This window comes from Mercenaria mercenaria, chromosome 17 (assembly GCF_021730395.1).
Source record: "Mercenaria mercenaria strain notata chromosome 17, MADL_Memer_1, whole genome shotgun sequence".
NCBI lineage: Eukaryota > Metazoa > Mollusca > Bivalvia > Venerida > Veneridae > Mercenaria > Mercenaria mercenaria.
The window spans coordinates 26,470,658-26,602,165 of record NC_069377.1 but is presented as its reverse complement, the minus strand read 5'-3'; the positions used below and the strand labels follow the sequence as shown (position 1 = coordinate 26,602,165).

The 131,508-nt window shown below is 35.2% G+C and overlaps 2 protein-coding genes and 1 long non-coding RNA gene across 17 annotated transcripts; 1 reads left to right on the top strand and 2 right to left on the bottom strand.

The window, feature by feature from the left end:
* Nucleotides 1-9,836: 9,836 nt before the first annotated feature.
* Nucleotides 9,837-77,364, bottom strand: LOC123537548 (vinculin-like). Of its 10 annotated transcripts, none has more exons than XM_045321346.2 (25): nucleotides 77,126-77,364; nucleotides 61,113-61,220; nucleotides 57,184-57,355; nucleotides 55,835-55,980; nucleotides 54,438-54,606; nucleotides 53,776-53,927; nucleotides 53,059-53,131; nucleotides 51,567-51,715; nucleotides 48,550-48,742; nucleotides 46,660-46,805; nucleotides 44,980-45,142; nucleotides 44,527-44,678; nucleotides 43,768-43,945; nucleotides 42,657-42,854; nucleotides 41,543-41,634; nucleotides 39,989-40,100; nucleotides 37,835-38,014; nucleotides 35,308-35,493; nucleotides 29,888-29,995; nucleotides 26,841-26,959; nucleotides 25,866-25,981; nucleotides 24,333-24,456; nucleotides 21,531-21,621; nucleotides 17,748-17,786; nucleotides 9,837-12,239 (listed from the first exon to the last, which is right to left on the bottom strand). In XM_045321346.2, the coding sequence occupies exons 1-25, from the start codon at nucleotides 77,180-77,182 to the stop codon at nucleotides 12,073-12,075; spliced, it is 3,390 nt and encodes a 1,129-aa protein (XP_045177281.1). In that variant the 5' UTR covers nucleotides 77,183-77,364; the 3' UTR covers nucleotides 9,837-12,072. The 10 variants fall into 10 exon arrangements, with proteins under 10 accessions (XP_045177281.1, XP_045177284.1, XP_045177283.1 ...); XM_045321349.2 differs by lacking the exon at nucleotides 35,308-35,493 and adding an exon at nucleotides 33,988-34,053 and having other exon boundaries at nucleotides 77,126-77,361; XM_045321348.2 differs by lacking the exon at nucleotides 17,748-17,786 and having other exon boundaries at nucleotides 77,126-77,361.
* Nucleotides 77,365-85,799: 8,435 nt separating this feature from the next.
* Nucleotides 85,800-98,021, bottom strand: LOC123537550 (serine/arginine-rich splicing factor 7-like). Of its 6 annotated transcripts, XM_045321359.2 has the most exons (7): nucleotides 97,884-98,021; nucleotides 92,984-93,192; nucleotides 92,212-92,415; nucleotides 89,190-89,270; nucleotides 88,748-88,777; nucleotides 87,729-87,761; nucleotides 85,800-86,850 (listed from the first exon to the last, which is right to left on the bottom strand). In XM_045321359.2, the coding sequence occupies exons 2-7, from the start codon at nucleotides 93,184-93,186 to the stop codon at nucleotides 86,799-86,801; spliced, it is 603 nt and encodes a 200-aa protein (XP_045177294.1). In that variant the 5' UTR covers nucleotides 93,187-93,192; nucleotides 97,884-98,021; the 3' UTR covers nucleotides 85,800-86,798. The 6 variants fall into 6 exon arrangements, 4 of the variants coding, with proteins under 4 accessions (XP_045177294.1, XP_045177296.1, XP_045177295.1 ...); XM_045321361.2 differs by lacking the exon at nucleotides 87,729-87,761; XM_045321360.2 differs by lacking the exon at nucleotides 88,748-88,777.
* A 24,981-nt stretch (nucleotides 98,022-123,002) lies between these two features.
* Nucleotides 123,003-123,689, top strand: LOC128550160 (uncharacterized). Its single transcript, XR_008368148.1, has 2 exons — nucleotides 123,003-123,317; nucleotides 123,425-123,689. It is a non-coding gene; the product is annotated as an uncharacterized LOC128550160 (long non-coding RNA).
* The last annotated feature ends 7,819 nt before the right edge of the window (nucleotides 123,690-131,508 follow it).

Genomic DNA, 131,508 nt, shown 5'->3' with positions numbered 1-131,508 from the left:
ATCATTCAATTTGGGCAGAACCATTTATTACTTGAAGGGGTGTTCACTGAAAAATTACTTACTGAATAGCAAACAGTGTAGACTATGACCAACCTGCACTGACATTCAGGCTGGATCTTGGTCTGCACTGGTTGCAAAGGCAGAATCACGTGCAGACAGCAGGCTAAAGGTTAAACATACTGTAGGTATTGACAGCTTTAAATTAAGGTGCTATTTTTTTAATTAGCAAATAACAAACGAGGGATTTCACTAGTGGGATGTTCATATGTAAACAATTTATTACATTGGAGGTGGTTTTTTGTAACATATTACAATTTTTAAAAAAAACATAAATATTTCTCATCTCCTAAACTGCTGGTAGGATTTTAATGAAACTTAACAGCTATGGTTTGTGTTAGGTGTAGTTGGGCATATGATCAGTATGTTACTCTTGAATTATTCATTTGGGTGTTAAAAGTTTTTTTTGGTTTTCTTTCTTCGTAGAATTTAATCTACTTATCCTTACTATTTGAATGAAACTTCATAGGAACAATCGGTATCAAGGTCATATATTACAAGTTTAACAGTTTGATGTATATTCACTGAGTTATGGCCCTTTGATTAAAATTTAATGCATTAAGTGACATGCATATATAAAAGAAATGACAATCTAGTCTGTAAATGCCATTTTCCAAAATAAGTGCTCAACAAGAATAGTGGCCATTCAAATATGTACTATTTTAGTATATTTTGTTACAGTAATTTTTTTTATTTAAATAGTGGAATTTGTAGCTTTAACAGTTATACAGTGGTTTAGATGCTAATATATTTGAAGTATACATGTTGTTGTGTGCTTTTTAATTGAAGTTTTTTTATATCCACAACTTGTATAGTTAATGAAGTGCTACATACTCTTCCTAGTTGATAAGAGATTTTAGAAGTCAGTCTTTAAGTTAATAAATTAGTGTTGAAATAGATCTACTAAAAGATTTTTTTTTATAGCAGTTTTGGTAGAAATTAATTTAAAGTAGATCATAAAATGTATACTAGTTGTCGTTTTTATATCCCTTGTGTGTTTATGTTTTGTATTACATTTTACATTTTGATTGTTCATATAATCTGCTGTATTTGTCTTACTGACTGATGTCTACTGTAATCTTCATTGGTTAAGGTCACCATTGTCAAATCGCATGCCCGTCACTTCTGTGTGTTTGAGCATTTTTCTGGTCACATTGGAGGGAAAGTTGACTTAAGGAAGGTAGTGTTTCTACCCTTGTGCCTGAAAATATCCCTAAAGGGCACCTAGGGTCTTCACTGTTAAAGCCGTTTAGTCAACTTAAGATCTTTAATTTAATGATTGTCTGAGAGTCACTTTATTTAAACTTGCCAAAGGCTACCGTAATCTAAACAAAATACTCTGCCATACAGCTGGCTCCAAGAGTCTTTCTGTATTTCCAAAATCTGATTTTTTTTTTACTTTTTACTGGTCAAGTGACACTTAATTACCGGTGTTCAGGTACTATGTGGTTTTCTTAAATGGAGTATTGTTAATTTTGATGTTTGTACTTGCATAATCATGGAAAACTTATTACTTACATTACTTATTAGTTTCTTTAGTATGAAAAAAAAATTTTTGTTTTCATTAAAACATTGCATTGTCGACATCAGGTAATATATTATTTGGTGCCATACTGGCGGCGAGGAGTGTTAGAATATTTGACCAACTATTTTAATTAAAGGACATTTCTGAATCAAAATTATACAGCAGCCTTCATGAAATTATTCTGCAAGCTTTTTTTTCTCTTCCTCATGTTTAAATATAATAAAACATGGTTCAGCTGTATTTTGACTTTCTCATAAAAGAAAACTCATTGACAGCAAATTTGTCTTTTTCTCCCTTTTTCTTAGCCATAATCGATATAATCGTATTTTATCAGACACCTTGTTCAGCATTGTTTTTTATAGAGATGGCTAGCTTAGCCATTCACAGATATATTCTAGTCAAGAGTTAATTAGAAAATTGATCAGCTGCCTTAATTTATATATGTGATATTGATGTATATGTTTGTAGACCCAGCATTGGGTCTAGGATATAAACAGTTAGCAAATTTTAACTTTTATCATATATAGTGAAATAGTCACTTCATTTGGTAAGTGCTATTGGCTGTCTTTTGTTATTTGATCTTAAGGCGTTATACTAATGTTATCATGTATTTTTTTGTACATGAAAGTTGGATTGAATTGATACAAGTAATGATGTTTATTTATAAAACTCCTTTGTAGGCTTCTATTGGGTTAGTTCAATTGTCATAATTTGGGTCGACTCATTATCATTTTCTCTGGCCAATTGTTTTTAGTTTAATCTTTGTCTATTGATATTGAAGGAATATGTCTATTGATATTGAAGGAATATACTGCATGAACAATGGTTTTGTGATATAGTAAAATGCAGCTCGCTTATATCGCAAAAAGATAAGCAAAATTCTCGAGTTATATTCAGAGTTTTGAGTGATCCAAACATAAAATCTTTAAAAAAGGGCTAGGTACAATGCCAACTGCCCAGTAATTATTTAGCACAGGTGCTGAAGCCATAAAAGCTTTAGAGAGCTGTGTTTCGCTGTACTGACAAAATCAGGGGTACTGCCTTCTAGATTAAACGAAAGAAGAAATATGCTTTGTCGACTTTTTAGTCTCATTGACAAGACTATGTAAAAGTCATCTCGTTTCTTCATGATATAAAATGTCTAAATGCATTCCAAAATTAACTTATTTGTTGTTTATTAATTCCATCTTACAGAACTTTTCTGTTGGCAAAAATGTTTGGCAAAATAAAAATTGCAAATTGTTTTTTTCTTTTAAGAAGAATTTGGTTTGTGAACATAACTTTCTCAAAAGTGTTCTGCATGTTATCTCAATATCATGTCTTTGTTGTGGAGAATACTGATTATTGTTTAAATTCTTTAATAAGTTTATTACAACAGAATAAAAATATTTTTAACAAGTTGCGAGTTTCTTGTTTTATACATCCCCATTCTCCATCAATAGCTGCGAGTATAAAATGTTAAAATATCTGCCTAGAAATGCAAACATACTCCAAATGTAAACTTCTTATAATACAGATGAACCATTGCGAAGGTATGGGACTGGAAGGAGTTCCACAAGATTGGGTAGTATGTGCAGGGTTTTAGATGGAGGTCCAGCACCAGGACAAGGATGTAGCCTACTTATCTCCAAGTCGAGTTTATTCAGATTAGGGTTTATTTGACCAGTCAGGACACTTAACGGAAAATAATATCACTTCTAAATTAAGTATTCATAGTGAATTCGAGTCAGACAGTCCAGCACATTCCTTATTCTGGGGTGGATGAAGGAGGGTCAGTGTTTGTGTGGAGGCAGGGTCTTGCCACCTTCCTCTATTTCATACCACAAATACTTGTTTGAATTAATTATGGTCTGAAATGGAGATTTTAACCTACCAACACGATTTGTGCACTCTGCAGTCTCATCACCAGTGTTTTTAGCCCACCACCACCAGATGGTGGGCTATTCAAATCGCTGCGTGCATGGTCCATTGTCCTTCCGTCCGTTAACAATTTCTCGTTATCGCATCTCAGGAACTACTGGGGGGATTTTTACCAAACTTTGTTAGAGTGATGTATTGGTACCCTAGTTGTGCCCTACTGAAAATCAGACTGGTTCAACAATTTTTGAGCGAGTTATGGCCCTTTGTTTATTTTCATAATTTACACAGATTTATATAGGGAAAAACTTTGAAAATCTTGTCCAGAACCACAGGGCCTAGGACTTTGATATTTAGTATGTAGCATCATCTAGCAGTCCTCTACCAAGATTGTCCAAATTATTTCCCTTGGGTCAAATATGGCCCCACCCCAGGGTCACCTGGTTTAATTATATAAGACTTGTATAGGGAAAAACTTTAAAAATCTTATTACATTCAAATTTGGATCTTATGTATAGTTTTGAGTGGCTAGATGAACCTTGACAGTTGTCCTTGATCTTGACCTACTTTCACAATTCTGTAGCTACAGCCTTCAAATTTAGACCACATGCATAGGTGAACCGAAATAAACTTTGACCCTGAAATTGACCTAGTGAACTACTTTCACAATTAATTTGGACTACATGCATAGTTTTGTGTTCCGAAATTTGACCATGATTTTGACCTAGTTCCACATTTTTGAAGATACAGGCTTCAAATTTGAACCACATGCATAGTTTTATGTTCAGAAATGAAATTTGACTTCGATTTTGACCTAGTGACTTACTTCCACAACTCTTTAAGCTACAGCCTTCAAATTTGGAACACATGCATAGTTTTGTGTTCTGAATTAAAATTTTACCTAGTACCTACTTTCACATTTCTCAAGCTGCAGCCTTCAAATCAGAAGCACATGCATAGTTTTGTGTACAGAAATGAACTTTGACCTTGAAATTGATCTAGTTTCACATTTCTCAAGCTACAGCTTCAAATTTTGACTACGTATGCAGTTTTGTGTACCGAAATGAACTTTAACCTTTATCTAATCTTGAAATTTGGAACATTCAAAAATGGCTCAATGGTGGTGCCAAGGTCACTCTGTTTAGGTTTTGCTCCAAACATGAAATACAATGTGCAGATGCACATACAATCACAATATGTCCTTTTTTCTGAAAGAGATGGGGGGAGGTGTCTTATTACTGGTAATTAAAGGGCAACAACTCGGGTATTATTGTACTGGTTCTGGAAAACAATCAATTTTACTACCATTACGGTATCTCCATGTTTTCAGGTTTAATAAATAAGACAACACGAGATTATATGAAATATATTTTATTTGAAAATAACAGATATAAACCTACCTTGGGCAAAATATATCAATAAAACATGAAGCCGATTAACAGTTATCGTAAAAATTGAAATATCTACCTTGATGTATAAATCTAAAAGCAGAATTACATATACAATTGCACTTATTGCATAAAATACTGGCATAAATGCTTGCATAACATTTGAAATGCAAACATTACCAGGTATAATTTGATAGATTTACCGCATGAATCCGAATTTTGAACAACCAAACGGCACTTTTGAGCAACTAAAATATTTGATAAATTTACTCCAACCATAATGCCATGAACCATTAAATAAGATTTTTTATAGACATGCTATTTTATATACTTCTAATGTGAAGGAATAAAATATCTTAATTTCTGATGAAAACTGCAGAAAAAAATTAGGTATCTTAGTTTTTGATGCTATTGTTACAGTTCAAAATATTAATACATGAATTCAGTGGGGTTTTTTCAAGTTAATATCAAATCAGAAAATATCCGAATAAAGGCAATTATCAGTATCCTAGTTTACTCATATGCTGGTATTTAAAGATATATAAAAGATGTTTTCTTTTCAGTATGAATGCAAAAAAAGTACGAAATCGCATAATATAGCCACTTTACTGTATGAAATCACGAAGTATAGCCACTTTTACTGTACGAAATATCATCAAAATAAAAACTACCACTATTTTCACTAAGTCTGCTTAAACTAAGTTATTGCATCCACTTTTAGGCCTATGAATCAATGAAAACACTAATTTTCAGTGATACAAAAAATAAATCAAAGAAAATTCTGCCAACAGTTGTCCTACAATTTACTAAATATACTACTTAACAGTTGAAACATACTGTCACATAAAAAAAATTACGAACATGATAAACAAGCAAATTTATTGAAAATTAATTCTACCAATCAAAAATGATGCCTTTATACAAAACTGACTGCAAACATGGAAGTATGAGAAGTTGTTAGATGTCAATATGAAGTTTTTCTGTATATGGAAAAAAAAAAATATGTGAACATTCATATCGTTGAAAATAAAGGGAGGTAATTAGGGAGTCTGAGATTTCTAGCTACAGGTATATCTAGAGCTTTTATTATACAAAAGTATATTTCAATATGCATGTGATGTCCAATTTCAGCACATTCTAAATAAAATTTAGACTAACATACAAGTTTATAGAATACTTATAAACAGTGGACATGCAGCCAGCCTGCTGATTTTTGTAGCTGACAAATTTAGTAGCATTTCTTGTAACGAATTTTTTTTCTAATACACACTGAAATCTCAACATTTCTAATGTTTCATTTTACACAGAATCAAATCAATGGTAGTTAAAGAAACGTCTAGTATGTTTAAATGTCATAAAGAACGAACTGCCAAGCATTACATACATTCAATTACTGTTAAGAATTACTTACAAAAAATGATTTGTAATCTCCAAAAAAATGAGGATGGGTATACTGATTTGAACACGTTCTGGTTTAATATAGGCTACAGAAACTTAGGCATACTTCATACAACGTACATATGAGCCACGCCATGAGAAAACCAACATAGTGGGTTTGCCACCAGCATGGATCCAGACCAGCCTGCGCATCCCCGCAGTCTGGTCAGGATCCATGCTGTTCGCTAACAGTTTCTCCAATTCCAATAGGCTTTAAAAGCGAACAGCATGGAGCCTGACCAGACTGCGCGGATGCGCAGGCTGGTCTGGATCCATGCTGGTCGCAAACCCGCTATGTTGGTTTTCTCATGGCACGGCTCAATTATGTGTACTTTATAATACGTACATAGGAGTACTTCATACTATGAACTACATACAACGATTAATGTCCATGAAATGCAATGCAACTATGGCTTCCGTCTTAATATTGTAGTGTTCATATGGCGAAAAAGTACCACCTCACAGCTGATATATCTAAATCTACCAGACTGAGTATATTCCTTCCAAAAACTGAAAACAAACCCTTCGGAGTTGTTTTTTTTAAATTTTACAATAAAGAGCAATCATTTGAAAAACAAACCTAAAAACAAGAGGGCCATGATGGCCCTATATCGCTCACCTGAGTTTAATTGCTTTCTTGAAAAAAATTCTTTGCTAAAGCTAAACAAATAACCCCATGGGGTGGGGTCAATTTGACCCCGGAGGTAATGATTTGAACAAATTTTGTAGAAGTCTACTAGGCAATGCTACATGTCAAATATCTAAGATCTAAGCCTTCTGGTTTATTTTTAGAAATTTTTTGAATATTTTCCTATGTAAAATCAAGTGACCCCTGGGGTGGGGTCAATTTTAACCCCGGGGGTCATGATTTGAACAAATTTTGTAGAGGTCCACTAGGCAATGCTACATATGAAATATCTAAGCTCTAGGCCTTCTGGTTTATTTTGAAGATTTTTCTATGTACAATCAAGTAATCCCATGGGGCGGGGTCAATTTGACCCCGGGGGTCATGATTTGAATAAATTTTGTGGAAGTCTACTAGGCAATGCTACATGTCAAATATCTAAGACCTAGGCCTTCTGGTTTATTTTTAGAAAATTTTTGAAGATTTTCCTATGTAAAATCAAGTGACCCCTGGGGCGGGTCAATTTTGGCCCGGGGGTCATGATTTGAACAAATTTTGTAGAGGTCCACTAGGCAATGCTACATGTCAAATATCTAAGCTCTAAGCCTTCTGGTTTATTTTTAGAAATTTTTTGAAGATTTTCCTATGTAAAATCAAGTGACCCCTGGGGCGAGGTCAATTTTGACCCCGGTGTCATAATTTGAACAATTTTAGTAGAGGTCCACTAGGCAATGCTACAAGTCAAATATCTAAGCTCTAGGGCTTCTGGTTTTTGAGAAGAAGATTTTTTAAGATTTTCCTATGTAAAATCAAGTGACCCCCGGGGCGGGGTCAATTTTGACCCTGGGGTCATGATTTGAACAAACTTGGTAGAGGTCCACTAGGCAATGCTTCACACCAAATATCTAAGCTCTAGGGCTTCTGGTTTTTGAGAAGAAGATTTTTAAAGTTTTTACTTTTGGTTGCCATGGCAACCAGAATTCTGTATGGAATTCAATTCTTTGAACAATTTTTAAAGAAGACCATCCAAGGAACAACCCTGTGAAGTTTCATCAAAATTGCCTGTTGGTTTAGGAGGAGATGTTGTTTAAAGGAAAGTGTGGACGGACGGACGGACGGACGGACGGACGCCGGACGGTGAGTGATCACAATACCTCACCCTGAGCACTTTGTGCTCAGGTGAGCTAACAAGAAACTACTTTTCATTCAATCCGGTATGTCTTAAAACCATAAATAATATTACAAAATTCTGTGTATTTATACAATCATAAACTTATATTGATGTAAATATTACATTCTCTGTTAACATTACTTGCAACTTAACTACATACTGACCTTGACATTATGTCTATAGTTGTTATATTAGATAACTGATTTTATATGAAAATTCATGTGAAAAGTGTAAAATACATTTAAGACAATACTGACTTTTTGAAAGTCCTTTCCAGATTTTGTGGACCTGCGTGTGAAGCACCCTCAACTTATAAAGAGCATGTTTAAAAAATGTACATGTACATAATATTTAGTGCTATATATCCCTATAGTCATCCACACAGCTGCATTGGTATTGGTGTACAATGTTTGGCAAGACAATGTTGTTTTTTTTATTACAAAATGTTTAACAGGAACAATGTTATTTATCTTTGTAACATAAACATCACAAGATGTGACAGCACCATTTTTTAACATAAAATGATTTGTTAGTAACTCCTGTTTACAAATAACTTAAAGTTAACAATACCAGGACCCAAGGTTAAAAAACTTGAGATTGCAAACCAGTCTTGAAATTCAGGCATCTGATTGGACGATAATGAGCCCAGCCTTGAAATTGACCAATGACAAAGCTGAATTCCAAGACTGGTCTCCAAGCCTAGTTTAAAAACTTGGGACCCAGTTTTCACTGTTAAAGTAACTTGTTTTTATATTTATGCGGCAAATTCAAAAATAAAACTTTCACAATTTGAAGACAAGCACCTGTAAATGTTTAGTCAATAACTCCAGTTTAAATACATTTGTAACTTAACAGTAGAGATTGTTTATATACCTTAATCGATTCTAATAAAGACAAGTGTACAGTGAATTTATGTTATAATAATGTATACGATAAATAAGTAATACTTGTAAATGAATATTTATACACTAATAAAAAGCAAAGATACAACAAAATCACAATATACGGAAAAGGTATGTAGGTATATAAAAATGTATACAGATCTTAAATATGAATTTAACATGTCAAGCAATAACAATTATACAATATGGCATCATGCAAACATTTAACATATTGCAACAAAAAACACTCAAATGTGTAATCATAAATAATATAACCATCTCCTTCCCCTAGCAAAAATGGAGGCAGTTTTTTAGCCTTGGAAAGTTCATTTTATTGATGTGTATGACTGCAACTTAATCATAAAATGCTTGTTTGTTTGTTTTGGCTTTAAGGTAGTTCATTCTCATCCATCAGAGGTTCGTCAAAATCCCGAGACGAACCTCTGATTTATTTCCATCGTTTACTTGGTGAGCATGCGCACTCGTAATTACTATCGGGAGTGGTTTCAGCCAATCATTGTTCGCCATTATTTGGAACTCCGAATTGAAACTTCAAAAAATATGTAAACAAGATACTTGCTTACGATGGATAAAGGCTGCATTCCATGATTGCAATAATAAAGATTTATTCCTGTAATTCGACGTTAAGAGATTATCATCAAGAAATAATAATATTCGTCGTAAATGGACATCGTATTCCCTCGATAATATGGAAAGGACGCGGTCACGCTTTTCACGGACGATTTTGATTGGTTCGCTACGATTTGTCGCGAAACGACGCTGATTGGCTGAAACGTTTTACCTGTAATGTAACCAAACCATAAATATCGGCGAAATGTGCCAGAGGTTCATCCGGGGAACCACGGTAGACCTCTGGTATGCGAGAATGAGGTAGTTCTGCACATTTGATAAACCGGAAGTGATGGCGTAACGTCATTTACCCGGAAAATGTAGAATAAAGCCTGGATTCGGATATGAAAATAATTCTATGATTTAATCTAAACCTGTGAGTAAATTTATTACAATGGCACTGTTGCTATATTTAATATATATATATTATAAGTCAAATATGATATTAAAACATACATTAAAAAATTCAAAATAATGTCTTAAATTCAACGTGAAATGCCAGGTTCACTTTAATCATGGTCAAATATCTCAAAAATAAGCAAACGGACCTATACATTTTATTTCACCAAATTATAGGTCTTGTTTATTTACAACTGTGAGAAGTTTCATCAAAATCTACACTGTAGAAAAATTTCTATTCGCGAAAATGTAATGAAAGTTTTGATTTTCCCATAGACTCCCATTATGAAATATTGTGCGAGGTCCAAATTTTTCAAATCAGTCTAGCAAAAAATAAAGCACACGACCCTATCTTTATTTGCTGATATTTTCTAGGTATATTCTGAAGTTTTGAAAAATCAAGAGTTTAATCAAATTCTACATTGTAGAAAAAATTTCAATCTAAATGTGCAGAACTACCTGAAGACCTTTTTCAACAATATCTTTTTATGTAACGACAGGGCAGCTCCTGTGTAACAAGTGCTCCTAGATTCTGTACCAGTACTAACCTGGACAGACATTTTGTAAAGTCAGTGCTCTTGCAAATGATACATAATTATATCGTTTCATCATTGTATTGGTAAAGTCTTTAACAAAAATAAAAAGGCCAGAAAAAAAAACACAACATTTTACATCTCTTAAATTTCTAAGTTAACACACAAAAATAATGTCTAGAAATTAGAATCTATATCCCACCAAATATTCTAAACAAAGAAAGCTTAGTATAAACCTGTAAAACAATGTACAATAAATATCATAACCTCAACCAATGCAAATTTTTAATTCAGCAGTTCCACCTGTCAATACAAACCATAACACATCTTAACTATACAATGTACGTCTTGATAAAAAACCGATCCATTGATTTCCTAATAGCCCATTTTAACAAAAAAGCATGATGAACAATCACTTGTTAATATAATACAGACCCAAATTCGTATATCTAAATAATCTGAGGTATTTATCTAAAGTTCCCATGAGGGCATAGAGCAAAATGGGGCTATCATTTCCTATCAACATAAAGACGAAGATGGCAGACCGCTCCCCTTTTGCTCTAAGCCTCAAAATTGTTATTTTGAATATGTAGGTCTTTAATGCCAAAAACACTCTGTTCTATACACTGCTTTGAGACAGTTTTTCAGCACTTCAATAACAGATTCTACCATTTTGCACGTAAAAATCAGCACTAAATCTTCTTATGTTTTACTTAAAGACATCTATCCACCGCACTTCAATATCAACCTTGTTATGCCACTGAAAAACCATGGCAGTTTACCTGAATGTGCATTTAGACAAAGTTTTCAACTTTAAATGTCGCAGGTCATATTTAGGCCCTCCTGGAGATAAATGTTTTTATGTAGGTCTTAATTGTTTCAAGATCAGTTTTAAATAAATATAAAACTGAAGTGATATGTATATACGGTTTTAATAAAGAAAAATTTAATATACAATGCCCTGTTGTGACCATCGTTGTTTTCTTGCAAAAGAATGCAGTCACATGAAATTATGATAAAATACATTGTAAAAACTGTCACGCAGGGCCTCAAAAATGTGCACTGCATTTGCCATAGATAAATTGGTATATCCACTAGTATCATGAGAAAAGCATTTATAATTACAAGTGTATATGAATAGGCTGAACAGATGTCTTTAAACAAGTGAATTACCAAACTGAATAGGTTTCATATATTATCTAAAAAATCAAAATACCATTTCCTCACATTTATAACTAACAATTTTGTTATATATCGTAAAGTAAAAAAATTACAAAAACAAATGAAACATCTATTTGTTGCATAGATTCTTGAAAAAATATCACTGGGACCTGTGTTGTCATGGCAATATTTTCCAAAATAATAACTTAAGATTCAGGTAGTATTTGCAAAACCACCTTACATGAGACAAACAGATTAAACAGCTTTACAAGCATGCTAAATAGTTTAAATTAAATGGCTATAACCTGTAATATGTTATTTCTCAAATCATACTTCCAATTACCAATACATAGCTGACTATATCAATGATCAATTCCAATTAAAACACCTCTAAGATACATTGCTTCTTCACGTATACCATGGTCGTTTTCTCAACCAGCGGATAGTGTATCCGGAGTCGACACGTATCTTGATGGACGCGGCTTCTGCGGCTCGCACAGTTTCCTTGACGGCTTGCATGAGGTTTTGGGCGTTACCAACCAACATTTCTGTAGCTTCCTGATCTTCCTCTGAACCTAAAAATAATAATGACATCACATATTACATCTGTACATAGCAATGACATCATACATTGTATCTAAAAATAACAATGACATCATACATCATACCTATATATAGCAATGACATCATACAACATTTACGGGCATGAAAATAGTTCAATAGTTATTTGCATTTGGTATTTAATGCACAGAATATAAATATAAATATAGAAATTATATAGCAAGCCAGATGGCATCAAGTACATTTTGCAATAAAAGAAAGAGCAAGAGAATATATTTCAGCATTGACCTATTTCTGAAGCACTCTTCAATATTCTTCTTCACATTATCTTTAAAGCTATATAAGTATATATATAATAATAACGCGCAAATTGACAGACTATAGATAGCAAAATGTCACTGCAATAAAAGTCGTCTGAATGCTATGTTGTTTGGCTTTTCCATGGCTTTTGCTATGGTTTTCTATGACTTTTTCTATGACTTTATTTGGCGGCTTTTCCATTTTGATTTATTCTTAATTACTATTTCTTCATTTCAAATATTATCATAAGTGACTATTTACCCTTTTCTTCAAAAATATTAACACTACATTATTTGAAGAAAGGATCTTTAATTGATAATGACCAAACCAACGACACATTCTCCCAACAGACTTATGTAAAGTTGTTTCATAACTGCACTATCATACTATAAACTTTAAAGTGCATATAAATGAGTTTGATCAAACACTATAGTAAAACTATTGTAATGTCCAATATGGATTCCACTAAAACAGGTATTATATAAAACACATCAAAGTTGTACCATGGATAATCTTGTTCCAAGAGTCAAAATGCAAAGAGCACTAAAGAAATGGGTTTTTCAATACTGTGAAATCACTTAATTTTGTTGGCATAAAATTTTGTGGTTTTGGCTAAAACGTCTGTTTTGTGAGGACGTAAATTCATGGATTTTCAATTTTTGAAAAAAAAAAAAAAAAAAAAAATTCCACAGAGTTAGATCTAGTATATCATTTCATTCTTACATGTGAAACCTACAGGTGTCAAACAGCGCTACCTTGGCTACTGAATCTGCAATCTAAGCTGCGGGAGATAAGCGAGTGATCATGTGCCAATTAATGATGGCGTTATGTATAATTATACGACCCCTAATTTGCAAAACTTAATGGAACTGTGAAATATTCAATGATAAAAGCCGGCGACAATTTAAGAGTCAAAACCGTAGCACCTGGGATATAGTCTTACACAATTAGCATTCACAATCAAATCAAATATAAAGTTCATCACATTGATCATTTGATCGTGTTTCAAACAAGAACTAGTAATTGTATTGCAACATCTAAAATTATAATCTGTTGAATGTGCATTGTGTTATTTCCTGTTGAGAAATGTGTAATGTGAAATGGGTAATAATGCATCAGATGCAAACCTAGTAATTAGTTCAACTTCAACTTCAACTATCTACTGCCGAACAATCGTCTAGCGATTATGACTGGCAGGCGCTGTCAGGAAACAGTGTTTTAGTAAAAATGTTATGTGCAAAATTAAAAAGATAAAAGACCCAAAGTATACAGTTTAAAATCAGCGGATTATAGTATTTAGAGAGACTGCGAGTCCAGCCCGCTGACAAATGTCTGCAAATTGGGACTGGACTGGATATATGTTGGTAAACTGTTCCATAGTCTGATAGTCCTGGGGAAAAAGGAATTTGCATGGTACGACGTTTTGGACTGGGGAATTAAGTAATTTAAATTTCGTGTCTGTGTGAGATGATGATGGTCCACAGCAACTAATTCATTTCTTATCTTATAGAAAATAACCAGGGAGGAATGATTTCTTCTTTGTTCTAGGGTCTTCCAATTTAGTTCAGATAACATATCTGAGACGCTACTGGTATACTGGTAGTCATTAAAAACATAGCGGGCTGCAGATCTTTGTACCCTTTCTACTTTATGAGTTAGATATTTTTGCCAGGGGTGCCAGACCGTGGAACAGTACTCGACCTGGGGGCGGACATAGGTTATGTAGGCCATTTCTTTAACCTGTCTGTTGGTAGTCTTTACATTCCTTTTGATGAAGCGAAGGGTATTACTGGCCTTGGATGTTATGTTATTTATGTGATTTGACCAGGTCAAGTTATTATTTAGGGTAACACCAAGATATTTTGCATGGTCAGTGGACTGAAGTTGGACATTAAGTTCGACAAGAACAACGTCCTTAGCCCACAACAACATGGTTTCAGGTCAAAACATAGTTGTGAGACCCAACTCATAGGTTTTACCCAAGAAATAGCAGATAATCTTGAAAAAGGTCAACAAACTGATGTAATTATTATGGATTTTAGTAAAGCCTTCGACAAAGTAGATCATCATAAATAGTTTATAATTTCTTATAGTCCCAAAGTAGTAGTAGTTTACTAAATTTCAGTAAATATAAATATTGCAGAGCGAGGCCGGAAAAATTCAAATAACAGCCGCAGCATAGTGCCGTTGGCACATGACGCTACATAAAACTTCTATTTTTAGTATTCTATGGTAACCCCTATTTAGTATCTACTTTTACTTTGACGAGCATGTCGTAAACAAACCACGGGAAAATGTCTGAATGAAATAGTCAGTTTTGTTCCGACACATACCTATGTTTACTGTTGATGGAGACTCCATAAACTAAATGAAAGCTGCAGGTCAGTACTGCTGCATGCACACAACTACAGACCAGATCGGACGGCTATGGTGTCTTTTTTGGAAACATTGAGTACAACTTACATTATCGTGGGCTTAATTCGTTTGTTGGGACTTAATTTAGTGGTTGAGCTTAACCACGGAATCCAAGAAAATTAATCCCCCACGAATAATAATGATTTCACAGTAAATACTAGGGCTTTCAACTAGACTAGACTGTTACTACGGTCAGTTTGAGGTGAGTTTGGTTGTACTATTGTATCTAGAGTGTAACTATAGAACTTGATCAAACTCACTCTGTAATACTATTGAAGCAATGTAGAACAAGCATTATAAAGCAGACTTACTAGATTCTGTTTCCATGGCAACCAGAAAGCAAGCAGAAAATAGAAAATAAAAAAACACACAAAGTTAGTGACATGTTACCAAAATGCACAGCAAAAGTACTTCCATATTGTTATTAATAATAAGCTTTAAAGGGGCTGCCTCCAGATTAACAATACCACATCACTGAAGCAAAGTTCCTTCTTTTCTACTTTACCTTTTTACTGTGTGATTAACACACTAAATTACATTTCCACATACTGTAAAATCATTAATATTTGTGGGGGACTAATTTTCGTGGATTTCGTGGTTGAGTCAATCCACGAAATTTAATCCCAACGAACAAGTAAAATTCCCATTCATTTTATGTTCAAAAGTAGAAATCCACGAATTCATATCCCATCGAAATTGCCGTTTTGACCAAAACCACAAAATTTCATGCCCACGAAATTAAATGATTTCACAGTAGTTTACTGTATATCTGAGTATAGAAAATACTGACAAGAATTCACTAAATCATTTTGATGATGCATTTTATTTCCAAATCAATTTTATTAACAAATGTGGAAACTTTGGCATGAACCTGGTGGCATACCCTTTAATATACACAGGCAAAGCAATACACAGCAAAAAGCAATTATTTATGCAGACTTAACATTCATTTCACTGCATGATACTTAAGGGTCATTCAGAAATACCACTGAATTGTAAGCATATAATTATCTCTCCAGGCATCACAAGCCTAGTTTTCCAGCCTTAATTTCAACTCGAAATTTCAAACAGTAATTTCCTATATTAAATGGCCTGTTGGCACTTATTCTTGCAGAAATTTGTCAAGAAAAAACTTTAATAAAGAAATTTCAGCTAAGAAAATTCTTAAATAATACAATGGAAGCTTGTCCTGTGTACCAAAGTTCCTTAACTTCCTTACACTAAACATCTCATACATCAGTCATGCTTAGAAATATTTCTACTATAGAATTCAACTTTAATATTACCAGACAAAGTAATGCTACTTCTCATTCAAATTTCTGTAACACTTTCCTTGAAATGACTTTTTGTCATGTTATCGAACTTATTAAAGAATAGTTTTTTTGCTTTTGTTTGGATTAACATCTAATCAACACAATTTATAGGTCATATGGTGATTTTCCAGCTTTGATGGTGAAGGAAGACCCAAAGTGCCCCTCCATGCATATTTCCTTTGGGCTACTGGGTAGAACCACCAGCCTTTCATAAGAAAACTGGATGGCTTCCTCACATGAAGAATTCAACGGCCAAAGTGTGGCTTGAACCCATATCGTTGAGAGGCAAGTGACTTAAGGTCAGCGGCATAATAGCCACTCGGCCACAAAGGACCCTTATAAAATAACAGATCTGTGATATAAAGGATATAAACATGGTGATTTACTTTGACACGATCATATTATTTAATATATCAATACATACATCATGGATTAATTTTACATGCTATGACAGAAACAGTGAAACACTGATTGCTCAGTCGCAAAGGGGATGAGCACATTGCACAAAGTATCCAGGGTTGACATCAAAACATAAAATATATAAGGAAAGCTGTTCAGGACTACTTAAATTGCCCAAGTCAGTCCTGTTGCTTGAGTCAGTCCTGTTGCTCAAGTCAGTCTTGCTGCTTGAGTCAGTCCTGTTGCTTGTGTCAAGCCAGTCCTGTTGGTCGAGTCTGAGTCAGTCCTGTTGCTCGAATCAGTCAATCCTGTTGTTCAAGTCAGTCCTGTTGCTCAAGTCAGAGTCAGTCATGCTGCTCAAGTCAATGAAGGTTGAGCAAGCTGTATTTCACTGTATCTTGGTATATTTCCATGCCTATTTCAAAACGACTTTAATTCTTTTATACATAATGTAAGATATATACACATACAAAATGTACATGTATATGATGTGTAGCATAACTAGTACAATTAGTTTTATTACAGGGTCATGCATTCCTTTAATTTTAGGTATGTTTTTTTTTATGACTGGCATTCATATTAACGAACTTAAATGTTCAGTTAAGCAATTATAATCTTAAGTTATCAGTTAAAGTTATGGTGGGTGGGGTATGTCAAACACAATGTGCTGTATGATGCAATCAGTCTAATTCAGTCACTTATTATTCAAGCATCAGTCAACAGTGCTTCCATTGATCAACGTGTCTAAATTGATCAAACTTTCTATCAGAGCTTTTTATATCAAAGAAACTTATCAATAACTATAAAACAACAAATGAAAATGAAAAGTCCCCTAAAATCTGTGCATTGTACACCTCAGAGTCCTCTCAACCATTTGTACTAATACCCTTACATCTTTCCTACATATTATGTTCTAACCAAATATTTTTTATGTTTAAAAAAAAAAAAAATTGTACATTTCTTTTTAACCATTAAAGAACAAAATATCAAAATTGAAATAATTTAAATAATTAATTTTCAAATTTTCAAACTTGGACACTGATTTGGGGATGAAGCACTGCTGACATCATGCACGAGAAACGTGTTCATGTTTACCACAGGCTATTTCACTGCCATCTGGGGCTGGGATTGGTTCTGTGAGAGAAACATGTACATTCAAAATCTATTTCAAATCTCAGAAACGAAATTTTTAGACTAATGTCTGATGTTTTGAACAGCTTGACGTCATTTAATTTTTTTATCTGTTAAATATGCTTTCCCCAAACAAAGGTTAACCCTTAGCCTGCTAAATTTCTATAATGGACTGGTTCATCATTCAATTTGGGAAGTACCACTTATCATTCAAATGGGGTGTTTTTCGGAAAATTTACTGACTGAATAGCGAAAGTGCAGACCATGATCAGACTGCACGGATGTGCCGGCTGATCTTTGGGCTGCATGGTCAAAGGCAGAATCATTTGCCGCCAGCAGGCTTAAGGTTAAATATTCTCCATTCAATTTGGCAAACATATATACAAGATGTATAGTATAGAATCAAAGCCTATAAATAGAATCAATGCCTATAATAGATTCAAAGCATATAATTTATGCATAAACCAACCCTGAAATATAATCCTAAATATCAAATTCCAAGTGCAAACTAAATAATTTCTTACACCTTCCCATATCACATGACAATTTTCTTCTTTGTATCAGTTCCTTATAATTATCTAGCATATTAGTTTTCTTTTTTTAAAGGGATGTCCAATAGGTCTTAACTACCACACAAGTACAGACAACATTATGAAACTGAAGGTCAAAACTGATTTCAAATATAACTCCTTGAGCTATTCATTAGTGTATAATTTTAATGAAACATTATTTTGGCAAGTCAGGGGCTGAAACACAAAACTAATTGTATAACATTTTCACAGAACTTTTTGGATCAACCCTTGAAAATGTGTGTTCTGTTACTATTGAAAATCCCTTTAAACAATCTAAAGTATAATTTATGTGTATGTATATCCAACTAACTCATTTTGTTACACATTATATACTGAATGAAATATTATTCTTGACTGACGACTGTGCTCAAAAAAATTCTTTAGATAATGGTCCTTCATGTATATTCAAAATAACTATAACATATAAACTAACTTTGAAAAAAAAAGATTTTTATGATCCTTTGAATAACATACTTTCAAAAGTCTTAACTTTATAAATTGACCTGATTACTTCAGCTGAAACTGTTTGCTGTTAAACCCGTCTTCAGCATCCGGCCAAGGAAGTGACCTAATATGGCTACCGGAGACAGGTGACAGTTTTAAGTCAGGTTGAAACAAACACAAAATGCCAATACATGAAATTTCTTGTCTGGATGCTTTAAAGAAGTATCTGCTTAATACAGGTGCCCTTAAGGTAGTAGAGGTGTAATAACAATGTTTACAAAATGGCATTTGCTTGGTATATTCTTAAAGATGACCATGTTTCGCACTGCTTTGCAATTTTTTAACAATATTTACCATGCCCTTTTTTCAAATTTTGTTATAACTTATGGTATCTCCTCTAGCTCAAGTAGAGACAAATTTCAAAGTGATGACCACTTTACAAAACGTTCGCAAAGAACTCATTTTACCATTAATTTTAATAAAAGAATCATCAAACTATTGGTAAACAATTATAAAACACAAATTAACAAGAGCTGTCTCCATAGGATGACATATGCCCCCGATGGCACTTTGAATGAGTAGTTATGGCCGATGTTAGAGTTTAGGACCTTTGACCTACGGAGCTGGGTCTTGCGTGCGACACGTCGTCTTACTGTGACACACATTCATGCGTAGTTATTTTAAAATCCATGCATGAATGACAAAGATATGGACCGGACACGCCCATCAATGCACTATCATGAAAAATGACCTTTAACGTCTAAGTGTGACCTTGACCTTTGAGCTACAGACCTGGGTCTTGCGCGCGACACGTCGTCTTACTGTGGTACACATTCATGCCAAGTTATTTGAAAATCCATCCATGGTTGACAAAGATATGGACCGGACAGGCCCATCAATGCACTATCCTTTAATGTCTAAGTGTGACCTTGACCTTTTAGCTACGGACCTGAGTCTTGCGCGCGACACGTCGTCTTACTGTGGTACATATTCATGCCAAGTTATTTGAAAATCCATCCATCGATGACAAAGATATGGACCGGACACGCCCATCAATGCACTATCCTTTAATGTCTAAGTGTGACCTTGACCTTTGAGCTACGGACCTGGGTCTTGCGCGCGACACGTCGTCTTACTGTGGTACACATTCATGCCAAGTTATTTGAAAATCCATCCATCGATGACAAAGATATGGACCGGGCACGCCCATCAATGCACTATCCTTTAATGTCTAAGTGTGACCTTGACCTTTGAGCTACGGACCTGGGTCTTGCGCGCGACACGTCGTCTTACTGTGGTACACATTCATGCCAAGTTATTTGAAAATCCATCCATCGATGACAAAGATATGGACTGGACACGCCCATCAATGCACTATCCTTTAATGTCTAAGTGTGACCTTGACCTTTGAGCTACGGACCTGGGTCTTGCGCGCGACACGTCGTCTTACTGTGGTACACATTCATGCCAAGTTATTTGAAAATCCATCCATTGATGACAAAGATATGGACCGGACACGAAAATTGCGGACAGACTGACAGACTGACAGACCGACAGACGGACAGACGGTTCAAAAACTATATGCCTCCCTTCGGGGGCATAAAAATATGAATATCATTTTATCTAGGGTTCCTCAAGTACACGGACTTAATGATACAGAATTCTAACTTCAACATAGAAAAAATAAGGTCGAATCCTGTGTTTCTGTTTTGAATTTTGCTTACTTCATTCAAAAATGACCTTGGGACAGACGTATAACCTACCTAAATTTCTTCCACAATATGTAATCTAAAGAGTGAAAGCAAAATAGAGAACTTTTACCACATGTAACTCAATATTTTTAAAGATGTGTAACTCTACCCCTTCTGTTTAAGTAGTAAATTCAATTTGAACAGCAAGAAATCGCTGATCAAATTACTTTTTTTCCATTTTTGTACAATAAATCAATCATAAGTCTTGAAAGAAGTAAAAACTTACCAGAAAAAATGGAAAATAAGAGAAAAAAAAAATTGGTCCCAGTAGGGCTTGAACCTACGCCCCCTGAGAATTGCAGTAAAAGTGGGTTTATGTTAGGAATTGAATACTCTTCAAAAAGGAGGTACTCTATTACACCTCTACTACCTTAAGTAAGGTTGAAATTAGAACAAAATACTAATACATGCAGTTTGTTGTTTGGCTGTTTAAGGCAAGTACCTGTTTAATACAGGTGCTTTTAAAGGCAGGTTAAAATGTATCTTTAATCTAGTTCAAGGACTGTGAAGGACCATATCTATGAGACATAAAAACTAAACAATATACGAAACGACAATCCTGATAAATGTATGAATCTACAGATTATATTCCTGTGACTTTATTATTTTGTACCTGCAGCCTCATCTGAAATCAATTACTGTCTATCAAATACATGGTAACTATTTCATCTTTCTTAATAAAATTATCTCCCCTTAATACTCATTTTTGTATGATACCTGTTATGCAAGATGAAAACAAACATACTGTTAAAAGTTTTTAAATGCATAATATTTATCACATTTGAAAAATCTTTTGTTTACCAGTTATAAGATTCTATCATCACATCAAATACATTCAGACAAGTTCAAAAAATACAATTCAACTCTCACCAGGCAGGTTATTTTTTTGAAATTCACCTCATCTTATTAAAAATCATTGAAAATCCACCTCATCTCATGAAAAATTCTATAAATAGACTTGGTCAGCAAGAGTAACCTACCTTGTGCTCCTAACATTGTTGCCTTCACAGTGGAGAGTATCTTCAACTGGGTACCAATGGTTGGGATTCTTTCACAAACTTGTAACAAATTCTGCAACATGACAGAAAATACCAATATATGTATGAGTAACCTATCAAACTATTAAGTACTATATTCATTCCATGTCACACTTGAGATTTAAACGGGTAAAGGTAAGCTGTATCTAACGTCCCATATGATCAACATACAACACAAGCTAATAAGCTACTGTGCGACAAACTAGGTATCCAGTAACAGATACTTACCTGTGCTTATTTTACCTCCTGGTATGACCCTTTAAATGCAGAATACCAAGCAAGAGAGCTACCAGTACCATTTTTCAGGTCTTTGGTATGGAACGGCCTGGGATAGAACCCCAGACCTCCCGCACTCAGAGCAGACACTCTATCACTGAGCTATTAAGGCATATTCAGGAGTTTTTAAAAGAAACAGATATATGATTTATTTATACTATTTTTCTCAGTCAGTTAAAGAAAACTGAAAGGGGCTGTTTAAACAAATTTTATCTCAACCGCTCCATCAATTTAAGAAGTAACCAACCTACCTCAACTAAGCATGTCAGTTAAACACAATTATTTAAAGGATGTTATTTTTTTTGTCCACAATTCTATTCTGTGAATCCCTATAATACAATAATATGTCTCCCACAACTGCCTAATCATCTAAACACTAAGTCAGTGTTTTTATACTGTTTAGTCACAACAAATATACCTTTGAAGAGTAAAATGGCTGATTTTCAGTAATTCAAGGGCCATAATTCTGAAGTGCCTATGCCAATTTTGCTAGTTATCGAACCTGGGAGAGGAATTATGGTCATACACATTTTGTTTAAGTTTAGTGAAGATCGGATAAAAAATGTTTGACTTGGAGTGCGGACAAGATGAATGGTTTTTGGTGCATGTTTGAGAATGAAGACTTCAGCATTTTTATGAGTCTAGGTGATTCATTAGTTATTGTCAAGGGCCATAATTCCGAAGTGTCTTAACGGATTTGGCTAGTTATCGAACTTGGCCAAGGTCTTATTTGCAAACACATTTTGTTCGAGTTTGGTGAAGATCGGATACGAAATGTTTGACTTAGTGTGCAGACAAGATGAATGGTTTTTGGTGCATGTTTGAGAATGAAGACTTCAGCATTTTTATGCATCTAGGTGATTCATAAATTATTGTCAAGGGCCATAATTCCAAAGTGTCTTGGCCGATTTAGCTAGTTATCGAACTTGGCTGAGGTCTTATGGTCAAACACATTTTGTTTAAGTTTGGTGAAAATCGGATGAGAAATGTTCGACTTAGAGTGCGGACAAGCTTTGTGACAGACACACACACAGACAGACTGGAGTAAATCAATATGTCTCCCACACCACTGTGTGGTGGGAGACATAATAAATTATCTAACATACTCAATATACAAGGTTGCACATGAAACCAACACTATTAAGCAAGGCTCCGGAAATTTTGAGAACTCAATCGGTCCGAAACGAAAATCATGACATCGGTGCTACCCCACCCACTGCATTACCAATATGCTGCACCATATTTGTAAAACATGATAGAGTAAAGAAATAAGCATGTCATGCATTAAGAATGATTTACCAGTCACCGCGAGTTACCATACAATGAAGACAGTTATTCAGTGTTATATGTGATCGTTACTTTGTTTAAATTTCGATGTTTTTCCAAGAAAATACTTACAGGGATAAAATTGCTGAGGCATTGACACCGTGTACCTAGCTAGTCTAAAAGCCAACGCACGTGTTGGTACCGCATTCAAGGCAGATACTTTGTGATGTTTCCTCATTCTTTGATGGAATTTTATAAAATACAATGCATCAAAGTGACATATTCTCTGCCAAACATCCTCAGTATTTTAAGAATACTCTGTCGCGGACCGAATGTGTACGTTATGTGAACGCTGAGATCGAATTTCCCGCATGTATAGTACCAAAATGTCACGAGGGTTGGCCTCGGATATTTCATTACACTGGCGTTGTACTTCAGTAAGCATCTACATTATGTAAAGTCATATGTTCTCTTCTGATGTAAACAAAATTTCATTTTGAAACATTTTTTAAAAGACCGATTTGATAAACAGTGCCACTCCGGTTTTCTTTATCATTCGAGTTTGCCAGTCCATTTTTTTCTTTTTTTGTACAGCCGGGTTGCAAAGACGATTTTCTGTACTTGTTTCAACTGGAGGTCCAACAAATGAATCGTTAATTTTTACAAATCAAGTAATTATAAAAACTATTTATATCGATTTCCCGTGTGATGTCTCATTAAATGCAGTGACCGTTTGTTTTTTACCCGTGATTAATCATAGCCTTTTTAAATAAACCAGCCATCGGATTCTAAATAAAAGAAGTGGATACCCGCCGAAAGCATTTGGATCCAGTCAGAAACATTTAGAAACCAGTCAAAAATGTTTAATACATTGCAGTCGGCTGTCTGCAAACTTTAAAGGATGTGCCGCGCGAGAACTGATTGCATCACATGCTAATTCAAAACCGATTATCAAGGTGACAATCAGACCGTTTGACACGTTTATTGATTATCTGAGGGTGCTACCAACCATTTCCTGCTTGGCAGGTGGTCATGTATTGAGATTTCAGACCGAAAGTTATACTTTTCTCAAATTTTACGGGACCGATTTTTTTCGTTTTTTCACTTCATGAATCGGTCTGAAAAGTAAAAAAATCGGTCCAAAACCGACAAACCGGCAAATTTCCGGAGCCCTGCTATTAAGGAAATATATAAAAAACTTACAGTTCTCATCTTTTTATCAGTACACTCGGCTGCAAGTTTCTTGGCGAGACGTGTAACCTCTTCAGAAGCCTCAGCGATGTTCTTGGCTGTCGAGATCAGATCTTTCTTTGTTCCTCCTTCACCTCTGTAAATTGTAACAGAACATTTAACAATGTAGCAAACTTACACCATACATACTGTGAAATCATTAATATTTCGTGGGGGACTAATTTTTGTGGATTTCGTGGTTGAGTCAATCCACGAAATTTAATCCCATGAACATGTAAAATTCCCATTCATTTTATGTTCAAAAGTTGAAATCCACGAATTCGTATCCCCACCTTCTGTAAGCCAGCTGGATGGCTTCCTCACATGAAGAATTCAACACCCCGAGTGAGGCTCGAACCCACATCGATGAGTGGCAAGTGATTTGAAGTCAGCGACCTTAACCACTCGGCCACGGAGGCCCCCCTGACTGAGTTCACCGTATGGAAAGTCACACCTGCTTTACATGAGTTATCGTCATAAGGAAGGCCACACCTACCTGACTAGCTGACAAATTTTCGCCATAGGGAAGGCCACACCTACCTGACTAGCTGACAGAGTTTCGCCATAAGGAAGGCCACACCTACCTGACCAGCTGACTGAGCTTCACTATAAGGAAGGCCAAACCTACCTGACTGAGTTTCACCATAAGGATGGTCACACCCACCTGGCTGAGTTTCACTATAAGGAAGGTAACATTTACCCGACTAGCTGGCTGCGTTTCACCTTAGAGAAGGCCACATCCACCTGACTAGCTGAGTTTCGCCATAAGGAAGGCCACACCTTCCTGAGTTTCACCATAAGGAAGGGCACACCTACTTGACTAGCTGACTGAGATCCACCCTTAAGAAGGCCTCAATTACCTGATTAGCTGACTTTTGCCATAAGGAAGGCCACACCTACATGAAGAGTTTACTGAGTTTCGCCATAAGGAAGGATACACCTACCTGACTAGCTGACTGAGCTTCACTAAAAGGAAGGCCAAACTTATCTGACTAGCTGACTGTTTCGCCATAAGGAAGGCCACACTTACCTGACTAGTTGACTTAGCTTCACTACATGTGTCGTGGAGACATCAAAAGAAGACAAAGCTGTTGTCCGTTTTACAATGACTTTGTTTACTTTGTAGACTGGAAGCAAAACAATTGACTTACAGGACATCATAACATACAACAAAAGAGTATGTTACGTAAACGTGATGCCAAGAATGGCGCTTCATTAAATATACATGTAACTTAACGTGACAACATGTATAAGGAAGGCCAAACCTACCTGACTAGCTGACAGAGTTTTGCCATAAGGTAGGCCACATCTACCTGACTGACTTGAGTTTCATAATAAGGATGGCCACACCTTCCTGACTTAGTTTCACTTTAAGGAAGGTCACATTTACCTGACTAGCTGGCTGCGTTTCACCTTTGGGAAGGCCACATCCACCTAACTAACTGAGTTTTCTCATAAGAAAGGCCACACCTTCCTGAGTTTCACCAAAAGGAAGGCCACACCTACCTGACTAGCTGACTGAGTTTCACCATAAGGAAGGCCATTCTTTTTGCTGCAGCAATAATCTCATTGTCTTTACTGGACCACTGTTTGGCTTCCATATGAAGGGCATGTGCAGCCATCTGTAAAAAATAGTCTGTTATTGACTGTTGCGCAACATTTATTTTATAGTAATAATCATTAAGCTTATAGAATGGCCATATTTCCAAACAACCCGGACATGATTTCATTTTTTCAGCAATTCAACATGATGTTGATTGATTTAAAGTTGCATTAACACAGTTCATGTCATTTGATGATTTTTCAATTCTTATAGTAGAGGAAGACAAATGAAGCCCCTTTGGGTACAATTTCACACAAGTTGACACCAGCGCAGAAGCAGCCAGCTGGATGGCTTCCTCACATGCTGACCCAGACTGGGGTCAAATGCATGGAGGATGAGGGTTAAGTGATTCAAGGTCAACTATCTAACCCACTTTGCTGAAGGAGCCCTCAGACTCAACATGAATATTCAAACAAGCTGACATGCCTATTTAAGGTTAGGGTGGATAATTTTCATGTTACCATACTGAAATACCACGAAAACAGGAACATATTTACTTTTCACCGTCACATCTGTATTCAGCAGCCAGCAAAAGGAGCAACAAAATCTGGTTGCTTAATCTTTACCCTGCTAAATTTCTAAACTGGACTGGTCCATCATTCATTTTGGGCAGTACCACTTCTTATTCAAAGGGGTGTCCACTGAAAATTTACTGACTAAATAGCAAACAGTGCAAACCATGATCTTGGTCTGCACTGGTCGCAAAGGCAAAACCGCTTACCGTCAGCAGGCTAAAGGTTATGGAAGGTGACTGCTTAAGACAGGTTGAAATTAGAAGTTAATATGGGAAGCTAACTGACTGGCTGCTTAAGGCAATTGGCTGCTTAATGCAGGTGGCCACTAACACAGGTATAACTGTACTATATGCCTTGGCTTACCATGATGGGTTGGTTTTCCTGAGGAATAGGGAAATGCATGTCATCTTCGTCGTCAGTCTCTGGTGGTGGTGGGCGTGGCGGCATTGTATCTGAGGGCAATGGGGGACGTGGTGGTCCATCTGTAAATATATCAGAATAGTATGTTTAGACATTACGTGCTACTACTGGTCAAGTGTACCATGAACACACGTAAATAAGACACATGTACATAGGTAAAAAAGACACAAGTGTACGAATAAACATTCAAAACTGTTAAACACACTCTTTACCATCAACATGACATCACATGACAAAGTTACATCCCAATACAATATTCCATATTATATCTACTGTCTATATACATGTATTTTGAATGATGTGTACTTTATTATATCAAATACTAATGTATTCACAATCTAACATTCTAATAAAAGCTTTGCATAGAAGTATAGACAACCTTTATGAATATCAAGTGTATAAATAATATTCGAAATTAATTAGAGAATAATGTATAATTAGCCAAGCCTACTCCATATTATAAATAATGACATCATGCAATTTGCAACTCAATCTCATCCTAGGGAGGATTTTCACTCAGAACTAATAGTGTGGTCAGTAGGAACTAAAATGTTCAATTTAACACTGATGGTTTGGCCCTTAGTGCAGACCACTTTGATCTATGGTTACAAGTTCCCAAAAGTAAATGGAGTGCAGAAATCACAGGGTATCTGCCATATTGTAACAGTGGATTTGACTGGATATCTCACTAGTTTTAAATATGCATGTTCACAGACCAGACTACAGATCCAAGTGAAATTCCTCTTGGATGTTTATGTTTTAGCATACATATCAAGGACTCTTATGCACAAACTCATTTTTTTAAGGATACAAAGGTTACCGGCCTCAACTACATGTTAAGGATATCACATGCACTATCTCTAAGTCAAAGGTAAATTTCATGTCGCATTTTAACCCAAACACAAATATACTGCCAGAACAATGTAAGCCTTGTCTAGTCATTGTGCCACTTTGTAAAAAGTTGTAACAGCATCTTTACTGGTAATTCCTTAAAATTTAAACCCCATTTATTACCCTAAAATCACTTATCATAATTTTGTTGGTAGCATCATGGGGGTATGAATTGAATAGAAATTTCATATGTTCATAGGGAATGTAATTTCACATACTGATGCAACTCTGAAATCAATAAAATTTAGTCCCCAACAAATGTTCATGAATTTACAGCATGTGTAAGACCTATGTATCACCATACTATGTTTTTTTTTTGTTTAAAGTCAGGCTTCAAATTGTTAGTCTCCGAGACTAACTGAGACAATAAAGCAAATGTGACACTCAACTAAGATTAAGTATGGCAAATTATGACAATCGAAATAGTAGAAACCTGTTCTACATTGTTATGTATGTAAAACAACATAAACCACTTACACATTATACTATTTCTGATTAAAAACAAGAGTACTAACCATCTGACCTTAACTTATCCGAAATGTTCTCAGGAAACTTTTCAAACCATTTTATGTCAAATTCTATTTCCAACATTATTTCTGGCTTACAATAAAAGCATAGCATGTAAATTAAATTGTTTTAATACTAAACTATATTTCATTAGCATAAATACAATGTCACAAATTTAAGATGCATAAAACTGCCAAAATTTTATGTTGTGGTTTCCGTCAGCAGAAAGCTTTCTTTCTACTTTTCAAATGCACCATGAAATCAATTTGTTTTAATTTTAATAATGTAACACTTAATAAATTATTTTGTGGGTTAGATATGAGTGACACTGGAAACCATTACATTAATTTTGGCCTTAGTAACATAACAGGTCAGTAAACATGCCTATGAAATCAAGTTGCATAAAATACTGCATAATTATGTTGAAATTTTCACAAGATAGTAAAATGTCATGATGTCGTGTAAATTAAAAATGCTTTTGGCCGACATGAAGTTCTGTGATTTTGGGCCGGAACTGCTGTTTGCTGGAGGCAAGAATTTAAATATTTAATTCTTTTAAAAAATAATTAAGGCCTAAAAAAGTTCTTTGTTTCTGGTAACATGCTCAAAAAAATTAGGTAGGTAGGTCAGAATTTTATTTTTTTAAATTTTTTTTTATTAAGGGAGATTTTTCAGAAATTACATTTGTGTCAAAAAATGAATACAAATAAGGGGGTTATGCCTTTAGAGCATCAGTAAGTTGATTTCTAACATCACTGGCCATGTTTAAAGCATAAAAAGTGCAGTTTTTAAACTTTTTCTTAGAAAGTTGAAAAAAAATTCTCCAAGGCCATAAAAACATTAATTTTAGAGTCAGGCCAAAAATTTAGGGTAGGTGGGGATACTGGAAACAAACAATTTTTTTTTTAAAGAGGTGAATGGGAAATTTGGCAAGAATTTAAAAATTTCATTTTTTTTTAAATAATTAATGGGAAATTTATTTGGTCACTGGGAACTAATTTCATGGATTGCCTTCAATTTCGAACAAAGAAAAACATTCCATTCTGCATGTTCTTAATGGAATGTATTAATGAATTTTCTTCCACATACACTGTATCAATAAATAACCAAAATTCACTGACACAAAACATGAAAATTTCAACATCTCCAACTTTAACAAAAACAGCATTTGTAAAAATATAGAATGGTTTAAAACAGTGGCAGGGAGCCAAAAGCTTCTTTCTGTTAGACGCAAAGAAGTCAATCAGTCCTGTATAGCAATAAACCTGTTTTAGGGGAAAAAAGGAAAACACATTATTTATTTCAACAGGTGTTAATCTTTGGGGTGTGTATGCAAGAACAGTGTACTGGTAACATAAAAATTCCAGCTCGAGAGAAATTAAAAGCAGTAAAAATGATTTCTTAATTTTCTATGTCCAAATATTTTTTTCTCTAGTCTCCATTGTACAGAGTATTCTTGAAACGTAAATTACTGTTTTCAGTATTTTTGAATTTCTCATATAAAAGATTTCATGAATTACGAGCTGGAACTGTCATGTTACACATTAAAATTCCTCATTCCAGAACATCCATCTTAACAATATATCTATGACCTTCATAGTATGGACTGTATGCTGGAGGCGGGGGGATAGGTGGCGCCACTGGAGGAGGAGGTGGAGCCGACCTTTGAGGGGCACTTTGTTGGCTTTTCTTCATGGCTGCTGTAAAAGGTACAAATCAAAAATAACATTCTATGTAAATATCAATATACAATAGTGTAATGCATCTATCTATCTATCAATCACCTCTAAACTACAAATCTACTAACATATATACATTGATACGCCTTTTAAATTTTTTAATTCTGTTGAATATCTTTCAGCCTCCACTGTTCAGAAAGACAACAAAATGAAAGCAGTTGGTTTCTCAAGTTTGTGTGTAGAGAAATAGACAGCCAGTGCTTGACTATATGGTTTGTTATCCCAGAAGCAGGAACATTATGCTAAATGTTAAAATATCTGTCGAGTTTCAATCCAGTATCTGCACTAAGTTTTGGAGATAAAAAAATGAATGCAAAACTTTAACCAGAAGTTTTTACAAATTAAAAGGAGACATTATTTGCAAAATACATTTCAGATTTATGGGACTTGATGCAATGACCTAGTTTTATAAACCCAACGTATGAAGTTTCAATTCAATAGTTTTTTAGTTTTTAACTTAGTAACTTGCATGTTTTTATTGCAAAACTTTAAACAGGATTTTCTAAGTCCAAAAGTGGGCATAATTTGGTCAAAATACATGTCAGAGTTATGGGACTTGACCCAGTGAGGTTGGTGTTTCAAAGCTATATGCCTTTAAATGATAGCTATACATTGCCTGAAAATTTTAAGGGGTGATGTAAGCCAACACCAATGCAAGGGTGAGTAGAATAGCTCAACTATTCTTCGAATAGTCGAGCTAAAAATTGTTATTATGTTTATAATTTACTTCAACAAAGCCAAAGAAGGGGTTTTGTATGCTTTAGTGAAATTAAGAAAGAGGGATTTTGTCCTACAGCAAGTTGCTCAAGTGAGGACTATAGCTCATTTAAAGAATTTTGACAGGTAAAAGTTGCTGGTTACCTCTTTTAATGAAACTTTTCCTAAATAATTAATTGATGAAATAATTCTTTGCTGAAGCAAGATTATTAATATTATTATTCTTTTCTAAGCTGTCTTTCTCAGTGGAGCTGAAAAACAGTGCTCAACCTCTTTTTAAACTGTATTTATTTATTATAGTGCCTTATTTACCCATTTATAAGACCATACTTCTATAAAACAGACTCCCTTAAGTACTTCTTCAAAATCGGCAGTACTTTCAAGACTCTTAACTAAATCATTAGGTCAATGACAATGACCCGCTTATTAGACAAGGCAACACAACAGATCTGATTTTTTAGGTGAAAAACTATGTCATATAGGCGAATAAATATGGTTATGCTTTGCTATACATATACATCTTGCTAAATGCTTATATACATCTACAAAGTAACACTATAATATAACCATAATGCTATTTTTAACTTGTAAACAAATCAAATATTAACATATCTATTACAAATTATCAATACAATTTCTGGGAATCATAAATATAATTATGATAAATTTCTAACTTTGTAAGTCTGCCTAATTTAGGACAGAAAACTTTAATTCCTCTCAAAATACTGGGTTCTTTCCTCCAGAAAAAAAGATGATCTTCTTTTAATTGAAAAATGAGAAATCTAAAAAGTAACCATCTTTCAGCCGGGGAAACTTTTCTGTTTTAATATATTCCTATGTAACTGAATATAAAACACGTCAATAAAATTGTTAGTATACTGTACAAACTTCAAGAACAGAAATTAACCCAACAAAAAATGTCCATGCTTTGCAGAAACATTACAAAACAAAACATGAAGAAAATGAAATAAATGATACAAAATATGAAATGAAAGTCCTGAAAACTGTTTAAAATAACTGATTACCTAATCTAACAAGAGCACCGCCTTGCGGGTGCTGACGCTCATCTGATTTTTTTTGTGTAATAGAAATATTGTCCTACCCATGATTTTCTAAGTCTAAAAAGGGCCATCATTCTTGCAAAAAGCAGGATAGAGTTATGTTTCTTGATGTACAGTGTCCACTTATGATGGTGAAAAACTGTTGCAAGTTTTAAAGCAATAGCTTTGATAGTTTATGAGAAAAGTTGACTTAAACATAATACTCAACCAAGAAAATGATTTTCTAAGTCCAAAAGGGGCAATAAGTATTGCAAAAAGCAGGATGGAGTTATGTTGCTTGCTGTACAGGGTCAGCTTATGATGGTGAACAAGTGTTGCAAGTTTCAAAGCAATAGCTTTGATAGTTTAAGAGAAAAAGTTGACCTAAACATAAAACTTAACCAAGAAATCTGATATTTTCTAAGTCCAAAAGGGGCCATAAATCTTGCAAAAAGCAGGACGGAGTTATGTTTCTTGCTATACAGGGTCAACTTATGATGGTGAACAAGTGTTGCAAGTTTTAAAGCAATAGCTTTGATAGTTTAGGATAAAAGCTGACCTAAACATAAAACTTAACCAAGAAAACTGATTTTCTAAGTCCAAAAGGGGCAATAAATCTTGCAAAAAGCAAGATTGAGTTATGTTTCTTGATGTACAGGGTCTGCTTATGATGGTGAACAAGTATTCCAAGTTTCAAAGCAATAGCTTTGATAGTTTAGGAGAAAAGTTGACCTAAACATAAAACTTAACCAAGAAATCTGATATTTTCTAAGTACAAAAGGGGCCATAAATCTTGCAAAAAGCAAGATGGAGTTATGTTTCTTGCTATACAGGGTCAGCTTATGATGGTGAACAAGTATTCCAAGTTTCAAAGCAATAGCTTTGATAGTTTAGGAGAAAAGCTGACCTAAACATAAAACTTAACCAGGCAACGCCGATGCAGACGCCGACGCCGACGCCGACGCCGACAACCGCTCAAGTGATGACAATAACTCATCATTTTTTTTCAAAAAATCAGATGAGCTAATAAAATTAAATCTGAAATGAATGGAAATAATATTATCAACATAACAATCTGGTATTAACTAAACCAAGGCCCATGCATGAATGATGGGGACTTCAGTCATGGAAGGATATCTGTTTGAGAGGGCAGATACTGCATACACTTTACACTATAATGGTATTCATCAAGTGATTTCATACTGGCCTTGTTATTTGTTAGGTAGTCACATTGGCCCGAGATCGAGCTCCAATACAACTGCACAAGGATAACAGCAGGCCAATATGAAAATACTTGATTAAAGATAATTTTGTTATTCAACCAATACTGCCCCCCCCCTCCCACCTTTGTTATAGCCAATCAAAATGGCTTGCATAAATCCAATATTGGCCCTTAATTTCTCACACTGGCCCCAATTTTCTCATACTTGTCCTGACTTTCTTATACTGACTGAGTCGAGTTTGTTATTGGCTCAACCTGTTTCATCTTAGCACAAACTAGAGCTGCTTTTGAGAAAAGCACATGTCTCCCACAACTGCCTAATCATCTGAATTGTAGTATATGAGTCAACCATGTATTAAAACCTCAACTGCCTTATCAGACTTTCAGCGCTTTGATAATCAAAAACAAGTTTCAAGGGCCATAGTTCCGAAATGCCTAGGCAGATCTGGCTAGTTATGAAACCTGGCCGAGGACTTATTTGCAAACATTTTTTGTTCAAGTTTGGTGAAGATCGGACGAGAAAAGTTCAACTTAAGAGTGCGGACAAGATCTGTGACAGACATACAGACAGACACACACACACAGACAGGAGTAAATCAGTATGTATCCCAGACCACTGTGTGGTGGGAGACATAATTATCTCATATTGAGTCCAACAATGCACGGCTGAATAATAAAAAGCAATATTATTTTAAAAACTAAAAATAAATAAAAAGAAAGCTATCACACATGAATAAATATTATCTGTGACTAATAAGTAAAATGAGAGTGATTAAATTAAGTATTATTCTAAGTAGGCCTATCAACTGTTATACTGAGATATTTTCTAAGAAATTATTGCATCTATTAACTAAATCAAACTACAGAATAATAATATACATTTGATTAATCTAAAGAGTTATCTAAAATGTTCACTCATATAGTTCAGTTAGTATGTTGGCACTTGATATACATGATATGCTGTGTTTATGTACCTTCATGGGCTAAGGCCTGGGCCATTTGGGCAGAGCCCGGCCCACCATCCGCAAACTGTTCTGGAACTATAGTTATATATAACAATCAGCAACCTTGCATACGTTTTATAATACAGGTATCATGAAGGCTAGCATTTTGTTTAAATATAAATATCAACAATATAGTATATAAAATATTATATAAGTCATTCTGTTATTACAAGAATATTATGGAAGAAACATTCATTTTAAAAAAAAAATCATAATACAGTTATTCCTGAAAGGATTTTATCATCATTTGATGATACAAGATGCAAACACTCATCTCTGAACTGAAGATGATCATGATGACCACAATGATGATGGTGTTGCTGATGATGATCTTGTTGTTGATGATAATGTTGATGATGATTATGATGACAATGATGTTGACAATCATGTTTGTGATGATGTTGACCATGATATTGATGATGATGATGATGATGATATGATATTGCCAAAGAAGATATTGATGATGATGACATTGATGATGATGCTGTTGGCCATGATATTGAAATGGACGATGTTGATGATTATATTAATGACGACGATGATGATAATGATGATGTGATACATAAAATTTGACACAGATGCAAGTAAAACATAAACATAACAATTTGAACTGCAATTAATATGAACTTGAACAATGTTAAACACATCAATTTAAAAACTTTTCTCACAAAGTTCAATATTAATCAGCAACATATTTAACATAACAAACAATGCCTTTTGCAAAACTCTGAAATATAAACAATATATTACAAGAACCTCATGGTTATTCAAAGTTCACTGAATAAGCTAAAAACCATCAGAACAATTCAACATAAAACTCATAGAATATTTTGCTTTTTGTTTGTTTGGGTTTAAGGTGACATTGACATAAATGTAGGTTTGTGTTACATAAAAAGAAATAAAATATAAAACTGAATCCCCACAACTGCAACTTTGAAATAATAACTTGCATTCAAAGTTACGTCCAAACTTAAATTTTTTTTTATCTATAACCATGAGATTTTTTTTAAAAATACAGTTCCATTCAAATTCCTAAGTATAAATAGTTGATTATAAGAATAGTTTTCATGTATGGGCTGATTAATCCATACTGTGTATAGACACACTTTATCAAAATAAAAAAAGACACTTAGTCTTTATTAAAATCATAATAAACCATTTGGCACTGATTTTTTTTTAAAAAGGAACTGTATTTAAAATATAAAATAAGACAAGTACATGTACAGCACGCTAAGCCAGCAACTAAAGCCATGCAATGGGATTCAGGGGGGTGGGGTACAAGTTTTCTACCTCTAAAAGGTAAATCTATTTTGTGTTGATTCACTGGTACTGTTATGCTGGTCTTTTGCAAAACAGGCTGTGCCGCTGGCGAAACTAAAACTAAACTCTTTTTCGGCACTTGCTTTCTGATTCGAGTAACAGGATTGAAAGAAAGAGTTGTAGACACCTCACCCGGCAGCTTGGAAGCTGGGACAGCTGTTTTTAGTAGAAATCAATCATTAGATACAACTAAAACTTTACATACTACTCCATGTTACTTTGAGATCCAGATTTATTTTAAATTTTATTCAAGGTTGAAACTGGCTGTCATCTCTCAAGTATAAAGAGTTCTTAATATAAATCAATTATTAAATTTCACAGAAAATTTATTGCCGAAGAAAACATTACCATGCTGAAATATGATGCAAAGGTTTTAAAAAGTGATAGGAATTTAGGGACTGTAGTGAAAGAACACGAAATAAAGAAAAAAAAATCAGATATTCAACCGCAATTGAACCATATTTACCCTATAACATATTAAATATTCCCTTCATTATCTTCTTTATGAAAACAGATTTCAAAGTAACTTTGGAAACAGAATGACAAAATGATAAAACACAACTTTAATAATCTACTGGACTGTCTCCAACACCAACTTTCCTGGCTCCTATACAAAATGCAACAGTACCAAGTTTACAAAATTAAAAAAATATTCAAATTTAGTGTTCCGGAGCCCTGCTGGCCAATTATAACAACTTGTAAATTTTATAAGACATGTTGTGAAAACTCTAGTCTAGTTTGTTTTGGGCACTTTCAGTTTAATAACCAAGTTAAAAGGGACTAAATGTTTCTCTTATTACCCTCTATATAAAATTCACAATGCAAAAACACCTTTTTAGCCCCATTTTTAGTCTTTCGCTTCTAGTGAGACTTTCTTGTCTAGGGGGTCTGTCTTTATGATTTCTAAAAATACTAAAACAAAGGTATGGGGCTGACAATAATGCAAGAAAACTGTGGCCATATTACTGAGATATTTAACAAAACAACTTATACTGTGTAGGTAGACATCAGCAAAAAACGACTTTCATTTTACCTAGTAGCTCAAACACAAACTTGGAAGCATATTAGGATGATCCTTAAAATCATGTAGAGAGGTTCCTCCTTATATTCAAGCATCAATAAAGCTTAAATCTGACATCAAAATGGTCTTAACTAGGTGGGAAAATGGCACTAAACATTAATACTGATTACACAGGAATATCTGCTTAATTACTACCATCATACTGCTAGGGCTAAATCAAGTAACTACATTTTAAACCTTCCTTGCTGAAGAGTTGAACTCTTAACAGAATTACTGGTTCCTGGCTTGTAACTGGAGTGCAAAACAAGCATTACTTATTGCCAGGAAACAGAGCAGTGACTGTGATTGGTCTCTTACTTTTTAAGTAGGTAATATGTGCTTGATAGCCCACCATGAATTTTACCTTAGAGTTTTCAACTGAAAGTGCCCTTGACATGTATAATTCACAAAACAAGCCAAATAAATTAATTAAGCTTATGACATTGTACTGTTGCCAAAAAAAAATACATATTCAAAAGTTCTGAACTACTGAAACAGGCTTGCATGGTAATCTCTTTTTATATAACATAGCAGTTGCATTCAGCCAGGTGTTGTCATAGAAACAGTATAATATTAGGCTACTAAAAACAGAAAATAATAATTGGATGAAAAATGTATTGCAAACAAAAGCAAATGAACATATGATTAAAATGAAAATAAAATTTCACATAAAAATGCTAAAAATGTGCAAATAAATGAAAACTAAAATGAAATTTCAACTCTGAAAAGCATTGGGAACATGCTTCTTAGCTATGCACTTTATGGCAGAAATGTTCATAAAATGAAGATTAATTTTAATAAAATACATGTTTAAGACTTATATTCTGAAACTTTATTATTTTTCTTTCAGACCAATACAATTTTGGTCAGTGTAACATTATGTGCAGGTGTATTTTGTGAGTACTCTTACATGTGTTAAATACCGTATGCCTCCAAATAAAACCCCACTCAATAATACCCCCAAGTGAATACCAGCACTATTCAGCGTTGTGACTATTTGGATTCATTTATTGGAATTATAGCTTATATTCACTTAATCTAAAACAATCAAAAAGGGTTATTAAATAAGCATTACCACTTTTGCAGCACACAACAATGCTGGGGTGTTTTATCTGGGTTTATACGGTATACTTCAGGTATGTTAATACAAATTCAGGTATAGGTTTAAACATATGGCAATGACACTATTTTAGAACTATGGAATGTGCATAATATTTGTGTATATAAAACTTCTATAAATAAAGATGTCTGTAAGACAAAGTATGTGTTGTTTTTTGTAATTTCTGTGATAAAAGGGGAATTAACTGTACGTGTTTATTTGCATTATAATTATCAGGTTTTACACAAATGCTTTATTTTCCAAAGATGGTGTGTAATTCATATGGATAAAGTGCATAACATGGGTGAAAACGTCTATGAACATGACACAAACACTACCTGATGACGGATAAAACCTAAGTGTACTATGTGGACTATTGTAAACTATCGGGCTAGACCCGTCCGGCCTGTCTGCCGAGGCTTTTGGACTACCAAGTCGGAAAATGTCGCTAAATTCCTGCGAGGGAGCCAGCGGTGGCGGAGGGGGTCGCCGAGGAGGCGGCGCTGTGAATGTTGGCTCTAAAAAAAGCGAAGCAGACAAAGACATGTATACAAATATATGCTACTGCCAAGGTGTTGTAAAAATTTAGCGCAAGAAAGAGGCACCATAACTAATACTGAAATGTCACTCCCATCTTGTGCTAAATCTTTTCAAGAACTGTAAAGTAATTCGCATATAATTTCTACATCTATACTGTATGATATTATGCTGAAAAAACAAAATGTACATTTTAGATAGATATATTAACAAGCAGAATAGTTTACACACAGAAAGCCACATAACTGAACCTGCACCATTTATAGACAAATACATGTACAATATTTCGACCCGCTTACCAACATCATTTACCTAAACTAGAATGTAGTACAGTACACCACAATACTATAGATTGTCATACCGTTATACAGCAAGTAAGCACATCATCTTCTTGGCCGAAAATAAAGAGACTGTTCTCATTTTTTAACCTTTACCCTGCTAAATTTCTAAAATGGACTGTTCTATCATTCAGTTTTAGCAGACCACTTATTGTTCAAAGGGGTGTTCACTGAAAATTTATTGACTGAATAGCCAACAGTGCAAAACAAGATCAGCATGCACACCTGGCACATCCGTGCATGCTATCTTGGTCTGCAACGATCGCAAAGGCAGAATCACTTGCCTCCAGCAGGCTAAACCTTCAGTAAATATTCATCTTTGCTTTCAAAACAGTAATGATTTTTTTTAAAGAAAAGGGAAGTTTACTTTCAAAATTAGTTACAATTGATCTAAAAATAAACACAAACCAATTAAATGTAAAACAGAATCTTTTTCTTTAGCCAAAGAACCAATACCTAGCCGGGATTGCAGTAAAGCTTTATATATAGTTCTTGTATAATAAATATAGCTTGATGCATTAAAACAATTATAGACTGAAACTCCATATTTCAGAAAAGTAGATGTAAGAGCTTAAATATGTTGAAACCCAGTCTACTGATGTGGTAAAGACTTGAAATGAACATGAAATAAAGTATTATTCGCAACATTCATTATGAAACACAGCATTACTTATCATTATTCTCTCTTTCTCTATCTCCTGCCCAGTCATGTTTTTCTTGCACAAAAAGAATTATTATTTATTATCATTATACCAGATTTATATAGGGCCCTTTTCATGATCAATTTCACGTTCAAAGGCGCTTTACATAGTTCAAATGCAGCCACACAGGGCGCATATTTCATCCTCTACTAGTACAGACACAGAGCGATCTGACCAGAGGGACAGAGTGAGACAAAGCCCCCACGACAGAGATCAGAAATCAGATACAGGCTTGTCCAGCTAACTTAGCCTAGCTCGTTGCGAATAGACAGCATGGTTCTTTAACGTGCCCAGTGTATAGCACTGATACACGCAAGGATTGCCTGGGTTCCTGACCAGTACACCTCTAGTTGGGTGGGAAACACTGAAAAGCGTTTCTGAAAATTCCCAAGTAGCTGCTGGGGATCGAACCCCCGACCTCAGGATTGGAAGGCCAGTGTGCAAACCACTCAGCTATCCGTCCACCGACCACAAGAATATGTATGAAAAATTACTGACCTGCAGACAATCAAGTTATCTCCCTTTAAAGATTTTTTAGCATATCATTACATAGTTATGTCCCTTCACTGCTTTTCAGTGTATATTCCAGTGCCTTTTTTGTACCCTCTAATTTCAAATATATGTAACATATTTACACCTAAGAGAGATCAAACTTAGTTACTAAATAAATGTTAGATATCAATCAAACTTACTCTCATTTTGTACCAAGGCAAAATTTAATGGCATACATTTTCAGAACGCCACGTTAAGATTTTTGACATAAGATATGGAGTTTCTTGTCTGTGTAGCATATCATCAAAGGGGTTCTGATAAAGTAGCACCTGTATATATAAACATGAATATTCATAAAATGCCCTATTTCCAATTTACATATACAACATGTTACAATACATAGTTACCAAATATGGAAGTTTACCTGATATGTGTAACTGCGAGAGGTCTGGGGGTGGCGGGAACATTTCCTCTGCATAATGATTCTCGGGTGATGTATCAACTGCCTTACGAACATCACCCACTGCGTTGATAAGCTATATAATGAAGAAAATATACCTCATTTTTGGATAATTGCATGGCTGAATATTCTCATGTCAAGAAAATTCTGTGAAACAGGATGTTTTATGTGCAGAAATTTTGAGAATCTTTTATGAATACAACAATAAAATAAATTTTGTTAACAGTTAAAAGTAAAAGAATAGTTACAAGTAAACAATCAATTGAGCTTAATCACATACTGTGAAATCACTTTGAAATTTTTTTTTCAAAGTTTTTCCCTATACAAGTCTATATAAATCATGTGACCCCCAGGGCGGGACTATATTTGACCTGAGGGCGATAATTTAAACAATCTTGGTAGAGGATTGAGATCTTATGGTGATTAAAGTTGTGTGCAAGTTTGATTAAAATCCAATCATAATGTAAATGCTTTTGTGCAGACAAGACTAAAATAGCCAATATCTGGCTCTTTCAGGGGTCCTAACTCTGGAACCCATTGTGGAATATGGCTGGTTCAAGAAAGGAACCAAGATCCGGTGATACAACTTGTGTGCAAGTTTGGTTAAAATCCAATTATAAATGAAACTGCTATTGAGCAGACAAGACCAAAATAGCAAATTTCTGGCCGTTTCAGGGGCCATAACTTTAGAACCTATGCTGGAATATAGCTGGTTCAAGAAAGGAACCGAAATCTTATGGTGATACAACTTCTGTGCAAGTTTGGTAAAATTCAAATCACTAATGAAACCACTATCATGCAGACAAGACCAAAATAGCCAATGTATGGTCCTTTCAGGAGCCATAACTCTGGAACCCATGGTTGGATATGACTGGTTCAAGTACTGTGTATGGTGAAAAAAGTTGTGTGCAAGTTTGATTAAAATCCAATTATATATGAAACTGCTTTTGTGCAGACAAGACCAAATTAGCCAATTTCTGGCCTTTCAGGGACCCTAACTCTTGAACCTATTGTGGAATATGGTTGGTTCAAGAAAGGAACCAAGATCTGGTGATACAATTTGTGTGCAAGTTTGGTTAAAATCTAATCATAAATGAAACTGCAACTGAGCAGACAAGACCAAAATAGCCAATTTCTGGCCATTTCAGGGGCCATAACTTTAGAACCTAAGCTGGAATATGGCTGGTTCAAGAAAGACCAAGATCTTATGGTGATACAACTTGTGTGCAAGTTTGATCAAAATCCAATCATATATGACACTGCTATTGTGCAGACAAGACCAAAATAGCCAATTTCTGATACTTTCAGGGGCTGTAACTGGAATATGGTTGGTCAAAAAAAAAAAGGAATCGAGATGTTATGGTGATACAAGTTGTGCGCAAGTTTGGTTAAAATCAAATCATAAATGTAACCACTATCGTGCACACAAGAAATTGTTGACAGACACATGATGGACATCAAGCAGTCACAAAAACTCACCTTGTCAGGTGAGCTAAAAATATAGAATACAGTACAGACCCTCTGGTTGGTTTTCCTCCAATTATTTGCTGCAGTCTGGTCCTGGGGAGACATAGATACCTCCTTCGCACACTGAACCATAGGTGTAATAGCTGAAAATTGTAAGTTGAAAATGTTTGAAAAACTAATTATCTTAAACTATTATTTATTTCTACTTCTTACTGACTAAAGGCTAAAGAGTTTATTAGTCTGCAGACATAAATATAATATGAACTCAGATAACTTTGCCAGCTGGTACGGTAGGTGTAATTTTTTTGTTGGATTCACAATTATCAGTCATGTGGTGACTTTCTAGCTTCTGATGGTGGAGGAAGACCCTAGAAATCCCTCTATTTCTGACAAAAGCAGGAATTTTGGTAGAAGCACCAACATTTTGTAAGCCAGCTGGATAGCTTTCTTACATGAAAGAACTCTACATCTAAAGTAAGGTTTTTGACCCACATTGGTAAGTGGCGAGTGACCGTGAAGTCAGTGACTTGAAACTTAACCATTCTACAACATAGTGCCCCAAGACAAAACAGAAAAAAAACTTTCATTATATTTTCTACCTATATAACCTGTACTTTCGAAGACATTTTCAGGGCCTTCCCTGGGCCTTATAAAGTTGTAGCCACTTTTTGACAGAAAGTGCCAAATTGAATCTGAATCGCTGCAATCTGGCCACATTTTAAGAAAATTCTTGTTGCCACTTTCAAAAATCTGTAGCCAGTTCTTTTGAATTTTTAGCATTTGGCTACACTGGCGAATGGCAGAGGAGGCCCTGATTTTTTCAACTGTAAAGAGACTCATAAAGACACAAGCCATTCAGAAACAACAGACAACAACAACAGAAAACTACAAATTGCCATGGGAGTAATTTTTTCGTTATCATACAATTACTTTTATTTAAATCTGAATCCTTCAAATTCATCCAGTCAGATGAAAAACACTCAAAACTGTGTATTTTCAGAATAACTATGTGCTAAAGTGTTACAGCATCACCTCAGCACTAAAAATGATTTCTGGCTTTTCTGCTTAATATCAATGCATTTATCTACCTTCTGTGAAGTGCCAATATGTCAGTCTAAAGTTTTTTAATACTTCATTCACCACATTTTTCTAAAATTATTCTTACTAGATCTGAGTTGTTCAGATGCTTGGTTGACATTATCTACGAATGCTGGATCTTCGCTATTTTCTGCTTCAGACTGCGCAACTTGCAGAACACGATTGGCACGTCGAGCAATATTTGACGCATTTGTAACAATCTTCGGGGAATCTACTGTCCTTATACCATCCTCAACACGATCTGTGTCTCGAAGAATACCCTCCTCTGTAAAAATCATTATAACATACTAATTTTTATTTTCTTTTAAGTTAAAATGGAAACGGAAACGTGAATATTTTTTCATCCCAACGCCTGTAATTCATACTGGATGTATATCATTATTTTCATAAATGCTACTACATTACATTATTTATTTAGGTCAGCATTGTCAATTTTATTCAGGCTATTGAACAAATTCGTAACATTTATAAAATAGTAGTATGTGTAAATACGTAATAAAAGGATCATTAGCCTTGAATTGAGAAGTATGCCCTCTTTCTTTCACGGAATAATACTGCGCTCCTAAAGAAGAGCAACAATTACTTAATTTATATTTATACTATTGATAGCCACAGCTGGTACATTAAACAAGCACTTTTTAAATAATTGTTTGGTTAATACATGTCCTTCTGCTGAGTTTTTGAACCTTAAAATGAAGGCACTTGAGACAACGATGTAGAGCACAAGGAAAACAATAAGGAAATAAAGTCAGACAACTCTTTGCCACTTCCTGTCCTCTTTCAAAATATAAATTATCTGTTTACCATAGGTCTGATTTGTAAACATCTTTGCATGTTCTTCTTCTTAGACATTGACAGTACAATCATCATTCAATACAGTATCAATCATTCAATTTTTTAATATTTCCCAATTTCACAAAATGTTGTGTTCCTCATGGAAATTTTTTACAACTACAATGTATTATTCATGGGGAATCATTTTTCGTGGATTTCAAAGTTGCCTCAATTCAAGAAATTACATCACGACAAAAGTATAGAATTCCAACAACTTTTAATTCATGAAATGTAGAATCCAGGAATCCATTTTTGTTGAAACCACAAAATTTCTTGCCCAAAAATTAAAATTTCACAGAATAACCATGGCAAGAAAAAAAAATTGGACAATTTTTATCATCTACCTTCAGCTTTGATCAATGCTGTGGAATCAACGGCTTCATCTACCAGGTTTCTCATTCTCTCCATGTTGTCACTCCATTGTTTCTTCAGCAGTTCAAAGTGCTCCACAGCAGCCTGATTGTCCGGGTTGCTGAACACAATTCTAGCTGCAGTGGTGACTTGTGGGGTTAAATCATTCGCCTATAAAACAGAGAAAAAACTGAACCAGGGAACCACAAAATATAGAACTTTGTAATGTTGTAAAACTACAACAGGCATTAAGTAACAGCAACTTCATTTCAACAGAAGTATTTTCATATTATTTATTGGGTTAAGTGTCACACTGACATAAATATAAGTTGTATGGCAATTTTTTCCAGCTTTTGTTGGTGAAGGAAGACCCCAGGCAGGCATAAGTGGGCACCTAGGTAGCACCACCGACCTTCTATAAGCTAGCTGGATGGCTTCCTCACATGAAGAATTCTACATCCCAAGCGGTTTTGAACCAACATCGGTGAAGGGGCAAGTGATTCTAAGTCAGTGACCTTAACTACTCGGACAAAGAGGCTCCTATAAACAAAAAGTGTAAATCTTTGTAGAAACATTGGAGAGAAAAAAGTTTATTCCAACAGAAATAAAAGAGGTTGCAATTTCACTACCTGTTCATGTACAGGTGATAAATACCGAATACACAGTTATGTGTCTGCTAGAATTTGCTTGCTGCAGGTAATTTTCATATTATACAATTATGCTGTTACATTATTCATGACTTTTAGAAATACCTGTTTTGAAGCTTTAAATATTTCCTCTACAGTTTTCTTGTTTCTACAACCGCCAGCTGTAGCTACCATATTCGCTGTATCGGCAAGTTTAGCAGTGTGTGCTTCAAAGTTACGTGTCTTGTCATCAAAGTTGGCTTCCCTACCAGCCGTACCTTTACAACAAAATTCGATTATATCTAATACTGTAAAGAAAAGACTTAATTCCACCAAAATCTTAACGGCCCAGAAACAAACAAAATCCCAAAAAGCTATTTGTACAACCAGCATGAAGACCTCACCCACTTCTAAATCTGAAATTCTGAGTTTGATTTTATCATTTAGAAATGTTCAATACTGATAAACTAAATTGTATTTTACTTCATTGTCTTTTTTTTTCTTTATTCAATTAATTCTAATAGTTGCCTCAAAACTGCATAAAGTAGTAAAAGATGGTATCTTTTACACCAGACCTACCCAATGGAACCATCGATGCCTCAGTCAGTTGCTTTAAAGGTGTGGTTATATCTATAAAGTCCTCCGCTACTTGATTCACTAGAGCCTCCTGGATTTTAGACTTCAGGGCATGAAGTTTTTCTGACAGATGCCTTGCTATAGCCTTGGCTTGAGGTGAATTTCCCTGAAAAAAAGTTTAACATAAAGTCATTCATTTATCATAGCCACCTGTTCTGGAAAGACCAGACATTTTGACTTATAAAACACCTTTACCTTGTAGACATTTACTTCCCAAGTCCTATTTTTTAATGCTAGATTTCAGACAGGAAGGCAATCGACTGGCAGCTTATCAACCTGCCACATCTGGAGTGATCCAAGTGGGATTTGAAGTAAAGACTTTCCATTCTTGAAGCATATACCTTAAACCACTTGGCCATGGTATAACATTTACATATACGCAACATAACAAAAGTTCTTTGCACTTCCATTCCTACAATTGAAGCTGATTACTACAAAAGATTTTAAAATTCTACAAAAGATTTTAAAATTCTCAAAACAGGATCAAAGATACATCTTTGCAAAACGTATCCTTAGCACAGTGTTCAAACCTATGACCATCTCATAGGAAGTCTTGTGTTCTACTGACTGGGCTAAATGGGCCAGCTGATTTTAACTGCTTGCAATGCATTATGTAAGTAAGCTGTTGTGTAAATTTATGAGTAAACTATATATTTTAACTTACTTTTTTGTACAAGCAGATGATTATGTTAAATTTTGTAAGGCATAAAACTCATCTGAGCCGCGCCATGAGAAAACCAACATAGTGGCTTTGCGACCAGCATGGATCCAGACCAGCCTGCTCATCCGTGCAGTCTGGTCAGGATCCATGCTGTTCGCTAACGGTTTCTCTAATTGCAATAGGCTTTGAAAGCGAACAGCATGGATCCTGAGCCGCGCCATGAGAAAACCAACATAGTGGCTTTGCGACCAGCATGGATCCAGACCAGCCTGCGCATCCATGCAATCTGGTCTGGATCCATGCTGGTCGCAAAGCCACTATGTTAGTTTTCCCATGGCACGGCTCAAATTTTTTATTTGTCCAATATTAGTAAAATGGTTAGTCAACGACCACAATTTCACTCCTTCAAAAGAATTAAATTTCACGGATTCACTCAACCATGAAATCCACAATAATTAGTCACCCATAAATATTAATGATTTCACAATATCTAGTAAACCATGTAGCAAATTTAACTCGCTGATTACCCTGTTTGTCAGTATTTACTAAAACTGGATATTAATAACAAAACTAAAAGATCCATATCGGATGATCACTAACCGTATAACGAATAACTAACCGAATATGGAAAATATTAGGTTCAAATGTGATCTCATGTTAACTGACTAATAGAAATGCTGAAAACTGGTAGGTGAGATAAATATCCATACGAAGTCAGTTTAAGTCACAGAATTATATCTCCTTACATAGATTTACATATACAGTTGAAACTCAATATTTCGAACTCATTTATCTCAAAATTCTGGCTATCCTGATGCAATTTTCAAGTCCCGTCCTGAAAACACCTGCACAAAATATCATTTCAACTCGAATTTCAGTTATCTCGAATTAAAACGCTTGATCCCTTGGAATTTAAGATACCACAATTCAACTGTATATATATATATATATTTAAAACATACCTGTCCTTTAGCAATAAGATCTGATAACTGATTAGTGAGGATTTCCGTTTCATCACACAGTCGAAGAAGGTCTGACCGCTGTGGACCAGAACAGCCTGCTGCAATTCTACGTCCTTCAGCCACCACCATTCTAGTCGCCTGCTCCCCTACATGGAAAAATACTGGTTACATATCTGTTTCATATGAAGTCTTAAACTCTATACTGTGAAATCATTTATTTTTCGCGGGTATAAAATTTGGTTGTGTTGCCTAAAATAGCTAGTATTTCCACTTATCATGATAAAAAGTGGGAACTTTTCTTGTTCATTGGGATTTATTTTCGTGGATTGACACAAATTTAAATTCCACAAAAAAATAGCTCCACACAAATATTAATGATTTCACAGTATGTAGCAAAACGCAAACTAAATCTATTCAAGACACTACATGTAATTTTCTACACACTGACAAATAGTTTCAGATCTTTGTACCAATATGAAATTTTTATGCCTTAAGTATTAAGATTATATCACATGTAAAATAGATCAGCTGTTTTCTACATATGTCTGACATATTCTACTGTTATGACTTTTTTTTTGCAGTACTTGTAAACAGTCATTTTATGCAAGGTTTAATTTTTGTGCAATCTATAAATTTTGCCCGTAAAAGTAAATGAAATCTTTCATTTTTGCAAGAACCAATTTTCATCAGACATAATTTTGGTCTGATTATCAAAATTGCTATTTTAGCAAAAAATTAAATCTTTCATTTTTTTTTTTCAAATTTTACAGTATCATACAAGAAAACCAAAGAATCAAATATTTAACAAGAGCACCGCCTTGCGGGTGCTGATGCTCATCTGATTTTTTTTGTATAATAGAAATATTGTCCTACCCATGATTTTCTAAGTCTAAAAAGGGCCACCACTCTTGCAAAAAGCAGGATAGAGTTATGTTTCTTGATGTACAGTGTCCACTTATGATGGTGAAAAACTGTTGCAAGTTTTAAAGCAATAGCTTTGATCGTTTATGAGAAAAGTTGACTTAAACATAATATTCAACCAAGAAAATGATTTTTCTAAGTCCAAAAGGGGCAATAATTATTGCAAAAAGCAGGATGGAGTTATGTTGCTTGCTGTACAGGGTCAGCTTATGATGGTGAACAAGAGTTGCAAGTTTTAAAGCAATAGCTTTGATAGTTTAAGAGAAAAAGTTGACCTAAACATAAAACTTAACCAAGAAATCTGATATTTTCTAAGTCCAAAAGGGCCATAAATCTTGCAAAAAGCAGGATAGAGTTATGTTTCTTGCTGTACAGGTCAGCTTATGATGGTGAACAAGTGTTGCAAGTTTTAAAGGAATAGCTTTGATAGTTTAGGATAAAAGCTGACCTAAACATAAAACTTAACCAAGAAAACTGATTTTCTAAGTCCAAAAGGGGCAATTATTCTTGCAAAAAGCAAGATGGAGTTATGTCTCTTGATGTACAGGGTCTGCTTATGATGGTGAACAAGTATTCCAAGTTTCAAAGCAAAAGCTTTGATAGTTTAGGAGAAAAGTTGACCTAAACATAAAACTTAACCAAGAAATATGATATTTTCTAAGTACAAAAGGGGCCATAAATCTTGCAAAAAGCAAGATGGAGTTATGTTTCTTGCTATACAGGGTCAGCTTATGATGGTGAACAAGTATTCCAAGTTTCAAAGCAATAGCTTTGATAGTTTAGGAGAAAAGCTGACCTAAACATAAAACTTAACCAGGCAACGCCGACGCCAATGCCGACGCAGACAACCGCTCAAGTGATGACAATAACTCATCATTTTTTTTCAAAAAATCAGATGAGCTAAAAACAGAATGGCAACCTATGGCACTCTTACCAGTATGGATAAAGAATATAAATGTGTGAACTTACCAAGTCCTCGATCATCCATGCCCGGGTTGGTAAGCCACCTCAGAGCCTGGTCGACCTTGCCCTCCACTGTAGGGGCCGGCTTCCTGATATCGCTCCTCTCTGTGTTCATTATTCCAGCCCCCGTCAGTCCCTGTAACTCCTTCAACTTCTGTTGCATCTCTCTTGCCAATGACATTGCCTGTGGGCTGTTGCCCTGGAAATAAATAATTAACAGGTATGACCCATTTTCCAGAACAAGAAAATTGTGTAAACTCATGTCAAAAACTGGAGCTGCTTTTAAGAAAAGCGCATGTCTCCCACAACAGCCTAATCATCTGAATAGTTATGTATCTGAGTCAACCATGCACCAATGACTTAAGAGTGCGGATACTGGCATGCGATTTTCGGTAATTCAAGGGCCATAATTCTGAAGTGCCTGAGCCGATTTGGCTAGTTATCGAACTTGGCCAAGGACTTATTGGCAAACACATTTTGTTCAAGTTTGGTGAAGATCGGATTAGAAATGTTTGGCAGAGAGCTCGGACAAGATTTGTGACAGACACACACACACGGACACACACACAGACAGGAGTAAATCAATATGTCTCCAACCACAGTGGTGTGGGAGACATAATTATGTCTGACACATTTTTCATTTAGTGCTCACCATGGATTACATTATATTACCAGTCAACTGGTTTGAACTGACATTTTTCAATTGAAAGTAGTAATAAGACAATCAATTTAAATGACTTTACGAGAGAAATATTATTTTATTTTATTTTTGTTGGGTTTAACGTCGCACCGGCACAATTATAGGTCATATGGCAACTTTCCAGCTTTGATGGTGGAAGAAGACCCCAGGTGCCCCTCCGTGCATTATTTCATCACGAGCAGGCACCTGGGTAGAACCAACCTTCCGTAAGCCAGCTTGATGGCTTCCTCACATTAAGAATTCAACGCCCTGTGTAAGGCTAGAATCCACATCGATGAGGGCAAGTGATTTGCAGTCAGCGACCTTAACCACTCTGCCACGGAGGCCCTGAGAAATATTAGATTTGTTTTATTCAACAAGTGTATGTTTGTGTAATCACCAATAAATGTATAGGTGTTTGCTAACATGATCAGGGTAATACTGTGAAATCATTAATATTCGTGGGGGACTAATTTTCATGGATTTCGTGGTTGAGTCAATCCACGAAATTTTATCCCAACGAACAAGTAAAATTCCCATTAATTTTATGTTTACAAGTTGAAATCCATGAATTCATATCCCCACGAAATTGCTGTTTTGACCAAAACCACGAAATTTCATGCCCACGAAATTAAATGATTTTACAGTATGCGATTTGGTAAGAATGTGACCAACTACAATTCTGCAAACTCCCAACATCAGTTACCTTACTTTGGACTGCAATGATCATTGCCGTACAAATACCACATGATCATGATTTATCACGACCTTTGCCTTATACATGTATTCTTACTCTTTATCTTATTTTTTCATAATATAACACTCATTAATCTTAAATCTCTGGAAAATACTCAAAACAATTTCTGTAACTGATATCTAAAATCAAATGAAAACACAATTTATCTGTCTTCTGCTACAATGTTTACAGTGGCAGAGGTCACTATACTGTAAAGGAAGACAACTGTGTATGAGACTGACAATGTCATTTATTATTTCTTTAGCTGAAAGAAAGAATTAAAACCCATTTTCTTACTTTCTCTTACATGTAACACAAAATGACTTATGATTCATTCTGACAATTTTCTTTCTTATCCTGTTAACAATTTAAGCAATTTGGCATGATTGTTAATTTAATTTGCTTATCTTGCAGCTATCTAACTTCATTCTGATATAACACAACATTTATGTAACAGACAGCAAAGTCTTCTTCTTCCTTTTGTTTTTCTAAAAACACAAGCTGAAAGCATGATAGCATGATTTCTAACATTCTTATCTTCACAAAGGAAAATGTCTGTCTATCTACACCATTCAAGCTGGAAAGTGGCCATATGATCTTAACTTTGTCAGAGTGACATGAAACATACACTCATATACAGGGAACATATTCAGCCTGTGAAACAGCACTTATGTTCATAATATTTTTCTAAGCTTTTCAAGAGCTCAGCTTTCGTAACAACAGTGTAAGGTCTCAGTTTGAGCTCAGTTTTATAAACCTTCTCTACAAAAAACATCAATCAGAGTTTGAGCCAAAAAGTAAGGAATGATATTAAGCTTTTGGATGCCGACACATTCCTATTCTTGCTGCATAAGCTCATGTTGAGATCTACTCATTAAGCTCACTACTATTCCTTGCTGCATAAGCTCATATAGACTTTTACTCATTTTTTTATGCTAATGCATAATTATTCCTTGCCGATAAAACTCATATAGAAATGTTTGTTGAAACACATAGCTTTTCTATGTTGTCTGATCTCATACAGGTCTTGTAACTGGAACTTTTGAGTTTTACTTTTCCTAGCTGCCTGAGCTCATTTAGAGCTTACTTCTGAGATCACATTAGAGTATTCTTTCCTTGCTGCCTGAACAGACATAGAGCTTAACTCATTGTGAGATTACTTTTGAATTCTATCTATTCTTGCTCTCTGAGCTCATTTAGAACTTCACTGTTAGATTACTTTTGAGTATTATCTATTCTTGCTGTCTGAGCTCATTTAGAACTTAACTCACTGTTAGATTACTTCTAAGTATTATCTATTCTTGCTGTCTGAGCTCACTTAAGAGCTCAACTCACTGTGAAATTACTTTGGAGCACTACCTTTCCTTGCTGCCAGAGTTCATTTAGAGCTCAACTCATTACAAGGTAATTTTTGAGTATTACCTATTCTAGCTGACTGAGCTCATTTGAAGCTTATTTCAATGCAATATAACTTATGAGTATTATCTATTCTTGTTGACAGGGCTCATTTGAAGCTCAACTCACTGAGAGATCACTTCTGAGTATTCTTTTCTTTGCCTAAGCTCATTTAGAGCTGAACTGACAGGTGAGACTACTTTTGAGTATTACCTTTCCTTGCTGCCTGAGCTCATTTAGAGCTTGACTCATGGACTCAAGATTACTGACAGCCTTGATAATTCTCTCTCTATCATCAGGGTTAGTACAACAGTCTGCTATACGTCTGGCATCTTCCAGAATCTGACGTAAAGACTTGTCACCTACAAAGAACAAATGAAAAAAAAGAACAATTAAACAGATGTATGTATAAAAATATTGAAAACAGTCACAAGTAAATACACCCAGATTGCATAAGGAATCAAACTTCTTAGTAATCTCTACAGTTCAAACCAGAAATTAAGAAATAGTAATGAAATTGGGACTTTCAGAGAAATTTTTTATAAGTAATTATCATTATTTAATAAGATAATTGATAAAAAATTTGTTTGTAATAAAATTCTAAAAACTGCTTATTCAAAAACTACCAGGTGGATGATGACAAATAAATAAAATAAAATAAGCAAAATAAACCAAACTTAAAAGGCTAAGGTATCATGTTTAATTACACCTAGAAATGATCAAATTGCATGTATATTATTCAGTATTGGGTATAAACAAATGCTTTCAAACTTTATCACTTCTGTAGAGAATGACACATGATTTTATTCCTGCTGTTACAAACTCAAAACATTATAAACAATTCAAACAACATTAAATATAGAAGGAATTTGTCTCCTATCTCATATACTTGAAATTCAATGTTCACTATCTTTATAGACACAAAGGCAAACTTACGAAATAAAGATCATTAAGGAAGGCTTTAGAATATTACTGCAAAAGGCAAATTTTCAAATTGGCCTTCTTTCTGTTGGGATTTTAGGCTTCAACACAGGTTTGTAACTGAATATTACATGTTATACAGGGTGACTGGGAAGACAGAAACATTGGGAAAACATTATCAAGTGAACATTAATTGAAGAACATTGGACATTATTGTCAATGACACATACATTATACAGTGAACATTAACAGGACTGGGTGCACACAAAAACATGGGTTTTCTTACACAAACCTGACAAAACTTTGTTCGCTATAACGGTACCTACAGAATGCATTCATAATTAAAAGTAATAATGCTGTTAAAACATTTCCATATGAACAAGAATAAACATTATTTTATTAAATTATTTTACCACAATATCTTGTAAACTTCTGTGCCAATATGTATCTGGCATTCTTCCATTGTTATTCTAACTCAATCAAGCAATCCTACTTTTCATTTGAGCCAAGGCAGGACAACATCACATATGGAGTAAGTTACTGAACTGAGGAGGCCTATTGTTCTTAACAATTCCACTTTCTTAAAAGATCATAGCAGAAAACTTACACTATATTCCTTACATACTCATGCTGGTAAAGCAACAACACAAGCTAATATCATTTATCCATAAATGCAATACTAAATGCTAAAACTGTTCCACAGATTCTGCTGTTTGAATATATATCATGCAACAATCTAGGTCATATAAATATATATATATATGTATTAACACTTCTTACTGACCTGAACTACCGACTATAGCTGTAGGATCAGCTAACCAATCGTGAGCATGCTTCATCTTCTGTTCTATTGCACTCTGAAAATACATATTTCATTTAGGATAAAACAAGAGCTATCATTTAAGGTGATTAATACCCCCAGACACTGCTGATCTAATACAGAGGTAAATATGGGTCTGATCATGACTTTGACCTTCAAGTGTGACCTTGACCTTGGACCAAGTGACCTGAGATGTATTCTCTGCAAGTCATCTTGATGAAGTTAAAAACAGATGCCAGTTTTATGAAAATCCTTCCAGTCGTTAAGAAGATAAGGGACAGACACATGTTTAAGCTATTTGACATTTGACCTCAAAGAGTGACCTTGACCTCAGTTCTTATGACAAAAGTTGTGCACTTTGCATGTTTTCTGTATGATGTTAACAATTGATGCTAATGTTAAGAAATTCGATGCAGTGGTTTAAAAGATATAGAGTGGACACGAACTTGGGATATCTGACCTTGAAGTATGACCTTGACCTTGAAAATAGTGACAAAGGTCTACATGTCATCTTGATGCTTGATGAGTTAAACAACTGATGTCAGTTTTATGAAAATCTTTCACACTAGATGATACAGAATGGACATGAAGTTAAGCAAAATTAAATGATTTCCCCGTATCAACGGAAATACTCTGAGTACTGTACATTAATAAAGTCAGTGGCATTTATTCAAAATTTACCTGAGCTTTCTTCATCACAGTGATGTCATCAGCGTCCCATTCCTCCTCATCATATGTCGTTAGCTGTAATACACGTATAATCTCGTGTATCTCATCCGACATCTTCCGTACCACATAGTCACGATTTGTCTGGGCATCGGGGATTCCCTGATCTGTGTAAAACATATTGCTAGTTAATACTTTAGGCCTTAAAACAATATTTTGTTTCCGGTAACATGCTAAAAAAAATTAGGGTAAGTAGGTTGGAAATTTTTATTAAGGGAGACTTTTCGGAAATTATTTTTATGTCAAAAAATGAATGCAAATAAAGGGGTAATGCCTTTAGAGCATCAGTTAGTTGATTTCTAACATCACTGGCCATGTTTAAAGCATAAAAAGTGCAGTTTTGCAACTTTTTGTTAAAAAGTTGAAAAAAATATTCTCCAAGGCCATAAAAACATTTAGGGTCGGGCCAAAAATTTACGGTAGGTCGGGATACCCGAAACAAACAATTATTTTTTACACCTTATCATATTTATTTATTTGACTCCTTAATGCATTCACTTACTTGACTATTTAATGTATTCACTTCCTTGATTCTTTAATGCATTCATATAATAATAATAATATTATCTGACTTTTTAATGCATTCATTTACTTGACTCTTTAATGTATTCACTTACTTGACTGTTTAGCAGTGATGAAAATTTTAATTCCTGATATCAAGACTGGTGTGAGATTCTTCACTTGTTCGAGAGAACGTATCAACATCTCACGATGAACCTGATGTGTCAGTTCCTTCTCACGTGCATCTACTTCCTTCGTCATTCTAGTCAATACTGGACTGAGATTCTGCAAGATTAACAATATAGTACAATTGAACATAGGTGACATTAAGGACATGTTCTTTAATAATTTAAATGATTCATTGTAACACTTTAAGATTTTCTTTTATATAAACAAAGAAGGATTTTACTGTGTACCGGTATTGTCTTGTTGATTAGAAGACGTTTTGCAAAATGACCTACTTTTGGCTATTCCAGTTTACTGTGTCCAATGACGCTTAAAAAAGAATCCTAGATTAGTATCCCTTCCTGGTGTAGTTCGAACATATTAGAATGGAAATAGATTTTTGTTTTGCGTGCTTTGTTGGCAAATAAAACATGATTTTTTCGTTCAGATGCGTCGTAATTAATCACTCAGGCTTTCGGCCTTCGTGATTAGATTACGACGCATTTGAGCTCAAAACTTTGTTTTATTTGCCAACAAAGCACACAAAAGATAATAGGTAAGGGTAAAACTAAAATCTATTTCCCAAACAACATAATGACGTTACACCTTATAAGGCAGGGCTTATGCTCATGCTGATAAAACTTTTTCAAGGAACATACAAATCCAAAGTTATGAAATAAGAGTTGTCTGCAGACAAACAAGCTCACTATTGAGGAGGAAAAGTTTAACAAGAGCATATTTTGGTGCAGGAGGGGCAAGCCATGGAACAAGCCAATGGCATTAGCAACAGCTCCCTTAACTTTTTTCAAAGGAGGCTAATGAAGGCATTTTGAATTATTTCTCTATTTAAAATATCTTTATTACACATATTATACTGAAACTGATCTGCTCGGATAAAAAGTACAACCTCTGTAGATCATAGAACAAAGGATATAAATGACTTTTTTTGTAAGTACTATGGCGACTTTTCAGCTTTTCATGGTGAAGACCAAAGGTGCCTCTCTTGGCACTGTTTCATGCATGACCGGTCAACAGGGCAAAACAACCTTTCTCATATAAAAGAATTCTATAGCCAGAGAGGTTTCGAACCAACCGCAGTGACAGGCAAGTGACTGAGTCAGTGACCTAAACTACTCAGCCATCAAGAAGTACAATATATCTTGATGTTACTACATAATTATACAATACAATGAATATTACACCTTCCTTTAACGATTCTGTTTTTCAGATTTTTAAATATCACTCCATTTATTGAAATCTCAGTGAGTTAAGGACTGAACAACAAGTCGGTGAAATAAGCGGGGAAGGGCATGCATTTATTAACTCCATTTACTAAATCGTTAATTACCTTTACGTAAGTGACAAGGTCTTCCATTCTGTCAACCACTTCAGTGATGGCCAAATATTCGAGGACATTTTTACAAACCCGTATAATCTTTCGCACCTCTGACTCGTCAAAGGCCAATAGTAATGCTGAGGTACCTTGTAAAATTCCTGAAACAGAATAATTAAAATTAATAGTCACAAGCTAAATACAGACAAACCTGTTTGCAAAGACCAGCCTTGGGAAATGAAAGAAAATTGGTCTTTGTTAATAGGTGGTCTGTCAATGCAGGTAAAACCTTAATAATTATTAATTGAAGAAACAGGAAAACAAAAAGGTGGCCTCTTTAAGCTGGATTTTTAGTAGTGGTGGTCATTACCTGGAGGTCTTCTTTAGCATAGATTTGACTGACGTCAATAAAATGAAAAGTTTCAAAATTCAGTCTTTTTGTTCAAAAATTCTAATTTTCAAATTCATGAAAGTTAACAACTGCACTAATATCTAAAGCCATAATTCTGAATTATGTTTGTTTGTTTGTTTGTTTGTTTTGGGTTTAACACCATTTTTCAACAGTATTTCAGTCATGTAACGGCGGGCAGTTAACCTAACCAGTGTTCCTGGATTCTATACCAGTACTAACCTGTTCTCCGCAAATAACTGCCAACTTCCCCGCATGAATAATCAGAGGTGGAGGACTAATGATTTCAGACACAATGTCGTTTATCAAATAGTCACGGAGAACATACGCCCTGCCAGAGGATCAAACTCACAACCCTGTGATCAGTAGACCAACGCTCTACCTACTGAGCTAAGCGGGCGGGCTAATTCTGAATTATGACATTTCAGACATGATATAATAAATAACATATAACAGATCTGCAACTCTAAGAACATACAGACAAATCTCGTTAATTCTCATGGTAATCAAATAAGATCTCGTTTACTGATGAAGATGCTTTTTCTACACTTTACATTATTTAATCAGCATTTAGGCCATGTGATAAATTGTCCAGGATGATAAGTGTCAGATTAACCTTTAGCTTGCTGGCAGGAAGTGATTCTACCTTTGCGACCAATGCAGACAAAGATCAGCCTGCACGTCCATGCAGGCTGATCTTGGTCTGCTCTGTTTGCTATTCAGTGAGTAAATTTTCAGTAAACACCCCTTCGATTAATAAATGGTATTGCCTAAACTGAATGATGGACCAGTCCGTTTTAGAAAGTAAACAAGCTAAAAGTTAAACAAGAAAAAGGCCAGTTACAATTCTGTTGTTTACTATTTCATTGTCTATAATGAGGACAGTATAATCTGCATGGACAAGAAAATTTTTTCACTCTTCTGTTTTCAGTAACTGACATATTCAAACACAAACCTCTTGACCCGTCAATGAGCTTCTTTCGAGCGGGAGCAGAATATGGATCTGATCTGAGCATTTCAGACGCTTGCAGAAGAGAGATGGAGGATTCCTCCACTCTACGTAGGGCAGGTGGCATGTCTTGTTTGAGGATTTGATCATCACTGCTGTTGATTGTCTCATACCCGACCTTAAAATAAAATACAACAGTCAAAGTTACAGTAAAGGCTTGTAAATAAAGTAAAGTGACAACCTTCACTGAGGAGGAAAATTGCCTAGAATTGAATGTCTTTAGCTGAATGTTTGCAGCAAACAAATTTCCGTCTGGCTTCTGAATAGAAAATTTCATAGTAAATATTTACTGAGAGTCTTAGCTAACAAGATATTCTGAACTTAAGAAATGCCTTTACTTTCTTTTCCTGCAGGTTTTGGGGAGGGGAAGGGTTTGGTGAGGTGGGGGACGGGGTTTCTTACTGTCCACTTCACAAGACTTAGTGTGCCCCAAAAATGAGATAATACTATAGAACTGCTACTGTAAGCCATTAAAAATGTCTGTAGATTTGCTAATATTTTTGCCAGAAAAAAATGTGGTAATTTATCTCAGACCACTAAAATATCTGTTGATCTTTTATGTCTTACAGAGTATGGCATTTATATACAGGCATGATAAAACAACAGTTAAGAAGTTCTTATTCTTGGCTTATACTAAGGTTTCTTTTTCCAAAAACGCCATCTTCCTAAGCAAAGTACTTGAAAAAAAAAACTTGTGTAGCATTTCATACTATTTTACTATCCTAATTAACAAAATTTGACGTTGCTGTAATTTTACTTTAAATACTTGCTTTTCAAAAATTTTTCAAAAAGAAAAAAAATAGTAACAGCTCTACTGTAGTCCATTTTCATTTTAATATTTTTCTTGAGATTACAAGTGAAAAACTGTTTGAAAAAATTGAAAAAATTAACTTGAACCAGTTATGGATACGTATACAACATTTTTATGCTAGCAGTAACAGTGAAGAACAGAAGGTATTTAATATCAGATCGGCTTGGCAGACAGCATCACAGACAGAAACCAGGAAAGAACATTGAAAACATCTTGAGAACATATGGTGGAATATATTAGATCAATTAAATAATTTATTCTTCTATACCAAAGCCAGATCCAGACTACAATCTATACTGATCAAAATAGCTAACCGGTCATTCTTATAATTATCTGAATCATTTTCATCAATGATATTGTCATTCATAATTCATTAAAACAAGAGCACCGCCTTGCGGGTGCTGACGCTCATCTGATTTTTTTTGTATAATAGAAATATTGTCCTACCCATGATTTTCTAAGTCTAAAAAGGGCCATCACTCTTGCAAAAAGCAGGATAGAGTTATGTTTCTTGATGTACAGTGTCCACTTATGATGGTGAAAAACTGTTGCAAGTTTTAAAGCAATAGCTTTGATCGTTTATGAGAAAAGTTGACTTAAACATAATATTCAACCAAGAAAATGATTTTTCTAAGTCCAAAAGGGGCAATAATTATTGCAAAAAGCAGGATGGAGTTATGTTGCTTGCTGTACAGGGTCAGTTTATGATGGTGAACAAGAGTTGCAAGTTTTAAAGCAATAGCTTTGATAGTTTAAGAGAAAAAGTTGACCTAAACATAAAACTTAACCAAGAAATCTGATATTTTCTAAGTCCAAAAGGGGCCATAAATCTTGCAAAAAGCAGGATGGAGTTATGTTTCTTGCTGAACAGGGTCAGCTTATGATGGTGAACAAGTGTTGCAAGTTTTAAAGGAATAGCTTTGATAGTTTAGGATAAAAGCTGACCTAAACATAAAACTTAACCAAGAAAACTGATTTTCTAAGTCCAAAAGGGGCAATAATTCTTGCAAAAAGCAAGATGGAGTTATGTTTCTTGATGTACAGGGTCTGCTTATGATGGTGAACAAGTATTCCAAGTTTCAAAGCAAAAGCTTTGATAGTTTAGGAGAAAAGTTGACCTAAACATAAAACTTAACCAAGAAATATGATATTTTCTAAGTACAAAAGGGGCCATAAATCTTGCAAAAAGCAAGATGGAGATATGTTTCTTGCTATACAGGGTCAGCTTATGATGGTGAACAAGTATTCCAAGTTTCAAAGCAACAGCTTTGATAGTTTAGGAGAAAAGCTGACCTAAACATAAAACTTAACCAGGCAACGCCGACGCAGACGCCGACGCCGACGCCGACAACCGCTCAAGTGATGACAATAACTCATCATTTTTTTTCAAAAAATCAGATGAGCTAAAAAGACCTAGCTAGCTGAACTTTTTGGATGAAATTTTGGCTGTATGAAGAAAGGGCATGTTAAATAGCATCAACAACACTGTTACAAACAGTTAAATTATTGTCAAAAAGATCACATAATTAATCAAAATAATACTGATTTTCGCATTATTTTTATTTCTTAATTTGCCATTCCTGATGTTGAGCATTTGTGCTTAAGAAGGCAGATAATACTTCTTAAAATTCAGGTGCCTTTTGAATTTGCATGTCGCTCCAATACATTGCACAAATTAGCGAAAACATAATTTACAAGTTTGAAAATATAACCCAACTGATCTACACTAATGGCAGTGACATAATGTATTTAACTAAGAAAAAGCAGTAAACATACATTTTTATTTACCTTTGAATATTTTGAATACGTATATCTTTGCTTCAAAAATTTATAACTTAAATGTGTTACTGAAAACAACATTCCCAGAGGCTTTCAACACTCTCTACACAAAGACACTGTAAATTTTATTTCAAGTTCAGATCACTTTCTACCTATTATTTGCAATAACTGATATAAAATCTGACTTATTAATAGATTTTCAAGTACCAAAATTCAATTAAAATTCAATTTACTCAAGTTTTTCACATATCCATTCTTGTATCATTATTCAAACGAAAGAGTCATATCCTACATAAAAGTTGTATGCAACAATGATGTAATTAATGCTAAGCCAAGCACCAGTGTATTTTGTCAGAAATCTGTGAAAATATCAGAATATAAGGTTTTGCAAATATTACCATATACAAATGTAAGGCAAAACATTTACCATGCAAAGTGTCTGATATAACAGAAACTACAGCTAACTAGAACAATAAACCACAACTAACAACTTTTATGAAATAAAGACAGATGACAACACAAAATTTGTAGTGCTGATTGCTTTCCATAGCTTTTTTGGCCATCTGCATCGACTGGGCAAGGTCTGACATGACAGAAACCAGAACTTACCTTGATAAACTTATCTGAAGCCAGTCTGACAACCTGTATTAGCTTGAAAAAGGTCTGACATGACAGAAACCAGAGCTTACCTACAGCAAGTTTGACAACCTGTATCGACTGGGCAAGGTCTGACATGGCATAAACCAGAACTTACCTTGATAAACTTATCTGCAGCCAGTCTGACAACCTGTTTTAGCTTGGAAAGGTCTGACATGACAGAAACCAGAACTTACCTTGATAAACTTAGCTGCAGCCAGTCTGACAACCTGTATTAACTTGGAAAAGGCTGACATGACAGAAACCAGAGCTTACATGTACCTACAGCATGTTTGACAACCTGTATCGACTGGGCAAGGTCTGACATGACAGAAACCAGAACTTACCTTGATAAACTTATCTGCAGCCAGTCTGACAACCTGTATTAACTTGGAAAGGTCTGACATGACAGAAACCAGAGCTTACCTACAGCATGTTTGACAACCTGTATCGACTGGGCAAAGTCTGACATGACAGAAACCAGAACTTCTCTTGAAAAGATAGTCCACAGTTAGTTTGACCACCTGCACTGACCGAGAAAGGTCTGACATGACAGAAATAAGAACTTACCTTGACAAGATAGTCCACAGCTAGCTTGACCACCTGTACTGACTGAGAAAGGTCTGAAATGACAGAAACCAGAACTTACCTTGACAAGATTATCCACAGCCAATTTGACAACCTGTATTGGCCGGGCAAGGTCTGGCATTGCATTTCCATCTTCTGCTTCTTCATGGAGGATAACAAGCTTGGAAACCTACAAAACATTGTATACTCTGGTAAAACACTGTGAATATTCTCTATTAAGTGATAACTGACTACTACAAAAATAGTACTAACAACATTTCTCTTTTTACCAATAGCAGTGGTATAAAATGGCAGTATTCTGGTCCATTTGCCCAGTGTCTATATCAATCAGCATCCTCAAGGACCAGAGAAATGTAAGTTCACTGGGATTATGCTCTCAGTGTGTTGCAATCAATGGTTTAGTGTCACACTGACACAATTTAGATCAAATGGCAACTTTTGGTAAAAATGGTAGAGGAGAGGAAGACCCCAGGTGCCCCTCAAGGCATTTTTCAAGGAATGGCTAGAACCATTGACCTGCAGAAAACCTGTTGCATGACTTCACACCATGAATTCTACATCCCAAGTAAGTCATTTGAACCTGTTTTGATCTTAACCACTTGGCCATGGAGGCCGCATCTAGTGATAAAGACCTGTTAAAGAGTGTAGAACGTAATCAAAATGCCTCTGAAAAATTATCTAGAATTTGTTTTCCAGGTTTTAGATTTTTGTCCAATCTTTTTAAAACCATGCTTCATTAACTTCTAATCCATTAGCATCATGTAATGCTGCTGCATTTTTTTAAAGTACATGAATACTTCATGCGGCAAAATAAACTCAATGACATTTATCTCAAGGGCATGACACTGCAGCATGCCAGAATTAAATGGCATAACATTGCAATATGCCAGAATTCAATTAACAATTCTAAAAGCAAATAATTACATTATCTTCCTAAAAGTTTTACAAGAGATATTTCCAATAGATTCTGGAAAATTATTGTCTTTGGCTGTAGACATTATGCGCATATTGGCAGCATTGTCTTTGTCAGTAGACATTATGCACATGCTGGCAGCAGTATGAATTTTCCCAGATATACACTATACACTTACACTCACAGGAGGTCATGTTTGTATTGTGTTCTGTCAAAGGGCATTAACCTGATCAAGGAACAATATTATAGAATCATAAATTTTCACAAAACAGATCTATTTATTTTCCCTAAATTCTAGGGATGGGAACGAATACTGAAATCAATATTCGAATATTCGGTTTGCCATATTCGAATATATTCGAATATTCGGTTTGTTTTAATGGAAGCTTTGAATTCTTATTAAGTGATTAGATATACACAACGTATTCATTTGTTTAAAGCGTGGATCTTCGTACGTGATAAGGCCAAAAACTGGGTTTTCTTGGGTAACCCGATCCTACCTAGCAAAACCCGCCGATCCTAGCGTTTTATTTCACTATTCTGTCAGTATAATCATGAACATAATTAACTAATTCAGTGTTTTAGCTTCAAAATGATACAAAAAATCAAAACGATTATAATCTAGACCGTCGCAATTTTATCTAAAAATAGCAGGTCGTCCCATTTAAACACGTGACGCGCTGTTGTATTACCGCCTCCATTTTGAAAATTTTCAATCGGCGTGTAAAAATCGTCGTGTAAAAAGCAAGTAAGGCAGACTTAAACCTCTTTCAACATGAACTTATGCATCAATCATATGTTATTTCTTGATTTTCTTATAAAGTACTTCAAAATTTAATTCGAATACGGCCGATTGCGGACGAAAACCGATTCTGCGGATGGTCGGAAACGTTTTACAAAATATTGTGAAAAGATCGGCAATATTTACAAGTTCGGTATTGTTTTCGAAAAAAAAAATCTACAACTTGTTACATAAAACAGACGCCAAAAAAATTAACAAAAGATATCACATTTACGCCTAATAGACTGTTAATCCGTAGCGATGACCCCAGGTAATTATGCATTGCAATTTTCTTGTTAATTGGAGATCTTTTGACATGCATCTGACACATTGACGCCCCCTGCCAATTATGCATTGCTATTTTCTTGTTAATTGGACATATTTTGATACTCGATAAACAAACATGACATGGTTTTATTCTGTAGAATTAGCATGCTCATATTACCCCAAATCAATGATACTTATTTTGAAAAAAAAAAAACAACAATAATTTACGAATATTCGAATTTGATTTTCATATTCGAATATTCGACCGATTTTCGAATATTCGAATATTCGAATATTCGTTCCCATCCCTACTAAATTCACAAAATATGTAAAAGTCTAAATCTGCAAAATGTACATAATTAAGTACTGATCTACTAAGAGTTTTGGCTGGCAATATGTAAAAAAAAATATTCAACTGAGGGGAATTTTCATCAAAAATGGGTGAAAACATTTTGGAGAGGGGAATGGGACAAAGGTTTGAACTCCCCCACCCCGACACCCTCCCCCCAAAAAAAAAAAATGACTGAAAAACACTGATGGGGAAATTACGAAGGACACTGTAATGTATTGAGTGTATTGGTCAGCAAGCTGCCCACTGCTATGATTAGTCCCACCTACTGTAACTGCCTCTCTGATAATAATACACACGGTAACTGTATGTTGTTGAACATTTAGAATTAGAATAGATTTAGTAACTATCAAGATGACTTGTGTCTTTCTAGTCTAATGACTATATAAAATATTATCATATAAGAACCCACAAGAACATTACAGACACCGTCTTCAGTAGTAAACCAATACCAGCCAGAACAAAAGATAATGTGGTTTTAAGTCATTTTCTTTTTCAAATGTAACATATTTATAAAAAATACTGCTTTCATTACAACACAATTTTCCCCCTATTTTAGCCTTTACGGCGCAATTTTCCCACTCCTAATGGGCCTTGCCTTGCCGCTATTCCCCCAAAACCGAAAAACAAACAATGCCTACTAAAATTTCACACAGATGTCTGCAAGTATACGTTTCAACAGGTGCATTCTTACTCATGACTGGCATAATGCCAAAAGTACTTCTTAATTAATTAAACAAGTAGTTGTTTTTTACTGTATAAAACATAAAAATTCTTGCCTCTGCTAAGAAAACATTATAATTAACACATTATGGTAAATGTACAACAAAACAGAACACTTGGTACAGTAAGTGTAAATTTGTTTTCTGAGGAGGTCTAGAGAGATGTAGTAAATGTTACCCTCAGTCACCTTTTTAACCCTTATATACCCTGCTAAATTTCTATTATGGATTGGTCCATCATTCAATTTGGGCAATACCATTTATTATTCAAAGAGGTGTTTACTGAAAATTTACTGACTGAATAGCAAACAGTGCAGATCATGATCAGACTGCACAGATGTGCAGGCTGATCTTGGTCTGCACTGGTCCCAAAGGCAGAATCACTTGCCGCCCACTGGCTACGGGTTAAGAATTTTATTACTCAACTGGGGATGTATATTCTACCCGAGTACATGTATCAGAATGTCAAAATTACTGGTACATGTAAGACGACTAAAAGATGTGATGTAGCAGCTAAACCTGACATCCGCTCAACTAGCTCACTGAAGGTTGGAACCATCCACAAAATGAAGCAACGATCACACTTCTGACATTGATGACCTCTCTTACAACTTCCCCCTCCCAAAAGTTTCCAACCCATGTCTTTCCCTACCCCATCCAACACACAGTAAATCCTAGAGTGGTTCAAGTAAATCTCCAAGCTGTCTTATCTATATAATACTAAACATACTTCATTTCTCATTTACATAATACCTTCAACCTTCACAAGAGGCAATCAGAGAATGATGTATTTAGACATATAACTGTAAACAAATTAAATTAACAACCACTGCATCTTTCCTTATTTCAAATTTAGGTATTCTCCTAAAAATGTTTCTGTTAATGAATCTATTTCAATTATTACATCTGATGAATAAATTTCAATATTGCAAACAATGCTGTGCACTCAACAGGAAACATGTTCTCAACAACAGTTAATTAATACATACCTTACAAAATCTTTGGCACTTTACATTAAATGATCATGATAGGTCAACAAGTCCCACTATGTGGCACAAACTGTATGGGGAGTGGGTTCGGGGCCTATTGGCACTGTACCTGTTTTCCATGTTACCCATAACAATCCTCAGAGGCAGGACTAGTTGAAACCTTGTACTCAAGGTCAAGACAGAGGTCACACCTTTTAGATGTTTTATTCTTATGCAATTATCAAACTTAGCAACTGGCATTTCATTACCAGTCGGTTCAACATTGGTTTGTTTGTTGGTTTTTTTTTGTAAAAGCTAGTCCGCTGCCAGTTTATTATGCTAGCGTTCAAAACAACAGAGACTGAAAGATCTGTGAAGTACATATACAGGTATACCATTGACCAATCACTTGAAAAGGAAACCACTTTGATTTGGAGAGTCAATAGCTGGTTCTCAGCTTGCCAAGGTAAAAAAGCCTTTATGGGATTCTAGAGCTTTTTTTTTTTCGTTTTTTTTTTCATACAAAAAACCTATCTTAATACCAAACCATTGAGACGGGCCAGAACAAATTTATGTAAGTATCTTACAACAAATTTTGTTTTTTTGCTGAGTCAGCCATTATTTTTTTTCAAAGTTCAAGATATCAACTGCAAATTTCTTTAAACTATATTAACAAGGCAATAAAATTTTATTAAGAAGATTTAAAAGGTTCTTTTATGAGGTCAATCACTACTCAAGAAACCAACAATAAAATACGGCTTATCAGTTGCTATTTTCCAGAGAGATTTGATCTATCACTGCAGTAACTTGTATATCCTTATCTACAGCTTCCATAATGCTGAGAATCTGTGAAAAATGTTACATAAAGGTTTCTATATTTACTACAGAATGATAGATGTGATTGCATAGTAAGATTACCTCTCTGTGGATCTTCTTCCCTTTGAACTTTTTTTTAATCACTAAGGTATGTTCCTTGTGAACTAATATATACAAATAATATGAAAATTAACATCCTCAGTATTGAAAAGTTTCATAAACAAAACAAGGCAATTAAAAACATTTCAAAAAGCTCTTGAAAACATAAACACTAGGCTTAAAATACTTTCCTGTTGATACTTAATCAACTTTTTCAAATATGAAAGTTTGATCTGATTTTTTATTGCAAACAGTGTCACTTTGTGGGGATTAAACCGAGACGAGTTTTCAACCAAACAGAGTTCTACATCCATAAACAGAGTCTGAAACCAAACAGGGCTCTACCTCCCTAAGAAACAGGTCTCTAAATCCCTGAAAAAAGTCCCAAAGCAAACATGGCTCTACATCCCTAAGCAGAGTCCCAAACCAAACAGGGCTCCACCTCCCTAAGTGACAGGTCATCACATCCGCAAGAGAAGTCCACAACCAAACATGGCTCAACATCAATAAGAGAAGTCCTAAAACAAACAGTGCTCCACATCCCTAAGAGAAGCCTCCAACCAAAAAGTGTCTACATCCCTGTGAGAAGGGTCAACCAAACATGCTCTACATGATCCTAAGGGAAGTCTCAAAACAAACAGTGCTCTACATCCCTATAAGAGGAGTTCCCAAGCCATTCATAGCTCTACATCCCGAACAAATTTTGGACTTTGTGGATTTCAGAGATCAATAGTGCACATCATCTCTAACAACTTGGGACTTTGATGAGGAGTACCAATCATTTACCAGAATTAATAAACTGACTCACTCTGTTTTTGAAATAAAAATACTCCAGAAAATACTACCAAGCATTTCCTGTGCAAACAGCATGAGGAAAACAGGTGTTTTATCCCTTTAATAACAGAAGTCTAATATATTTCCACACAGTGTCTGCAGTAATTATTTCTGACATGCTTTTATCACTTCACTATGACAGTTACAGGCAACTTGCTACTTGGGAGATTTGTATCTTAGAATTTTCATCAACATCAACAAGGCTGTTTCCATTATTTAGGCCTATCTGCTTGTTTGTTCGTTCTGTTGGGTTTTAAGTTGCATCGCCATGTACAAAATTTTATATATAATGTCATACGGTGACTTTCCAGGAAGACGCAAGATGTCCTTGCATAAGTGGGCACCTAATAGTCCAAAATAAAAAGCATGATAAGTTTTACTTATTATTCTCTCTCATTCACTTTTAAAGATTGTAAATAAATATAAGATCATAAAATAACCCAGCCGGATATGCTGAATGAGTGAAGCCAGGCACCGGGTGGGTAGGACAATCAACCTTCCCAGGACAGCTTGATGGCTTTCTGGCATGACTACAGGAGCAGAGCCAAAACCCACACCTGATTTAAAGTCAACAACCACAACCTCTAGGCCATTCAAGCTGAAATACCATTCTTTCTTTAATTTTGCAAGCCATTTAAAAAAAAAGAAAAGTGCATCATTTGTGGCCTTGAAATTCCTTCTGAGTGAAATAAACATTTTAAAAAAAGAAAAAATGTTTTTCATCTTAAAAACACACGGTATATTTTGAAAACAAGTATTTTCTAAATATCCTAATAATTACAATGATTTTATATGTATAGTAAACAACTTTAAAATTCAGTTACAAATCATATTTTGATAAAATTATTTTACAGTTCAAGTATTTTAGGGAAGTGAAATTGCTCAACTCTCACTTCTAATGTAAATAAATGCACAGCTTCAAATTGCTCGAAGGCAATCATGAAAATATTATCAATCAAAAGATTCAAATGTTTTATTTGTATTTATCTCGAGAAAGAAATATGCAGGTTTTACGTTCTTTTTAACAATAATCACAGCTATCTTTTTAGTGACTTCTACACCTCAAAGCCTTACACTGTTAGAAGGCATCTGGAATCTTGCTTTAGAACTACAGGTGTATGTGGTACCATCTAGAAATTAATGCAAAGCTATAGTTGCCCTTGTGTCCTGAAATCAATGCATGCAAAGCTATAGCTGCCCTTGTGTCCTGAAATCAATGCATGCAAAGCTATAGTTGCCCTTGTGTCCTGAAATCAATGCATGCAAAGCTATAGCTGCTCTTGTGTCCTGAAATCAATGCAAAGCTACAGCTGCCCTAGTGTCCTGAAATCAATGCAAAGCTAAAGTTGCCCCTGTGTCCTGAAATAAAATGCATGCAAAGCTATAGCTGCCCTTGTGTCCTGAAATCAATGCAAAGCTATAGCTGCCCTTGTGTCCAGAAATCAATGCAAAGCTATAGCTGCCCTTGTATCCTGAAATCAATGCAAATCTATAGCTGCCCTTGTGTCCTGAAATTAATGTAAAGCTATAGCTGCCCTTATGTCCTAAAATCAATACAAAGCTACAGCTGCCCTTGTGTCCTGAAATCAATGCAAAGCTATAGGCTATAGCTGCCCATGTGTCCTGAAATCAATGCAAAGCTATAGCTGCCCTTGTGTCCTGAAATCAATGCAAAGCTATAGCTGCCCTTGTGTCCTGAAATCAATGCCAAGCTATAGCTGCCCTTGTGTCCAGAAATCAATGCAAAGCTATAGCTGCCCTTGTGTCCTGAAATCAATGCAAAGCTATAGCTGCCCTTGTGTCCTGAAATCAATGCCAAGCTATAGCTGCCCTTGTGTTCTGAAATCAATGCAAAGCTATAGCTACCCTTGTGTCCTGAAATTAATGCAAAACTATAGCTGCCCATATGTATTAAAATCAATGTAAAACTATAGCTGCCCTTGTGTATTGAAATCAATGTAAAACTATAGCTGCCCTTGTGTCTTGAAATTAATGTAAAACTATAGCTGCCCTTGTGTCTTGAAATTAATGTAAAACTATAGCTGCCCTTGTGTCTTGAAATTAATGTAAAACTATAGCTGCCCTTGTGTCTTGAAATCAATGCAAAACTATAACACTATAATTGCCCAGCTTATTTTTTTTCAAAAAAAAACAACAAAAAACAAATACAGGTAGAATATCTTTAATCTTTTTATGAATGAAATTTAAACACATGTATATGGCAGATTATGAAGCATTCAGGTGTTTGTACTCTAGCCTATCTGATATTACTAATGATGCATATAGTAAAGGAATGGTTATAAAGGTATGGTGTGGTGGGAGGCTGATAAACAGCTGATTAAGGGTGAAAGTATGCCTGGTTCTCATATAAAAAATATTATGATTCAACCTTGTGATTATTTTATACATTTGTACACACACATGAGATATTTTTACAATGTTAATATATAATAAAAACTTATATCAGTTTTATGATGTGACTTGATAATTTTTAACAAGCATTCTTCTAACAGGTAAAGGCTGAACTTGCTTGCTCTGTAAAATAGTTTGGAATAGTAAGAGCCTGGTTTGTTTTTTTCCCCAGTTGTTTTAAACTGCACTTAGTAGTACTGACTTGTTCTCCACAAGTAACTGACAGCTAAATCCTCACATTAATCTGAGGGAGAGGACTTAAGTTACACTGACCTCTGCATAACAGTCATAGAGAACATACACCATGACTCACTGGAGATCACTGTGTCTCGGAATTGCAATATAGAGGGTGTTGCGGCCATGTCCTGCAATCATCCTTTCCAGGATAGAATTGTCTTCAGGGATCACTATCCAGGTATCAATTAGCATGGGGATTACTGCAACCATGACCTCTCTATTCTCAATACTAAGATGTGAAAGTTCCTATGTATAAATAATGTACAGTACAACACAGTTTTTTCTAAACCTTTAGCCTGCTGGCGGCGAGTGATTCAGCCTTTGCGACCAGTGCAGACCAAGATCAGCCTGCACATCTGTGCAGTCTGATCATGGTCTGCACTGTTCGCTATTCAGTCACTAAATTTTCAATGAACACCCCTTTGAACAATAAATGGTATTGCCCTAATTGAATGATGGACCAGTCCATTGTAGAAATTTAGCAGGCTAGCTCAAGGTTAAAATCTTTGTGACTAAGTCAGAGTAAGCATTGAATGATTCTTAAGCTTTGCTAATACATTAAAGTGATTAATAACAAAGTCTTTCTGCTATTTTCTTTGCTGTGATAATCAGGATGGAAGAAATATGATCATTTCAATCACCTCCCCTGCCGGTTAATGAATGTGCTTTCTCAATACACCATTACAACAATCAAATATATTACTGTCAACTCTTAAAGGACAACTTCCCACATAATAACCCCTGTCCCAGTATATAATGGATGACACACCATGTATAGACGGCTTCTAACACACTATGCAATCATCATTTATTCAAATCATAGAAAATACTCTACATTCGGTAAGTTTCGTACAGGCTTTATTTAGATCTAGCGCTTTTACCACAGGCAGCCTTATTAGTGATGTTAAGAATTTGTGAAATGTTCGTGTTTTGTATTTTTGGACATGAGTAAGATTTCAGTATTCACAAATATCTTGAATTCATGAGTGGCATTATTTCGTGAATATTAGCAAAAATAAATCCATCACTATTTTGAATTCGTGAGTGGCATTATTTCGTGAATATTTGCGAGAATAAATCCATCACAAATATTTTCCAATCTACGAGGGACGTTCAATAAATACCCGGAAAAGTGCTCTCAATTCTTTATGTATCATCAAAAATAAATGAAAATGCTACAAAATGTAGACTAGGGAATACTGAGTTGATATGTTAAAATTAGATTGTCTTTGGATAAATAATAAGTAAATGCGAGTCCCCATGGCAACGTCATGTGACATCATCCGGCCCAATTTTGTCTCTTTTTCTAAATTACATGCGCTAAAACATTACTTGCCACTTACCTATTTTTCAAGCTACCTTTTCTTAAATTGGGTGAATGTTGGTATGGAAAGTAAGCGTTATGCCAATAACGTCAAATTATAAATGTGACATCATTAAAATATTTGGCAGGCATATTGAGTTGGTCGTCGCTTGAAAATCAGTGTTGAACGGAGATGTGAGATAACATTTTGTGTTCTGAATCGAAAATCAAGGAAAGAGACAGATGCTATGCTGAAAAATGTTTAAGGGACAATGCCCTGAAGAAAACAAAATTTTATTAGTGGGACGTGACGTTTAAAAGTGGTCAGGAAAATATTGCTGACGACTTTTGACATGAAAAATAACGCTCAGTCACATTTAATAACTTAAAGAGCTCCTTGATAGGGCATCAGTTCAGTGTCCAATTTCTTCAGTACGACAGGAACATTATACGAACAGTATTTATTTATTCTTAGGAAGGTGTAAAATGCATTTAATGGTGATAAACATTGAATCAATGGTAATCACGAGTTGTATTGATTAACTGAGTGTGATATGACAGCATCATAATGACTTTGGGCCGCTTTTGAGGTGATGACGTTGCCTAGGAGACGACAAATAAATATTGTGCATGTTCTGAAATCTGTAATTTAGGTATTTGCATTCAGTATGTTCATATCCTTCATATTTTCAAATTTTACCAAAATGAGACCAGAAATAGAGAAATGAGAGCACTTTTCCGGGTATTTATTGAACACCCCTCGTACATTAAACACAGAAGTTCAATATTATGTAACTTTGGAGCCAGTATCGTTTCACTTGCATTCAAAAACCTAGAACATAGGGGATGGGTGAAAAAAAAACTATTTTCGTAAAACATCAATTCAGGCAAAATAAAATTTTGCAAGAGTATAATGAAATAGCTTTATTTGAACAGTTCAAATTGGCTTAATTTTTTGTAAAAAAAAATTCCACAAATGCCAATTGTACAAATGTATATACCATACACTTGAAAACAGTATTTTATTCTTATATAAATGTTAAAGCAGGAAATTCTTAAGAGGGATTGTTAAGTACCAGAAATGAGATGAGTTTATGATTCAATTTCGTTACAAATTACTCTTTCCAATATATGAATGTGGAAAACCCTTGAATGAAGTCTTGAATGATCCACTAGGATGACTCCCCAACCCCCTCCAGTCCTAATTCCCCACCCCCTCCCCATATCCCTGTCCCCAAAATTGAAGAGCTAGAATAAACACACACACACACACACACACACACACACTCACACACAAAAAAAGAATAAAGAAATTCAGCTGGTTTTTTTTAACATTTTTGGGAACTAGTTTGGTATCAGTCAGACCAGACTGGTAATAACAAGTAAAGTGGGTAACAATGAGCCCTGAAAATATTCAAGTTGGGAAAAATATACAGACTGAAAATTTTGGTAATTTTAGACAACTGGGAACACAGGTACAAGACCAGTCCAAAGAAGGTGGGTAACAAATGCCGAAAATGGCTTATTATGCTGAACAGACGTCTTTAAATTCAAACTAAATACTAAAATATTCTAAATACTGTAAATCTTTATATGCGGATTATAAATAAAGGATATTTTTCAAATGATTTCACAAATCTTTAATATTTGCATAATCTGATAGGGTGTTTGCTGTCAAAAGGCAACCCGCAGTTCCTAATCCCACACAAGTACATGCTAATGAAAGGATCAGTCCTGTATTTAAAGATTAGACAAATATTTCCTTGATGTTTTGGTAATAACCTGTCAGTGTTTAACCTTGATCAAATATGTAAACAAAAGTATCAAACTACAAAATTATGATAGGCAGAAATTTCATAATTATAAATGTCAGAAACTACAAAAGCAGGCTACCTTCTATCCAATATAACCATTTTTTCATACCTATTTATAAAAATATAGTTCTGGGTACTACACAAAATGTGATTAATTTTGCCCTTTTTTCACTTGATATTCTAAAGAAGAAAACCAACTACCTGTGGAACTGATAGATGCTCCACAGAACCAATGTTTAATCCACAGAACCTATGTATACTCCACAGAACCAATGTAAGCACAACAGAACCAATTTATACTCCCCCAGAACAAATGTAAACTGCACAGAACCATATATGCCATAGATGATAGAATCAATGTATGCTCCACAGAACCAAGGTCAGAATACTCCATAGAACCAATGTAAACTCCACAGAACCAATGTATACTATAACTGGTACTTCACAGAGCTGATGTATGCTCTACAGAACTGAAAATTACTTCACAGAACCAATTATGTGACAAACAACTGATGTACGCTCCACAGAACCAATGTATGCTCACCAGAACAGATGCATGCTCCACAGAATCAATGTAAGCTCACAAGAACCATTGTAAGCTCACCAGAACAGATGTATACTCCACAGAACTGATGCATGCTCCACAGAACAAATATATGTTTCAATGAAATGATGTACATAGTTATGCCTCAAAGGACTGATGTATGTTCCACAGAACCAATGCCTATTCAATAGAACTGATGTATACTCCACAGAACTAATGTATGCTCTGCAGAATCGATGTATACTCCACAGAACTGATGAATGCTCTGCAGAACTGATGTATACTCCACAGAACTGATGTATACATACCAGGGCTCCGGAAATTTTGATAACTCAATCGGTCCGAAACGTAAATCATGACATCGGCGCTACCCCACCCACATTCCCAAAATTACGTATTTTGTAAAACGTGATAGTCTGATAGACTAAAGAAATAAGCATGTCATGCATTAAAACTGAGTTACCGGTCACCGGGAGTTACCATACAATTAAGACAGTTATTCAGCGTTATGTGTGATCGTTACTTTGTTTAAATTTCGATGTTTTTCCTGCAAGCATAAAATTGCCGGCATTGACACCGTGTACGTAACTAGTGTAAAAGCCAACGCACGTGACTTCGGTATCGTATACACGGCAGATACTTTGTTATGTTTCCTCATTCTTTGACGGAATTCTATAAAATACAATGCGTCAAAGAGAATTACACGACACATATTCTCTGCTAAACAGCCTCAGTATTTTAAGAATACTCTGCCGCGGACCGAATGTGTACGTTATGTGAACGCTGAGATCGAATTTCCCGCCGCGATTTATAGTACCAAAGGGTCACGCGGGTTGGCCACAGATATTTCATTTCACTTACGTTGTACTTCAATAAGCAACTACATTTTATAAAGTTATATGTCTCTTCTGATGTAAACAAAATTTCATTTTGAAACGTTTTTTTAAAAGACCAATTTGATAAATGCGCCACTCCGGTTTTCTTTATCATTCATGTTTGTCAGTCCACTTTTTTTCTTTTTTGTACAGTCGGGTTTCAATGACGATTTTCTGCACTTGTTTCAGCTGGAGCCCCAACATATGAATCATGTAATTTTTTCAAATCAAGTAATTATAAAAAAAAAAACATTTTTATCGGTTTTCCGTGTTATGTCTCTTTAAATCAAAGAGTAGATCTACATGATTAAATGCAGTGACCATTTATTTTTTACCCGTGATCGAACATAACCTTTTGAAATAAACCATCCATCGGATTCTAAATAAAAGAAGTGGATCCCCGTCGAAATGATTTGGATCCAGTCAGAAACATTTGGAAACCAGTCAAAAATGTTTAATAATTTGCAGTCGGCTGTCTGCAAACATTAAAGGATGTGCCGCGCGAGCGCTGATTGCGTCACATGCTAATTACGGACCGATTATCAAAGTGACAATCAGACCGATTGACACGTTTATTGATTATCTGAAGGTGCGACCAAGTATTTCCTGCTTGGCAGGTGATCGTGTATTGAGATATCAGACTGAAATTTATACTTTTCTCCATTTTAATGGGACCGATTTTTTTCGTTTTTTAACTTCACGAATCGGTCTGAAAAGTCAAAAATCGGTCCAAAACCGACAAACCGGCAAATTTCCGAAGCCCTGATACATACTCAACCGAACTGATGTATGCTATTCAGAACTCATGTATACTCCACAGAACTATTGTATGCTCTGCAGAACTGGTTTATGCTCCACAGAATTAATGTATGCTCTGCAGAACTGGTTTAAGCTCCACAGAACTGATGTCTACTCCACAGAACTGATGTATACTCCACAGAGCTAATGTATGCTCTGCAGAACTGATGTATGCTCTGCAGAACTGAAGTCTACTCCACAGAACTGATGTATACATACTCAACCGAACTGATGTATGCTATTCAGAACTCATGTATACTCCACAGAGCTAGTGTATGCTCTGCAGAACTGATGTATGCTCTGCAGAACTCACTCATGTATACTCCACAGAGCTAGTGTATGCTCTGCAGAACTGATGTCTACTCCACAGAACTGATGTATACTCCACAGAGCTAGTGTATGCTCTGCAGAATTGATGTCTACTCCACAGAACTGATGTATACTCCACAGAGCTAATGTATGCTCTACAGAACTGATGTATGCTCTGCAGAATCGATGTATACTCCATTAACTCCACAGAACTGATGTATACTCCACAGAGCTAATGTATGCTCTACAGAACTGATGTATGCTCTGCAGAACTGATGTATGCTCTGATGTATACTCCACAGAGCTAATGTATGCTCTGTTGAACTGATGTATACTCAACAGAACTGATATATGCTATACAAAACTAAATGAACACTGTATGCTTCCAAGAACAAATGTATACTCCACAGAACTGACGTTTGCTTCGCAATCTTGTGCTCTACCAGACCAATAATCCAAAACATAGGACATTTGGGAAAACCTGATAACTTTTGAGAATTTGACTTGTCACTTTCCTGTCATGATGGGTATGGCAACTACCAGTATAAAATAGCAGACCATAAAATAAGCCATCCAATAAAGTAAGACTACCAGCCAAGGCTATATAGATCTGCATGATGGTCATGTTCATATTTTCTTCATCCGCACGATAGTCATGCCAACTGTTTTCGCTATTCGCACAACGGTCATGCTGATTATTTTCCTTATTCGCATGATGATCCTGTCTAAAAAGTCATTTTGTTATCCATGCAAATAAACATACTTATGTGAAAATTAGTTGAGCTTTTCTGATGTTTTCCCCTGCTTTAATATCCGCGTAGTGCCGATTATTTGACTATTTAATATCGTATACAATAAACATGATGCTAATAGTCTTTTAACAACACTGTATCTTACTCCAGAAACTGAAAGCCTACCAAAACCAGGGGCATAGCCAGGCATATGCAAATATGCACGAGCGTACGCTGTTTAAAAATGACGAAAATAAAATGGCCCAAAATTGCAATGAAAATTGATGCCTAACCCGGATTAGGCACAAAAACTAGAAAACACTGCTAATCAAAAGGTTAAAGAATGAGTTTTTATTTTAAAAAAAACTTATTTACTTCTTGTGTTAACCTGATGTTTTCTATTAAGTAGTGACGGAATTTCCTTTGGTATTTAACCTATACAGTACAGTGAAAACAATTCATGCATGACAGTTTTAGTTCTATCCTTGTTTTCAATTAGTATCCGAATGATGATTTACAACCGGGAGACTTTTAAAATGGATGTCCGTGCAGTTTCTCCACTGTACAAAGATGTTTTGACGGCACGTCAGACAAGTTAACGTCAAGTGATAAGCTCCAGTTGTTAACTGCTAAATAGGGCAGTGTCCATTCGTACAATTTCCCCTCTACTAGGTATACCTGCAGTAAAGCTATAATTAGGGTCCGACCAAATTCTACTGCGACTTTCATCAGAAAATATATCATACCTTTAATGTAGACCTATACCATGTTTTATCTCAGAAATATTTTAAAGTTTGTCCGCTTATGTGTAACAAAAACCTTGGAACTTGTTCAAAATTATTTACGGTTAGAATTTTGCCTCAAAGTATTCCAGAATGCACCCAATGGGTTACAGAATTCAAAAATTTTCCGGGGGAGCATGCCCCCCGACCCCCATACAAATATAAAGAATTCAATTATGCGTATGGTGATTTTCCGGCCAGCTACGCCTCTGAAAACACCCCTCATGCAAATAAGGATACTTATTGACACAAACATCATGTGAATAAGAAAAATACACGCAGCATGATAGTCGTATGTGAAGGATCCCTGTGAAATTAGTAACACAGCAAGGCAAGACAAAGGCCATTTGGTGGAAAATTGCAGCATCAGAAATTTATTCATTTACAAACATCATCATGACTATTTATCTCTTAAATCCGCAGCACATTCTCTAATACGACACTTATCCGAAGTCAATATATTTTTGACAGCCGTACCCCACCCACATCAATAAGCGTGCAAGTAATTCAAATCACTGACCTGTTGAGCTACTGGCTCCAAAATGCTTTCTATCGTTTTGGTATGGAACACCGGCATTTTTACACACTTCTGCCGTGTGTTCAAACTCCAAAAACAGGTAAATAAATCCGGATAATAGACGTAAACGTCGTCGAACTTCTCCTAAACCTTTTAGCCAATTAGCACTCAGAGCTAACAAACTACCTGTCACTTTAGTTTCGTATTTTCACATTTTTTCCTAAACTTTATATTTTCATACGGTTTTTGCTCTTTCTAGTTTATGAAATTATTAATATAAGTAATTAGCAACTACTATATATTTGTTTACAACCTTAAAGTTTGGTTAAAATTTACTGGAACCTGATACAGCGATTCTCGGAAGTTGCCAAATAAGGCAACGGGGGTCATCGCGGGTCAGTGGTAATTTCTTCAACTGTAAAATATAGGACACGTCGGCTTTCTACCTTTTTTATGAGATTTTTAAAGCAGAAAAATATTCATATTAATTTTAAATGAGCAAACAGCAATAAACAGGCTTGTTTTGAACCTGACTATGTACGATAATTATTTAATCATGCTATTGAGTTCTTTGTTCTGCTTGACTGGCGCGCAGATACAATAGGAAGTGTCTAGGGGTACGGATCCGTACCTCTAGAATCTGATTCTAGGGGTACGGATCCGTACCTCTAGACAAGCCTGTTAGGGGTTTTCTAGGGGTACGGACCTCCGTTTTTCTAGAGATTAAGGGTCATTTACATTTCAAATTTTGTTGAAAACGAAGAAAACAAATGACATTTCATCAGAATTCACCTTAAACTTGGATCTAAATCGTTTACAGATAAAAACGTTCATCCAGTTTGTTACATTTTCTTTCGGAACGTAAATAACCGAGGAACACCAAATAAATCACGAGGATTCGAAATGGAGGGAAAAAAAGATATAAAGATTAAACAAAATAATGTTAAATATGTTGGGGAAAAAAACTTAATTGATAATTAACCCTTAGTGTATGTGTATGTTTTTCACACATTTTGGTAGCCGTTATGATCGAGATACATGGGACGTTTTCACAAACAGTTTCTATTACTTAATGTCACTTAATTGATTATTAAACAATCAGTTCCATGCCGATTATCATTTATACGTTGTTAAATAACAAAATAAATTGGTGCATATTATATATATTGCCTAATTTATTTATTTATTTATTTTTTTTTTTTTTTTGCTGAATAATAGAATTCATTTAAGGGATAGAATTATTAATCTAGCTGTTATCAACAGTTTATTTAACAACAAACTAATCGGCACGGAACAGTGTATTCATTTGGAGTTCCTCGGTTATTTAGGTTTTGAAAGAGAAGATAAACAATCGGGTGAACGCTGGTATCTGTAAACCAATTAGATCCAAGTTTTAAGTGAAGATTGGTTAAGACTTATTTGTTATTTCATTTTCAACAAAATTTAAGATATAAATAACCCTAGATCTCCAGAAAAAAGGAGGTCCGTACCCCTAGAAAACCCCTAACAGGCGTAGATTCTAGAGGTACGGATCCGTACCCCTAGACACTTCCAATACAATACTAGGGGTTATCGGAATGGGGGTATCTCGCATGTATTTTTTTTGAATTATCAGGACAAATCAAGTATTAGCAAATGCAGATAAGACCATGTACAGCGGAATCGAGAGGTTCAAATAGGCTTGAAGCTTTCATCACAATCGAGCTGAAATAAATTAGTTTAAATTAATTAAATGCCATGGCAGAATGATGTGCTGCTATCTTATATAGCCCCGAACCATATCCAAGTAACATATTGGCACTCGTGCTCGTGTATAAATATGAATGTCAGGTGGTCGCATTTGCCTTTGATTCTCTCGGAGGACTTTTGTTGGTAAATCAAACCGACATAAATCTGTAAACTAGATGGTTTCCTCACATGGAAAAATTCAACATCCCTACCGGAATTTTGATCCAACATCGTTGTGGGACAAGTAACATTTTACGCGCAGGTGTATATTGCCTTTTCCATTTGAACCGCGCCATGAGAAAATCAACACGTGCGTTTGCGACCAGCATGGATCCAGACCAGCCTGGGCTAAATGTTTCTCTAATTGCAATAGGCTTTGGAAGCGAACATAATGGATCCGGTTTTCTCATGGCCGGGCTCATTTCACGATGTTTTAAAACATTGACTATCAAAATGATATTAATTACAAATGTAATAGCTATTCAAGGGTCGTTGTTTATTACAATCGAAAACGTTCCCTTATTCTAAAGTTTGTGAGGTTTTTATGACGCACGCATTATTCACAAATTAAAGTGAGGTTACTTACGGTGTTCCGTTTGGACAATCGTGACTTTTTATTTAATACTAAACCGCGATGCACGATGGTACGATGACGAAAACGCGATGGCGCGATGGCACGATGATGAAACAACGATGGTACGATGGTGAAAACGCGATGGCACGATGATGAAATCGCGATGGTGCGATCGTGGAATGTCGATGTAATATCGCGTTTTCATCATCGTACCATCGCGTTTTCACCATCGTATCACCGTAGCATCGCGTTTTCATCATCGTACCATCGCGTTCCACCATCGTGTCATCGCGTTTTCATCATCGTATCATCGCGTTATCACCATCGTACCATCTCGTTATCACCATCGTACCATCGCGTTTTCACCATCGTACCATCGCGTTATCACCATCGTACCATCTCGTTATCACCATCGTACCATCGCGTTTTCACCATCGTACCATCGCGTTTTCACCATCGTACCATCGCGTTTTCACCATCGTACCATCGCCTTCCGGTGGTCATGCGCAGTGGTACAGTATATGTGTCAGTAAAATACAGGCTTGATACAATCTCATTTTTACCTTCTACATCCTAACAAGAATAAGCTGAGTTTGAATAATACCATGTGACTATTACACCCAGCTTTTGTTTACTTTCATGCATACATAAAATACAAAGGACGTGGCCTTGAAGATTTTACAGTTTTAATGAACTGAGTACTGAACATTTTGTAAAACATTTTGCAAAACAGCATAATCTAAATGGTAAATTTCTTCTTACGGTATACATTGAGATACATTCATCTATTGTTGACAAAATACATGTGTACGGGATTACGCATTTCTAACCGGAAGGCGATGGTACGATGGTGAAAACGCGATGGCACGATGGTGAAACCACGATGGTACGATGACGATAACGCGATGGCACGATGGTGAAAACGCGATGGTACGATGGTGAAAACGCGACGGTACGATGACGATAATGCGATGGCACGATGGTGAAAACGTGATGGTACGATGGTGAAAACGCGATGGTACGATGATGAAAACGCGATGGCACGATGGTACGATGATGAAAACGCGATGGTACGATAGTGAAAACGCGATGGTACGATGATGAAAACGCGATATTATTCCGACATTTCACCATCGTACCATCGCGATTTCATCGTCGTGTCATCGCGTTTTTCACCATCGTACCATCGTTGTTTCATCATCGCGCCATCGCGTTTTCGTCATCGTACCATCGTGCATCGCGGTTTAGTATTAAATAAAAAGTCACGATTGTCCAAACGGAACACCGTAGTTTCTTCATACATTGTCATAGGACAAAGGCATCTGAGAAATATTTGAAATTGTAATTTTCACGACTTCGTTGGTTTCTTTGACAATTTGAGTTAAAGTCCTGGGCAGTGGACAGTACAGATATTTTCAATCATTTTGATGCTATGTAGGCCTACTGTTTTACAGGGAATGTGTGAAGAAAAAATAAATTAGGCAACTGTCTAAAAGTAACTCTTTATCAGCTGGCTGGAAAGAGTCCAGTGACCATGGTGATGTTTTCAAGATTTCAGTTAATGCCTTCTTGGAACGAGATTGCAACCTGAAATGATAAGGCCATTTTTGCCGGAGTTGGGATTTCTTCCAGACACGATGCGAGGATGTGTAAATGAACAAAATTCTGATTTGCCACATGTACCAGAGTAATAACCCTTTGATATCTACAGTATAAGGATAATTTCTTTGATGACTATGATGTGGAGATGTGCGTATAGCCCACGAGTATGGACCTTCGGTTGTACTTCAAAATACGCTTTTGTCTTTGTGTTGATCTCTGTGCGAGGAAAATCTGAGTTCCTCATTCACGTTCTCAGAGAATTTATTTAAAAATACAAATAATACACGAATCTTAGTTATTTTTCAAAGTTAACTAATAGCATGACCAATTGTTTTTCATAATATACGGTACTATTATACGGTGCAATATATTGTCACCAAAGAGGCCAATACTAGTTCTTTCCTGGAAACAAGGCTTCGTTTGTATCGATTCTATTCACCATGCCGTCTATACCAAACATGCCTGTATCTGTAAACTCTCTCTCTCTCTCTCTCTCTCTCTCTCTCTCTCTCTCTCCCTCCCTTCTTGTCTCGGGGGGCGGGGGCATCCTCTTTCTCTGTCCATTTGGTCAGATTGCCATGTCCGTACAGGTACGTTCTGAGCGACTGCCGCTATATGTAAAGCAGATTTGAACATTTATATCATAAATATGGTGCTCTGATATAATGTATGCGTTTTCTACACCAATACCCCATTCAGTTTTGTATCTCTTGCTACTAGCATTTACCTCTCGGGATTTAAGCTCAGTCGGGAAGTGATCCGCTGGCTTGGTTCTACATATGTTCTAGCAAAGATTGTGCACAGAGAGGCTCCTTCCTCCATCATTTAAGTCAAATCTGGACTATTGTAGCTATATTCAGAATGGAATAGTGAAAGACATAAAATTTCACGATATTACCTAAATTATATCAGGACTTCAAACCAAAACTCAACTCGTAATCATAGCTTAGCATTGGTCCGAACCTTTAATAGAGATCAGTCATAAATGTGAATGTAGATTTCTATATAATGAAGCGGCCATAGATGGAAGAGCGGACGCAGTGGTTCCAATATCACTATCTGATTACGAAGTTTGATCTTTTTCTTCCTAAAGTCTAAAAAGTCTCTAAATGGGTGCAAGGGACGTTACTCTCGTCTTCTGTATCTTGAAATATCCTCCCACTAATATTTACTAACAGTCTTCTGGAAGAGCTCCCCCGTATGGGTTTTCGGCGGCGACTGCAAATGAGTCTAAATACAAAGGCCGTAACTGGAGATTGTCAAATTTTAGCAATTCGGAATACTCTATAGAGTAACTGCTATGAAAGTGAACGTAACCAACTTTAAAAGGACAGTTTCCAAATTCAAAGTCGTGAAAACGAGACGAGTCTGTGAAATTATTTTAAAAGAGTGCTAGCATTTTCTGAGATGATTCTAGTTTCACTAACACGTATAGGAAATACTGTATCGATATTGTAAACAAGGGTAGCATACTGTTAAAATATATGCCCGTCATAGAAAATTACTTGATGTTGTAAAGTATATTTGTGACCTGTACCTTGAGTCTGCATGGCTGACTCATTGGTTTTGCAAACCATCTCAATAAGGTAAACACTTAAAAGTTTCAAGAAACTCTTTCAAAAAGTGGTTAAGTAGAAAAGGAGGGGGCAGGAAACTGAAGGCTAAAACATTTGAATTGTGACCTTGACCTGGCATGGGTGAATTTTGTGTACTGCACATGTCTTGATAACTGGAATATTACAGCCAAGTCATATTAAAATCCTTCAATAGGTTTAGGAGATAAAGAGCGGACACAAAATGGAAGGTTCAAACCTTTAACCAGACATGGCTGACTCACGAGTTCTGCACAGTCTGATGAGGCGATTGTTTGACCAGTTTCATGAAAATCCTTCAAGGGTTTAAGAGATACAGGGCAGACACAAAATGGAAGGCTCAAACCTTTGACTCAAGTTGTGACCTTGACCTCGAGTCGACATGGTTGATACGTGAGTTCTGCACATCATCTTGATGAGGTGATCATTTGACCAGTTTCATGAAAATCCTTTAAGGGGTTCAAGCTGTACTGAGTGTACACAATTCATTGCAATTGTTACTGACGGAGACCATTCCTATAACCCCCTCACCACTCGTGGCAGGGGATTAAAACGATTTTCAACGTAGTGAAGAAGTGGTACTTTTGAAATGATCAAAATCTGTTAAGCATATAAGTCAAACCTGCGTTAAAAGACCACCTATGAACAGAGACCGCCTGACACTTAAGACCACATGCTTTGTTTCCCATTTTAACATTTACAGTGTATTTTAACCCGTGAATAAAGACCACTTCCCAATAAAGACCACGTTTTGGCTCTCCCAAAGGTGGTCTTTGTAGACAGGTTTTATTTAATATAGGTTTTCTTTTCGTCATTTCCTTTGGTAAAATAAGATATATTGGTCTCATAAGCATCTAGGTGTTTTAGTCACAAAAACATGTCTCTCCCCCCATGTATACATTTAGCTCTTACGGCCATTTTGTGCAGCAAAGCGGAATGCGTTGGCGATATGCAAAACAAGGCTTGGTACTGATCATTCCTGTAAAGTTTCGTCGAAATCTGTCCAACAGTTTGACCTGTGAAAGCCGGACAAGATTTTTGTTTTTAGCTCTGGTGGCCATTTTGTACTGCCAAGCAGAACGTGCAAGCGACATGCAAAACTAGGCTTGGTACTGAACACTCCTGTAATGTTTCCTCGAAATCCAGCCAAGATTTTGACCTGTGAAAGCCGGACAAGCTTTTTCTATTTTTAGCGCTGGGCGGCCATCTTTTGCAGCAAAGCATAACATGCCAGCTATATGCACAACTAGGCTCGATACTGAAATCTGGCCAACAGTTTGACCTGTGAAAGCCAGACAAGCTTAATGCAGATGGATCGACAGCAAAGGCAACAAGAGGGTCATGATGGATCACTCACCTGAGTAATAAGAGCTACATGTTTCAAATGTCAACCTGATGATAAAATATTAAGAAATTCAGTAGGTCATATTCATGGTCAATGAAATTCAGTTTTACGATTGGTGTGCAAAACTGTGTATGTCATCAAAATTTCAAGGCTGTATCTTAAAAAACAGGAAAGTAGGTCAAGGTCACAGTCGAGTGACATTATATTACTTTGGGTCATCAGGTAATTATAATTAAACAGTCTTGGAAATAGGATCAGATGATTTTTTTAGTATTTTTTCCTATTTAACTCGCATCATAGCTAAGTGACCCCAGGGCTGGGCCTCTTTTAACCCCAGGGGCATAATTTGAAAATTTTGGTACAAGACTACTAGACAATGCATCATACCAAATATCAAAAGCCTAGGTCATATGGTTTCAGACAAGAAGATTTTTAAAGTTTTTTCCTATATAAGTCTATATAAAACTTTGGACCCCCAGGGCAGGGCCTCTTTTCACCCCAGGGGTACAATTTGAACAATTTTGGTCTAGGACCATAAGACAATGCTACAAACCAAATATCAAAGGTCTAAGTGTTGTGGTTTCAGAGAAGATCTTTAAACTTTTTTTCCTATGTAAGTCTATGTAAAACTTGGGACCCCTAGGGCAGGGCCATATTTGACCCTAGGGGAATAATTTGAACAATCTTGGTAGAGGACCTCTATATACCAAATATCAAAGCCCTAGACTGTGTGGTTTTGTACAAGAAGATTTTCAAAGTTTTCCTTTGTAAGTCTATATAAACCATGTGACACCTGGGACGGGACCATATTTGACCCTAGGGGGATAATTTGAACAATTTTGGTAGAGGACCACTAGATGATGCTACACAACAGATATCAAAGCCCTAGGCCCTTTGGTTTTGAACAAGAAGATTTTCAGTTTTCCCTATATAAGTCTATATAAACAATTGAACCCCGGGGCGGGGCCTTATTTGACCCTCGGGGGATAATTAGAAGAATTTTGGTAGAGGACCACTAGATAATGCTACACACCAGATATCAAAGCCCTATGCCCTGTGGTTTTGGACAAGAAGATTTTTAAAGTTTTTCCTTTTGGTTGCCATGGCAACCAGAGTTCTGCATGGAATTCAGTTCTTTGAACAATTTTGAAAGGCCACCCAAGGATCATTCCTGTGAAGTTTGGTTTAATTCTGCCCAGTGGTTTTCAAGATTTGTTTTAGAAAATGTTGACGGACACACGACGCACATTAAGCGGTCACAAAAGCTCACCATGAGCCGAACACAATACACATAATGAAGATTTTCAAAGCTACCAGCATCACCACAACACTTATGAAATCTGTGGCATGGACACCTACTGAACCCAGTTGCTTTTCAGACATCTATTCAGTTTCAAAGATCCTTTTTAAAGTAGATCTATTTATATTAGAGCTGAAGATTTTTTCATTAAACCTTTAGCAATTTTTTTTGCTGGTTTAATGTCACTCCAACACAATTTGCATCAGCTTTTGATGGTGCAGGAAAGCCCCATGTACCCTCTAGGCACAGGCAGGCAACAGGGTAGAACCTATGACCTTCCATAAGCCTGCTGAAAGACTTAAATGTAGAATTCTATGCCCCAAGAAAGATTGGAATGCAACTGATATTACCTGGAAGACCTAAAGCACTCGGCCACAAAAGACCCGAAACCTAGTCAGGAGTGATTTTCTTTGCAACAGTTTAAAGCATCTAGATTTCATAAAAAAACATTTATCTATTGCAGTGAAAGTAAAATAGAAGCCTGAACAGAGATAGGGTTCTTCTATCTATTTTCTCAGAAACCAACAACAGGTGACAAAATTTCCACTTTTATTTATCAATGTTTCCTCAATTTGTACAAAATTTAAAGTACAACGCATTAAACATGCCAAAATAGAATATCTGAAACATGAACTTTTAATTTGTATTGTGCTTTATTCCTGTAGTAGAAACTAAAACCTAGCTGGTGTATGGTAGCATTAAGCAGTTCAGATTAAACCACTGAATTTATAAAAACCCAGTTATAGTCATACAAATAAACAAGACGAGTTCTTTAAAATCAGAATTTCTGACCAGTACAGTTTGTATGGTACAAACATTGTGAATGGTCTATTTGCAAGTGGGTGTGCACATTTCATATTTTCATTTTAGGCAAGTGTGAAGTTTAAGAAAAAAGCATGCTATTAAAACTTTTAATTTTCAACCCAGTATTAGTTCAACTAAGAACATGAGAACCAAAATTATGTATGCGTTTACACAGAGCATCACAGATGGTATCTCCTCATAAGAAAAACTGATTTCAACTATTTGAAATTATCAAAAGTTTACAGAAATATTGTTTGCCTTAGTCATCACTACTGGTACAATCACAAAAAATTTCTTCCAATCAGTGACAGACAACATTAATTCTTTTCATGTTCTCAACTTATATAAAAAATGACACTTTTTGTTAGAACTTTTAAACACATGATAAAAATGAATGCATGTCCCTCATCAGTCTTTTGTGAGTATTAACAAAATCGTATCCATCTTCCACATAACTACTTATTACTGTATATCCAGAAATTTTCATGTTGGCTAAACTTAGCAACTTCAGTATTAACGCCTTTTTCCCCGCAGTATGAGGAATCTGCAAAAACCACGCAAAAATTACTCAGATAACAGTAAACTCTTGTCTTGTTCTTTCTTTCATAAAAAAACGTCTACAAATAATATTTCCCTCCAATACAGTGTCAGTTATGAGATGATGGTATTAACAGATGACGTGTGATGTAAAGTAATGGGGTGGATCAGCTGGAGAGGTGATGGATGTAGTTCTAATTGTCGTTTCTTCCGCCGCTCCGTGATCTCGACCTGGATGGGGAACGACTGAAACAGATCAAATACAAAATTTTTTTTAATGTAATCTAAAAAAAGGTTTTACAAAAAACTTCGAACTTAGGGTTGAAGCTTGTCAAACAGAGTTATTTTCATGAGCAGAATAAGAGCATGAAAGACCAGAAAGCTAAAAGCAAGTTTTGGTGGCAGTCCTATCAAGTAACTTCTTACACGTATGAGACTATTTGTGAGGTAATCAATTTCTACTTTCACTGATTATCAGTTATTGTTTTTGTTCGTTTCAATTTCATGCCATTTTCCAACAGTATTTTAGTTATATAATGGCATCCATCTAGTTTTCCTGGATTTTGTACCAGTATCACCTGTTCTCTGCAAGTAAATGCCAACTTCCCAAAATGTATTAGAGGAGTTAGATAAATGGTTACAGACACAATGTCCACTGTCACAGAAAACATTTTCCTTGTGCAAGTTGCACAAACAACCCTGTGATCAGTAGATCTGCTCTCCCTCTAATGAGCTAAGCGGGCAATTATACACAGCTTGAACACTTCTCACCAAACATTTCTGGTAATGTTAACTACAGTTTACTTCTGCTGAAAGACCACTAATGTACAGCAAGAAGACCAAAAATCTAACTATTCAAAAACGTCTTTTTTGAGGTAATGAACATTGTTACACAGACAATGAACTTGTGTGTAACTTCGTATCAAACTAATTAAATTTTGTTTAAATTCAACATACAGAAAATCTCCCTCAAAGGCAGCCCTGAATTTATTTAAGCAAATATTAAAAGCACAGTACGAGAAAGAGTAGGAAGCTAAAATAAGAATTCTAGAGAAAACATGTGATGGTGCCTTCTATATATCCCACAAAAATCATGTGCAAAACAACTTGTATCGTAAACACACCTGACATATCTATCCCTGCTACGACTGTCTCGTCTGCAAAGAAAACATCATACAATATAACAAACAAATATAAAAGGCATTTCTTTTTTTCTATTTGCCTGTCCTACCATATACAACTTGGTCTGCATCTACAAAGTTAAATATTTGTTAACATCTAAACTGCAAAATCATTTTTGGTAGTAATCACCGTCTTGCACGGGCGTTATCTAACATTACGCAGTGCAAAATGCAGTGAAATCATTTTTTTTTTTGTCCATGTGTCAAGAAGTTCTTGTAAGATTTTTTTTTCATTGGTTACATCAAAAATCTTTGCTTACAAAGGGACCGCAATGTCTTCTTATAGCGCAAACAGCTATAAGCAGCCGCTGTGTTTTTTTAACAAAGATTTTTCTTACGTTATCTTTTACCTCTTGACAGCCATGTTTTTAATGACTATAAATAATTTGCACAATTTTTGTTAATTTGAAATAATTTTAATATCAAACTATTTTGTAGATCGCTGTTTCAAAGACTTTTCTTACATTTTTAGTTCATACATGCAACTTAGCATAACTAACAACTTCAGTAGAGGAAAATCCCAGGGACATTGCTGTGAAGTTCTATCAACTGATACAAAATCTTCAGAATAAATGTGATTTGAAGAAAATACTGAGATGGCGATGACAACAGTTAACCCTAGTGTTCTGCTGTGCTAGAAGAAATGCCTAGAAAATGATTTTGCAGTAAATAAATAAAACTATGAAACATTAACAGGGTAACCTAACACCAGTAACAGGGTAACATAACAAGTGCATTCCAACTCAGTACCGGCTGTTTTCTAAATTAAATGATTTTTCCTTAACATTTTTTTCTTAATGATATAATTCTACTTATATTTATTAAGAGCTTTATCAAATCCTATTTTCAAAAATCAGTATGTCCAATTTTCAGTTGCAGTTCATATAAACTTTGTTCAGAGAAGGAAACTGGAAAACCTTCCTTGTAAATGTTGTGTTTCAAACCATTAACATGATACCTACCCCCCGTATCTGTCGCGACTACGGTCACGGCTGAAAAGAAAATTACAGTTTCTCGTAACTCCTCGAGAAAAATTGTAAAAACTAAAAGATAACTTTAATTAAAGTAGTGTTTAAAAAAATAACTACTTATTTTCAATAAATAGTGAAAAGAAATGCTATACTCAATTCATTTACTTAAAACTGATTTTCAATCCTGCAATATACTGCCTTTACAGCTTAATACAAGTATACAGTACAGTAACATACCCATTCCAAGTTTTTTATAACTGTTTTATGCTTTCTTACCGATGACTGAGTCAGTTACAGATTACAGGAAGTTAACAAATTTCATTCAGTCCATAGTTGATGATATCTGCATGTACAGCGTTTATCTGTGGCACAGTAAGTTTATCTGCCACACAGACAGCAATTATGGACTTATGACTCCAATGCTTCTACTCACCCTCCTCGTCTGTTGTCACGGCTCCTGCTTCTGCTGCGAGTGTAACTTCTCCTCCCACGGGACCTTGACCTGCTGCGAGACCTGAAACACAAATCATACAAAATGATGAACAAGGAACCTTATTTTATAATTTACCCCTAAGATATTTATAATTTGATGATTTTAATAGGTCGTCTTTTCACTGAAGTAAAATTAATTCCCATAGAAAATGTAACATTTAACTAACATTCCTTCTTCCTTATTAATAATGTTCTATCATTCATGAATTTTTCAACTTCTAACTGCAACAAATTCGTATACAGGTTTTTCTCTCTCTTAATTTTGTAATGTTTATTCAAAATCTGCAACAATAGGTATTAAATTTAAAACTAAACCCACGTCAATACTTACAAAGCCTGAAACTGAAAAATCAATGTTCAACTTCTGTTTACTGGAAAAACATTACAGTGTTCTCACTGGCAACAATGTTAACATAATGTTAACATAAAACGTATAAAGGTATGTTAACATAAAAGGTATAATCATAATGGCACGTTCACACAAAACATATAATCACCCGATAGCGAGAAATGCATTACTGTCCACAAGCCACTGCTTTTCAATATCCCAAATACGAAACAAACTAAGTTGTGTAATGAAGCTTAGAGGCCAGTCTCTGACTCCAGCATATGATTGGTCGATTCCGATTTCAAATTTGAAATTGACCAATGGCAATATTTCATTCAGAGACTGGTCTTCTAACTCAAGTTTTATTGTTTCATTCTCAAATGGAATTAACAAAATGTTGAATTTTGCAGATAGAAAAAAACACTAAAGTACTTAAAAAGAATGCAAAACCCAAAACATTTTCTATTCAAAACATACTGCTGCCCTGCAAGAACACTGTAAGGACGTTCTGTGTATATCTAGAGAAAATACTCTATAAATTTTAGACCTTTTACCAATTCTGACACCACCATAGACCTGATAATGACTTACGCTTTCAAACAAAGCTGTGAAGTTGAACATTTGTTGATCAAGCATGTTAATGTTGAACAGAGTGTCTCAAATCAAAGAAGAGTTGAGCTGAATTTCACAGAGGCTTCTCTTACTGATCGGTGACTCAGATGCAATGTAGGTGACAACGGGTTCACCCATTCTGATTCTAATTTTTTTTACGAAGGAGATAAACATTTCAAAGATTCAATTCGCAAATTGCTGATTAAATGCTGCATGTTGATATATAAATTCTACTCCTGAGTTGAGATCATACACACAAGCCAATGCTGATCTCAAAGTTGACAGGTGTCGGCTCGAGATGTTCGAAGGACGATGTTTACAGGCTATGTAAGATGGTTGGTGTTCTTAGTCTAATGCAGTACTATTTGAGATGATTCAATGTTGGCCGATCAATACTCAAAGAGCGATGTGATCTTTGTGCGGACTCGAGTGATGGATGATCTATCGTGAAGATCAAGTCACAGGGACGCTTATCAAAGAGTGTGGAAACATTTCAAGCTCTCTTTTGATGCAGATCAATTTTGTTGACATTTGAGACAGAAATCTGCAAATGGGGAAGGATAAAGTTTTAACAATTAATCTGAAATTAATATACTTTGCTTTTTAACTACATGTTTATTTCATGTTATCTAAATTTTACGTAACAACATGCCTTGCCTTGTCAATTTCTTTCTTTCATACATTACTAATTTTCAGAACAGCAACATTTTTCATTTCAATGGCTTAATTTTTTCCAGTTAAGACTTTTTACGTAACCATTTTCACTGCAAATGTTGGTATTTTTCTTTTGTTTTCACGTTACTGACCAAAGTTGTGCAAAACTGGGCATTCACACAAGTTACTATGAATTTCGCTTTATATGAATTGCTAAGACCAGTCAGCCACTACAGAACTTGCATACTCCCAACATCAGTTCAACAGTAAATATCAGAGACTTGAGAAATACCAACATCTGCAGTAACAAGACTAAGTTTTCACCACTATATGGACTACTTTTTTAACCCTCTGATTTATTGAAACTACTACAACGGAAACAGTACACAATTATACCAGTCGGTCAAATCAAACCAAAAGTACTGGGATAACTAAAACCTACTGTTAGCAAAAAATTCCCAATCCAAAGAAAAAATTCCCAACTGAAATCAGTTTTTTAGATTATTCAAAGATAATTCTTGCATAGTAAGTTTTGTTCGCTAAGGAAATAACACAAAATGTTTGAAAAACCAACTTATTATTCTATTTTTAGTAACATGACCGTCTGCTACCTCGGCAAAAATAAATGCATGATTCTGTTAAGTTAAAACCCCTCAAAATGCATAAATACATTATAATTTATTGAATAAAGTACCCTAAACGTGTTGACAAATAGTTCTTACACCATTAAAATCAAATGTCACATATTTTCGCAACCCAGTTTTTTCCACTCTAACACACATGCACTCTACTTTTTGGAAAATTCAGTTGTAATTGTGGTGAAAACAAACTGTGTGTTAACAAAAGTTTAAACATGATAAATGAAGAGTTACTGTATTTTATTTTTGCAATATAGTATCAACTTGGGAAAAAAATCCTGAAAAAAATAAATTCTCAAAATTTCACTAGGGGATACTTTAAATTTGTAATTCATTTGAATGTCTGCCAGTAAAACTTGAAACTAAAGTTTTAAACTAATATACTTAAATGTTAAAAACTCGCTTGATTTGTCGATACGTTTTCCAAATTTTCATAATTTATCTCGTAAAAAATTAACCTGGGGCCTTTTTCTCAAAAACCTTAGAAAAAGCCCTGCATTAACATCGAAGGATTTTGAAATTTCACTGCATTAAATAGCAGCTTAATTTTTCTTCTCGTAATTTTTTGTCTTTTTTCAATCAACTTGTTCACAGAGATAAATGACTGTTACAAAACAAAGAAGCTGTAAAAACAGATGTAAACCAGACAGTTAATGAACATGTGAGAAATCAAAAGCAATTTGAGCCCCTTTTGTATATGAAGACATCAGCACTACGAAGAGAATATCTACCTTGAGTGTCTCCTGCTGCCTCGACTTCTGTGTCTTGGACAATCATAGGCATAATGCCCAGACTCGCCGCACTCGTAACATCTATCGTCTGGATGGAATGGTCGTCGGCCTCCTCCTCTACCCCCGCGGCCACCACGCAGCCAAGGTTTTGGCCGTACTTTTCCTGTGGAATGCTCCACTCTAATGCGAGACCCCTGGAGATTCCTACAAATCAAACAAGAAATAGTAGTTGAGACAATGTCTTTTCAACAGTACGACTAGATCAAACTAGCAGTGAGTAATCAGCTGAAATTGTGCAAACAAATATTACCGGTACAATGTTTCAGCAACTGTTTGAACACACACATTAAAATGCCGTACCTCTAGCAACTTCTCAAATCGTTGTCACAAGCAAACTGTACTTCCACCCAAAAGCATGGCTGCTGCTCAAACCTTCAGGTAAAACTGCCAAATGGACAACTAACTCAAACAAGTATGTCCTGTATACAGAACCCAACTGGCTCTATGTTTCTGTTTAACCTTTACCCTGCAAAATTTCTAAAATGGACTGGTCCATCATTCTATTTGGACAGTACCACTGGGTGTTCACTGAAAATTTACAGACTTAATAGCGAACAGTGCAGACCATGATCAGACTGCACGGATGTGCAGGCTGCTCTTGGTCTGCACTGGTCGCAAAGGCAGAATCACTTGCCGCCAGCAGGCTAAGGGTTAAACGTATCAGCTCTTAACCGACTATCTCTAGTTTTAAACTATGAAAACTCATACTTACGTTCCATCTAGACCCCTGACAGCATCCTCAGCATCTCGTGGATCTTCAAACTCAACAAAAGCAAACCCTGCTGGATTTCTGGCCACCCAAACACTTCTTAACCTTCCATAGTAGCTGAATGCTCTTTCTACGTCTTTCTCATTTGTATCCCGCGCTAGGTCTCCAACGTATATCTTACAGTCCAGGTCACCTCTCCTCGACATGTTAACCTACATAAATAACAAAAAAAAAAATGACTTTAAAAAACCTGCTGTCATTTGACTGATATAAATGTGTTTGTTAATTAAAAAAAAAAAAAAATGGTGCTTTTCACACCTTTGAAAAGAATCAGATTCTATAGGTATGGATCCATATAACCCTAGACATTTCCTTCAATATTTTCCGATGTCAAAAACAGACTAGATGTCACTGGTGCCCCCACTCTTGTCACTATGCATATTTTGTAAGTTTATGGACTTAAATATCTTTTAAATTTACTGGTTGGCGAGGTTACCTTGGCGCATAGATAACCTTGTCAAGGATGTTTTGTAATAAAAAAACGATTATACACTTTAAAGTTTATCCTTTAAAATCAAGTTCACCAACAGTCAGAAACATTCAAATTCAAGTACTTAATGTATTTAAAATGACTAGGAATTTACAAAAATCGCTGTCAAAATGAATTAGGGATTCCACTTCCAGTCTGCATGTGCAAACTTCTGTCTTGTGGTTGCACGAGTCCACACAATGCGGCAAGCAGATGTCTGACATAGAGTGGTAAGAAAAAGCCCAGGTAAGCTTAAAGCCATACCTATTAAATTTTGAGGAGTGATTTCCTTTTGTTTTCCAATCTAAAATAGTTACCTGTAAGTTTGCCATTTAGCTACACTGACCTTAGGAGTATAAACATCGAATTAACAGGTTATTCTATGCATGAAACCACTGTGAACAACTTATTTAAGATTACCATTTATAATTTTTAATGTTTACCATTTAAAAAAATATAAACAAACAAAAAATCAGGTGCCGTTTTTATCTACTCTAATAATCCAAAACAAGATTAATTTAAGGTACCCCTTTTATGGGACAATTAGAAGTGGGATATATATAGCTTTGTGTCAAAGCTTTGGTCCGATTACCGATGTATCCACCTTTCTGGCCAAACTGCCTTAATACATCACGTGAATTATTCAGTCCCGTCATAGATCAAATGGTGTCAGAAGAAGGTAAACTAACCCTAACCCTAGGGATCTGCCGGAGGTTGATACTTTTTTGTCCGAGGAAGAGTACACGGTGTACAAGTGTTCATCCATGCGCGTAGCGTGGCATACTCAGTTACTCGACTGAGTAACATTTAAACAAGAGCTGTCCGTAAGACAGCCAAGCTCGACTATTCGAAATATTGTCACAGAAGCAGGAAATTATTATCCAAAATGTTAAATATCGAAAGAGTTTTAAGTTCGAAACGGGACATAATTTGACCAAAATGCATATCAGAGTTATGGGACTTGATGCTATCAACCAGTTTAATAACCCCGAAGAAAGATGTTAAATTTCAATTCCATATCTGCATTAGTTTCGGAGATAGTAACTTGCACGCAAAACTTTAACCAGAATTTTCTAAGTCCAAAAGGGGGCATAATTTGCTCAAAATACATGTTAGAGTTATGGAACTTGACCCAGTGAGGTTGGTAATTGACCTAGAAAAAGAATAAATAAGTTTCAAAGCTATATGCCTTTAAATGATAGCTGTATGTACTTGCATGCAAAAACTTAACCAAGGTGTGACGCCGACGCCGACGCCTGGGTGAGTAGAATAGCTAGACTATTCTTCGAATAGTCGAGCTAAAAAGGCTAAAAACTCCGTAGAAGCAATATAAAACTGATCAGGAGTGGGTATGGGTGTAGGAACAATGTCATAGCATATGAGTATGTTGTTGTCTTGGTCATTGACTAATAATTTTTGTGTCGGCAGATTGCTGTTGCTCTTTTATCAAAATTCCGATCAAAATTTATAAATTTTGTTGTTTATTCTTCTTGCTCCACTTGCACTTGTTATTGTAAATACATATTTAAATCTAAATACATTGAAAATTCTAAATATATATATGATTTCAGATGCATATATACTGTAGCTGGTATTGACCATAAGAACAATCTTCCTAATGGCAATTGTCCATCACTAGTAAAATTTGGAAGGAAAAGCAACCGTGTCTGTAACAACTATCAATTCCCAAGCATTATTTCCTAAACAAAAATAAATTATCTATCCCATAATCAAAGACAATCAACGAGAGCAAAAAGAACAGATTCATAAATTAACATTTAGACTTTGTTATCCTCATTGCCATAGTAAAACACTCAATTTCAGTCATATAAACTATCAATTCATTAATTTCTACTTGGAAAACATACCGTTATGACTATATATTTCCGGGTCATTATACTGCAAAGCACCTACTCAACCCTACATCACTCCGTCGAGGGAGGGGGTAATATAAAGAAACCAAATTTCAATTCCCGAGCCGCCTTCTTCTTATGCCCTTACACTCATCTCCCAAAATTTATTGCAGAAAAAATACATCAATCAAAATTATTTAACGCACGAAATAAGTATAGTAGGTCGCCCAACACGACATAAACGAAAATGTTGCAGGTTCGGTTTGACTGACGGTAGTGGAAGTGCAAGCCCTCTAGCCCCAAGTTGAGCAGAACTAAACATTTACACGTTATAAGTATCAGAAAGTAATTGAGAAACCTAGGATATACATATGTGCATATTGCCTTTTGTTTGAATAAACTATCTATCTATCTATCTGTGTAATAAATACTCAGAACCAGCAAATATTTTATTACTAATATCGTCTGGACAATTCCTGTATTATTGTTTCGTGATATAGATTTTATATTTCAGCCTAAACACCTGTCACAAGGCTTTTGTCTCTGAATCTTTATTTACTTGATGGTTTCCAATAATGTAGTGATACATTTCACGGAAATTGTAAATTTTGAAAGGAAGACAATTGTGATATCAAAAACATGCAACAGATGGCAAACAATAACTTGGTCTAGAAATCAATATAATGCTTACAACATTTTCCTATAACTGCAATATTTAAAAGAGAATTTAGCGTAAATTTAGTTGAAGAATGAAATAAGAATCTGTTGAAATAGCTTCATCATTTTGTCTGTTTTGAAATTGTGCATAAGTCAAAGTTTGTCATCAGCAGTCTGATCAGTTCATAGGCATATTAGAGTATTTACTGCAAGGTAATTTGCATATATTCTGTTGTAACACGTATGAACACATGTGTACTTTATTTAAGAATTGAATGCTATTTTATGTGCGTTTATACGGGTATAAAGCACACTGGGACTTCCTGCAAATTCATGAATCGCGCAAGCGATTCTTGGCCTTCCAGTGTGGTTCATACCCATATGAACGCACAAAAAAATAGCATTCAATTCTTATATTTACATTTTACGATAGCTTGCTACAAAAATACCTGATTTGCTTTCTAGGAGTATCAGAAAATCAAAATAAATGTCAAGATATTGATCTTTCCGTCATCCTATAACAGAACAGACAGTCAAAAAGGCCCGCCCACGTTAAACTATAATTCGCCTTCCGATAAAAAATACAGTTCCTGGTTTTGTTTGAAATATTTTAACTCCAGTGAAAATTCATACAGTCGTGTTCTGTAATTTTTGACACCAGAAAAATCAGTTAAAGCTATAATTAAATGTTCTTTTTCAAAGTTTGGCGTCCAATTTTGAAATAATTTTTGGAACGTGACCATTCTGTTCATGTTTTTGGTCAAGACGTCAGATTACGCGTGCAATCTCGCGGAAAGGGTTGTCATTGATATTATTACTCTAATGTTGTTTTTATGACAATTAACGCATTTGTCTTTCCATATAAAATGTATAGTTAATGCAAATTTTGTATACAACAAATAAGTTTGGAAAAATAACTAGTGTTGTTAATTTGTGAATAATAAATTTCGCCCTGCCTAGTTTAAGTCCTTCCAAAATCACGGTCAGCCCCACTCCTCTCCCCGACCCCGATTTGTAACGTTTATCAACTTATATAGAACTTTCTTTACATTCCGAGCCGTTCATGAATATTTTGTTCTAAACTAAAGGAGCATAGTTTTGGTTAGAAAAGTCACCAAAAATCTGCTCTAAGATTTCAACGGGGAGACTCCCCGGACCCCGCTGGAGGAGGGGATTGTTCCTCCCACACTCTCCCCTTGAGTAACATCTAAATGGATCACGCTACACCCCTGTCATCGATTCGAATTGTCATCGCCTTTTCCTAAGTATAATTTTAGGGAGGTTACCAGAAAAGTGACGCTCTGAAGTTTGTTTTGTTGAGCAGAACTATGAAATATTGACACTGAAGAGTAAAATATTGCCAAAAATCTGTGTTAGTGTCGAGGTAGGTCTATCCATACAACCAGTATGAACTGTCCCCCGACTCCATATTTACAGAATGTCTGTATAAACAAGAAAGTCCCGATATGAAGAACAGGTTCTATAGCAATCTTTCCTCATTTTTTCATCATACTACTTCTATCATAAATTTATAAGTGGGGTGGGGGTCGTCCCGGGCTGTGGCGCCAACCCGCAGCAGGCACGATCTGAATTATCATCTGCACCAGACTTATGTCTTCAAATATAACATTTGTTGAAATCGCTATTTACAGACTTATCTATCTAACTTTGTACGAAAGTCTTCATAAGCTAATTTTATTAATTAGGCGGGCTAGACTACAAATTATCCTTTGGCCAGTTTGGGAAGCCTGCAGCCGCTGACCACGCTACCAAAAATTTAACTGATTTACCACTTTAAGTATGCATATGACTGATAAAATGACGCTAATTATGTAACATACTATCAGTTCTCCATTTTACATACGTGATTTCTACAGGATAAGTCTTGAATAACTGAGAAAACTACGATATATTCATCTGTTACTGTCGTAAGTTCTTCGTTTTTCCAAAATGGCCGCTAATCCTAACAACGCATGCGCGTGATTCACCGACGTGAGCTAAATTAAACAGTTATCTCCCTTCCACCACCAATATTGAATGCGACTATTAATGGGTAGAGACCACCAATTGTTTCCCCATAGACTTACATTATAACATTATGGCGTGTACGGCCTTCCATACATCGAAACATGTATATCTAACTGCATATTTTTCAAGAACTATCTTAGTTCTACCAAAATATTGGACGAAAAACATATGAATAGTGATACTTTATTTAAGTAATTTTCGTGTGAATGAGATGACCCCCTGTTTACATCGTTGGCATGGCGGGAGAAATTCGTTTGGTAAAAGTTTTTTTCAATACACATAAAATGTAGCAAATTTTGTCAAAATGTATAATAAAATACTGTAAATGCAGTGAAAAAATATCAATTTTGAAAAAATAATCACTTCCTGGGTTTGTTTACATGACTGACCAATCAGAACGCACAGACGTTACCTTATTCCCAGGTATACACTTACCTCATTCCCAGTAAGTTCCCTGTACTTTTTTGAATTGGTGGCCTCTGACCTAATGAAATGATGAAATATCGTTTTTGGTAACATATGGCCCTTTGGTACTTGTATGACCCTTTGAATGCAGTTTCGGAAAATTTACAGGCCATACAAGTAACAGTAACGGCCTTATTATATATTTTTCTGGGATGTCGACATATCGAAATTCAGAAAAACTACAAGGGCGTAAGCAGGAGGGGGCCGTTTTCAGCAAAGCTTGTATTTTTCATTACACCAAAATACCAGTGAATGTCCATTCTTTGTGCTTGTGTGTGTGTGTGTGGGGGGGGGGGGGGGGGGGGGGGGGGGGGGGGGGGGGGGGGGGGTCGGCTCGCTACGCTCGCCAACTTACATTATGTTTAGAATCTACTATTATTGACGCTGTAACTTTTGTATAAAGACTGTTGATGACCGTCTATATCTCAAAAGATCAATGGATTGGGCCCCGGCAGCTTTTCGTAGTGTCCCAGGGTGACCCGTCTCAGTTGCAAGGGCTTCACGCACACCATCCTCTTCCTGTGCCTCTGTCGGGCCTGCTGCTCACCAAGGACGATCAGGCTTGTAATCAGTGCCTGCTCTCTTCTCCTGACCTATCTCAACTGCAACCGCAGGTATGCCGCTCTGAGTCTTAGTGGTACTATCATTTCTCTGAAGAGACAAATAATGAAAACATGTTGGAGATGGCCAATATATATAACCATCGTTTGCGGCACGATGATTGCTTAATATCCGTGCGATTTCACGGGTACCGCACGGGCAGCAAGCGGCAACCTTGCGGCAGCTGTGCGAAGGTCCCACGAGTCTACAATCTCCGTACGATTTCTTTTTGGCACCGTGTCCACGAATAAATCGTGCGTTGGCTGCACGATCAGCGCAAGGCCTCCTAAAAATGCCCGTGCGGGGATTGTGCAATGCCATCTGCGACACGTCTACGAGCTACGGACTTTCGATTTTTCTAATTTGTATAACTTTTCATTAAACAAAATCGTAGAGTCTGCGGAGCCCGTGAATCCGTACGAAAATCGCACTGCCGCCTCCTGCACGGAAAGGAGGATACGGGCAGTCTACGGGCTCCGCAGAAGCATCGCAGGCAAAATGTGAACTAGGCATTACTTGCCAAATATTCTCAGCTGTGTACATATATACATGTAATTATTCTTTGTATCATGGAATATGATTTTTAGAAAGATCAGAGCATTACTTTTATGCGAAAATGATTATGTATAGCTATATACCTTTTCACAATAGTGGAATGAAATATATAAACATGGTAGTTTCAGTTTACATTATTTTTCTCATAAATGGTACAAAGTAAACTTTGTTTCATAAACAATAATGACCTATTTTCTATGCACGTCGCATCTGTCAAATATTTTTTTTAATTTTTGTGTCTACTTGATATTACTTTTGTATTATTATTATCATCTTAACTTACTGATTACAAATAAATTAACTGAACTTACAAAGACGTTATGTACTATTCACAGAAAAAAGCGATAGAATGAGTCACATATATCTACCCATCAGTAAGCTTGCAAATACACGCAAAATCGCACGAAATGACTTCTTGATTTAAAAAATTTTCTGTGGCAGTCCCCCATACCCCCACCTGCCGGAGGGGGGAACCCCCTACCCACACCTACCCACACTCGTCGTTTCACGACTCGTACTAGCACCCCCTTCCGAGAACTTCTGGTTACGCCTATGTTATAATTATATATATATAATAATAGTCTTCAATCCCGAATAGAACTCAGTGTCGACAAAAAACGAAATTTGTCCAGCGAGCAATGCGAGACTCAAGCGAGGAAAGAACGCAGAATTCGACCAGTTAAAATTAAAAAAAAAAAAACAACAAAAAAAAAAAAAAAAAACGTGAGATTTCTTTTTATGAAGCAAGTATATTTACTGACTTTTGTTTATAACAGGACTATAGGCGCAGGATGTTACTGACCAGGGGTCTATATCGTCTTTTTTATTTCGTCATCCGTGAGTGCAACTTTACTTCCGACCATGGAAATGTAATTATTCTCTTTAAAAAATGAGTTATGCATATCAATGATCAAACTTTTAACAATGGCATGGAATATAGCTTGAGAAACAGGCGCGGTTTCATGTTTGTCCTTTGATATTTCGATAATTTTAAATATGAGAGACACTTTGTCTTTGCACGTTCACAAATTCCGCACTGGGTGTTCGGAACGTAATAATCAAGCCATAGAAAATTCTTTCATTTGCTGTAACTTAGCGAAGCCTTCCAGATCTTGATGAATGAAGTCAGGAAGTGGTTCTTCGTGATGACGCAATATAGCCAGACCATTTTTTTTACAGTGAGGAGAAAAACTTGTAATGTCACATGTGCCCCACGCTTCAAGCTGGATCACCTTTATTTATTATATTGTGAATTAAAGTTCATCTCTAACTGAAACAACAACAACGGCAACAAAAAACAACAAAAGTAATAACCACAACAACAATGCTCCCGGATATTTGAATAAAAACATATCTAGCTACAATGCTCCCGCATATTTGAATAAAAACAGAGTGAACTCCTGATGATATATAATTTTAATGATCAGTAAAGATATTTTAATCTTACTGTACATGAAAAACACTGTCTCTGACTCATGTCTTCTTGTCTTTTCAGTGGTAAAAGTTTAACAAAAAAAAACAACCCATTTTGGGAGGCCCAAGCAACCAATGAAACATATTATGCATACTCAATAATTCACTAAAATACATTTCATGTTAATTTTCTACATATTTGACGCATTATCTATGATAAAACGAACATTATCTTGTTAAATTTACACTGTTTAAAATGAATTTACTTAAAAAAGTGTCGTAGCACAATCTCAGTTATTGCAGGTCCCACTCGCCGCGAACAGACGTACGTGCAAACGCAAACGTTACATATATTTTTATACGCACAAAACATGCAAACAGTGATTTGTTTAATTTGGTCTGAAGAATCAAAACAAGATAATGGATGCAAAACAAATACTCTATAATCCTGCAATAGATACTCGTGTAAAAATGGAGAGAAAACAAACAAACAAACAAACAAAAACATCTAAAATGAGAATGTGATTTGAAAAGGAGTGATCAAACCATAGAAAATACGGACATTTTCGTCATCGGAAATCACAATAGCAAACCACGTGACATCTGTTGCCTAGGAAACGCTGTGATATTTTCCTTCAGGTGAATGGAATGAGAACATATGCACGAACTTTTCAGATAGAATAAAAAAGAAACGGGTCACATTTTAGGCGATCAAACTGTGTTGAACAAATTTTAAAATCGACTTGTGCAACCACATTTGATTTATTTTAATGCTTTAACTCATTTTTTTTAAAATCGCAAAATACGAAATAATAATATTTATAAAAAACCCATATCATTCACATTTTTTTTTTGGTAATAGATTAACGAAACTAGTTATTGTGACAAGTATTTCTGCAAGTTGATCTGTTTCAAAAGAGGCATACAACATCCCAAGACAGTTTTAAAGGTATTGTGTAATTTGATACTTTTGGCACCATTTTCCAGGAAATAGTTACAGGTAATTAAAACAGTTGTGCTATTGTATGATAAAATTTGATTCGATTTTGTGTTAAAACTTAAAAAATGTCAAATATATTTACACGTTTTTGTCACATTTTAAAAACATGTGTGATAGTTAAATGAAATCACTCGTAAGTTTTGTATGTACTTGTCTAAATACATGAACATGCTGAATTTCTGAACTGAACTTCTCGTAACATTTCAAGAGATATTTGTTGCGGGTGCATAACAAATGCATCGGCGCTTCGAGCTTTGATGTGAAAGAAGAAATAATTGTGAAGTTGAATGTAACAACCGAAGCTACTTGCACATCATCATCAGCATCATAATCATGATCAACATCACCACCATCATCAGTACGTAAATATTCTTTCTTTAGTTTCGATTTCCCTTACATGTATTTATTAAGAAATGGAACTATCGACCCTGAGTATGAAATCCATCCTTTTTTCTTTATTTCAAATCAATTTATAGTTTACTTTACAACAGAATTTTGTAAGTGCATTAATGCAATCCAATGTGACCATGAGACATATAGCTGCACTGGCGCACAAAACTATGATATACTGTTGTTTGTAAACAGCTAGGAACAAAAGTGTATTTTTGGTGCATTTTCAGGTAAAGTTGTTCATCATCCGCTGCGTTGCTACGTTCCAGAGATACATATTTGTTTTTTTGTAATATATTTTACTCACGTTATTCCGCGTGTGCGAAAGAGAGACAGCCAAGATACTGAATATAAAGTATCAAGGAAAGTTGAACAAGTAGGGTACAAGAAAATAAAGGTTATCAATGCATCACCTTGGTCTATTAACCTAGTGACTTGTATACAGAAGCAGTGTAAGCTACACATCTTTAACATTTTACGGGTGTTTTATTTCTGAGTAAGTATGTTGTATAAGGAGCTAGAGGCAGTCTAATAAGATCAAAAGAATTGCAGAACAAATATAATCACATAGGCTTTATTGCTTTATTACCTAACTCATTTACAATCTCGCTTTCCCTGTAAAACACAAGTGAAAACAAAACAAAACAACACAACATTTAACAACACATGAAAGTCAGTTACGGGTATATTTATACAATATCATCTGTTTTCACACTCCGTTACTCGATCGACTGTAATTTTCTCTTAGTGTTTGACAACCTTGATGCTCAAACCTATTGGGACCATCCACCATCGTATGGGAACCACCACCATAAAAATGTAATTTGAGTGTGAGATGTGCCGAAAACCTAATGTTTTTTCTTTCAAGCTTATTTGTCTGAGCTTCAGTATAAGCCTGTAGGATTGTTGGTAAATTTAAGTGACCAGTATACGAACTTAGTTTATGCCCTACCCTATCGCCAAAGTTTATGTACTGTCTCAACATATGCAGCGACACATAGATAACAGAATTATCGACGAGACTTTAAAGTCTTCTTCAAAATATGGACAATTTATGACACGTGAATCAACCTTAGACATGTGTTAAATACAAGAGGGTTGTTGCAAGACGGTGAAAGTTTAGTTGCACTGTTTCGTATTATCTATTTTGGATTTGAGTTGTCATCTTACGTTTTTGAAAACGAAATCTTGGAATTGACATCAAACTATCTCACAACAGCATTACATCACTTGAGTTGGTGCTAGAGGCGCGAGAGGTGTTTTACATTTCACGACCTCTTATTAACGGACTTTTAAAATCAAACTATTAGTAACAGAAGTCTTTATTTGCGCGAGTTGGGTGGTCGTAAAAAGACTCCCCGTGCTCGGGATCTTTGTTCAAGGTACTGTTATATTTTCAGGTCCAGAGTGATCATGGAATCCTTTCAAATGCATCCCAACAAACCGGAAGTCAAGGGCATGAGAGTATACACGATTCATTACCTACCAAAAAAACGGGCTAAATTAAACCGAGCCTGCTTCTCCAGATGATCTACATATTAGCCAGATTACTAACATGTGTAAACTAATAAGTTCGAATTATTAATATATGTATAGGTAGTCACTCATATGTATCCTTTAATCAATATTTGAGCCGCACCATGAGAAAACCAACATAGTGCATTTGCGACCAGCATGGATCCAGACCAGCCTGAGCATCCGTGCAGTCTGGTCAGGATCCATTTTGTTCGCTAACGGTTTCTCTAATTGCAATATGCTTTGAAAACGAACAGCATGGATCTTGCCCAGGCTGGTCTGGATCCATGCTGGTCGCAAATGCACTATGTTGCTTTTCACATGGTGCGGCTCAATTTTTAATTCCTATCTTTATTTATTAGTATATTTATGACCTTGTAAAAAGGATCGATTATCAGAACCAACAAAAGAATTTACAAGTACATTTGTACTTGCGTGGATAACATTTAATGACACGCAGATGAGCTCGCTTTCGTCAATCAATATGTTGCTCTAACAGTTACTTTTTCTAAGAAGTCTTTGAACGACAAGGTACTGTGTTCGTTTTTCGCAAACTCGTTTCCGAAGTAAGAGTACATAATCAATTTTCTATAAACATTAGGTGAGAACATGCTAGACATCCCACATTTACACTTTAGATTTGATATCTCGGTGGATTCACCGAATTACACACATACACTATTTTCTATCTTTCTGATCACGTCCGGGAGTTGTGACTCCTATAAATAGTCAAAATGTTACTTGAACAGGTATTTATTTACATGACAAATGGCGGCATTCCTAGGCTTACTTTACTGAAGGCAAGCTCGGAATGAAGTATTGATTGCTGACGGAAATATGACATATTTTTTCAGAGCTATTTGAAAAGGTTCTCGTTTTTTGCACCAAACTGAAGTCATTATTTCTTGACGGCAGATTTGTTCCATTATTTTACCTCGGACTATTTCAGTCGAATCGGAATTGAAATAAAACATTTCTCGTAGCTTAATTACATAATATCTGTTGTCCAACAGAAGGTGTTATCAGCATATGAAATAAAAGCTGTGATTGCACCTTCTTGCGGTCAACAGACGAATTATATAAAACAAATGTCATCTGCATCGTTTTTTTTAACAAATTGAACTATTTAGAAGTTATCCAACTTCCCTGTCCAAGTTTTAATTCCTTTTAGACATTTAGACCCAGGTTTTAGAAGATTTACATCGAGTTTATCAGCCGGCAAGCCTTAAATAAATCTTGAAGACAAATAATTATTATGTATGTGCATTCCATGGAATATAAGCCAAACAACCAATCATAATTAGAACCCAGTAGGTCAATGTACATGGATAATAGGACCTTATCGTACAGTACTCTTTCTGGGGCCTCATTGGCCGAGTGGTTAAAACCGCTGATTTCGGCATCACTTGTCCGTCACCGACGTGCATTCAAGTTTCGCTTGGAGTGTAGAACTCTTCACATGAGGAAGCCATCCAGCTCGGTGGTTCTATTTAGGTGTCCGCTTGTGATGAATAATATCCGGCGGGGCATCTGGAGTCTCCCACCAGCATCAAAAGCTGAAAACTCATATTTTCAAAGCCATATTTTCTGTCGATAAAAAAATTGTACTGTAACTAGCAATCAATATGTCGAAAGTTCGCCCCCCACCCCCCACCTACACACACACACACACTGAAGGACTGTGTGGTAGCTCCTTCAAGTCTCGTTTCTGATATACACAGTATAGTGTCCCTCTTCGGTTGACATTGCCGCCTGTAGTTTACCACTTGTCGCCTTCAATGTTGCCGATTGCCGAAGTCGTTGGGTATGAATGTAAACACGAGCTGCATGGGTGACAGGAGCCTGTTTGTTAAAGGTACAGAGTAACCACAAGTCTGAAGTACCTCATCTTGTTAGTCATATGACCTTTGTAAAGCCACTCCTTCAAGTTTTAATCGAGACACCGAATGCTGCACCTAAATATAATTATGCTGCACAGTTGTCAATGTCCTGTGACTTCTCAGCATCTCCTGGAGACATGAGAGAAGTAATTTACAGATTTACAAATTCATGAACCTTTAACACACCCTTCAACATAAGTTAACTGCCAAAGCCACGTGTCAAACAACATTTTTAAATTTTCTGATCAAATCAGATTTCTTACTTCGTTTGGTTTTAATTAAGCAAAACTAATGTATTGCCTCACCGTAAGTCTTATCGAATGACTCCATACCGAATCTAACATTTGCAAAATTGTGATTTTTGAACCATATAAATATAAAGTAATGTACTCTGTAGAAACAATTTCTTAGAATTTACTTCACCCTCTTTAGTACTATACCTTACGTTTTGAATGCCACCCTTAGGGTTCCGAATGTCACTTAAATGCCCCTGAATATCTTTATCTCATTACGATTGTAACAGTCTCAATTTCTTGACCGTCCTTCCCATAGAATAACTCTCTTTATACTCGTATATTACTTGCTGAGTTCGAACGCTTTTCTGAAGCCTGAATATCACTTTGGGGTGAAGATGGGATAGATTGTCTCTCTACTAATATCTCTCTATGTTTCCGAATATCAACCAACTCGATGATCCTTAACATATCTCTTGTGGTCCCTAAATAGTGCTCCTTTGAGGTAGATTGGACTGTCAAAGAGCCATGAATGTCATTTTTGTCTTGAAGAATGAAACTGAATTACAAAAATAGTAATACATGTATATAGGCATATTTATTTCAAATAAAAAAAACCCCATCAAGTCAGCCTTTCTCTCTGAAAATATACATCACTGTACAATTTATATTTATTTCAAATAGCCATCAAGTCAGTCATTCTCACTGAAAATATACATGACTGCACAAGTTATATTTATTTCAAATAGCCATCAAGTCAGCCGTTCTCAATGAAATTATATACCGAACGAGAATACGAAACTTGACAAACAGGCCACAGATACTTGGGGTTTGGACCAGCTACGACCCTGTCCTGGTCTAAAATTTGACCAAATGCAACAAAGATTTACAACATCACTATCTAGAAGATAAGAGATCAGAAAGTATTTCTATAATTTAAAAAAAGTGGACTTATTTTGATTAAATTGTTATTTTGGGAGCTGTTATGGTGTTGTTCAATGGTCCTGGTTGTATTTGGCCAGATTGTAGACAATGGCAGGGTCGTAGATGTTCCAAACCAAAAGTATCTGTGAACAATATTTGTGATCGGCCAGAAAAAATGTTGGTCTATTAAACATGTCAGTTTGCCAAATAAAATGGTAAGGAATGTTTGTCATTGTTTGTCATGTAATATTGTACTTGACCAAAGGTAATGTAAGTATGAATTGTAAGTTTGCAATACGATGAAGTGAAATTGAAAAGGTAAAAGAAATGCCAACGGTTCATGGATATTTATGTGGCATTATGTCCCTTGCTCTTTATTCGCATTAGCTGAATGCTTAATTAGATATGTATGCAAACATATAGAAGACAGGTCCTTAAAATAGATGAACATTGGAGCTTTTGTTCTGTGTGCACGTCATGATTTTAGATAATTTTAGATGTAAATGGTCTATACATGATTTGTCCGGGAATTAGCGCAAATAAACACGTAAAAGACCTTGACAAATGAACGTCTGGCTAATTACAGACGAGAAAGAATTACATGTATGTGACGTAATCATAGATAAAATCATTCTAGCCCGCCAGTAAATGTGCATAAATTTAACGTTTGTTCTCCTTTTCTTCTTCAATTGTTCTTGTATCTTGCATTGATGTTATAAATTATGTTAAGGGCATTGTTCTGTAGGAATTTGCTACATATAATGCACATTTCTTTAGAACTGGAGCATAACATGTTCTTTTTTAAATCGCCTTCTTCAGCTACTTCTATGTAGTTGAACATATGAGCCACGCCATGAGAAAACCAACATAGTGGCTTTGCGACCAGCATGGATCCAGACCAGCCTGCGCCGATGATCCGCACAGTCTGGTCAGGATCCATGCTGTTCGTTAAGAGTTCTCCTAAGTGCAATTGGCTTTGAAAGCGAACAGCATGGATCCTGACCAGACTGCGCGGAATGCACAGGCTGGTCTGGATCCATGCTGGTCGCAAAGCCACTATGTTGGTTATCTCGTGGCGAGGCTCATATGTATTCTTCCGAAGTTGATTCTGAATTACACCTTAATAATGCAGCAAATAACTCTGCTGACAGACAAAAATACTTTTACTGAACTTTATACATGCACTATGAAATATAAAAAGAAATATAAAAAAACAACTGCTATACGCAAGTTGAAAATAAAGCGATGTCCACAAAAAATCTAAATGATTGCTATTTTGAAGTATTCAATGTATGAAACAATATGTAGAATTTACTAGATTGTAAAAATTATACTTGTAATTTAGACTCTACATGAAATCCAAAATACAAATAGATACAATCAGCCTAACGCAATCTGTAAACCATATCACACACTTTGTAAGCTGCTGCATATCGTATCTTATCTTTTATACATTTTATCATGTATATAACAAGATATAAAACTGAAATAATTTATTATACCCGGTATGCTCTTATTAGAAACAGACCTGCAAGCCAGTATTTTATTATCCAACATATTAGATTAAACGTATCGTGTAGATTGCATATTGACGTTATCAAGTGCAAAATGGTCCGCGAATAAAGAAATACCTTGAAAACATGGGACAATGACTTTCTGCAACAGCTGGGTTTTTTGACAGACCCTGATTTCGGATAATAAGCTAATCGAATCAAGGACATGATCGATTAGACAAACAAGTATTTCTCATGTTCACAACCGAATTAAAACAATCGTGTTTATATTTAGAAGTGTATCTAAGTTTGATTTGTGACAGTTTATTATAAGACCATAAAACCATATTGGGATTTCGGTCAGGTGGATAAAATGGACTGAATAGAATTAATTTTCATTTTCCTAAACATATTTAATTGTTGGGCTCATTTTAATACTTAACACAAGTAACAAATTTGTTTTAGTTTTCACCCATGAGGGACAGAAAGTCGTGTATTTGTGCTTTTCACTATTAAAGCAAGTTAAAGAGTCAACCTATATATTAAAATAGAGCTTAACTATATTAATCATACAGCTCTCTCTCTCTCTCTCTCATGGGGGTGGGGTTGGGGGTTGGGGCTTCCTGTCGCACTGTCCCGCCCCCCCCCCCCCCCCCCCCCCCACCATCCCTGGTTAGGTTGCTTTGTGTCCGTACTGGCTTGTCTGATGTCAAGCACCTTTGGGCGTGATTAGCATTAAAAGGGTGTTATACGAATTAGATATAATAATACCAAATTTAAGTTCTTAAAGGAGTTCATCACAATATTTTGTGCGCAGCTCAATCGCGCAGCAAGCGATATCCACTGTAAAGTTCAGAATTCGCCGCCGAAAGTGCATAATTGTCGGATATGCAGCGCACTCGCGCAAAATATATCGTATGTACTGACAATATAGGTCGTGCATCCATATTTTACCTTTAAAAGTGATGGTGTTTTATTGGAGGAGTAGTTGTAAGAAGTACTCGAATCGAATACATTGTGGACAGCCAATTTGAAAGTAAACTATTTCGTCCAGTAATGATGCAGCCGACTCCAAGTCAAATAAAATTCCAGAAAATCTTAACGTAGATATATCTCCTTCAAGTTCATATGTGACTTCCTAAAAATGTTGTTATACTTTTTGTGCCCAATCCCGCATTTCACGCAGTAAGACCAGAGTTATGGCCCTTGATAGTCAAATTGTACATAAAGGGTCTAAACATTTGTGTCGCATGTACCTGAAAATTATATGCGCCAAGTGTCATGAAAACACACAAGAATTAAATTTCTCCATGCGAAGTTGTGCACCAGTGTTTTTATTTGAGGTTTCACTCAATAAAAGCAGATTTATGTCCCATGACGTGGTCTCTATATACGTAAATGGGATGTGAAAGCTTGTGTAGCACGTATCTCAAAAAGTATTTGACCTAGAGGCATGCAACCTTAAAGGAGCATTATTCCGCATGTGAGTAAGAATATTGGTTAAGAAACTGATAATAACATTGTGCAATTTGTTTTGTAAGAAAAAAAAATGTTCATAATTTTAAGGTGGGTGGGGTAATGAAAAAATACTTCTGTGGGTGGAGTGAATATTTTTTAATTTTTCTTGAAAACAAGCACGGGTTGATATTATTTTTTTGATTTAGATTTTTTTGTCTTAGTTCTAGCTTACATAATATAAAATTTGGAAAAATTTTGTCCGCTAGATTTTTCATATCATTAAGAAATACTTCGTGTTTTTCTCAGTTTCAGATACTTTCGACATCTGTCAAGAGTAATTTTTCTGATTTAATATATCTATATGTTGCATTTTATGCATAGTTATAGTGGTGTTATTAATTCGGATGCATAAACAGTAGCATCAGAGTGAAACTTCGAATAAATAATTGTTTGCAGTAGTTTTATTATGACATGTATGTACTGTTTCTTCAGACAAAAATACCGATTTGGTGTTCTTAATAAACTTTGAATATTGAAAAAAGAAGCACGGGTACCTATTATTTTTATTTTTTATTTTAACTTGTCATACATCAATCTATAAATATGCAAAGTTACAAAAAATTCTGTCCGCTAGAAATAATTGTGAAAAACATCTTTAATTTGAGAATTCGTCAAACAAGTCTTAAAACAGTTCGTAATAAATGCAAGCAGTTGAACTATTCTAGGTTTATATTACGACTTAACATGTATTTTTTGTAATGTAAGTTATTCAACTTGCCAGTAAATGACCCAATCGATAGTATGCTACTACACAATCGGACAACGACACAAGTTGAATGAACGTTTTTGCGATCGAGTCACCAAGGGACCAATTACGATGTTACTTTATGCTAAGGCGAAAGGTGTTTCACCAAAATCGTTATTAGGGCTACATCTTAGAATTCGGCTTTTCCAAGGAACACTGTAATTGTTATGATCGGAGACATACCCTTTAGGCGATTAAACAGCCTATGAGAGAATACGTTGCAGTAATACGTGTTTTGAATAGATATTAGGTTGAAACTCATGGCCCTTTGTTGAACAGGTCCCGGACCAGCAATAAAAGTCTTCCCGTACATTCAATCAGGGTTCTTTTCAGATCGTTCAGCACGACATTGATGTTGTGTTAACGGTAGTTTATTTTTGAGCTTGACAATTTCTGCTTGAGTAGTTACAATACCCCCACTTTCGTAGCTTTGGGTGTTGTTTAATCACCCCTTGGATATGGTGCCTGCTTTTTAATTTTTTCTTTGGCTCCATAATCTCAGACCCTCCCTGTTCTGCCAGTTGTTAATAGTTTAGGACAAATCAATTACTAGTATTTTAACTGAGGACCCTACGCCGCTTTTCACGGAATTGCACTATGTGTAACATTGAGGGTTACATGTACCACATCTAGATGTCTCTAGTTTTTGGTACTCGTAACATGTATACTAGTACATGCGGAGTTCTGCTCAACCCGGGGCTAGAGAGCGTGGACTGTAGCATGAATATCCACTGCCGTCCATGAACCTCGTCAGCAACATTTTCTTTTTTGACGTGTTGGGCGACCTATGGAGTTCCAACGTTTTCTATTTTGCGACCTGAAACGGTTTTACTTGTAACAATCACCATTATTTTTTAATCAAATCTTTGAAAAAATGCACTGAAAACATAGAAAGTAACCAAGAAAATAAATGAAGACTTGAATGTGTACATGTTGAGGTAACTAACATCTACCCAGACCAGTAATAGTAACTATACTGATTGCGCCTGCGGATAAGTGGATTAGAAAGATGAGGACAAAATAATTTCGAGCAAAAATGCCTTGTCCTGTGAGTATTGCTAATCTCTTATAAGTCTGCAAGTGTTTTCTTGCAGTATTTTTGTAAGCTGGCTTCTCACTATTCAGTTAGCTAAGGATACAATTACAGACAGTAATTAAGATATAAGAATAATTTTATGAAACAGTTTATTTAACCTAATAATGTGTTTTTCATTCGTATGCCCATCATAAGACAAACTACACATGCAGATATATTCTGGAAAATCGTCTGCTCCTAACTTTGTGATCAGAAGTGTATATTGCGAGTATGACTAGGAAGGACATTAAGCCATGTTGAAGCATTACATCACCACCAAGTAGGTATTTAACATTGAGATGGCCTGTATTTATTACAGGGTTTGAATATAATCGCGCAGTATCATTTTCTCTGCAAATGCTGAACACAACATTGTGGCAATATAAATATCCGACAAGAAAACCAGGTATGCTCTGTGCAGACCGACCAAATGACTTCTTGACCGTAATACTTTGTTTTGTAGTTATGTTTTGTGGTCAGAAAATATTAACTAGACCAATTAATTACATAAATGGGATTAAGCTTCTACTGGCCTATTGACCATTCATCCTAGGCTTCTGACCTGCGTAAATACAAACACAAACGTGTTTTTCTCTATCACTGCTTTGCTTGTATACCCGTCGTCTAATTAAAACCTTAAGTGTAATACCACACCCTATTACCTGATGTCCACCACGCCGAGGGATGCGGCTGCCACAGAGGTCAGAAATCAATAACGATGAGTAGTGGTGTTAGTTTTTTGCGCTGTATTTTTTCATTTCGACTTTCCATGAAGATATTCTGGTGCAGGCATATGTGTAAATGCCTAAACATATTATATGATTAATCCTGGTCGCCAACTTTGCGAAATAAAGAAGTATTCAGCTGTTTAAATTGGACGTTTATTAAAATTGATGCGAAAATCATATTCAACGGCCCAATTCGAAGTGTTTACAAAATAATTTGATCGGGTTTACCTCACACGTCAAACGGTCAATCATCTGGGGATAATCCTGGCAAGTTTCAAGTCTGTCCGTACGTCTACACCGACGTTATGACCCTCCAAAGGGACCCGGGTACAGTCATGTATGATACACTTTACCGCAGAGGGCATTTTTAAATGATGCCCATTCCGCCGAGGAGTCAAAATATAGGATATCGTTTACGACAGAGGGGAATTTTGTGTAAAATTGTCTATTTTGACTGTTTGTTTTGCTTTTGAGACCTTGGAGGTCATGGAATTATTTGCAGTATGCATTGTTTATACTTGTGTTTAATAATGGGCGATTTTCAATGGCGAACACTGCTGTAACACGGTGGTAATCAGTCTAGATTGAACTTCTATCTATCTCCGACGTTGTTTTGGTACTATAAGTCTTCGTTTTGTAAACTCAATTTTGTTTCAATTTCTTTTATCATGAAATATACAGAAATAATGATATCGTAAGTCCTGATGGTATCGGTACTTGCGTTCTTGCTGGATTCAGTGTTGAATTTACGGTTTATATTAAATGATAAATCGTTTTGCAATCAGTCTATATCCTACATTGCATACAATCTGATACTGTACATGTATAGAGTTGTTTTGCCACTAAAAGTCTTCGTTTTGTAAAATCATTTTTGTTTCTTTTTTATCATAATATACAGACATTTGCTGCCAGCAATGAAATCCTAAGTCCTGGTACTTGCGTTCTTGCTGGGTTCAGTGTTGAATATAGGTTAATATTAAATATCAAATTGTTTTGCATTATCAATTTTTCATACTAAGAGGCTACTGATAGTAACATAGTTCTACATAAAAGATCCGTTAGGCTAGAAAATTTAAATATATTTGTTGTCAGTGGCATAAGTCAAGTGGTCGGTTCTAAATAAAGCTGTTATTCATTAATCGTTTACAGAAATGTTCTAAACAATTTATTTTGTATTCAATTTCAGAACCAAAGATGAAGGCATACACGTGTTATTACTGTAACAATGATTTTGAAGTAAACACTGGAGTGATTGACCATTTAATTAATTGTCATGTCAAGAGAGATCTATCAAAATGCAATGGAAATAACTAAACCATCTGTTATTACCGAGTTACTATCTGAAATGAAGATTTCATTCTGATCAAGCTCTCTTGAAAACTTTAAAGATGTATTCAATTTTGATATTTTGCCCTGTAACTTCGATACATGCCCACACGCTGGTCACTAGAAATGAATATTTCACCTTCATTTGGAATCACGTCGGTATATGTTTTCTGTCCTATATCCAGCATTCCAAATGTTTTCATCTTATTCCAGTTCCATGTACTTAAATGGTCAGTCACTCTAGCGTAAGCTGCAAATCAGTGTCTTAGCTTTTTTTAAACAATTCTCATGCATTTCAAATATATATGCTTAAATATACTACTCGACAAACTGTGTTTAACTATATGATCTGATGTGTATTTAAATGAAAGCTGTATATAATAAATGCCAAACGATTTAATACCTAATATTAACCGTAACTTCAACACAGAATCCTGCAAGAACGCAAGTATCAGGACTTAAGATATCATTATTTCTGTATATTTCATCATAAAAGAAATTGAAACAAAAATGAATTTACAAAATGAACATTTACAGTCAGCAGCAGAACCAATCTATACAAGAAGCAGATAGTATGCAATGTCGGAGATAGAAATACAATCTAGACTGATTAACACTGTGTTACAGCGGTGTTCGCCATTGAAAATCGCCCATTATTAAACATAAGTATCTAAACAATGTATACTGCAAATGATTCCATGACCTCCCAAGACTTAAAAGCGAAACAATCAGCCAAAATAGACGTTTTTACACCAAATTCCCCTCTGTCGTAAACGGTATCCTATATTTTGACTCCTCGGTGGGATGGGCATCATTTAAAAATGCCCTCTGCGGTAAAGTTTATCATACGTGACTATACCCGGGTCCCTTTGGAGGGTCATAACGTCGGTGTAGACGTACGGACAGACTTGAAACTTGCCAGGATTATCCCCAGATGATTGGTCGTTTGACTTGTGAGGTAAATTCGATCAAAATAGTTTGTAAACACTTCGAATTGGGCCGTTGAATATGATTTTCGCATCAATTTTAATAAACGTCCAATTTAAACTGCTGAATATTTCTTTATTTCGCAAAGTTGGCGACCAGGATTAATTATATAATATGTTAAGGCATTTATACGTATGCTTGCACCAGAATATCTTCATGGAAAGTCGAAATGAAAAAATACAGCTCAAAAAACTAACACCACTACTCATCGTTATTGATTTCTGACCTCTGTGGCAGCCGCATCCCTCGGCGTGGTGGACATCAGGTAATAGGGTGTGATACAGGTTTCATATCTGACCAATACAAACGTTTGTTTGTGTATTTGGCATACTGTCAAAGTCACGAGGGGATTAGACGTGGTTGTTCCATTTGTATTGACAAAACACATCATGTTTTGACTATATCGAATTCAAAACTAAATATGTTCAAGCAACGTTCTTGAGAATTGTATAACATTTAGTTTGAAAACATGTTTTCTTGGCTTTTAAAAAAACACACCAAACAAGAATATCTTTAAAAAAGATGGTCGGCGTGTAACTGAAGCACAAGTTATATATGGGCAGAAACCTGTATTTTAAATCTTTTGGCAATGTTAAAAGGGGCCTCTGTGAAGTTTTGTATAAATGAGGACAGTAGTTCTGAAGAAGACTGTGTTTAGAAATTGTGGAGTGACACACGACGGACACCAAACACTCACAAAAGCTGACTTTGAGCCTTTGGTGCTTAAAAGATGGTAACAGTAAGCAAACAATATTGAAATACGTTCTATACTTTATTTCTGGAATTGTTGGAAGCAACATGAACCCTTACCCTACTTCAGCTTCTATCATTCAGAATATGTACAGTACTGTTTTCACCGGAAAGATTAATTTAAAATTTAGAGTCTAAAATTTAACAGTATCGGACATGTTGTTGCAGGTTAGTAATGATTTGCACTGGTTAGAAATTGTTGCTGTAATGCAGGGAAAGAGTTAATGACTGTATAAAGCAAATAACCTTTTTGTAAAAACAAAACTTAAGGAAAGGAAACCTAATAAAACAGAAATAACTTAACAAGAAAACTTAACAAAACAGAAATATGTCCGGATGAGCAGATGAATATTTGGTTACGCACAACTGTTCAAGTGGTACGCATACAGCCCGATGGTGCTGTACCTATAGAGGTTATAGATGACGAACGCGTTGTCATTTCACTCAGTGTCACACATGACTCAGAGTGAAACATTTTCAGCTTTTCCTCCAATCAGCGCCACTCTTACAAAATCTCTCATTATGGCTGAAAATACCGAGAATACCTTACCAAGCAATCCGATTGGTACATTATTCAGGCGGCATAAGGTCATACGAGGTCATAAACGCCGAAAAACAGGGTTTTCAGAAAGATCAATAAAAATGCCCTTAATCGTGTTCCATTGTTGTTTTATGTTACATTGTACCATGTGAATTTAAATATACTTATTTCATAAAATAAAGCTCTGTCCAATAAAGCGATGTCCAGCCTGTCACAATGTTCTTCGCTTTATGTACCATATCAGTATACCTACAGCAAGTAAAGACAAAAAGTGGAAACAAAACGGCCATGTTGTTTTGATAGTTAGGAATCAAAATTCTTAATCTGTGCAGTTATTTTAGTATAAGAAAAGCAAACATCAATATGTTCTGTACATAGCTCATAATACTCCGAGCAACGAAGAACAGGCGTTAGACGGCAAAATCATTGATCTTTGATAAATTTATCGATCTGTGATGGATTGGGATGGGTAAGGTAACACTCGAGAAACAAATGATTGGATAGGAAAAAAAGGTTTTCATTTCAGCACACTTTGTATCTCTTAATCTGTATCCAGACCCTGTATGTTTTGTAGCTCAGGAGAAAAGTCCTCCCTTAGCTACAATACTAGGGCATGTTCTAATCTCTGGCCTGGCCTGGCCCGGCCTGGCCTGGCCTGGCCTGGCCCGATGAGCCCAATTTTCGACAGGGCCGGGCCAGGCCAGGCCAGGCCAGGCCAGATTTTATTGTACATAGAGAAATGAATGGCATAAAATCTAAATATACAATTACAGTAGCAGGCAGTATTAACCTGTATTGTTTACTTGCTGCAGGTCAAACAAAATGAGAAACCAGTCCTCTGGAGAATCATTAATTAGCCATCATTCATCTGATTTGAAATACAGACTTGCACTGAAGAAAATGGTGTAACTAAATGATAACTAACCATTTGTTCTGTGATCAAATTATTTAAAGTCAACTTTAACACATGGTTTTAAAACAAATGGCTAATTTCATTGATAAGTTTACCTGCTGCAATATAACTGAATATTTGAATGTAGTGAATGCATCTTTTTGGGAATTGTAATTACAGGTTGTGTCCCTGTACTATCCTTAGCTGACCTTTTAACTGTTCAGTTGAACTTTTAATGTGTGTTTGGTTTAGTTAAGCTGATGTTCAATTAATGAAAGAGTAATCAAAATAATATTCATTGTGGGACCTCCCTCTAACTCATTGTCAGGGTGTTGGCATTTTAGATTATTGATATTTTTCTTGCACAAAAAATAATGGTGCATTGTATTTATGTTATTTCTAAGAGATATATTTAATGCTAAAAGATGCTCTTGAGCCTGTTTCACAAAACTTTGCAGGATTTTTTCCTACATACTTAGATCAATATAAAAACAATCTTACAAAATTATTCAGTATGTGTATAACCGTAACTACAAAATTTAGTTATCGCTTCCCCGCACCATACTATCCCAGATCCTAGAACGGAGATAGCATTATTTTAGAATTGAAAGTTGTTGCCGGTTAATTAGTATTGACAGGTGCCACTCATTATTCTTCGCCAATATTTTGGGTTTTTTTTTCTATACTTTACACCATATTTGTTACTTGACCAAAATAACATGCATAGTTTACCAATGGCACAGTGGCGTAGTGGTAAGTTCTCCGACTTTCACGCATGTTACCGTGGGTTCGATTTCAATTCAGATTGTTTTCATTAAATCAATATAATGTCATTTTATTGATACTGTTTTTATTGTTACAACATGTATGGTAATAACTTGTATGTAGAAGAATGTCAAATACGTGTGTATTTCTTTCAATAACTGAACAATAAATCACGATAAGTGACAACTGTCCTGCATTCTAAGTTAGAGATGAAATTAAAAAAAAAATGATACTGAAAATAGTCAAACAGGTGTTTCGAACTTACAGTCCCGAGATTGGTAGCTGAATGTTTTGTCAGCACAGCTATATCTGCATGTACGACCTGGCGGTAAAGAAGTGTTTATATTTTATTTGGTTTTCAATATTTACATTTTTTGGGCACCGAATTTTTTTTTTTTTAACGGAATCATACAGAATATTCTTGAGTGCTTAAGCCTTAAGTTCAATAACTTCGGACAATACTAAAAGACTAAATAATCCTCAATAGACAAAATGAGCCGTGTCATGAGAAAACCAACATAGTGGGTTTGCGACCAGCATGGATCCAGACCAGTCTTCGCATCCGCGCAGTCTGATCAGGATCCATGCTGTTCGCTAAAGGTTTCTCTAATTGCAATAGGCTTTGAAGCGAACAACATGGATCCTGTCCACACTGCGTGGATGCGCAGGCTGGTCTGGATCCATGCTGGTCGCAAACCCACTATGTTGGTTTTCTCATGGCACGGCTCAAATAATAATAATTAGTTAGGTTAATCAATTGGGGGAAAACCAAACCACCGGTCAAGAGTCAACTGAGGTGGAGATCCCCTGATAATAGTCATAACAATTAATCAGGCATCACCTTTAAATTAGACATTATAGTTATGTTAGCTACAGGCTTATTCCCAGGTGTATAATTTTACAGAGTGGGAATTCAGAATGTATTTATATAATGTCTGAAATATCCAAACTTATTCCACAATAAGTTCCAAAAGTCAGATTTTAAAGATGCTATAGAAATCGCTTTCACCTTTTACGAAATTGAAATCTATGGCCTGGCCTGGCCTGGCCCGGCCCAGTCGAAAATTGGGCTCATCGGGCCAGGCCAGGCCAGGCCGGGCCAGGCCAGGCCAGGCCAGAGATTAGAACATGCCCAATACTAGGAGGAGATTTGGCTTAGACAGCGAAAAAAGTGAGAAAAATGATTAATTAGTAAGTAGGTATTTACCTTTCCCATTGATTGTTGTTTGAACATTCCTGTGTCACACTGTAGAATGATGGTCAAACTGTTTCTGAACTGTCTGTGACCCCGATAAGCAAACATGTAGGCCTACGTTGTTTACAAACATTTCATGACCTTGGCAGAGTTCAACTGCAGGTTTCAGCATGGTCATTGTAGCGTAAATGTACGTAAACGATAAAACGAAATGGACATATATCAATATAAAACACACATATTATTTTAAGAAAGTAACATTAAGTCATCGACTTATTAACAGTGGCTTTCATGGTGAATAAAATTTTAAAGTTCCATAAGACTTTATATTTAATGTTAAAAACAGATAAAGCATCCGTCCATTTAGATAAAATGCATAATTACCTGAATAGAAAATCACTACTTTCAATATTATATATGAACCTATTCAGTTAAAGTGATAAAAGGACGTAATCATAAACAATGAATTCTCTAATATTTTCTTACTATGTTTATTAATATTCAAATCTTTGACAACTGCATCAGAAAACAATTATTGAAAATAAGATTTAAAAAGAAATAGATGTATTTTATGGTCATAACCAAAAATGTGGAAGCCACACTATAGACAAAGGCATTACGAGCCTTTAAGTGTAACACAATTTAGGAAGCTTTGAGAAAGATAGTTGGAAAATGTCCCTGCTGCAGTAGATGAAAATTTTAATTTTTCACCTGGATACATGTTTACTGACAAATGTAAAAATGTTATTACATTTTTCCAAAGTGTTTTACTTTTATTGGTTCCGAATACACATAGAAATGGGCAGCCACGCTTGAATTTACAATACCTCTTGATTTGATTTGTTTTTGTAGGAACAAACGGAAAATATTCTTCAGCGGCAGAATATGACAAGTATACTGAGCAGCAAAAGAAACTATCCAGATGTATAAATGGTGTATTTTTTTAAATAAAAAACTTAAATTTATAAATTTGACTTGTTTTCTTCATACCACATTACACTTTAAGAACTTCACGTGTTAAATTAAAAAATCGATCAACCGTGAAGTCAGTACACCCACAATAGCCGTTTTGCACAAAATTCACGTGCACGTGTAATTAACGATTTTCTTTGTGATGGAAACATTGATGATTGACTCACTGGAAAAACAGCATAAAGTTAAAAAAATATTGTTGGTTGCATGGCACGACAGAAGCATGCAATTGGGATGTTACAATGCAACAGACGCGTAGAAGATATAGCCAGAATTTCGTGCAAAACGGCTATTGTGGGAGTATTGACTTCACGGTTGATTGATTTTTTTAAATTTAACACGTGAAATTCTTCAAGAGTAATGTGGTATGAAGAAAACAAGTAAAATTTATAAATTTAAGTTTTTTATTAAAAAATACCCCAGTTATACATCTGGATAGTTTCTTTTGCTGTTCAGTATATTTCAATTCTGAAGGAGTCTAGAATACAGAATATACTGATTCATGCATGAATGTTTATTATCATCTTAAGTACATTTTAAACATAGCTGTTTATCATCATCTTAAATACATTTAATCATTGCATATAGTTGCCTGCATGCTTTGAAAAGAATTTTATTATCAATCTTAAGTACATTTTAAACATTGCACAAAGTTGCGTGCACGCTTTGAACTGTAAAGTATGGTTGTATGAAACTTTGATCTTTGTTTACGAGTACAGACTACTTCAATTTCCTTTGCAGCATCCGTTTGATCAGACTAGCCAAATTGTGACCTAGATGTAATTTAGCTGAATCATAAAATAATACACCAATATTTTCACATTGTCACGAAATAAATATTGTTTAGCATATTTGTTATACACTTTAAAATGCTCTAAAGTACGTCAAAACAGGTTTCTAACAGATGTAATCTGTTTCCCCTTTGTGTCATTTGCAATACGGCTGAAACTAGAAAATGTACTTTTAAATAAGTTAAACATATTTTAGAAATATCTGGTATTATTTTAAGGCAACAAATATTGTTTAATTGTAGAATACGCATTGAACTGATCAAGTTATGTCTTTGTGAAATTTTGCTTGCAACATCAACTTATTAACAGTGACTTTGTGGCTTTCATAGAGAATCAAAGATAAAATTATATACATGTATTTAGTACCAACAAACTTGCAGGCAATCATATAATTTGTCTTAGTGTTTGAAATTATTTTTGTCCAATGGCATTACAGTATTTTTCAAATTATCAATAAATTAATATTAATTACTTCAATAGTCTAAAAAGACGTCTACGAGATCAGTACATACAAAACTGACATGTACCTATAAGTAGTGTGCCAAAAACTTGACAATTATGTGAAAAACAAAACTGAATTTTATTACGAAACTTATCTAGATGTTTTAAAAAATGATACATTACGTAAACACTTTACAAGTTCTCATACATTTGAAATTGAATCTGGTAGATATAATAATACCAGCAGAGAAAATCGATTATGTAAATGTTGCAATCAAAATAATATCGAATCAGAGTATCATTTTTTCATATGCTGTACATTGTATTCTGACAGGCGTCGTATGTATCTTGTATGTATCTTGGGTCAGTGTCCTGGTCAAATATGCAAAAGTTTGTTAATTAAATGTCTACACATAAGAAAGGTCTTTTGTTGAGAGTTTCTAAAGATCTGAAAGAAGCTTTTGTTAAGCGTTCTGATACCCTAAGAGATTTGACTATTTCTTAATATGCATTTGTATATATTTTGAGTTGTCACATTTATGATTATGTTATATATGTTATATATGTCTTGGCCATATTCACTTTGATATTTGTTAGATGGTCAAAGGCAATTGTATTTGCCGATTTGCCAATAAACTGAAAATGAAACTGAATAAATTTATTTTGGTAAATCAACATTTACCTCCAGTCGTTAATTATCCCGGTAAGTCACATACTGTAGGCGGAGCTTAAAATAATCGGTTAGTGTTTATCAAATTAAATTGGTCGCGCGGCGCCGCGCCAGTCCAATTTAATTTGATAAATGCTTACTATAAACACTAGCCTATACTAAGTATGTAAAACGGAAATCTCAGTTAATTATCGTCATGAAATGAAACAGTGTATATACATAAATGAGGGAAACAAAAGGATTTTATTTTATTTTTAACATGTAAACCGCAAAAAGTTATACTTTGTCATAGACTAAGTAGAGATAAACCGCATTTAAAGTTGGCGGAAATACGTCTATGAAGTAGACCTTTATTTCTGTTCAGAAACACCTACTTATAAAGCAACAACATTAAACAATGTTATTTTCTATGATAATTTCTTTTTACGTTTAAAAATAAATAAATTTGATTCTAATACAGTACAAGTTGTATTATAAATGGTTCTAGCGCTAAGCTGTCACCATATACGCTTATGTATCAAAAGCAAAAATTTAGGATTTTTTTTAATTTGTTTTTCAAGTTGCTACTGTCCAATGACAATTGACCACTGTCGAATTATAATAAACCATCAAAGGAGTGTTTTTTAAACAGAAAATAAAACCAGAATGCACTAGAATATTACAAAGTTATGTTCAATCTTAATTGTTAACGAACATTCTAAGCAAATTATTGCAAGGTTTGTTGTGGTACGACTGAATAAAGGAGCTGCGCCATGGGAAAACCAACATAGTGGCTTTGCGACCAGCAGGGATCCAGACCAACCTGCGCGTCCGCGCAGTCTGGTCAGGATCCATGCTGTTCGCTAACGGTTTCTCTAATTGCAATAGACTATGAAAGCGAACAACATGGATCCTGACCAGACTGCGCGGATGCGCAGGCTGGTCTGGATCCATGCTGGTCGCAAAGCCACTATGTTGGTTTTGTCATGGCGCGGCTCAAAGATAAATGATAAACAAGCTCAACTTATAGATTATAAACAGGGAAACCAATTCATCATTTTTGATTATCTTCCCAGGCATAACTCATTATTACAATAATATGTTTACTCTGCTATTTATCAATATGTTTTCCTTGCAGTAGAATCGTGATATATAAAAAAGGTTATACTTGAACTGTTTTGCGTGTTTGTTTTTCTTGGTGGAAATCCAACATATTATATATATAAACGTCTTGCCTGATAACGGTTTTCCCTCCCTCAGGTTGAAGTTAAAAATTGTATTGATTTTGGCTTCAAATTGATAGTGTTAACTATAGTTTGTGTCCTGGGAGTATTTGTAGAAAAAATCTGACACTTCCTACAGAATTCTTGAGGAGTCGGCTAAAAACGACCAGCATTACTAGTACAAGTACATGCTATAATTTATGGGTTAGCTTGTTCAATATTTTGATTGCCATATGAAAGGCTTTGTTTTCGTAAATTTGAAAACTTGTTTTTCAATTAGTCAAAGCAATAGAAACTCTATTTTATTGCAGCAGAAATAACAGGAAAATACGCAACCCCTCGAATAAAAAAAAACTAACATTTAAAACTGGACGTGCATACAAATACATAGACAACATGGATAAAAACGTATTAAGGAACACCTTGGACAACGTACAATTATGGGAAGCCATTTTGGTGGGAACCATTATAGGACAGGAAAACCAGATTAAGTAGGACACCGCCTTGGAACAGTCTGTGGCAAATCCCACAATAAAGTATTTGATGTTCCTATATTTTCGTTATTGAAGAACTAGATGCTGTTTCTAAAACCTTTATCATATTTAGAACAAATATATAATTATGTAATAATCAATGAAAACTGTGTATATATTTGTAATCTCTTGGCCGTCATTTTATGTTTGTAAATGACCAACAGCTGATGGAAGCAAACTTTTTAGGCAGTACAAGACAAATGGCTATTGCGTTATCGAACAGGCCTAACCCCGCTGTTTGGCTTCTCGACACTCCCTCGTTGGTGATATTGAAGTCACGTGCACTGAAATAGCGTTTTACTGTTGTTTTCGAAATTCTTCCGTGTACCTGCCTTTGTTCGAAAACTAGGTAATCTGCCAAAATATGCGTGTAATAGGGTATGGTTAAATAATCGTCTCATACAAAGCACAAGCAACGACAAAACACTGTTATAATATTTCCGCTAGTTACTACCATGGAAATAAACGTATGACAGTTATTTGCAGTATCATGTTTATCAAAGTAATGCACCGAAATACCTATCCACACAAAGAATTATATCTTTGAAGCATGACTAAATGTTATGCACATGAAAGTATTCTTTATCATCAAAATGTGCATTTCTTCAAATGTAGGCAGCTATATAATCATGTGACAAATATCCAATTTATAGACAGATATTGCGGCCATTTATGAACTTTTGATGTTGTAGCTACAGAAAACAAATACTTGTCATCTTTTTGATAGCGTAGCAATATCAAATAAAAAATTTCTAGTTTAGACTGTTGAAATATATTCTTACTTTTCAAAATTGATTACATCAAATAAGGAAAATATTTGTAACAAAATAAATATAATGTTACAGTACTGCTTCCAGCCAACCTAATGATATTGGCTTTTGCCTGCAGGTAAGAGCTCGAGTGATAACGTCTACAGATTCTAAATATTTATTTTTTTGCAATATCACGTACTGAAAATAAATGGGTGCATGTGCACTTATCGATAAAAGTTTCAGATGATGTTTATCACATCAATCTGCAGATGAATTTATCTGTGTTTATTACGTCAATGTGAAGATCATTTGGGAACATAAAGCATAACCAAGCAAATCTAAGTAAGACATCGTTTCGATAGCGTCTTAATGCAACATTTTATAAAAAAAATATGGTTAAAATGTTTTGGCACATACTGGCAACCTAAGAATCTAGAACCTAACAAAATTAACGATGTGTTCTTCGTTTTAAGAATGCATTCAAAACGTATTGGTAATATTCATTTTAATCAGCCAGGTTATGTTTTTGTCAGTGGAAACTACTGCTTGACCATTTTTTCCGTTACAAAGGTGTTCCCTAAGTTTTCTTTGTATATCAGACAATACCACTGCTATTTGTTATCATTCTAAAGAACGAGCCAAAAACTATAAATATATGGGAATATTTTCCGTTGTAAATTAAAAAAATATATATCAATATTTTTATGAAGGGATTGCAATAAAACATATGTTGTAAGATTTTTAGTTAAGCATAAAAGCAATATTTCCATGCCAAAGTCTAAATCATTTTGTTTGTTGAACTTGTGAATCAGTTAAAGTGCAACAGGAAACATTCGCTTTGGCAATAAATTGAGATTAAAACAAAGCCGCAATTAACGATCACTCATTAGGCGTCACGCATTGCTGTAAATAAAATCCATGAGTAGATCCTTTGTACGCTTAGAACGTAACCAATGAAAATAATAGCAGACTCAGTTTGATGGGTATGTTCGTAAGAGGTAATGTGCAACACCTCTCGCGTTAAAGATCGCAACCAAGCAAAATAATAGCAGACTCAGTTTGATGGGTATGTTCGTAAGAGGTAATGTGCAACACCTCTCGCGTTAAAGATCGCAACCAAGCAAAATAATAGCAGACTCAGTTTGATGGGTATGTTCGTAAGAGGTAATGTGCAACACCTCTCGCGTTAAAGATCGCAGCCAAGGAAAATAATAGCAGACTCAGTTTGATGGTCCTAGCGTCGACTTTAGCTGAATTCTGAACCAGGAAATATAACAATATATCAAAACATCTCCTGTGTGTTGTTGCTATTACTACTGTTTACCAGGATGACATTTTTAACCAGTTGCTCAATTATTTAATTGACATTTTCTTTTGGCATCAGACCTAAAATGTATTAAAAGATGTTATATAAGAATCGAGTATATATTCGAACTTAAGGCTATGGTTAACTATTAACTTGCTGATCATGGTCTGCACTGTTCGCCATTCAGACAGTATCTTTTGAAAGATGGACAATTTAGCAGGGTAAGGGTTAAATATGTATGATATCTTGCACAAGTTAAATTAACATAATACATTTACCATTGTGGTTTCAGAAAATTTAATGGTGTTTCTGGAAACAATGTTGTTTTCTTCGGACATGTACTTATTTAAATCAACAGTTACACACATATACATTTACAATAATAAAAATCGATTAATTGTCTGGTTTAAAGGCGTATGCTAGAATTCCCTGTATATGAGATGGGCGAAAATTTTCCCAATAACAGAATTTCTTAAAACTTTGGATATTGAAGGACAATCATCTAAGAAACAAAAAAATGCAATAAAAATCATAGGTCACCGGATTCGAAAAAGAGTTAACTGCCCTTGAAAACGTCATTTTTGGGGGAAATGCCGTTTTCAAGGGCAGATAACTCTTTTTTGATACCGGTGACCTATGATTTTTATTGCATTTTTTTGTTTCTTAGATGATTGTCCTTCAATATCCAAAGTTTTAAGAAATTCTGTTATTGGAAAAATTTTCGCACCAAATTCTAGCATACGTCCTTAATACTTATTTCGGTCAAAACGAAATCAATAAAGTCTCTCACTACGACCGAATCTAGGTCATATCAATATCATGCGCCAAACTAATACTTGTGGAGTAATGCATAGAGAATAACGTACAGGTCTTTTGAGAAAGGGTTTTTCAGACAAGGCCACAAATACTCCTATTATCATGCCATTGTTAGCAACTTCTATTTTTTTTTTTTGTTAAATGGGGCGCGAATTACTGACTATACGGTAGGCTAACGTACCGTTTACGCAATGTAAAATGTTCTCAGGTCACTGACCTGAGAAAGAATGGTATGATAAAATATACGAGCAGGCAAAACATAAAGTCAACTGAACATTTCAACCTGTCCTAAATATAGGATATCAAAAACTGTCCCACGGGATATGGTTAAAATAATTTCATGAAGATAATAGAAAAAAAAAGACAGAAAGCGACAAAATGAAATAATTTAACGAGGGTGAAATTTCCTTTATTTCCGCACAATGCATTTTCAGAATAGACGCACCAACAAAGTTACTACTACATGTATAATTCTACTGAGTGTTGACGGGTTAAATAAACTTCTTGATCTGAGCAATATTCTCAAAGTTTGCATTGGCAGAGGACAAGACTCGCACGTATTTATAAAGCGAACACAAACAAGTAAGTATGGTAGTAACGTCTGTTTACTACGACCATCTGTTTCATAATAGTCATGGTTTAAGTGTGCGGTAGTAAATAATATCATATGTTAGGCCTGAAGGTTAAGAAACGAATTCATTAAACATAATCTTGACTTAAAACAAAAACAACAACAACTATCAAAAATGCACGTATACATGTCAGGACATTTTATACTACTTTGATTCTTAAGGTGTTTTGGGTATTTTTTTATATCTGTATCCACTTTGCAATATATATTAACTTAGTGAGAGAAAAAAAAATCCTGATAAAACTGTGAAGAAGGGTTAATTAGCATACAGTAAACTGAATAGTTTTGTATGGGATACTGTTGTATTGAAACTGCATAATGCAGATTGTTTAAACATCAAAATTTTAACTATGGAATGCAAACAAGTACCCTAGTAACTGAAAAACCTGACACAAAAATCAAGGTCCTACTCGTTAAAGAAAGTAACCCAAAACCCACGAATAAATTAATTTTGTGGTCCTTCTGCAATTTGACATAACTTTTGCCTCTAACTTATCGGTTAAGTTCCGTGTCACGAAACTAGGCCGCTATATTAATACTTAATTATGTAAACAGTGGCAACTTTTGTGTACATAAACAACTGTTATACTAGTATGATAAATATGTCTGTATAAATACTTATTTCGGTCAGAACTTAAGGATTCAGTTGAAGGTCATATTATGTCAAAATAACAATTGGCTATATTGAAAAAAAATACTTGCATACAACTTAGTAAAGGCAATATATGGCGCATGTCGTATTACTCTGAAAGCTCGTTCATGCCCAGAAGTTACGAGCGTCGGAAATTGTCATAACACTGACATCTCAGAGAATTTATGATCGTCATTAGTTTAATAACATTTGATTTCATTCAACACTTCTATAATTGATATTTTGTAAATGTACTTATCAAAATCTTTAAAACTTACAGCAGTGTACTTCTAATATGTAACATGAAACGTGTCTTTTCACTGTTCATTACTGTTTAGAACGTAAATATGAAATGTATCTTTTCACTGTTTATTACTGTCTAGAACGTTAATGAAAAATGTCTTTTCACATTTCATTACTGTCTAGAACGTAAATATGAAATATATCGTTTCACATTTCATTATTGCTTAGAACGTAAATACGAAATATATCATTTCACATTTCATTACTATTTAGAACGTAAACATAAAATATATCTTTTCACATTTCATTACTGTTTAGAACATTAATATGAAACGTATCTTTTCACTGTTCATTATTGTTTTGAACGTAAATATGAAATGTATCTTTTCACTGTTTATTACTGTCTAGAACGTAAATGAAAAATGTCTTTTCACATTTCATTACTGTCTAGAACGTAAATATGAAATATATCGTTTCACATTTCATTATTGCTTAGAACGTAAATACGGAATATATCATTTCACATTTCATTACTATTTAGAACGTAAACATAAAATATATCTTTTCACATTTCATTACTGTCTAGAACATTAATATGAAACGTATCTCTTCACTGTTCATTATTGTTTTGAACGTCAATATGAAATATATCTTTTCACTGTTCCTTACTGTTTAGAACGTAAACTTGAAATATTTTTTTTTTCACATTTCATTACTGTTTAGAAGGTAAATATGAAATATATCTTTTCACATTTCATTACTGTTTAGAACGTAAACATGAAACGTATCTTTTCACTGTTCATTGCTGATTAGAACGTTAACATGAAATGTATCTTTTCACTGTTCATTGCTGATTAGAACGTAAACATGAAATTTATCTTTTCACTGTTCATTACATTACTGTTTAGAATGTAAACATGAAATGTATCTTTTCACTGTTCATTACTGTTTAGAACGTAGACATGAAATGCATCTTTCCACTGTTCATTACATTACTGTTTAGAATGTAAACATGAAATGTATCTTTTCACTGTTCATTACTGTTTAGAACGTAGACATGAAATGTATCTTTTCACTGTTCATTACATTACTGTTTAGAATGTAAATATGAAATGTATCTTTTCGCTGTTCATTACTGTTTAGAACGTAAACAAGAAATGTATCTTTTCACTGTTCATTACTGTTTAGAACGTAGACATGAAATGTATCTTTTCACTATTTATTACATTACTGTTTAGAATGTAAACATGAAATGTATCTTTTCACTGTTCATTACTGTTTAGAACGTAGACATGAAATGTATCTTTTCACTGGTCATTACTGTTTAGAACGTAGACATGAAATTTATCTTTTCACTGTTCATAACATTACTGTTTAGAATGTAGACATGAAATGTATCTTTTCACTGTTCATTACTGTTTAGAACGTAGACATGAAATGTATCTTTTCACTGTTCATTACTGTTTAGAACGTAAACTTGAAATATGTTTTTTTTCACATTTCATTACTATTTAGAAGGTAGACATGAAACGTATCTTTTCACATTTCATTACTGTTTAGAATGTAGACATGAAATGTATCTTTTCACATTTCGTTACTGTTTAGAATGTAGACATGAAATATATCTTTTCACTGTTCATTACTGTTTAGAACGTAGACATGAAATGTATCTTTTCACTGTTCATTACTGTTTGGAACGTAAACTTGAAATATGTATTTTTCACATTTTATTACTGTTTAGAAGGTAGACATGAAACGTATCTTTTCACATTTCATTACTGTTTAGAATGTAGACATGAAACGTATCTTTTCACTGTTCATTACTGTTTAGAACGTAGACATGAAATTTATCTTTTCACTGTTCATTACATTACTGTTTAGAATGTAAACATGAAATGTATTTTTTCACTGTTCATTACTGTTTAGAACGTAGACATGAAATGTATCTTTTCACTGTTCATTACTGTTTAGAACGTAAACTTGAAATATGTTTTTTTCACATTTCATTACTGTTTAGAAGGTAAATATGAAATATATCTTTTCACATTTCATTACTGTTTAGAACGTAAACATGAAATGTACTTTTTCACTGTTCATTACTGTTAAATGCGTAAGCAAGAAATGTATCTTTTCGCTGTTCGTTACTGTTTAGAACGTAAATATGGAATGTACCTTTTCACTGTTCATTACTGTTTGGAACGTAGACATGAAACGTATCTTTTCACATTTCATTACTGTTTAGAATGTAGACATGAAACGTATCTTTTCACTGTTCATTACTGTTTAGAACGTAGACATGAAATTTATCTTTTCACTGTTCATTACTGTTTAGAACGTAAATATGGAATGTATCTTTTCACTGTTCATTACTGTTTAGAACGTAGACATGAAATGTATCTTTTCGCTGTTCATTACTGTTTATAACGTAGACATGAAATGTATCTTTTCACTGTTCATTACTGTTTATAACGTAGACATGAAATGTATCTTTTCACTGTTCATTACATTACTGTTTAGAACGTAAACATGAAATGTATCTTTTCACTGTTCATTACTGTTTAGAACGTAAATATGAAATATATCTTTTCACATTTCATTACTGTTTAGAACGTAAACATGAAATGTATCTTTTCACTGTTCATTACTGTTTAGAACGTAGACATGAAATGTATCTTTTCACTGTTCATTACATTACTGTTTAGAATGTAAATATGAAATGTATCTTTTCGCTGTTCATTACTGTTTAGAACGTAAACAAGAAATGTATCTTTTCACTATTCATTACTGTTTAGAACGTAGACATGAAATGTATCTTTTCACTTTTTATTACATTACTGTTTAGAATGTAAACATGAAATGTATCTTTTCACTGTTCATTACTGTTTAGAACGTAGACATGAAATGTATCTTTTCACTGTTCATTACTGTTTAGAACGTAGACATGAAATTTATATTTTCACTGTTCATTACATTACTGTTTAGAATGTAAACATGAAACGTATCTTTTCACATTTCATTACTGTTTAGAATGTAGACATGAAATATATCTTTTCACTGTTCATTACTGTTTAGAACGTAGACATGAATTGTATCTTTTCACTGTTCATTACTGTTTGGAACGTAAACTTGAAATATGTTTTTTTTCACATTTTATTACTGTTTAGAAGGTAAACATGAAATATATCTTTTCACATTTCATTACTGTTTAGAATGTAAACATGAAACGTATCTTTTCACTGTTCATTACTGTTTAGAACGTAGACATGAAATTTATCTTTTCACTGTTCATTACATTACTGTTTAGAATGTAAACATGAAATGTATCTTTTCACTGTTCATTACTGTTTAGAACGTAGACATGAAATGTATCTTTTCACTGTTCATTACTGTTTAGAACGTAAACTTGAAATATGTTTTTTTCACATTTCATTACTGTTTACAAGGTAAATATGAAATATATCTTTTCACATTTCATTACTGTTT

Bases quoted from the DNA above. Each gene is read 5' to 3' on its own strand.
- LOC123537548 (XM_045321346.2), bottom strand. From the start codon at position 77,182: ATGCCGGTGTTCCATACCAAAACGATAGAAAGCATTTTGGAGCCAGTA. The intron at 42,855-43,767 runs GTAGATGATAAA...TGATTTTTACAG, and splicing joins AGCATTGATCAAAGCTGAAG to AGGAGGGTATTCTTCGAGAC. The intron at 26,960-29,887 runs GTCATAGATATA...ATATATTTACAG, and splicing joins ATACAGTCCATACTATGAAG to ATGGACCACCACGTCCCCCA.
- LOC123537550 (XM_045321359.2), bottom strand. From the start codon at position 93,186: ATGTCGAGGAGAGGTGACCTGGACTGTAAGATATACGTTGGAGACCTA. The intron at 92,416-92,983 runs GTAAGTATGAGT...TTTGATTTGTAG, and splicing joins GTCAGGGGTCTAGATGGAAC to GAATCTCCAGGGGTCTCGCA. The intron at 89,271-92,211 runs GTAGATATTCTC...TTTGTGTTTCAG, and splicing joins GGCAGCAGGAGACACTCAAG to GTCTCGCAGCAGGTCAAGGT.